The 119,391-nt window shown below is 40.6% G+C and overlaps 1 long non-coding RNA gene across 1 annotated transcript; it reads left to right on the top strand.

Moving 5' to 3' along the window:
* The first annotated feature begins 73,427 nt into the window (after positions 1-73,427).
* Positions 73,428-115,155, top strand: LOC135579904 (uncharacterized). Its single transcript, XR_010473826.1, has 3 exons — positions 73,428-73,567; positions 108,739-108,882; positions 115,018-115,155. It is a non-coding gene; the product is annotated as an uncharacterized LOC135579904 (long non-coding RNA).
* Positions 115,156-119,391: the final 4,236 nt, after the last annotated feature.

The following is a 119,391-nucleotide window of genomic DNA, read 5'->3' as shown; positions in this document are numbered from 1 at the left end:
AATAATTGTGTTCTGTCGAATTTCTAAGTGTTTATCCAGGTCAAGACTTCATATGCTCTTTACATCTATTCCTTTTCAGCAGAAAAGCTTTCCCAATGCTTTCAGTGGCATCACGATAACTTGTTTATAGAATTTCTATTTAAAATTCAGTTTACAGAGCTTGAAAAAAGAACTCTGTAGCAAAATTTTTTTCCTCCTCCATTAGAGCACCATTGTCTTCATAAGAAAGCTGCTCTTTATCTGCTTGGTGCTCTTCAGTATGAATAATCTCAAGGAAAGTTATGCTGAAGACTCCCCAGTTTGTGTTTCCCCTCCCTTGAGTGCCTGAGCTTTCCAAATGCGTAACTGGAACACGGACATCAACCCAAACTTTTTGCAAAAACCCATTGGCATTTCTGGTTATTTTCATGCCTGATGTTACAATACACCCTCTTTTAGGAAAAGCAGTGTTTAATTGACCAAACAAGAAAAACAAATACCTCCCCAAGGCAAAAAATTCCACAAACTGTTTGGATGTTTTCTATGAAGTTAACAAGTAGCTCTTGTCAGTATTTGGAAGTCTTAGACACTGTTTTTTGAATGGACTGAAGTATAAACAGCTTGAATTGAATTTTACAGTTTCAACATGCTTAAGGATATTCCAGGATAAAATATTACTTGTTTTATAACACTTCTCATAAATGAATGAATTTTTTAAGACAGATTTTATCATCAAATTAATACAAATCCTAAGTTATATCAGTACAGATAGAATAACAGAAACAAAGTATGGTTATCTTCTAAAAATACAGGGAAGAATGACAGAACATGCTCTTTAAGCCTTCTTTTTAATAAATTTACTTTAATGTGGCCATGCAATCAAACTACATGCGGAAACACTAAGTGCAGCTTTATGGACTTTTGGGGGCAGCTGCAGGGATATAATCCACAGGTGATTCAAATAGAGGAAAGGAAAAAGATTCAGGTTTTTAATACCAACATCATTCACCGACTTCATGCTGATGTAATGTAGGTGAACATAACACTATCAAGAGGAGGACTAATACTTGTTCTTCCTAACCAAAGGAAAAACATTAAACAAGAATGTTCACTGCTAGAAAATAGAGAAATTATAGAGAGATAGAGAGATAGAGCAATAGAGAGATAGATAGAAAGATCAATGAGAGATAGAGAGATAGATAGATAAGAGAAAAAAAACCTCTTCAACTTTCCATGGTTTTGGGATAGCAAAACCACTGACAAGCTGGAACTCAGATTCCAAAGCTGCTGAATTCTTGAGGATGTCTCAACACCATCCTTAGGATCAATGAATCAAAGACATACCACTGTCTCACAAGCAAGTTCCCTGTTTTTTTTTCCTTGCTGTTCTCCCTTAGGGGAAGCATTCCAGGAAGGATGTTGTTCTTTACGTAGAAACATGATACAGTGAGCCTGGAAGGGATACCTGACTGGAACAGGTATCATTTAACCAGGAGCTAATAATGTTTTTCCCATCATATTTGAGGTGACCTGTAAGTGCTCTGATGTCCATGATTAACTGAAAACTGAATGCTTAATACACCCAGTCAGAACTTGAGGCGTATATGTGTGATTTTAATTTGATCCAAACCAGAGAATATTGCTTCTAACTCAGGAGTTTACTGTGGAAATTCAGATCCTATTCAGACCATATTCGGAAAATAAATATGGACTAGCAATCAGTGCTCCCCAGTCTGCACAGTGCAAGGCAGAGTTAAACCTAATGACCTGGTTTATTTTCAGTCCTGATCTCTAGCATGTTTGAATTATTTCAGCTAATAAACGTAATATACATTTAAGGCCCAAGATTTTAAATTGCCAAATTCTACCAAGAAGTAGTCAGGGAATGAGGCTTAGTGACATACTTTTCCTTGATGCTTTGGACATCTGCAACACAGCCATCTGTGGTTAAAGTTTTCAATAGCAAGGTCACTGCTGTAACTCAGGTCTTTTGTGAGTAGCCTGAAGGTGACCACCTCCAGCACAACCAAAGATGAGCCTTTCAAACCTTCCCCAATGCCAACATGTCCTGTTTGCCTGAACTGTAAGCTGAGAAAAGAGCTTTACTTCTTGTTCTGTAGTTAGATATCTCCTAAGCCAGCTAAATCTTCATTTTGGAGAAGCATATTTCCTTAGGAGATGATCCGTTTAATCAACATTCCCTTAAATTGTCTGAGTTTAAACCTACAGACCTGAAAACTCTATTATCTTCCTTGACTGCACTGTGAACTTCTCAAATGCACTTGAGCAACTTATATTTCCCAATATTGCTCAGACAGAGAGCTAGAAAATTTATTGATATCATTGGGTTTTGGTTTGGAACAAAATAAAAATATGAGGTCAAGTTTTGCCCTCAACCTTATTCACATGCAATTGAGTCCATGCTTCCGTATGGATTTACCTTGGAGGAGCAAATGGTCTTGAGAAATCTGAAAAGAATTTGAAGGGTGAACGACTACTCACATTAAAAACAAGAAAATATTCCTGCATAACTCTTAAGCAGTGAACTCATAATAAATATGATGAATATAGAAAGAAAACAATCTTGAATAATTGCAGTTTACAATTATTGGTCACTAACTAGAAATAAGTCAAATTATCTAAACGCCATCTGGTTTTCCATGAAAGATCAGAATATTTGGAAAAAATATTTCCATTTAATTTGGACTAAGGCTAATGATAAGATTGCATTATTTACTACCCAATTATTTAAAAGTGAAAAATGTTTTCTAAGTATTCACAGAACCCCCAGAGTTTTCCAAATTTTAGTTCAAACAACTATGTATCAGAAAAATCAAAGCCAAAAGTGTTTTGTTCTAATTTTCCTGTTTTAAAAACATTATGCAATCCAAATAAAGAAACATAATCCTATGCAATCTGTATGACCAATTACATAACCTGATCTGGTACAGTTATGAAAACAAATGAAGAACAGAAAGCAAAACTTGATCGTTTGAAACAAATGTAATTATTATGGAATAATTAATCGTGATACCAACAATACCAATACCAAGAGACTCTATTGCTCTCTCTGTAATACATTGTAAATTCTAGGTTTTGACTAGTGATGGGTTTGTCCCACATAATTTGGAGTGTTCTGATAACGAGCATGTTTGGCTTCAGAGTTTTACGATTGGAAATCAAGAAACCTTTGCAAAATTCACAGCCTTATCCAAGCTTGAGTTGAGATCATATCTTCCAGAGGCTGTATGTGTTCAGACCTCCAGCTCAGGTTTTCAGCTGTGATCTGTATTCAATTAGAAAGAAGTGAAAAAATGTTCTGTAAACTAGCTGCATAAGACTCCCCAACACAGTTTGCAGGCTTTTAAGGCCAATCCATTTCAGTGATATAGCAAATATTTTCAAAAGCATTTTCAAAGAACAAGAAAGAAGAGAGTGTTGCTGTGTCATGGGCAGGATGTTGAACAAAGTTGCTTTAGTGGTGACAGTGATATACATCTCTCACCATATTTTTTTAGTAGTTATGCTTGAGTAGCAATAAAAATGAAGGATGGATGATTATTGATTACAGGATGAAGCCCAGACTGGTGTCTGAATGGTTAGTAATCTGAACTATGTAGACTGCTAGGTGCTCATTTGTGGTACACAGTACAAGCTACATGTTTAATGGAAGAAGTTATTATAAATAACAACTCTTCTGTGTTATCTCAGGATGAATAAACACAGCCACCACAGTAAACCAGTATTATATCCCAATTGAAAATGCTGCTGTGATTATGCCTAAGTGAATATTGTGAGTTACCTGAGGTATCTTTTAAAGAATTCTTAGTTCTGCATTTTCATGTTATTTGGCATTGACAATAAAATTCGACACAAAAAAAGTTACCATTCACTCTCATATCTTATTTGAATAGAAAATAAGTGTCATTGTATTTGTATTCCATTCTTTCAGAAATCCTCTCTGTATCTCTTTCCTTTGCATCAGGAAGATTTTGCTTTTGTCACCATCCCATTCAAAGATGCTCACTACACACTTTTGAGAAGTACCTTACTTAGTTTTGCTATATCATATACTACACAAATCGGTTCAAAGGCATTTCTTTTGTACTCAATTGAAATGCATATGTGTAATCAACAAAGGACTTCTTAGGCCTATGAGCAAATTCTGGTTGGGGCATCTCTACACTTCCGCAGTTCCACTAACACCACAAGAGATACAAGAAGGAAAAATAGATACTTTTCCAGGTATGTAGAAACATAACTGTGTCTCTTAAACAATATCAAATTCGTTTTACACTATTTAAGCTGTATATTGGTCAGAGTTTAGCCTACAGAAAATCATTATGAATTTAAGAAAAAAAGTCGTGATGTCATTTCTGCAACCTGAAATGTCTGGAAAAATCTCTCTTCATGTCTCCCTTTTTTACCTGAGCATTGTTTATACAGAGCAGTTTTCAAAGGCTCAACAAAGGATTTGTTTATTAATGATACAGAATTCTTAGATTTGTGGAGAAAGTTACAAGCATTTAGTTAACTACAGCATTATGAATAAGCACCCAGAAAATGAAAGTATGAGTGCGGTCTATATAATAGTGCTACCAGCTTAAGATTGAATATTTGTCCAAGGCATTTTACTTGCCAAGGGCCGAAATTGTGTCTGAAACCACATTTTAATCTCATCCAACAGCAACAGACAGATAAATAATTTGTCTCTAAGTCATATAAAGTGAAGCTAAACACCATAACTGGCTGCATATTCCTTCTCCTACTCATGCCTTAATTGTGTAATCAATAGTAAAATATTTAAATCAATAATTTTGAAGTTGTGACCTCAAAGCTGACACCAGCAGTTCTGCAGGCCATGCAGTGCCAGAGCTGCATTTTTGTAATAGCTGTGTCTTGCCTTGAGTGCATCAATCTTCAGATCAGCGCATCTAAATAGAAAATTCACAGGATTTTCCCATGAAATGATATCACTTTCCTACTTCTTCAGACTCAATCTGCCTTTCTCTCTTGACTTTAATTCCTATAAAGGGGGCAAACTTGCTCGAGGAAAAAAAATCCAAACCTCACAAAGGTATTTCAATCTAGAAATTGTTCAGACAGAGCAGGGCTTCCAGAGCTTTTCCAGCATAGCGCTCTTACCTTTCCCTATCCTAAATCTGTTCCCAAACACAAAACATTGAGGTGGTTTGTCAATAAACACTGTTGCGAGGGGGAGAAATAGAGTCTGTATAAGCTGAGATAGGTAAAGATGGGGTGAAGCAAAGTACCAAGAGGCCAGTCCTGCCTCAGCAGCATCACCCACCTGGCTGCAGACCCAGCCAGTGCTCTGCTGTCCATGCCAGGGGAGAGGCTGGAGCCCCGTGCAGCCTTCGCACCAGCCCTGATCTGAGAAAGCAGCTCTTTTTTTGAGTACGGCATGAGTCAGACTGCTGCTGAAGGAAGTAATTTTGTTTACAGCAATGGGAAGGGAATTGCTAGAGCAATTAAAATAATTTCTTGTTTCATAATACAAGCCATACCAAGAATGGCTGTTAGCTGCCTTTCAGTCTTAGGTACTTAAAAACAAAAAATCAATCAGAAAAAGTAGATTCTAATTTCACAGAAGATTGTTAGTAAAAAGCAATCTTTATTTAATACCCTCAAATCTCAGATGCTGCTGTGTCTGGCAGGCACCAAGTCGATGTTCTTGTTACTGAGGAGCAGTCCTGGAGGCAGTGAGTGGACCAGGATATCATGGAGGGTTTGCTGCTCTGTGGCCCTTACCTGGGGTTTTAGCAGTTGCTGAAGGCTGTGAAGCCTCTGGGTGTGCGTGTATACATGGAGGATAAGAGGAGAGATGAAATATGAACCTGCTACCCCCTTCCCTTAGCAAGGCCGGCTGGGTGCTCTCAGACATCTAGTGGGACACACAGAGACATGCTGCAGGTGCCCAGGGCTGGCCTGACTCCAGTAAGGTGCATCTATTTAATGCTTGTCCATGGGTTACACCAGTAAAATCAAGATTTGTACTAATGATCTCTCAGTTAAGGCCTGACTGGCCCAGGAAGGAGAGATTTGTTCTGCTTTGTTTCAGTTTTCTGAATTTTCTAACCCTATGTCTGCACAGCAGAGCCGAAATGCAAATATATTCTACCTGTTGCTAGTACCTGTCCAGCCCAGAAATAATACCTAGATACTGATAAGATCTATTGTAGCTAATATTTCTCAAGACCCCAAAGTATACAGGGAACTTTACAAGCAATTTGTCAGGAAGGAATAATAATCTCTCTCTTTCTCTCTCACACACACACCAATGTACAGGTGCACAGAGTAAATTTGAAGAGCCACACTAAATAATGTATGAGCTGTTCATGGACATCTTGCAGCAGGAAAAAGTTAAATCCACAGTGTTACATATTTCACTGTGGGTTGTTTATTCAGTCCTATTGTTTGCTAGCTGTTTAGAGAAGTAAAGTAATCTCTCCAAGGACCCTTTGATGCTTCTGGGGTTAAATAAGGAGAAATACAACACCCTTTGGGATCGAGTGGCATAGCATGAAGATACCTTCATCTTTGTAGATTACTAAACTGAACAGATATTCTTCACCTGCAATTTTGTGCAAACATACAAGTTGCTTTTATTGTGGTTGCTTTAAAGTAACAGATAACAGTTTATAGAATTGGTGATAAATAATGTTTGTCAGTTGCAGAGGATTGTGATGGATTCTCCATCACTGGAAACACTTAAATCACAATTGGATAATACTATTTTTTACAAAAGACTCATTGTAATTCAAACAAGAATCAGTACAAAGAAGTCTTGAGACCTGGGTTACCATAGGAAACCTAAACAGATGATCATGAAGGCCTTCTACTATGATTATTTGTATCAGTGAGGCTTCAGGGAACAAGACTGTAGTCACAATATGAGAAGAAAAAGTTGGCCTATGCCTAAAGGGTGTTTCACTGTAAAACTGAAATAAGGAACAAGAGAGGGATACAGGAAAACAAGGCAAACTGAACTATACAACACCACCAAGACATAATTCAGAATCTGTAAATACATTTAAGACACCATGTTCTCCTGAAGGCTCAGCAAGTTTCAAATATTCTGTGAACACAATATATCAATATCAACTTCCTAACATGTTCTTTTGGGAAAACAAAAACAACAATAAAAACAAACAAAAACCAAACACCCCCCATCCTCCTCCCCTCACCCCCAAACTATTAAATAGTAAATTTCCAACTAACATATACAGGAGGGTAAATGAAATAAATCCTATGGAGTATTTCCTTCTGTTTAGGCTGGCTTTACCAACCAAACATTTTAGATATCAGCAGAAGATAGAGAACTGCTGCTTTCTTTTGAGCCAGTAAAGTCCAGGACCAAAATTGCATTAGATCTAACAGTCTAGGTAGGGCCAGGTCTGGGCAACACTTGCAACAAGTATGCATGGCCTTCAGAATACACTGCACATAAATGTCAGTGCTGGCCTTCCACTGGCGAGAGCAGGGAGAGGCCCTACAGGATATAATACCAAAGACCTGCTGCTTTGGTCTTCTTAAGGAATCCATATCATTCTTGGTCTCTTTCCAAGAAGGCTTTAGCCATGTTGGAGAATTGCTAATGACTACCATATCTGCATTTTCCACACCCTGTCAGTTTAACTATAAAAAAGTCCCACAATGTTCCCATGAATCTGTAGAATAGTTTACACCTAACCTAAAGATGAAATTAAACTAGATGTTAGTTTATGTTGTCAGATGTAAATTATGTAGCAGGATTTCAATTTAACTACCAAAATATTAGATATAACTGAATTAAAAAAAAAAATCTTGAAATGAAATCTATCCTCCAGTATTATTTTTTATTTATAAATCATTACACAACTGTGGATCCCTGAAACTAGTTTTAATTCATAAATATTGCATAAGATATGTTTTAAATATTTTTCTAGAGTTGATCTGCATTTTAAAATGGAATATACCTCTATAATGCAGGCTTATTTATAATAAATATTTAAGCAGACAGATATCTTCAGGAATTAAATATCATTAATGGTAATGGACGCAACTTGTGAAATGCATTTGGAAATCTCTTTTCCATGTGTTCAAAACACCAGACTGAAGAAAGATGGTGATGTTACCCAGCCTAGAACATTGCAGCCTGAATTCCCAGCATTTTAGGAAGAAGGTTGCTAACATTATTGTCTTTAGCTATTTTTGGAGACCAGTGGGAGTGGTGTTGCACCTGTTACCCTGCAACTGAAGCAAATCCAGCAACGATGCAGTTTCCCCAGACCTAGCATGCATCTCCCCGCCTGCTAAAAGACAACTGGGGGTGTTTGTTGCTGCATCTCTGAGTCTGGTACGTGTATCTCTAACACACGTGAGCCTGGATTTCCTCAGCTCTGGGCGCAATCTGAAGTTTACCCATTTGACAGCGTGGATGTGTCTAGGGAGAAGTTAACTTGTTAAAAGACACATCCATAGCTTGTGTTCCAGGCTCGGAAAGCATTTGCAGATCGTTTTGTTCATCTCTTTATTTCCTGTTGCAGATCTAACTGTGTTTCTAAGTGCTGTTGGAACCTCATGCCCTTTTGTAGCTCTCAGAGTACAAATTCTCTTCATAATAAAAAAAGCAATTAAGAAATTGCAGGAGAAATACTCCATCATAGGAAATATAGCTCTACATATACGTTGCAGAAAAAGGGAACAGAAATCTGATCTTGACTGTGGTCACTTAAGTTAATAACACTATTTCCATACATAGAATTAATTACTTGCTTCATATAGTTGCTGGATTGGTGCCTACAATCAAAGGCAAGATTTAAATTGGAAGGAGTGGTGGGAAGAAAGAATAATAGGGAGAAAAAGAAACACTGTGTATTTCCTCAAACACTTTTTGCCTTCTTTTCTTCTTCCCTTTTTCTTTACTTCTGGATTCATGTTTTCCTCCCCATAGTCACCAATCTAATACACTATTTTAGTAACTCTCATCTTCAAAGTATGGAATTTTCTTTCTACTTATACCCACCAACTGCAACAAGAGGGGGAAAAAAGCATTTCTTTTGACTCAAAGGACAAAATTGCTGTGAAAAAATTACTGTGCAAAAGTGAAATCCTCTCACTGAACAAACCTGCAACTTTTTGCATGAAGGGACACTTTCTTTTTTATTTTTTTATTTTTTTTTTTTTCCAGAGCAGCATACTGCTTCTCTTAGAACTTGCAGGGAAGAGAGTGGATGGAGAAGTGAGCTCAGACCTCTGCTCCATTTTGTGACTCATTAACAGGGCCACTCAGCTGGCTTCATGGAGTGACGTTCACTGCCGACCCACTGAAGGGTATGGTTGGCACCACCATCACATGGGGTATCTGAGGGCGCAGCATGACCCAGAGAAGATGCTGGAGTGGGCACGTCTCCTGCTGGCAGGGGGTGATGAGGGACTCAGGGGAGGGGGGCACTGCACAACCTCAGAGTCACGTTGCATGACACAAGATGTCTTGATCTCACCAGGCATGTGATCCCTTTCCTCTGAGGGGAGAGGGAGGTAGGCCACAGACCTCAACACCAGTCTTCAAGCCCTGATCTGATTTAATCTGTGTTTACTGCTTGTGATGATGGACAGGACGCAAACATCACATCTTCCCTTGGAGACCATGATAAAACTGAGAGAGGTCTGGCAGTCAGTCACACTGCATTTTAACTGGTAAACTGAAGCTCTTTATATAGAAACGGTTAAAGCCATAAAGATGAAACTCCACAGTATTCTTTTCACAGTCACTTTTCAGAGGGAGCAACAATCTGAAGTTCAAGCTTTTTCTGAGGGAGCATTTTATGACTCCTAGACTTCAGTCTGTTTAGTTTATCCCCAGAAAGGTAAGAAGTGATCTGAATGTGGTCTGTAAATGCCTCTGATACCAGAGGGCTTTTTAAACTAATGGAAAGGGGCAAAGCAAGATCCAACATCTGGCAACTATGCTAACTACATTCAGGAGCAAAGGCATGCATTCCTAACAGTCAGGGTCTCCAACCAAATCACTTGCTCAAGGGTACGTTGGATTCCTTCTCAGGTAAAGGCTTGAAATGTATGTACTATGTACCCTACTAACAGTTAGAGGCTTAATGAAGAAACCAGTCAATAAAAATACATGGCCTTTGACAGGCAAGATGTTGAGAAATAGTCCTTTCTGGCATTAAAACTGTACACCTAATGTTCAATTCCAGTGGCTAAAAGGGAGGAGTATTTAATTTAGAAATTCTTCAATGAAGTATCTCTCTTTTACTCTCTTTCTCTCTCAAAACATGCCTGTTCACGAAGAAAGTTGATATGGGTACAGTGGTCGTACAAAGTTTTAATGTTCACTAGGTGCAAATTCCTATTCTTCTGTTCTCCAGAACTGTTAGGCTTTGAGGGTCTACACTTCTACCAGAATATTCAAGTCAGAGAAAACGAAACAAAACAAAACAACATAGGAAGACTAATTAGACAAGATTTGTGAAAACAAATGATGTTAGGTCAAAATAGCTCAGGTCAATAGCGAAGTGTTCACTTTACCTGCCTTCTCACAAGTAAATTCCCTGACTTTTCAGGTCATGTGCAAATACCTGTGGTCTGAACCTCAGAGTCTCATAAACAAGTTCTATACTTTGTGTGGAGACATCATTCCTGAGATATTTCAAACTTCTGGGACCACTCTGAAAAGTTCTGGAATCAAAACTGTTTTCATAGCCTGCCATTAGAAGAAATCACATTTTCTTAATGTCAGAGATGCAGTGCCAAATATTGCTTAATTTTTCTCCAAGTTGGTATGACACTTTCCACCTCCACAGCCCACAACACACTACCTTTTTCAATATTTTAGGTTCGTGTACTGGATTTTTTATACAATAGCCTCCTGTGATCTAGAAGAGTCCAACACTGTCTCACATATGAGCTATATGAGTGTTGAGGTAAACAGTTTATGTGAGAGTTAAAGATCTATAAATATATCTAGGTTGTATTATATAGATTACAGCAACCAACAGATAGTCTTACGTCATCATGACAGATAAATTCAGAAAGGAGATGAAACAAACTTTCAGTCAGGACAACAAGAGGCTCTGGTAAGTGTGACCAGAAATTATCTCACAGCACAGAGATCTGCAGGCTGACAACATGAAAAGTATGGCATGTAAACAAAATCTGCCTTGTCCTGCTCTTCTCCATCAGCCTTTTGCCATTTTAGGATTTGACCTCTTTGGGAATGGGTGAAAATTGCAGTGACATTTCTATGGACAGCAGGAGATTGGTTGAGTTCCTGCAGTCTGGTTGCATTACAGGCTGCAACCCTCCACATGGCGGGGAATTACACAGCAGCCATTTTCACTTTTGCAAGCTGCTCTTCCAGCAGATGTGCCTGGTGCTGGGGAGGACAGACATTCATATGCACAAAAAGACTTCCATTGGCTTTCTTCCAAAGAGCGCTCATGCAGCAAGCAGCCCATATACCTTGGTGTGATGTTTCAGCCAGCCCAAGCCCATAGTTTATTCCACTTTGGACAGCAAATTGTGAAAACCACAGTCAGCATTCCTAGCAGCAGCTCAGCACTGAGCCTCACGTTCACCGTCCAGCAAGAGGGAGTGCTAATTATTCATATGGAATAATAGCTTTCATATGAAGTAATACATTGACTCTCCTCCAAAATATAGCTTGGAATTTAAAAGATTATGAACAGTGCCAAGAAAACTACTTCAGGGCAAAACAACCCTGAATCTTCAAGTTTAGACAAGAGCCTTAGCATAAACAAACAAAACTGCGATATTGTTTTAAAATGGTCTTTGAAATTGTCAGTGGGAGATCCATTTTTTATTAAACCCTCCAAACAGAAGGGGAACTTTTACCCTCATACTGAAAAGTTAACTTCCAAATGTTACCCAGGGAGCATGTCAAAAACATGTTGTGATAGATACTTTCTGAATTTTCTGTGGAATTGCAATTCCAAGTTTGGCCAAGCATACCTGCTTCATCTGAGAAGAACACTCTGTTGCTATCAGGGATACCTGGTAAACTGAGTTGACCTTGAACTGATGACATTGTGCCATTTTCTTTAAATGCATGTTTCAAGTGACATTGTAACTCATTTCCTGTTCAGACCTTCCTGCGATCTTTCATTTTGCACTCATAAAGTTTTGAGAATAGTTTCAGAGATACTTGCATAATCACAATGATTTGCAATCACTACTTAGTTCCTTTGGAAAGACAAACTTGCCCGTGAGACTCCCGTGTCTCGCTGACTCAGACTGCCTCAACTAGGGACATCCACAAATAACAAGCAAGTGACACAAGGCTGCAGACTAGAAAATAGCACCTTGTCATCACAGGTTTCTCCAAGTTTGCCAACTTCCCCAGCTTCAGCTGGTGCTCTGATGAAGTTGCAGCAATTTGTAAGTTCTAAGATGCTGAACTTGACAATTATGATTCATATTTCAGATATGATATTTGATTGTTTCTAGGATAACGTGTGCTTTAACTATTTTACCTTGTCCTGATATTACTCAGACATTTCTCCAGCAGAAACAGTAACTTCAATAAGATTTTTTTAGCCTTATCTCTTACAAGAAGCAAAGACAATGTTCTCAAGGCTTACTGGTTTCAAGTTAAGAACAAGACATGCAAATCACAAACTAATTGTCTCAATCCTGCAAAGATTTATGTATTTCATTGTATGCATGGAGGCTGCTTCACACCAACAAGACTGCCCATGTGTCAAGCATGTGTGCATGATTTTGTAGGATAGAGAGGCACAAGCAATTTGATTTCCAAATATGTTCAATACATGTAACTCTCACTGACTCCAGCATCTCTGCCTCTCGATGTCTCTTGCCATCAGACCACTCATGTAGATGTCAATCTGAATATTTGAAAGTTTTAAGCCAAAAAGTTATGTTAATTTTAAGGTAAAGCTGGGATTTTGCCTGAAAGTTACAGCCCCAAAAAAGCTACACCGACCTGGAAAGGCAGAATTCTGCTCTGTGGAAGCAAACATGCCCCGTTGCTCTACTTCTTTTTGTTTAGTATAAATTAGAAATTAGTGATGGGCAATTATCTCCCACCTCATCATAATCTCTCACTTGAGAACTGCCTTCTGCTGCAAGTGAGCTCAGACTTCAGTTAAAAACAACTGTGTGCTGGCTTTTCCAAAGAAGAAAAGTAGGCATTCTTTAAATCATTCCCTTCGGTCAGATGTACTATATCATTGGAGAGGTAGTAGTTTAACACGAATAATTTATGGTTATACATCTACATTTACCACTGATGTGATGTAGTCAAAGAGAATTTCCTTGTCTCCCTTGATTAAAACCACTAGGAAAGGGAGTAGTTTCTACTTATACATAGCATGATTCACCTTGAATGTGAATATGATCTCATATCAGGGGGAGAGGGGGTTGTGCGTGTGTGTGCACACATGTGGGTATAAACTAAATAACCATTAGTACAAGGATGTTTTGATTCAGGCCCTCAGATGATAGAAAACTTGAGTACTTTATTGGGCACAGTGAAATTGGAGTCTTACAGAAAAGGTGTGGAGTTTCTCTGTTTCTAAAAAAAAAAAAAAAATAATAGTAATAACAATAATCGCCAGAGGTCCCTCTCAATGATGGGACAAAGCTTTCTAAAGAAGTAGTAGTTCACATACAGAAGCACACAGATCAGCTGGTGCCTGTTCCTATAAGGTGCCTTACCAGGAAAGAGAATAGACCAGATTCCAGCAGCAGGATACAGAATGTCAGAAGATGACCAAAACCCATCGGATTTCCCCGGCATTCAGAGCATGTGGTTAAGTCTAACGTCAGATACCACACCAGGATAAACATGTCACTATTGTAGCTCAGAAAAATGTAGAAGGAAAAAGAGGATGCTGCAATCTAATGGTTGGAGTGGAGCACTTCCACATTACATTATTCTTTTGAAAGAATACTAACAAGTGGTTTGGTTCACTGGTTTTTTTTTTAACCAGGAGTTAAAGAATCATGGAGAAGATTGTTCTGGGAGTTATTGAAAAACATCTGAATGACAACACAGTCATTGGTCCCAGTCAGCATGGGTTCACGAGGGGAAAGTCTTGCCTGACCAATTTAATTTTATTCTACGACAAGGTTACCCATCTAGTTAACCAAGGGAAGCCTCTCAATGTGATCTTTTTGGATTTCAGTAAAACCTTTGATACTGTCTCTCACAGTATCCTCCTGGACAAGATGTCCAGCACACAGCTGGATAAACACACAATGTTGTGTGTGAGCAGTTGGCTGACAGGCTGGGTTCAAAGGGTTCTAGTAAATGGGGTAATGTCAGGCTGGCAACTAGCGGGTTCCTCAGGGATCCATCTTAAGGCCAGTACTCTTTGATGTCTTCATAAATGATTCGTACACAGGACTTGAGGGAATGCTAAGTTTGCCGATGACACAAAATTGGGGGGAGCTCTTGACACTCTCAAGGGAAGAAAGGCCCTGGAGAGGGATCTGGACAAATCGGAGAACTATGCAGCTTGGAGAAGAGGAGGCTGAGGGGAGACCTCATGGCAGCTACAGCTTCCTCACAAGGGAAGGAGGAGAGGCAGGGGCTGAGCTCTTCTCCCTAGTAACCAGTGACAGAACCCAAGGAATGGCAGGAAGATGTGCCAGGGGAGGTTTAGGTTGGACATTAGGAAAAGGTTCTTCCCCCAGAGGGTGGTGGAGCACTGGAACAGGCTCCCCAGGGAGGTGTCACGGCCCCAAGCTTGGGAGTGTTCAAGAAGAGACTGGACAATGCCCTCAGACACATGGTGTGAACTGTGGGGTTGTCCTGTGCAGGGACAGGAGTTGGACTCGATGATCCTTGTGGGTCCCTTCCAACTCGGGACATTCTGTGATTCTAAGGGGAAAAAAATCTTTCTATCCATGCTTAATCAAAAAGCATGTAAGTAAAAACTTCTCATGTCAGGGAAACAGGACATGCATGTTGCATGTATGAAAGCACAAACTTGTCTAGCTTTCCTAGATGCTCTTTGGAGTGAATACCAGTTTATCAGTTTCATTGCATGTTTTAAAAAGTATCATGAAACAATCTTATATCATCTCAACTTATTTGTAAAGTAGCTTACAGGGAAGCCTTTTAGACTGAACATATCAATCCCGGATATCCATGTCCAAGATTCCTTTACCTCTCAATGACTGCAAGTATAATTTTTTGCTTTGTGGATTGCCAACTGTAAAGAAGTTTTCCACAACTATTCACATGTATAGGTCACTCTAGAGCATATATTAACTTACTTTACTTATTCACCTTTTCCTGAACCCTAGAAATACTTTCTGGACCATGAAGCACTCATAGACAAAGAGCTGAAAATTATGGCACTAGAAGAAAGAGTTGTAGCTTAGGAAATCTTTAATAAAAAAAGTGATAAAGTCAGAGAGATTTTTTTCAAGAATGAAAGTAGAGATTTTCCATATTCAACTTCTGTGGTTTAAGAAAATTGCCTTTATTATTATTATTTACTTTAGATTAGCACCGGCATTCCAACTGAGTTGGCAAAGTCAAAGAGATGATTAATTTTTTTTTCCATATTCAGTACAGGAATAAATACAAACACTGTTCTGACCATTTTGCCAGCTGACAACTGGAATTATGTCACCCTTATCCATTCTCACCACCAGACTTCAATTCATTAAGAAAATCCTCACTCAGGAGAACAACACAGATAAACAACACAAAGTAACTTTTCACAGTTCGGAAAAGAATCAGCAGTTCTGGACTCCTCACTTGGATTTGGAAGGCAGAAACTGATCACTTGTAGATAACTTTTGGCTTCTCGCAGTGATGGTGGAAACAGGAAGAGAAACAATATGTTCCATTTCAGCCCACTGGCCTTGCTTGGTAGAGACTCATCAAGAAAACATCTAAAATCTACAACTATGTATTTTTAAAGACTGACTGTCTCAACGTGGAGCATTTGAGATGGAACAGTCTGTAACAGATGGTTACTATTAGGCCAGTGCAAAAGTAATTGTGTTTTTTGCGATGTTGAAATTTGCCATTTGATAGTAGATACATTCTTAAATGTCACTATATTATATATAATTTTGATGTGCTTTTCTCACCTTATGTCTTTTTGCTAACAACTTATTACTTACTGTATATTTTATATTTATTTTAGACTACGGAAATGATGTTAGACAAAAAGCAAATTAGAGCAATTTTCTTATTTGGGCTCAAAACAGGTCATAAAGCAGTGGAGACAACTCACAACATCAGCAACACATTTGGCCCAGGAACTGCTAATGAACGTGCAGTGCAGCAATGGCTCGAGAAATTTCAAAAGGAAACAAGAGCCTTGAAAATGAGGGAGTGTAGTGGCTGTCCATCAGCAGTTGACAGCAGCCAATGGAGAACAATCATCGAAGCTAGTCCTCTTACAACTACACAAGAAGTTGCCGAAGAACTCAACACTGACCATTCTACAGTCATTTGGCATTTGAAACAAATTGGAAAGATAAAAAAGCTTGATAAGTGGGTGCCTCATACGCTGAACAAAAATTTTAAAAAATGTCATTTTGAAGTGTCATCTTATTCTACGCAACAAAGATGAACCATTTCTCAATTGCACTGTGACACGTGACAAAAAGTGCATTGTATATGACAACCAGCGATGACCAGCTCAGTGGCTGGACCAAGAAGAACCTCCAAAGCGCTTCCCAAAGCCAAACTTGCACCAAAAAAAGGTCACGGTCACTGTTTGCTGGTCTGCTGCTGGTCTGATCCACTACAGCTTTCTGAATCCTGGTACAACCGTTACATCTGAGAAGTCTGCTCAGCAAATCAATGAGATGCACTGGAAACTGCAACACCTGCAGCCGGCATCAGCCAATAGAGAGGGCCCGATTCTTCTCCATGCAAATGCCCAACCACACATTGCACAACTGATGCTTCAAAAGTGGAACAAATTGGGCTACAAAGTTTTGCCTCATGCACCATTTTTACCTGATCTCGTCAACAGACTACCACTTCTTCAAGCATCTCAACAACTTTTGGCAAGGAAAACACTTCCACAACCAGCAGAATGCAGAAAATGCTTTCCAAGAGTTCCTTGGAACCTGAAGCACGGATTTTTATGCTACAGGAATGAAAAAACTTTTTCATTGGCAAAAATGTTAATTGTAATGGTTCCTATTTTGACTAATAAAGATGTGTTTGAGCCTAGTTATAATGATTTAAAATTCATGGTATGAAACCATAATTACTTTTGCACCTAATATGTTGTATATACACTGTTAAAGAAACACTATGTTGTATTTTTCTCCTTCCTTCCTTCCTCCTTTCCTTCCTTCTTTCCTTCCTTCTTTCCTTCCTTCCTTCCTTCCTTCCTTCCTTCCTTCCTTCCTTCCTTCCTTCCTTCCATCCTTCCTTCCTTCCACTTGTTTGTTTGTTTGTTTGTTTGTTTGTTTGTTATGGTTGTTTTTGCAAGATCACAACCTGTGCCTGTGGAAAATGACCACAAGATCACCAGCAAATTATTAAGATCTTCTAAATGGAATATTCTGGGTAACCAATTCTTCCCTTTCCCCTCATCCTGAAGAATTTCTATACAAACAAAACTAGGAGGATATTCAGAACACTTTAATCAAAATTGTCTCCACATTTATTATTTTTCAAACTTTCCCAAAGACAGGCATTTTCAGAAGTTGCCTTTGAAACATAGTAGTGCTTTTAGACCAAACACGATTTTTAAAAAATGCTGGTTTGTAGGAAAGTTGGGAATTAAATTTTTTGAACTCTGAATTTTCAGTGGAATTGCAATTCCAAGTTTGGACAAGCATACCTGCTTCATCTGGGAATGATAGACTGATGCTATCAGGGAACCCTGGTAAACTGAATTGACTTTGAACTGATGACATAGTAATGAACGTTTTAAATTCCTGAGCCATCCAATTGCATATTAACAGCTCTTTAAACTTACTACATACACACTGATACTGATCTGCTTATTACTGCAGAAATTCTAAACATAAACATTATTATGGAATCTTGTTTTAGACACCAGGAATGGTGAGAGATTGAAACACTAGACAGCTTTTCTTTGTCTTGCATTCCACATATGAGATTGGAGTTAGACATAACAGCCCTATAACCTGCTCTGGGGGGACAATGAGCCCTTACAGAGCAAAATGACCAGCAGTTATTCAAACTGTACAGACTTAAAGGGTTTAGGAAAATGTAGCTGAGAAAGAAGGAGGGAGAAACATCACAGTTGATGAAAATAAAGTACAGAAAAGTGTAGTAAGGACACATGGGTGATTTTGTCAAGAAATGGTTTCTTTCTCTAGAAGGTTAATGAACAGGATAATGTTTTTATAATACATGTTGGCACTATCAGCCAGAAAAGGGTTGCCAAAATGGACAACCCCCTCACACTATGAGAAAGAAGACAAGCCCCTCTGACTATGAGCAATTTTGTACCATTAGGTGTTCCTATCAGGCTCTTTTTCCCGCTTTATCTGAAGGAAAAAAACAATTATGCTGTCTATGTGGAATACATGCCCACTTTCCCTGGTTTGTTTAGATCACTAGATGTGACTGCCTTCCCTCTTTCAGTTTTTGTTTCTGGACTGGTTGTGCTCTGCAGCCTGATTTCCACTTGAGTCCACTTAGGAATAGGATGCTGAAACATGATTGTTTCCACCATTGGAGGCTGCCAGTTTTTAATGCCACACACCGCCTTAATGAGCCTCACCCCAAGCGTGCGACTCAGCTGGCAGTGAATAACAGGAAGCATTTTAACACACATTTTCCCTTTGTGGGGTGAGAGAGGAAGCAGACGAGAGCCCTGGCTCAACAGTGACACAATTAAAATGGAAACAGAGAACTGCCTTGCCCTTGGTGTGGCGTGAGATCAAACCTGGATCGCCTCTGTAGGCTGCCTCACTGCTGAGACCCCCCCGGTTTGGATCGGGGAAACATCCGTGTTAAAACTCACATATAGATGATCTCCAGGGGCCTGAGCCAGCAAAGTCAAGGGGAAGTCTGTCTGCCAATTTCCGCAAAGTCTGGATCGAGCCCTGTCTCTTTCATTCTAATGAGCAAGTATCTCTCTAGCGAAGTGGATAGAAAAAATTGTCAGGTGAAGATTACTGCTGTATTCAGTGCTACGAGAGTCTTTAAATGCCTATAGCATTAAAAAAATAGTGGCATCTGTATTTACACTGAGCCACCTGTACCATTTCATTTACAAGTGCAGATATTCTGGACTTGAAAAAGCAAGATGTCTTTTAGTGGTAATTCCTGTAAGTGGGCCCATTTCAGCTGTTGGCAAACACAGGATTTAATTCTCCCAGCTGTCTAGGTACTTTCCAAGTCCTCTTAACAGTTGTGCCTGAAAGCCCCAATTGTTAATTAATCTTCATCATTCCCCTCTGGTGATAGGAAGTCAGAATAAGCTGTACCTAGTGATGATTTGGTACATAAAACTGAGTGCCTCCACAAGGAGAAAAGGGGCTGACTGTCTTCTTGACCAAATTAATCATTTGGGAAAATATCCAGGAAAATACTATTTAAGTGGACCACTGGACTCAAAAAGTTTCTTTCCAAGGCCATATTCCACTACAGACCAAAACAAAGAAGAAACATGTCCCACTAGGTTGCATATTGCTTTCTCTGACTGTCCTCATCTACACACAATCACATACAGCTGGTTGGAAAACCATACCCTTTTCTCCAAATAGGACCACTCAGCCATGTGTACATTCACAAAGGACTCTCCAGTACCGAGTACATGGATGAGAGAACAAACTCCCTCTGTGACCTACTCTATTATTTGTTCATAAAGTATCACCCTCCTCTATCACAGATATCACACCCTTTGGTCTGCTTGACTCTCTAAAGAAGGAAAAGTTGGTGCTCAGTGTCAGGAACTGCTGTGCACCAGGAATGGACGTGTTGTATATGACTGTTTCTGCCTGTGCTGGTTCCCACTCTCTGCTGCAGGCAGCACAAGAATGGCTATGTTTTCTTCTTAGCTTACCACAGGTTAACAATCTCCCCTCTGTAGCTACTAAGTGCCTAGATGGCTGTTGAAAATTTTTGGAAGTTAGATTTCCTTTTTCATTTGGGACATGTAGCAAACGCAGGGGGAAAAAACCAACAACAAAAAAACCCACACTTTTTTTCTTTGGTGCATAACATTGAAAGCAATTTGGAGGCTATGCAGTTGTAAGAACAAAGTATGATCCCATTCTACATCTTGGAATATATATTTTTTTTAATGCAAAGTGACCAAAGGTGCATGAGAGAGTATTTTAGCATGACAGAATTAATCTGTGTTTCATTATATCTGTCAGAACAGGATTCATGAGGACAAAACCAGTGCTGAGCAGGAGCATTCTCCTGAAACTGTAAAAATGACATTTCTGAAAGACAGCAAGGTGAAATTTTTATCATCTTCATTAAAAGCAAAATAATACAGTCTTTACCAGTGGCCGAACAAAATTTCCAAGCTAGTACTACAGGGATGTTTTAGAAAACAAAATGCAAACTGATATTGGTGTTAAGCATAGTCAGGATGTCATGTCTTTCAAACAAAGGGATACATTCTGTCATAACATCGTGGACAGAGACCATCTAAGGTACTGTCACTTCAACAGCCAATTATTCCCACTTAGTGAGCAGAAACTGTGTAATGAGGTATGATGATGGCATTTCCTGAGATGCGGAGGAAGAAGTATAAGAAAAAAAACCTAAAACCACTGGCAATGCTCATCAGCTTCTGCACATTTTTCAGATGAACTGCTAAATCTTACAAAAGGCTCTTCACCTCTCTCACCACAGTGGTCGGCCTTCACCTGCTCTACATGCAAGGACTGAACACTCATCAAGAACCGTTAGGTGCTTTCTCACCATAAATAAAAGAAGAAAACATTTTTACAGTAAAGACCTTTGTCATCTGTAAATTTCAAAGTAACTTACAAAGTCAATATCTCCACCTTATCAGTGGGAAAGCAGAAGACCGAAGATGAACTGATTGACCTTTGGTCATCTAACAGCAAAGTCTGAAGAGCCCTAATGTCCACCCTGCTAACAGAGGGCTTCATTCACAAACCCACATGCAGAAAGAGCATTTCAGGGGAAGAGTTCCAGCTCTGCTTTTCATATCATAACAACTATCTCCTTAAAAAGAGGAGCACTGAATTATATGAAATCAGACAGGTGGATGAATGGAGGAAAGATGACATTTGATCACCTTAAATGGAAAATACAAGCAATGTAGACAGTCTACTCAGGTCATTCACAGGTATGAGTCCATACAAGCCAGTTTTGCAAGAGTTTGTAGATCTTTTTTATTATTGTATTTCAGCTTAAAATCGTATTGGCTTCTTCCCACAGACTGAAAACCCCAGTTTACGTTCAGTGTAGGCCCTTTGAGGACTCCGAAAACACATGGAATTAAAAAAAAAAATAAGGCAGAAAAGAACTGGGAAGAGGAAGCAGAAGACAAAGTAAGAAAAGTGAATAAAGTAAAAGAAATTTGAGAGAAAGGAAATAGGAAAATGAAGAAGGTTGAGAACCACAAGAAGAAAAGTAGGAGGAGAGAGAGGAAAATTTGGTTTTAATTATGTTTATTGTACTTCTTCAAGCACAAAATTACAAAGTGAAAACAACATAAACAGCTCAGCTGTAGACATGCTAGGAAACAATCTATAAAGCAAGAAAACATTATACAGCAACTTGTAGTGACTTACTGCATTACGCCCTGTGTAATAATAGCCCAAAAGAAATTAATGAGTCCTTTTTCAATTAGTTTGGCAGATAACTGGAAAGACTTATTGGCTTCTTTGCTGTAGATTCTTTACCTAAACCACAGATAAAAGTCAACCAAGACCTTTAGAAGCTGGTTGTAAAAATAAAAAGTTAGATATGATCAGTGCAAGAGAGGCACCCCTGCCCCAGAGCAGGACCCACCATAGCAGGGAGGATATATTAATGTAGCAGGAGACAAACCCTGCTCAGAGAACTCACAGAAAACAGTGGAAAGAAGAAACAAGCTGTGCTGATAAATATAAGAAGAAAAGATTGTTAAAGTTCAAATCCAGAATCCCAACAAATTCACAAATCCACCTGTAACGCTGGCCCAGGTTTCGGCTACTCAGACAGTAGGCGGGACAAGCATAACAGGAATAGTAAAGTAATTTAGGTATGAAAAGCTTTAACACAGTAAAGTCATGCTGCCCAGAGGACTATATTCTCCTCCCTGCTGATTATGACCAACGAGGATCCAAATACCACAACCTTCCCAAGTCTTCCCATTTCCATTCCACATTTAGGGCTTCAACCCCATATTCCTAAAGCCATGCTCATTTTATTTTCTCTTTTGAAAGAAGGAAGCTTCAGAAAACCCTTTGACCTGAAGGGTCGAATGGAGAGTACCTCCTATCCACAGCAGATTTCTTTATTTCCTCCTAGAGTTTGGATGATGATCACAAAGATATTTTCTTTTCATTTCCTTATTACCTCTTTCTACCTTTGAATTTTCTAATTTAGGTATCTGTGATTCTTCATCAACTTCATCTCAGATCTCTAGCTGCTGATCTTCCCCGGTAGCTAACAATGCTGGGATCATTAACCAAACAACCAAGGAGAAAATCTAGATACATGTTAATAGGAGGATATTCTTTCTCCTTATAGCACTGACAACGTATGTTAAAGTTTCTTGTCAAAATGTCCTTGAAATCTGCTGAGTGTTATCCTTGCCAAATACGTTGTCACAAAACTTCTGCTTGTTTCTAACAAAAACCTCTGAACTAGTTGGTACAATTTCTGGCTTAAACAAACAAACAAACAAACAGCAAACTATCTAACTATCAATACCCAGCAACAGTGTGAGATTATAATGAAGCATCTACATTCCCAAAAGATTTATGTGTGTGTAGGTCTACGTGTGTGTGCCCGTGCCTGTGCCCTGCACAGCGTGACTTGGCACCTGAGCTCTGAGCAGCTGGCACACCTGCAGCATCAAGAGTGCAGTGCATGTCACAGGAGGAGTTTTACGAGTCATCGCACCGATGGTGATTAATTGGCACAGCATGCCAGCAAAGCTCGGATCAGCCCAGGACTGTATGGATTGATATACTGTGCATCTGTATACCCCAGCTGCCTCCAACACTCATTAAACACACCTGCCTGACTGACCGTTTGAACATGAGTGACCCATGCTACTTTCTGGAAGAGTCTGTCTTCTCTTTTGTCCTTAACTGGCTACAATAATACTGTATTTCTCTCATAAAACTGCCTATCAGAGCAAAAGGGTGTCCATGGAAACCTTTCTTACTTTACACAAGCTATGCAGTCTGTTGCTACACTTTCACATCAGATTTGTTACTGGTGCTTATTCACTTGGAATGAAACAGTAAACTTGTCTGGAGATGTCCTGAATTATTCATAGACAACATGTACAAAGATAAGTCAGGGCATGAGATGTACCTCGGTGTTGAAGCCAACGTGGTATGTAAGAGTGAATGATGCTTGCTTGGCTTTGTGGGAGAGCTGCGTCTCAGCCACTGTGAATGACTAGGAACTGGGTAGCGATCATTAAGACCTGCAAGCCAATTTGCCTTTGACGATGGAAGTCAGGGGAAGTTTTGACACAGCAGCTGTCTTTGCCTCACTTTGCGAACACAGCATTAAGGCCTGAAGTCACCTCCAGGTTTGTATTTAGACTTTCAAAGGAGCAGTTTTGTGGGCACATAGAGGCATGTATATCTGATAGTGCTTAGACAGCTAATTACTTCATTATCTCTGTCAAGGAAGTAGTTAGATGACTAAATATCATTGACTATGGCTATGGGGCTGGAGCCGGAAAACTATACATGGAAGTTGAATAAATCAGTCAATTCCAGATTTGTTATACAGCATCAGCTTAGAGCTCATTTTTCACACAGTGAAGGTATATTCACCGTACAAATACTTGTGCTTCACAAACAATATCTGCCTTCCTCTGAAGTCTGGTAACAAAAGAGCCAGAAGTTAGTAGTCGTAAACTATTAGTGAACCTGCTTTGAAAGCGATGGGTCCAGTCCTGGATGCACGTCACTCCAACATTTGCCATGTGACTTTGATTTCTAGTCTGAGTCTGCAGAATCAGAAATGGACTCATTTATAAAGCCATCACCTATTCAGGTAGTCATGCTTTTCTGAAAAACAATGTACGTCTATTACGCTCAGGAAGAAAAAAAAAGTGAATTTTCCCTTGGTGATCCCCATCTGGAAGTATGTGGATCATCCAGCCTTCACAAGCCTCTGAGAGCTCATCCATTGGTGTCTCATCAGCACTGCAATGACAAGCACTCCATATCTGAACAGTGGAAAGACATATTATTTCCATGGTAGCTAAAAATGGGAGATGAAGTGACTCCATACTGAAAACACTTCTGTAAGCATTGGATGAAATAGTCAGTTAAGCTCCTGTGTTCATCCTTGTCCAAAATGGGATTTTTTTTTGAAGTCACAAAACCTTTGAGAGAAGAGAAACTTGGTTCTGATGCAGCTATAGCCATTAGCAGACTTAGGGGAGCATCCTAATTTGAAGATGTTAGTCACAAAGGCAAGGTCTCACATGCTCTAGCACAATCTAATGGATTTAAAAATGAGACAGCTACCTTCCTAAACCACTGTTAGTTGACCAGTTGGACCACTGGGAAGAATTTTCTGTTTATAAATGATACGTTCCTATTTAAATTAACTCAAATGATGTCCCTCTGTGCTATCTTTATTTTAAAATCAGATTTATACTAGTTAGCAATTTTTCCCTGGAGCAGCTTACAGATCTATGCCATCACAGTTGGTGTCTGACTTTAAGCTGTCAGTAATGTAGTACTGCAAGATGTTTTTAACTTGAATTATATATATCTTAAATTTAAATTACTTTAGTATTTTGTATAAAGCTTTGCTTTAAAACACTTTTTCTCTTTCTGGAGATTGTGTACACGTGCACAGTTTGTTAGGAATCCAAGAATTTTATGATTCTAATACTCCTACGGACCATGACTAAATATTCAGCAATGCTTCAAATTAATTTAGTGCCCCACCCCAGCAGATCAGCTCTTCAAACAGCCTACATTCCTTCACCTGGGAGTGGAAGGAAATCATGAAAAAGAAGTAAATAAAGGAGTGAGATGGAAAGCATTTTTGCTGTGCTATTATCCTGATTCTAAACTTGCACTCCCTGGGAAAAAAAAAAAAAAAAAAAAAAAAAACACACACAAAAAAAAAAAAAAACCACAAGAAAGAAAAAGAGGGAAGAGCAATACTTGAAATGTCCCTTGGTCCTGCTAGGGAGAAATTGCTTACAGATCAGTACTACCATCCATACTCACCTTGCACAGTATCTTACTCTGTCAGGCCAGTGAATCCAGAGAGAGATCCCAATACCTTATGTTTTAAAAGCACAACAGATACAAATTAGATGCCTCTCACAACACCACTTCTACCAAACTCTCACTGTGGGCTTTAGCAGAGGCGAGGAAGTGTTTTCAGGGCATCTTCTCTCCCATTTTGCGGAAGAGCGGCATTCTCACTCAGCTGATTTTCCCCAGACTACTCCACAAAGTAGCACCAAGCTTGATTTCCTGGCTTCCAGTATAATTTTCACACATAACTTACCTATTTGGGGTGGAGGGTTGCGAGGGAGCATATTTGCACGCATATTTGCATTTGAGAGTACAATCATCCACCTGAACTGACCATTTCCTATTTACTAGGCAAATATCATGATAACACCCGACCTTCCTTCCAAGCTATCTAGAGGGAATAACTCAGAAATTTTGCAAGACTTTTACTTTCTTCCCACTGTAATGATTTCATTACCATAAACCAGCCTGCTAGAAGACAAAACAGTGAATTTTGCCTCATGCTGAACAAAGCTTTGGTGCAGGGTCCATATTTTGTCATTTAGCTCAAGATGAAACTAACATGTTTATCAGTCATACTTGGGAGCAGTAGTGTTCCTCAGCAAAGATTTTTGCCTTCTGAGGAGGCGGTCTCTGTTCCATAAAACCTCTGAATCACATTCTGCTTTTTAGATTTGGGTATGCAATGATGACACAGCAAGTTACACCCTCATAGTACAAAGGCGTAATATTTTTCTCGCAACAGTTCATAAGGCTGTGACCAGCTGCTACAATATGGTTAGCAACGGTGCATTTTCAAAGGGCTGCTGGTACAGCAGCTCCTCAAAGTCTCTAGTCCCCATTTTTTAGGCTTGAAAAGAATGGAGCATCTTGCATTAAAGCATTTCGCTCTGGATCCTGCAGTAGTGGGAGTTCCAGAAGAAAGTATGTTTTCTCAACTGTAAGCAGCTCATCTTATATCTCGTGTCTTGTTCCCATGATGAGACAACATCTTTGCTGACGCCTATGTACATATGTTGATGATATGGGGAGATAGTGCCACTCTTAAATTCTCTGCTCCTCCAAAAAAGAGACCAGTGCAAGTCGGGGAAACTCCATTCCATAGCATATGCTGCTACTTAGTTACTTTTGCTTGACATTGATGGATGCATTCAAGTATTTACAAGCTGCCTGATGAGATGACTCAGAGAAAGTTTGAAAGAAACAGCATGGCTGACACCCCTGCTTGAAGGGGGAGGAAGTGGGAGGGAAAGATTGCCTTGAGATCAGATTTTGTGGTTTTTTAAAATGCTGCTGCTTCACAAGCCCACTCTTTGTGCTGGAGTAATTATGTGGGTGTACTAGGAAAAAAAATCTAAGCAGCTTGAGAAAGGTCTGGCTGTGGGGAAACCCAAATTTAAAAAGCTTGAAGAAGTACAGCAGCTCAGTAGTCCTGGAGCAGGACGTGCAAGCCATCTTTGCAAGAACCTAGAGCAGTTACTGGGACAGTCCTGGGACAGTTTGGGATGTGGGTCAGTCATCCATGGGCAGCGAGATCACCTTTCCATCTTCCTGCCTGTACAACTTGTCCCTGATGGGGACATCCCTCATCTTGTAACATTGCACGAGAGGTAGATCCGTGTGCTTCTCTCATAACTTGAAGACTGCTTTAGTTGAAGGCTTCTGTGACCACATGGGGTTGTGAACAGCAGTAGAGACTGGTGGGTCAAAAATCCATCCAGACCTCTTTCCCCCTCCCCTGCAATGTGTGTGGCTGGGCCCCAGAGATGTGCCTTGGTACTTACTCACCAGCACCAAGCCCTCTCACCTGGAGGTAGGCTAGACCTGTGGCAAGGTATAGAGCAATTGGCCTGGAGATTGTGTCTGTCATCACTGACTTTTTAACGAGCAAAAAGCAGAAAGAAACGTGCATCTTGTTCCATGAATTACCATTTTTGAGCTGTCAGGCAGGAAAAACCTACATCAAGCCGAGAAGGCACTCCCATAAGCCATCGCATTTAACTCTTTCCCTCCATTTTCCTGACAGCTCGTGCAGGTCATTGAGCAACAGTGCAGAAAAAAGGGCCAGAGAAGCTGGTTTTGTCCACAGATCTGCATGGGAGTGATGCAGCTCCACCTGTCCTTATATGTCCTCCCTGCATTACAGCACAGGGAGGGGCGCTGCCCCTGGGGAGCCAAGGGAAGAGGGTGGTTAAAACTTGGATTTCATCTCCATCCCCAAGACAGCAATGCCCACACTGTAACCAGCATGGTAAGAAGAACAGGTGCCCCCAGTAAACACTTGGCACAGTTCCCCAACATGGAGGAAGAGGAGGAAAAAGACCATTTCAGCTAGAGAGTGTATGCCACCCCTTACTGAGTCCTAACAGGAATTTTGTAACATACCTTTGTACAACGAGAAACCAAGGATGTGAGCTTTTTCTTGTACACATTGCTGTTTCAATTAATGAGGTAAGCTCCCTTTGGAGTCCAGAAACAGTGTGGGAATATCTAGAGCATCCTCTGTCTGCAGCTCTCGCCAGTGTGCCCGGGCCAGCTCCACACCAGCTGTGGGGGCCTGGGTCGGGGTGCTGCTCTTGGAAGTTGGAGCTTGGCCTGGATTAACCAGCCCAAGACCTACACAAATGCTGTAGAAGAGGCATACCCTAACTTGCAAAAGGAATGTGATGTATAAGAATTATTCTCCACCCAAGGAAATATCACATGATACTATTTATATTGTTTTATATCCTTTTATATCCTCTAGGGAATTGAATACTTCTGGATGCTTCCTGTTCTTTAAAAAAAAAATTAAAGAGAGGAGAGGTTGAGGAGATTCAGGAACTACTGGAAAATCCTAAAATGGATGTCTTGTTCTGAAGAAATGAGAGTATTTATTTCTCTCAAAAGTTTTTTTGTAAAAAATCTCTAATTGTATTACAAGATATATTGTTTCCTTGGAATTTCATTTTTCTGTCAGACTTCACTGAAAGGAATATTTTTCTTGTCAAACCTTGTGTAACTACAAAAAAAAAAAGAAAAGGCACATTTTCCTGAAACACTCTGGTGCTGAAATTTCATTTGGAATGAAAGACATTATAGAAATGTAGGTGTATTGTTGTTGTTGAAAATAATTTTATGTAACAGAAAGTTGATGGACGTGTAGGTCTCTTTTGGATGTGAGATGCAGTTATTACTCATTTCCCAGTGCTCACAGAACAAGCTGCCCCTTCTAATGCCGATGGGAGAACTTCAGTGGACTGCAAAGGGAACTGTTTGGGCCACCAGTACCTCAACTTAATTCCTCCTTTCTTTTAGGAATACAAAAGAGCAACACTCTGACTGGCAGAGTGCAGTGAGGAAATTACCTTAATTGCTAAAGCAATAATGCTTAATACAAAGCATGACACATGAATAAAAACCAGGAGAAAGGAGCCTCTAGATGCAAAAAAAAAAAAAAAAAAGCTATATGAGGTTTTAAAATGTTCCCTTGTGTGTATATATGCAGTGTTTTGTACAGCAACCATAAAAATGACATGGTTGTTTTATACCTTTCAAGCACAAGCAACCTGTTTTGACTTTGTAGCACTTGGTGAGTCATTAGAGAAACTGATCTTACTAAAAGCTTTGCCATTTCTCTTGTTCTTACTGAGATCACTAAAAAAACGGGTTGGGTAAGATATGTGCTGCAAAAAAACAAAATAATATGCATATTCACTGCCTCTCAATCCCTGCCATCTGCCAGCCTGGGTAATGGGCTTGCTCTTTCATTGCCATCAGCAGGCTAGGTGCTGGCTCCAGAGTCACCCATCTGAGACGGAGCCCCACTGACACACCGTATGCTTTCTCTCTTGCCCCAAGTACATGGGGAGGGGAAAGAAGGGTCTTTTTGCTCATAAATAGACTTAGATACTGTGTGATCTCTTGTAGCCGGTGGCTGTGATGGCACCTGGCTGGGCACAGTCCACCTGGCCATCCACCAGGTCCCAGACACAGCACACCTGGGAATGCTACGCCTCTCAAGTGGAAGCCACAGATCCAGGCACTGAGCCTGTCACACGTCTCCTGGCCCAACCCCTGCCTGGGACTTGTTCATCCAGCCATTTTGCCCTGCAGAGCCCCAGCTCTCTGCTGTTCCCATCCTGTGTCCCCTCTCCAGCTTGTGTGGAGCTTTCCTTACAGCTGAGCTCTGCAGTGGGGACAGGATGAATTAGAACAAGAGGACAAAGAGATAAGCAAGACTTTGCCCAGAGTCTGTGATCACACCATTGCTCTCCTTAATAATCAACCACCAGAAGTGAAAGCACCTTACAGAGAGAAAAGCAACAACTAACCTATAAATAAAGCATTGCATTCCTTTTCAATGCAATCTTTTTTTCTTTTTTTTTTTTTTTCCTTAAGCAATCAATTAATGTTTCTGCAACAAAGAGGTTATCAACTTGTGAGTGGGAAAGGAGGCGTCTGACATGAGTGTGAGGGTGTTATGCTGCAGACGACATGCTGCAGAAAGAAGCACTCCTCACATTCACCTCCCCCACAAGATGTTGCACATTGGATCCAAAAAATGGGAGAGGTCCCTGCACTATGGGGTCATCTTATCTCTAAATCCAGACATCTGTGGATGCTATTTACTTATTTTTGAAGGCTGAATAAGCAGCTATGTGTGCAGAGAGGCAGCAGGGTATTCATTTGCTTTATTGTTCATACCTTCAATCTTACTCTGACTGGCTGTGTAGGCCATTTTGCTGCTGTGTACCAGTGGGCTCTTTCACAGTGCCTGAAAGCTCATCAATAAAAATAACTGCAACAAGAAAGGAACAGCTTTCCTATCATGCGGCACTTTCAAGTTATCTCTTGATAGCAAGCGGTCAGATGTCACCGCTATAAAACTGCAGTGTTCAGAGATAATGTATAACCTGAACAATAAATCCAGTATTGTATTCCTAGTCTTTCACATCAGATATGCAAGATCCAGTGTCACTGATTTTCCCTTCAGTTTAACCAGGGTTGGTCTGTCTGCTTAAGCTGAATGTTCTTCTGACTCCTACTCCTTTCTAAAACTAACCCACTTCATCTGCTGCCTGAATAAAAAGCTTCGCGTTAGTCACGACATCTTGATGTACTGTTTTATTCACAAGGTTTGACAGAAAAATACGTGTTATGAAACCAACTTTTAATGCTTGATGGAAATAGGTCCAAACCTGCCTGGGCAGCTGTCCTACTATGAAAATGAAGGCAGCATTAAGAGCCCAAGTGCATTTTACTCCCACTTGATGTGTTGCCAGGTTTGGATACCCACTGGTGAGACCAAAGACTATCATGGTAGGTGGACCAAAGGCCTGTCAAAGCCAGTATGTCACCTCTGACAACAGCCAATAGTAGGTGCCCTGAGGCAGAAGAGGACAAGTAAGCTCTGGTCACACAGTATATTCCCACCCTTGCTCAATCTGCTGCTTACAGAGTTCTCAAGCCAGACCTGCTCACAGTTTTAATAGCTCTGGAAGTGCTTTTCTTCTAGGATCTTGGTAATTTTATGAAGTAATTCAGACTTTCCAACCCATAGCATCCTAAGTAATGAGTTAAACACATCCAGTGGTCATACAATGTATAAAACACCTTCTTAATTTGCTTCAAAATTTCTGTCTGTTACCACTGGAACAAGTTGTCCAGAGAGGCTGTAGGATCTGCATCCTTGGAGGTATTCAAAACCAGGCAAGACAAAGCCCTGATCTAAGATGGCCGAGCTTAGAGAAAGGGTTGGACCAGATTACCTCCAGTAGTCCCTTTCAACCTAAATTGTTCTGCCTGTATAATTTCTCAGGGTGTCCACTACATTTTTTTAGCATGAAATAGTGAAACACTGCTTTCTTTTCACTTTCTGCTTATGCACTCACCACATCATTCATGACCCCATGAAGCACCGCACACCAACAGCCTCTCTTTGCCTTTCCCACGTCTCTCTTCTCCATACACAAAGGGGACTATGCTATTTATCTTCTCCCCATAGGGGAGGTTCTCTGTGCCTTTGGTCATCCTTGCTATCCTTCTCTGAATGTTTTTTAATTCTACTTGATCCCTTCTGAGACAGTGAGGAGAGACTAAAGCTCCTTGCAGTTTAAGAGGTAATCAAATCAGGCACTTTCTATTACAGGAAAGTGGTCTTTTCAGACTGTTAGCTAGACTTCTCCTAATAATCTCAGTTTGGTCGACTTTTTGAGAGCCATTGAGCCATAAGACAACATTTTCTCCATAATAACTCCTATTTCTCCTTCTTGAACTGGTTCTTGATTATAGTCCCGTCTTACACTATCCTCACTCTTCTCCTTTCCCCATGACTCCTCCTCACCCTTGCACTTCCCCATCATTTGGGGTAACATTAGTGTGTGTGGGTCCGTATGATAAACCAGACAGTCTCAGCAGCAGCTACCACCACACCAGAAAACTCCAGCTTGGAGGAGTAGGCTGTGGCTCCTTGGCAGCCTCAGTCAGAATGGCTGCTGGCTACCCCAGCTATACCTGCAGCCATGTCCTCTGGCACTCAGCCCTGCCCCTCTTCTGCAGCACCTCCAGGGCCCCTCTGATGGTGTCCTGCCATGCTTCAGAGCACACCGCAGCAGAAACTATTGCCCTCCACCCCGGCCCCCCCGCTTCAAAAAAGAAATAACAGGTAGCTTTCTTCCAGGTAAACACCTCAAAATGTCTCTGCTGAGGAGCAGAGAACATCCATGCCATCACAGAGGATGGAGTGGTACTGTGGGAGAGGGGCGGATGGTGGCACCCGCACTGCAGCAGATCCCTTACATCAGCCTGGGCTGCCGTGGGATTGCAGCTGTGTAGGCGCTTATCAGAGAGGAGCCCGTCAAAGCTCATAGCCTGAGGAAGGAAGTTGCTAATGAGCATCTTTCCTTCTTCCCTTTCTCACATGCAAAAGTACAATTCTTTTAATGGTATCTGATAATAACTATGATATGTCATGATTACACCACGTTTTTTCCCAGCAGATCCTTGTTGGCTTTACATTAAGCCTGTCCTCGCAAAGCTGTGTGAGGTATATCACACAGAGGGTTGTCTTACAGTTAAAGAAATTGAAATTTAGGGAACTAGAACTATGTGATTGAGTTCACAGTCCATTAGGAGCAGGCAAGAAACAAGACTTAAAGGTTTCAGTCTTCATTAACGTCTTTAAGTGCTAGGAAAACTCCTTGTACAGAAGGAAGAATTCTTCCATGTAATACTGCTGGGGGGAAGATTGATGAGAAGCCTGATACAGCTGTTGGCAGTAGCTACTTAACTCCTTTTTGTGCTTTTCAGGTACTTTATCAATACCTGAGATAGTATCTTGTAGTATCTTGTAGCCTTGTAGTATCTGGAGCAATTCTTCCAGTTTCTCTTCCCTAAGTAGGATGGCTCAAGTTAGACAACTCACACAGATCAGGAAAACAATTTTCTGGCTGGGATAGACTGCTCCCCTCTTTCACGTTTCTCTTCAGAAATCTGAAAAAGATAAGCCCTGCTCTTCTAATAGGTAAGGGGACATCCTCCTGCCAGCCAAGGGTCTCTGTTCTCCGGTTATGACTCCTGCTAACAGTCTTCATGGGCCTGGGTCAGGAAAGCATTTCAACATCTTTTTACATCTACTTCCATTCAGGAAAGCACCGCAGTCAGGAATATTTGTGCTCACTTGCAGACCCTCTGTACTGTCAATGAACCCTCGTGGAAAATGAGTATCATACCCACAAGACAATAAAAATAAAGTGGACTGCTCTGACAATAAAGCAGCATAAGTGTAACATAATTGGTGGGACTTTCATGTTTGTATAAGGTTTTAAATAGTCCATATTTTTATACCATGTGACTTTGAAAGTGATATTTGTTCATGTAATTAGAGACTGTACTGTCACAAGGGAGCCAAATTCAGATTCTGTTTGCAACCTGAACATTGTCGTTTCCTGGCAGCTGCTTAAAATATATTCTTAGTGTACTCTTTTATAGGCTTCTTTCCCCCTCTCCTCTTCAATATTCTAAGATATTTTAAAAGTAAAAAAAATATGCAGATGGTAAGAAAGAAAACTGTTCTCCTAACAACTATGGCAGTGCCAATCCTGTGTACCTCTAGACATCAACAGGGCAAAAGGTCTTTTTCTGTGCACTATGGAAGCTACAGCCACACCAAAGACAGCATCAGCAACAACTATTTCTAGCTTTGAAGAACATGATCATTACCTGAACTGCTATCAGGAACTTAGTAAAGTAAAGTCATAGAAAAGTACAAGGTTCACCTAAATCCCAACCCAGAGCATGACTATCCCCTGGAGTATGTTGTCTCTGATGGAGTTTTCTGTCACCAGATGACAACCTATCACCCTGTTAAAGAACCCCACTCCATTCCAGTGAAAGAAAGCAGAATTAGACGGAGGCTGTTCTAATTCCTTTTTTTTGTTGTTGTTTTTCTGCTCTATAGTTGACTTACTGTAAACCGCAGCCTACTTTTGCACCAAACGTCATGAAAAAAGACTCAGCTCAGGCCCACTAGAGGCCCTGGGGCCTCTAATGGACACCCAAAGCAGGGGCCAACCACATTGCAGTACTTCTTTCTCCATGTACTTAGCATGGAGGACATGACAATGGCTCCCACTGCTCCTCCAAAGTAACCAGAAAGAGAAAAACTGGATTTCAGTTTCATTTTGGTTTCAGACTGCCTTGCACATGACCACATATTGTACTTTCCATAAGAAAAAGCAAGAGCTTTCCATAGGCCGCCTCAGGAAGGCCTTGTCCTGAAATCATGGCAGAGAAGAGAACTGTACAAATCATTTTTCTGTTAACGAAAACAAGACGTGCAGAGCAACATACTTGGCTCCAGAAGCCAAAGATAAAGCAGGATGCGGGAATTGCCTCCTACCCTGACCACGAACTCAGAACCACATCCTCTCTCTCAGGAATGACCCACTGTTTTTTTTCCTCCGTTGCCTACTACAGACCACGAGAATGGTGGGCATCCCACTCCAGTCTGAAAGGGATTATTTACCCTGTTATGAATACCATGGCTCGGCAAAGCGGGATTTTTCAGCAGCCCACAACTAGTCAAAATGCAGTCTCTGTAACAGGAGTGCACAGATGCACTCCTGCTCTGCAAGGGCTCCCTTCCCATCCTGCAGCAGTTTTCTGTTTCCAATAGTTCAACAATGTGCTCTTCAAAACAAAGAAACACAAGTGCAACCACTTTTCTGCCCCTCTTGTTTTAAGCTAGACAATGGTCTTTTCATATCCCCCAGATTAAAATATGATGAGATGGCTTTGCTTAAACCTGTACACTAATATACATATTTTCATGCTGAGACAATGTTTAATGAGCTCAGTCCTGCCTAACTGAACAATTTCTATCCCATAGGCACTTCTTAGGTAGGTTCACAGTGATTAAAACCCAAACTTGAAAATAATTACCTGGATACCCTTCATTATTGTGCTAGCATCCCTAGTAAATAGGAAATCATGGTTGGAGTTATAATAATGTTACATGTGTTGATTCCCGTCTCCCTGTATCAGTAATGCCACTAAAGCCCAGAACATGTCTATCCTTAGGGGAGCAACCAGTGAGCATTCAGTGTCACTGACATTCAGTTAGCAGTTCCTGTGCAAGCTCCAGAGGAGCTCAGTTTCTTCAATGGATATTATTCCCCCTAAAACAGAACAAAACTCCATGAAGAGCAAGCCTTTTTACAGCTGTGATGGATTCACATTCTCATATATTCTAACAAAAGGATGAAACCCAGAACAGTCAGAATTGACAGTATAAATTAATCCCTCCTAACATTTATCTTCCAGTTTAATCTCAAATGGCACTAACCTATATTTGTTTAAAAACAATCAACTGGTCTCTATTCCAATAGTGGGTTTGTATGCTCTAGAATCAACTTTTCCTATTTGTACTCTCTTCCATCCATTCACAAGTTTAATCACTTTATTTAAAAATGTGCAAGAACTATAAATATCAGAAAAAGCAAACCTTTCAGCCATGAGGCTGAGTGGAGACTTGCATATCAGTAAACACATTTCCTGAGTAATAGCACACTACGCAGTTTGTAAAATGCTATTACGCAGTAGCAACTCTTATCAGTAAATGTATTTACACTGATTCCTTGTAGCAATAGATCAAAGAACTTATTTTACTGACCTATATCTGTACTTAATTGTACATCAGTTTTTTACATAAATAAGCAAATTGTCTTCCTTTTTTCTGAATAATTTCCTACTAATGGACAGCAGTTTTCCTGACATAGATGCTTTGCAAAGATTAATTTTTGAAGACTAAAACTGGTGTCTGAGCTTAATGAAACTCACCATTGGAAAACTGCAGACATCGTAAACATTGGCTCTCTGTGGAGGAAAATAAGAACAGTACATACAATGAGACCACCATCCCAAGAAGAGACTAGCAGGTGGCCAAATCTCAGAAATAGCTAGATTTTTTTTCTCTTATTTGTTTTCTCCTTCGTCTCTAGAACTGCCTAGAAAAGTGTAAGTAATATCCATCCAGCAGAGAAAGACTGAGGAGCATGGAAGACCCCCAAATCCTGCCTCTCACTCCTTTAGTTGTGAGGAACACAAAGGGTTTCTCTACTTCCCAGTCATCCAACAAGACTGTCATTGGAGTAGGACTTCCAGTACAGCTGAGCAGCCAATGGCCACTCCCTTATGGGGGATCTAAACATTTTGTTTCCATTCTGCTTTAAAAAATCCCCACAAACAGTGTAAGAGCTCCTCTCATAGGGTAGGTACATCACCTCTGGACTGCTACCTTCCATGCAGTCCTACTCTTTTAAGGGTCCTGAATCATTTGGCTGCTTCAGCACAGTCAGGAATACCTGCAAGCGCATTCACAGCAATTAGCAACATGCTCCAGACAGCATCAGCTGTGGTTTTCTGTAATTATTTGTGCCAATTGCAGCTGGGCTGAGAAGAAAAGCCACAGGGATGAAGCTTTATTGAAGACTGAGTGAGAAGGTCTAAGTCCATAGAGCACCCCAAGAAACTGGTCCTTCTTACCTTCTATTCTCTAGAGGTGCTACAAGAATTTCTACATAATAATTTTTGTTACAAAATGATGACTTGTTAAAACCAAAGGTTCTTATGGAAATGTAGCTGTTAAAGTGAAACTTTCAGTAAAAAGAACAGCTTCTGTTGCTCCAGGAGCTGACATATCTACTCTTGTCAGAGTTAGACTAGAAATTTCAGTTCCAGGACCAGGTGTGCTCCTGACCAGCACTGTTTATTGGGAAGAAGGCATCTTTTCCAAGCATGCCCACTGGCATAGTTTCTACTCTTTATAGATAAAAAATATTTGGAGTAGGAGCATGCATCTCAGTCTTCCTCAACCCAGAGGAGTGCTCAAATCCGCACCCTCACAGGCAACATTTTTAGAGAAGCACAAGCAACCTATAGGGCCAGAGATCTTTAGGGAGACCCATCAGACAGCAGCTGATGGCCTGGTGTGGGGACAATCCCTCCTGGTACACGAGAAACCCAGCTCAAGCAAAAGAAGGGTTTAAACCCATTTCCCCCAGTGTGAAGCACAAGCATCAGGCTACCACCTAGTCCAGAACAAACCTGTTTTTTTCCCTATCTGGAGAATAATTCTAGAGGTCTGCTCCATCCCAGAGCAGCATGGGAACATTTCCCGCCCAGCTCAGTTGTCCAAATTTGTTCTTGAAAAGGCAGAACCATTACACTAAGGTTTCCTTTGACAAATTTATAAGCAGGGTGGCAAAATGATAAATCCTGGATTATATCAACAATTACTGCCCTTCCAGCTAACAAAAAAAAACAGGACTTTTTTTGCATTAATTAATCTTTCAAGCAAGGAGTTTTCTATTATATGTCTGGCACGGGCTTCATTTAGGTAGAAAAATAAGTCATCTAACTTGTTTAACTTAATAATGTTAGAGGAATATAATCAATGCAAGTTCAAATTGTGAAGGAATTTTGTGGATTTGAGATAGTTTTACATGCCAGCAAAACCAAAATGTCATCTGCAAGCTTCACAAAAGTCTAAACTCAACTATCTCTAGTCTGTGGTTATCATGGGAAAAACATGATACATTTATTAGTTGAACTGCATGTGAAGGTTGATCTGTGTCAGCAGACAGTGCCCTATGTGGAGAGCTTTCCTGTCATTTCTTACATAGGTGCTCTGAAGTCCCAAGCTGTGCGGAAAAGTGTCATGCGTATCCCATTAATTCTAAGAGGAGACATGTTGCTGCACTTTTTTTCGAAAATTTCCATCATAACTTACATTTTCTAAGCATTTTGCTTTTTCAATGAGTGATGACACAAAAGTAGAGTAAAAACTGATGGTGGTTGATATCTGAGCTTGCAGAATGCTTGAAGAAGTTATTTTTCTTGAAAGAAGGAAAGAAGCAGCCAGTCAACAAAGGCAAGCATGGTTTGGAGTGCTGAGGAATAGTTTATAGCTGTATCTACCTATCTCAAGTAAAGATTCCTTTTAGTGTTGTTCTGGGAGCAAAGCTGGCTTGAGAGGCTCGTTTGTTGACTGCTTGTATACCCTAACTTGGGATATTTGGGTGTTTGCTTTACGGACCCAGAAACATACACCTTGGAGGGACTTAAACAATTTCATAGTTCAAGGTTCTGCAATCACACAGGAGAAGTATTCAAGAACAGAGAACAAATGACAACAAATGCTTGGCACTCATCACTTCCCTTGCAGGTGCCTCCTGAAAGAGAAGCCGCATCACCTCGAGGGCCACAACAGCTCTTATTCCAGGGGGACACGGTGAACAGCAGTTACGAAGGAAATAAAAACTCTTAGACTAAATTTCCCTGAGAATAAGGATGGGCGTGTGAGCTGGAAAATAAGGGCCAGTAGTTTTAAGTAAGTGGAACACAATTAAAATATTTTAGACACTGTTTAAAAACACTTACCAAATTGTTTTCATTTAAAAACAGAGAGACTGCCACTGTACCTCGTTACCTTCTACAGGCCAAGTGGTCTGGACACGCTCCCTTCATGCAACGTCTCACAATAGTCTTTACTATTATTACTATTAACTTCAGTAAAAGCTTTTTTTCACGGAAAAAAAAAAAAAACTGGCTACCAGAACATTTAAAAAAGTATTAGTTACTACTGTTGACAAAAAAGGAGTGATGTTTAAAATGAACTGTTAATCCATATGTGCTAAACTGTGCTTTCAAATGTGTTAATCTGAGTTAACTAAAGCATTTTGAAATGACCACCATTTATTTTCTCAGTCCACATATGTCCTATGGGACTTAATGAAAAAGAAAGGAGGAAGCCCAAGATATTGAAAAAAATCCAACATATGCTGATGTATATAGTGGTCCCAAGGTTATATATTACTGGTTATATATGGCTGTAGTTTCCTTTTACTTACGGATTGTGGGAAAGGAAAGGGTCTGTGATGTGCTGTGTAATTTAATGTCAGGTGAACTGTAGCCTATTTTTGAGACCAGAACTTAGCAGTTGTAATGACCAGGTTGTTCATTTAACATGTACTGGCTTACTAAGTAAAGTAAATTAAAGACTGAGGTGGCAACAACGATAAGCAGTAAATTTGTTTGTTCAGCAGGGAGCTGAAACTTGTCGGCTCATGCTTTGATCAAGTTAAATTGAGAGGTTTCAAAGTACACACAGGAAATGCTCCAACAGATAAACTTTGTCCCTGGAGGTTTGTCTGAGCCACTTTTCAGCCTTCTGCATTCTGTTATCTGTTTGACAATTCTGTAACTTTAGACTCGGAGAATCCATAGAGAAAAGTGACAGTGATAAAGGTCAAGAGTTGAATTCTAGTGTGATGGACAACGTAGTCTTGGTCTTAAAAGATAGGCTATTGGGCAGTTGTTAGTCTTTCCTTTCCTTTCCTTTCCTTTCCTTTCCTTTCCTTTCCTTTCCTTTCCTTTCCTTTCCTTTCCTTTCCTTTCCTTTCCTTTCCTTTCCTTTCCTTTCCTTTCCTTTCCTTTCCTTTCCTTTCCTTTCCTTTCCTTTCCTTTCCTTTCCTTTCCTTTCCTTTCCTTTCCTTTCCTTTCCTCTTTTCTTTCTTTCTTAAAAAAAATAAAAATAAAAAAAAAGGAAAAGGAAAAGGAAAATAAATGGAAAATTAGTGGGTTTAAAAAAACAGTTGCTTTAAATGCAGTTAAGGTGGTAATCATTACTGCAAAGCAATATCTCCACGTGCTGTGGAGATCAGTACTATGAAGCCTGGCTCCTGAAAGACCTAAGCCTCAAACTCGATTGACTTCAGATCAAAGAATGAACAAGCTTTCCCTGAAATGCTCCCTATGGACAGGCATTTATAAATAAACTCTTTCATACAAGTGGGTTCTTGGCTGGCTGAAATGGTGCCTGTTGGCACTGCAGCCTACCCCTCTTTGAGAGCACTACCTGGCAGGTTATCTTCATAAAGCTTGTGGGAACTTGTTTTTCTTTGAGAGATCAGTTGGTTGAAATTTGTCAATAGGTTCAAAAGATTTTGGGGGTGTGGAAGTGACGAAGATAAAAGCGTACGCAGCAGGATTGCATAAGCCTTATTTCTGCAGGAATCAGGATGAAATGTTGCAGCAATATAAAAATAAGTAACTAAGCAGGAATAAATCCTACAAAATACCAGGAGCTAGCCAAAACTCAGTTTCTGCTGTGGGCAAAAAGAAAGGGCAGAGCTGTAATTTTCCTTAGTGCTTAGGCATTTTAGCCAGTGATATCTACTTCTTGAGAAGTGAGGACATTTCATGCATAAAATAATTTCTTTTCTCTCTGAAATAAGGAACATAGTATCTTCTTATCCTATGAGAGAATAATCTCCAGAAATTGGCAGAGGAAATAGTATTTTTCTTTTGCTAATCACTCATTTAATTCATGGCAACCATACAGATATGTTCATGGAACTCAATTCTACAAATGCTGACTTTTGTCCATCACATGCAATGTTTAAAGCTCACAAGTTATTTTACTATTAGAGATATCAATGCAAACTCAACTACTCAACTACATAGATCAGAGAGGTAACTACTTCTGCATCATGCGGCAGTCTCCATGGCCGTAATACTTCAGAGTGTCCCAGACTGACTCTAAAGAGAGCTCACTGGCAAAATCACACTCTAGTTACTAAATCTGAATTAACTACCAACATAATTAGTACGCAGTGCCTCATATGTAATTCAGAAGCTACCGTCTACTAAATCCCTTGCAAAATACATTGCTGTGGTGGGGTTTTAATATATTTGAAAAAGATCTAGCTTATTTTAAAATAATCTGATATTCTAAGAATAGTAAATGCAAGAATTTTTGCAGTATTGAAGAATATAATGATTTCTTATTTTATTGATGACTTGTGGCACCATAGAAACAGATAATTATTTTCTCATAGATACAGGACTAGCTAAAAAATCCTGCTGCTTGGCGGAGCACAACCCCTAACCCAGAGAAGTGACCTATTGACTGAAAATCAACAGTGAATCTAACTGGTCTGTTAGCCCAGTTAATTTCTCAATATACTTCCCTTTTGCAGGAGTTTAATGTTAGAAACTTCAAGCATAATCCCAGAACCTCACAATCTGCCTCTCTCCATTTTCAGTTTGGCTTTGATTTTAAACAGTATTGTCTTCCTACGTATATTGTATTCTTTAAATCCTGTCACATGTAAGCTACTTCCCTTTAAAGAAGAATACATGTACAAACAAGAAATTTTTGTTTTCTCTGACAACTTGGGACAGTGACCATGACTGTTGCTGATTACTGTGCACAGGACAGTATGCCGCGGTAGATACAGTATGCGTTTGTCACTGAACAACTAGGTTAAAATTCAAATGGTTGCTGCACGGTTTTTCTCTTATTTAGTGTCTTTATTCACACTCTTATCTCTATTCTGTCTTTTGGACAATCCCTTTGTGCTTACAGTTTTCCTGACCCCTTCATTATCCTCCATTAACTTCTTGTTAAAGACTTTCCTGCTGTGAAACCTAGAAACTTTCTTCCTTCCCCCAGTGAGTTCTTAACTTAGAAAGAACAGTTATAGCAATAATTCAATTGGGGGAAGAAAAAATAACATAGCTGCTTAGCCATGCTATTCAGCAGTACTTATTTTTTCCCAGCCTTCTTACTTAAATTTTTCACTTTTTTTTTTTTTTTTTTTAGGAATGGAAGCTGTGTGGAGCAAAAAATTTGTTCTCATCTCTTTTGAAAACGTGTGACACTAGTTATTCATGCAAAAGTAGTTCTAAATTTAAATGAAGTGAACCGTAACCTGAAATAACTTTTATTTAGAGCTACAAATCACTCCAGACAGTTCATAGCAGTTTTGACTGTAAGTTCACAAACTTAGCTTCTTTCTTGAGATACAGATCAAAAATACTCCCAAAATAAACTTTCCTACAGTATTTCTGTCAAAACCATAATATAAGCAAGACAAGGAAAATCTTCGAAGTCCCTTGCACCAAGGCAAGGGGTCAAAGCGCTTGCACAAATTGGTAAAGAAGGCATGTTTTATCAGTGACGTGGCAAATACGGAGGTTTGATTTCTGTTTGTCGGACAAGGTTCTCTCATCGGTGGAGAGCCCACCAGGCATGGAAAGAAAGCGATCTTTGTCTGAGCAGCAGCACATGATGAGCATCCCTGTGACCAGCCGACTGACGCAGCCCAGGCTGCCGTTACCCAGGCTCTCCTGGCTCTTGCTGCGCTCTGCTCCTGTGAGCTGGAGCCTGCTCAGCTCTTCACCAACCCCACCCTCCCCCCAAAAAACAAAACCCAAACCCAACCCATGACAGCAGCCTCTGAAAGAGGCGGCTGTGTTCAGGGTCAAAATAAATAAATAAAGAATAAACTACAGCCCCCTGGGCAGTACTTAGCCAGGCTGTTCCCAGAAGAAGCCAGTTTCTAGATTGTATCAGGTATCTTTCAGAGCTGAAGGGCTCTTTAAGGAAGCAATTTTTTTTATCAGGCATTTCAATGTGAAAGTTAAAAATAAATGAAATGAATCAAAGCCTTTTGGCTGCTCCTGTTTCAGATGATGCTTCTTCTAGCAAAACACAAGCTCAAAATGGTGCCTGAGAGCTCTTCACAAGAGAAAATGGGCTTCTACACACAAGATTTTACAAACGCAGACTTCCTTTTGACTTTGAGTAATGTTTTGCTTCTGAATGTTTATATTTCCCAGCTATTATTAGCGAATATATGAAATAGCTCTCCTGTGCAGTAGGAAGCAACCTAATAGGCCTGAGCTCCTTGAGGCCATTGGGGGAGAGTTTACAAATGCTTGTAGAGCATGTGCAAGAGTGACCCAGGAGGATGGTACCACTCAGGGGAGTCCTCTGCCAGAGCTGGGGACAGCACTGCATCTGGATGGGGACAACCAACCCGAGCAAAAGGGGCACCTCAACTTCCAGATGGATATAGGTACCCAAACATGTGGTCTCAGGTGCAGTCTTGTTAGGTCTGAGGGAAAATCTATAGGCAAAAGAAAGTAAGCTGGACTGACCTGGATTTTGCAGGGGTGGTCTTGACCTAATTAGGTACAAAAGGAAGTGGATGAATGGAGAAATAAATAAGATGTCGAAATAACAAAAAGTGGGGGGAAGAAAATAATCTCCTTTGGGTTAAAATTGCATCATATTATGGTTTTTATCTGGGGAAAGAGGTACAGAACATATTGGCTGGGGACAAAATAACATTGGAGGAGACTGAAGGGATGGAAGATGACTTTCCAGGAGGGAGAGAAGTGCCAGCAGGCAGGGAACAGAGTTAAAAGAATTCAACACCAACACAGTCTCCCCAGAGAAATTCAATTCAGCTTTTGCAGGGAATGGAAGTTTAGCTCTCTCTCCAAGGCAGAAGCTAAAAGAAGGGCTGTAGAGCTGCATTGCTCTGTTAGGTAGAAAGCCAGCAGAAAATTCTGCTGCATGGATGAACATCCCAGACACAATGGGACAACAGGGTGAACACTACATTTATAATTGGTCCAAACAGAAGCAAATAATTATGTGAAGGAAGCAAATGACAGTGTAGTGTTTTGAAAGTCCTCTCATACTAGCTATTTTCCTGTGTTTTTACAAGAATGCCGTGGCACAAATGCCATTAATAATGCCATCAGAGATCATGTAAGGATTAATTTAGTACTGTCGTCAGGCATTCCATAGGAAGCCAGAACATGATTTTGATGGTATAATGGGCAAGAAGATTTACATACAGGATATTCTAATATGAAGAGAAACAGAAGAAGAGTACACACAAGGGCTGCTGTCCTACTGGTCAAGGCAAGGGTATGAAGTTCATCATTCCACAAAATCTCTCTCGTTGCCCAAAATTTTAGTCTGAGAGTACTCGAGTGCAGTCTGTGAGCAAACTGTGCAGGGATAGCCAGTCCATCAAGGATGCAGCTCTTAACAGTCTGCCTGAGAAACAGAAGTAGTTGACAAACAGTAGCAGAAACAGAGCAGCTACTTGAAGATCTGGAGTGATGACAACATGAATAAAATTAATTTGTCCACAGAAATCCCCCAAAGATTGATCCTGAACTCTCACAATTTTACAGCTCAAGTTAGGAGATAGCATTGGTCTACACCATGCACACTAAAAAAAACTGGGAAAGAGCATGGTCAGTGAGAAGTGGGGGCATTGCGCCTACTCTATAGGTGGCCTGTATGCAAGTTGTTGCCATTGCCAAAATGGCCCCAGCAAACAATTTTGCTCATAAGTTGTATTCTCCTATAGCTACAATATAGGAACCAGAAACAAATTTAGGAAAAGCCTGTTCATTTTCTTTAAAGCACAGAGTTCCCAAATGCACAACTTTGAAACCATCTCAAAATCACAGAATCACAGAATCACAGAATCGACTGTGTTGGAAAAGACCTCAGAGATCATCGAGTCCAACCCTTGGTCCAACTCTAGTCCGTTTACTAGATCAGGGCACTAAGTGCCATGTCCAATCTCAGTTTAAAAACCTCCAGGGACGGCGAGTCCACTACCTCCCTGGGCAGGCCATTCCAATGCCTGATCACTCTCTCTGTAAAGAATTTCTTTCTAATATCCAGCCTAAATTTCCCCTGGCAGAGTTTAAGCCCATGCCCCCTTGTTCTGTTGCTAACTGCCTGGGAGAAGAGACCAATCCCCACCTGGCTATAACTTCCCTTCAGGTAGTTATAGAGAGTGATGAGGTCACCTCTAAGCCTCCTCTTCTCCAGACTAAACAACCCCAGCTCCCTCAGCCTCTCCCCATAGGTCTTTTGTTCAAGTCCCTTCACCAGTCGTGTTGCTCTATATAATAAGAGATAAAATACCTGCCCAGATATGACTTCTCTGGAGGCAAAGGGACTGCAGGCACTGTTCCTCTTTTACACATGAATGGACCTGGATCTGCACCACCATGCTGTTGGGATATGCAGGAAGCCTTTAAGCAAACTACACTTGGGAAACTGCTTTGTCAAAAGGAAAACAAACTTTGCAACCCAAACTATATACATATCAATTTTAAAAGGGGGAAAAAAAAGAACGTTGTTCAGCCTGAGAATGAAACATGGACAACATTTATCACAGAGCCAGCTGAGGACAAGAACACGTACAAAGTCTTCCAGGCTCCTAGTACAAAGGCTGCAATGGCATGGTCCTCGCACTGCTACCCTGGTAAGAGAGAGCAATCAGTACTAGGCAGAGCTGTGTTCGAAGACATGGGATGGTGATTAGGGGCAAAATTGGTTAAATAGCAGTTACAATGGTTAAGGATTGAAAAACCAATAAGGTCCAGAGGTGTTTTAGAGCAGGCTTGCGTGAAGATTAGCACTGAAGGTGCTCCTAAGGTTCGCAGCAGATACTAAAATGCTGATGAAGGTGAGTGAGAGAGACCATGGGAAATTCTCTAGGCCTCCAACTCTCTTATCCTCACACCCAAGCAAGACAGAAGTCTTCCTTACTTATGCTGAATCAGGGATTCACTCACATAATTTTGTATTTAGTATTATCACCAGTGGCAGCTCCCTGTCCTGGACTGCAAACCTCTTGGAAATGGCTTGTTCATGAACTCTTGGCCTCAATTCCCTGAGACAGCCTCACTGCTGCTAACCTCATAGCTATACACAGCAAATCCATTTCTGCCAGATGCAGTCTGTCTGCCAGAGCAGGGCAGATCGCCGCAGCTCAGCATGCACGATGTCAAGTGGTTCGTAGTGCAGTACGAGACTTGATAGGTAACGTCTGTGCCGTTGTCTCTGAATGCAGCACATGAGTGAAACAGTGCTGGCACAACATAGCAACACTGTACATGGAGATAAAAGCAGATCGGCCTGCACTTCCCATGTGGGGGTCATGGAATTAACCCAGAGAAGAGGACACTTCACCACCACTCTGGCCAGGAAGACTTATGGCGGGCAGGGATCCTAGGAGAAGACAGTTGAGCCTGGCAAGGGAACACACCAGAACCAATGCCAAAGAGGCTCTAGGTTACCATCAACACCCTCCAGAGACTGAATGTCCTACAAACACTTTTCATTTCTCTTCAGAATTATGCCTTGGGTTCATGCTTGTGGCCAGAGGGGGAAGGCAGACCATGCTCGTCAGAAAGTGGGGTTGGGCTGGGCTTCTCCTCACACAGTGCTCAAACTCATCAGGCACAGAGTGACAGACAACTGGCTCCTCACCAGGACACCCTGCTTGACCATCCTCTAGTGGCCACGACCTCCTCCTGCTTCATCAACACCTGCTTAGCTCCTCAACCACAGGACTCAGCCAGGCAGTACCCAGGGCATGGCGTCAACCCATCTTCTCCTCCGATCAGTCCCCAGCTGTGGGGTGTTCCTCCATGTCCCTCCAAACTCCTGAAGCTGCCTAGCAGACATGGAAAGCAGTATGGGGCTCACTAGCCCCAGGCTTCCTGGCCCTTCAAGAGGGAGGCGGCAGGCCCTCTTACACCATCCTTCAATAATTTACTAGACAGGCACTAACAGCTTCCCCCTCTGTTGCAACAAGCAAGTGAAAAACAGTACAGCAGAAGCATCCATCTCTGACATTCCTGTAGGTTTTCTGTAATGGATCACTTTTGATTAATTAGAGAAACAAGTTTGGAGCAGCCTGCAGGACACTTGGTGTGTGCTTGTGTCGCAAACTGAAACAGGAAACCAAATCTTTCTCTATAAAACATGAACATAAAAACTTTACAGTTATTGTTTCCACTTTCACCAGGGTACTCTTTTCCCAACTATCCATGTAGAAAAGAAAAAAATCTAAAACATTTTTGTTATCATGCTAGACATAAAAATACCAAAACAATATTTTTGGTTCACCTTACCCTCTCTGACCTGTAAGCACAGAGCCATTGCTGGACAAAATGTAACACAAACACACAGCATGCAATTTCTCCTGGAGGTTTACTGCCTGGAGTTTCATCAGTTAAAAAATTGAGCCGGGAACTGCCTTCCTACAGTTTATTACCATTTTGACCCTTGAAGACTGCTTGTAAGCACAGATTATCTTTGAAAAGTCCCACAATGCTGAATGTAGTACCAATCTCAGCCTGCACATGCTCCTGTGAACAGCAGTGCACACACTGAAGAAAACTTCTTCAGCTGCTCACTCAGAGACTTTATGTTAATTTTATTATATGTTACCCAAACCACAAAAAAAAACCCACAAAAAAACTGTTAAAGACAGCAACTTTCTCCAATTTTTTTCCTCAGGAATTAGTCTAAGGCCTTGCACACTTTCCCACGCTGGCAGATTGCAGGTTATAAATATGTGGGAGTAATGCAGTTTCGATCAGTCAGGTAGGCTGGGTTTCTGTTAGCTGGCTGCATACCTTTGAGCCCTATCAGCACACAGTGATCAGTGGAATTCCTGGCATTTTTGTCATAGCATCAGAGGCAGTACTTTACAGAGTAAATACCAATGACCTGCTGTTCTGTCAGGGCTCTGTACTTACCTTTTATTTTCAAGTCAAAGGTTAGGCCTATTTATGTAAATCCTCAGCCATGGGCCAAGTAATCTGACCTCCTGGTTTTCATTCTCCTAATTGTTTCAGGTATTTTTCTTGAAAAGTTTGGTCAGTTAAAGCTAGGGATACGTTTTAAGGCGCCTTTGAAGGGCTCTAGGGGCTTTCATAGCCCACCCAGTTTGCAAAGTGGAAACATCAGTGACCTGATGCCCTAGGCGCTTATTTAAAATTCATTACCAGGAAATAAGGTTTTGATATATAGCCCCTTCATTCTAAAGAATATCTTAGGAAACACATGCATGCCAGGTTTTACTTTGGATTATGTGATCTCTGAAGCCATGTAGAGAGGCAATAATCAATTATACTCCTGTTTGCCCTTCATTTCTAATAAGAACGTTATTCAGCTATAGATAGTTTTCGCTTTCCACATGCTGACCAATGTTTGCAATTCCTTTGTTACTTCGCAATTTGCTGTGTCATTTTATTCATAAAAGGGTGCCCAAAGCTGTATAGCATGAAAAAGAAACTTACAGGTTTTCAACTCTTTTCTGTGATATTCAGCACTGGTTATATTCTAAGATTAAAAAGCAAGGTGGATAACTTCTGAATAAGAGAGAAATACAGACAGTTTACTCATACATAAAGGAGTACAGCTACTCTAGAGTTTGTCCTATGACCCATGGGCATAGAAGCTACATATTTCCTATATGACCAAGAACAGTCCTATATAACTTCATTGTTGGAGTTATTCTCTCCCTTTTTCAGGTACATTAGAATTTGAAACCCTTATCAGATCATTACTTCTACTTCTGACCATGGATAATCCACACAAAATGCACGCTATCACATTTCAGCATTTATTTCTGCCCTATTCTTGCTCCCATTAAATATCACTTTAAGATATGCACTGAAAAAGGATAATTTATGTAAGAAGAATATGTTCTTTACATGGTGCTGGTATCAGAGTTCATGCTGCCATCTGAAAGCAGCAGCTCTCAACTGGAATTTGGTTTCTGCATTTTAGGCCTGTGGGGACTGAACACACAATCAGAGAGCTGAAGTTTCAACTTCTGGGGCATTCATTATATGGATAATTCTCCAGGTGTATTTCTTTTAATTATTGGAATAGTCATTTATCTGCTTCTGGTAAAAAACGATTGCAAGAAACCAGGTTAAGTGAAAAGCACCATTTAAATTCTTCACTGCTATGTGCTATTGCCTTGAATTACAATGTTAATTTTTTCAGCCCTCAGGTAACTACAGCCTCATTCTGAGGAAAAAAAAAAAATCCTGCATCCCATACCAGGCAACAAAGGAACACTGAAAAAACATTAAGGAAGGAGGGTCATGTCCCCCCATCTGAAAACGTTAGTAGCTACAATATGTAGGCTGGGGATAGATTTAACATAAATTGCTAAGGCAAACAGATGAGAATTGGAAGTTTAAAATAATGACAATGGCCAGCAAGTGGAAATAGAAGTCAAACTGTCAGGAAAGGTGAAATTACAGGCAGGCTCTCAGGCCTCCACAAAATGTGGAACCCACATTTTGGAGAGAAATTGTTCCTTGGGACTTCTCCCCACCTTCCATGATTTCACAGTTCACTTGACATACTTAGCTACAATTGCTCAATATCTCTGCAGCAACTAGAATTATTACTTACATGCCAAATTCTAACAATATTTTAACTTTCTTTGAACTGAAGGAGTCAGCATCATTGGCAAGGCAAGCTCCCAGGGGCCACTGTTTGAGACCATACTCTGAAGCACTGGTTCTTACTAGTAATCCCAAAGTGTGCATTTTTATTGACACTTCTGGAACCCCTAAAGCAGAAGACAGGACCAAATCATTACTACACTGAACTCTATTGCTTCCTTCACATAGCCATCTTCCTAACATAAAATGGAAAGACTGTATAGCCTACTTAGGCCCAGAGGATGAGTGATGTTATTAAGATTTATCATGCCTTATCGTAATCCATGCCTTTGTCAACCTTGCCTACACCAACACTGAATGTGTAGCACACATTAAGCTACAAAAGAGTTGAGGGGAGGGCACAGAAGAAAGACCATGGGGTTGGGGATAGTGAGACCTTCTCTCCTCAGGACCAGGCAGTGTATCATGAAGCCAAGACATTGACTCCAGCACATTTGTCTTCCCAAGATATGCACAAAATAAGTTAGCACCACCCCAGCTGCACTGCAGGCTGTCTTTGTATTAATACGTCTTTGTATGCCTTCATCGCCTTCAGGTTAACCTGAGTAGGAGCCACTGAGGTGACGGGATTTAAGCCTTCCAAACTGGGACCCACAGCATTTCACAAACCCAGGTGGACACATTATGCTGCTGAGTGCAAAGTCCAGTCTTTCTGAGCACAGTCTGACTGTGAAGGAGGAAGCCAGTCCAGCAGTATGCAGATGCACTACAAAATAGTCTCAGTTAAAGAGTCCATACTCAGATAAACTTGGATTATAAAATACATAAGGGAACTGGAGGTCTATAAACAGATGCAGTGGAGCAGGAGGAAAGGCAAACTCCTGTAGGTTGGAGGTTCCCCAAGAGCTCAACTGATCCAAGTGCTGCCATTTTTTTCTCATTACAGTCACAAACTCCAGCTAGCACTTGCATGCCAGTACCAGGCCTTGTTATGACCCTGCTTTGAGCTGGTTCAGGGATTTGAACCAGGTAAAAAGAAACTTTGCAGGAAAAAGCAGTAGTCTCCAATCAGTTTTCTTCCCTGAACTGGTTCGTGACAAGATCAGACAAATATCAGTGCTGGCAAGGAGAGAGGGAGCAAGGTGCAGGAATAAACTGTGATAGCTTCAACTTAGACCTAAATCACTTTGGACATACACCCCTAGACAAAGGGCTAAGCCAGTCTGTGTAACATCACCTGCATGAAATAATTCCCCAAGCTACTGCTCGTGTTGCTATTTACACAGCAAGCCCCTGCTTCAGAAGAGTGCATGAGGATAATTCTTTCTGAGGCAACCAACACTTTTCTTCCATGTGAAAAATAAAGCATCTTATTCCACACACCTCTCAAACACAACCACCAGCTAAGCCTACAACCTGCTTGACCCTTAATTTTTCTGCTGGGTCCCTAACCAGATATAAGAGCTGAACTCTGAGGGCTGTTCAGCAGGGCTTGAACAGCTGATGAGGTCTCTGCCAACTTTCAAAGGCTCATTGAAAGACAAAAAGAGCATTCCTGTTCAGCTCAGTTGGCCTAGCTAAAGCACAGTATTCCCAACTGAGTCCATCAGGTTTTGACTCAGAGCTATTGTTCTTAAGCACATGGTAGGCACAACTCTTACTTGCTTCTTTATTTGTTGTTTTGTTTTGTTCTAAAGCATTGCCTCCCATTTTTCTGCCAGCAGAAAAATGTTTCATGGGATTTTGTTTTTTAAACACACGGCTCATGGAACCAACCATTCTTCTACAGATATTTCCACATTCCTCCATAGACATCCCTTTTCTCTCTAGAGACAATGAGATCTTATACCACATATGATTAGAAGATATATGATCCTTGACAGCATCTTGGTCTTACTCCAGAAAAGCAAACTGTTTTATTTAATGTCCATGTAATCCTATCTGGAAGACATAGATAGAAAAATAAGCCGTTTTCCATTTTTATTTACCAGTAAAAAGTTTTTCTTGTACTTACCTCGAATGTCCACCTCCATACTATATGTTAACTTAAGATTTCCTGCTTACTGTTTTGTGAGGCTTCTGATTTTTTTGTACACAAAGCTAGTCATGTACATGGTACACCCACAAGCTTACCCATTGACTTGGTTATCTTGTTTAAAACACTGCTATGATCCTCAGTGGTTTATTTGGTACGTACTAGTGCAACAGCACCAGGTTTGTCTCCTTAGTTGAGTACACAGAGAATATATCCCGTGTGCAACTGCAGCCATAACATTTTGTACGCTTCCTGAACACAGTCCAGATCACACAGCTACAGATTATAGACTTCGGATCCCCATTTGTGCAGCCGTAAGAGTGCTGCCTCAAAGCCGTGGTCACTGGGCACCGATGAACTTGCAGGCCTCATGCGCCAGCATAACCTCTGGTTGTGTGCTGCCTATGGGACGGAGAACTCCCCAATGCACCTTGTGGGCCTGGTCACACAGCCATCCCGGCCAGTGTACTTGCTGCATCTCAGCTCCTTCCCTGCCCATGTGCACCAGAGTTTCCTTCTCAAGGAAAGCAGGGCACACACTGCCGTGGTGCAAACCAGCATGTCCACACCAGCAGACGTGTGGCCAGAAGCCATGGCTGTGGGGTGCTCTGCAATGTATCCTGCAGTGTACAAACAGTCCTTTTGTTTGGGATAAAAATCTTCCCTCAGAGAAGGTGCGAGGACAGTACAAGTAGAAATACCTGTGCAAGCTTGCATAGCTGCCTTAATCTTGTGACACAGCCTCTCTTAATTCTTGATCCTCCTTACACCCACATGCTTTTCCTCTACTTCACTCTCTGCCAGTGGTCTGAACAACCAATCTGGCTTTAACCAGAAGTTCATGCATGGGGGAAACTGAAGGGTTTCCTGGCTAGGGTGTGAAATGAGGCTTCATTCTCAGGGGAGATATTTAGGTCGCAGCCAGTGATGGAGATGACCTACTTCAGTATCCCTAGGAATTACTGTTAGTCTCAATTTTTTCCTCAAGAGCCAGGCGCGGGGTGATATATTACCGTAATATTGCAACTGTTCCAGTAAAACCTGCCAGCCCTGACTGGTCTTGACAAACCCTCCTAATACCCCTGAAACTGTTCACCCCTTCTGGCTGGGCTGCTGGCATGGGAATAGACACAGCATCTGAGCAAGCTGCACTGGGCCATCCTTGCCCTTTGGTATATGCACACGCTCAGCCTGTTACAGAAGGTAGCTTCAGCATATGCAACGCAATTGTGTCAATATCATGACACAGTGGATTTCTCGCCAACATAATTTCATCAAATCCAGAAAAATGTCCTACTTCCTACAGCAGTGAGTTGACTCCTTTCCTCCCCAGATACAGCATTAACCTTCTCCACTCCAGCAACCTACTCACTAAATTGCTGATAGCTACTACTTAAAAAGGTTTTTAACTGTCTGTGAGACTGGACTGAGTTAAATGATGAGCATCACTGCTATAAACTTGAATTTTAATTTGGATTTCTGAAGTAGGCAATCACAGTTTATATACATATGTATATACACACACATCTTTACTTACATGTTTTTGTATATTACACAGAGCATGGGCCTCCTGTGTGTGGGTATGGAGAGAATGACACAGCCTGTGAATTCAAAATTCAGATGCCAAATGGAAGCTGAAGAGTTTTAATCTCTTGGAAATGCTTCTTCCACAAACTAGGAAGAAGTCAATTTTTCAGGGTTCTCCCAAAGAGGACAGACTGCCTAAGGGAGATTTCTTCCACTCTGGCCTTTGTTGACAAGATCACAGCACTGGACTGTGTCAGCTGAGATGTCATAGTTGAAAGTAGCTATAGTTTTGAAGCTCAGAGCCAGAGGTAACCAGACTTTGAAAAGAGGAGCTAGTGTCAACTCTCAGTGGATGACTCAGGACACTTCAGTTTTCTCCTGAAGAGCTTTTAGTTTAATCTGTTCATGTTTTCACACCCCAAAATGAAGCAGATTCAGAAGTTGAAGTCTGATCTGAATGGCAGCAAAAAATAATTGAAATGCAACTTGACTGAACCCTAGAGGCTCAATATATGGAAGGTATCTTCTTCGGTAGCAACTGAAAATATCAAGTTTATGTTAGAGAAAAGATACAGTCCTTGTTCTTTGAAGACAATTTCAGAAAAAAAATTTCACATAAGAAATAAATGAGAAATTTTGTGGAAAGAAAAGAAACTGCAATTTGCTAGGACCTGGCAGAATTGACTGCAGCACTACACAGACATATTTAATCCTATTTATAAAGAGACAAAACATCCCTCCAAAAAGTCTTCCTCCATTCATTTCTACACAACCATGTCTTATGGCTCCTTTCTAAGGACAGAGCTTCATCTCCCTAAAATGTCATTCTGCCTCCTCACAAGTGAAGTTCTTCCCTATTTGCTTCCTCCTTAAACAAATAAACAAACAAATCAAAAGAAGATACTTTCTCTACATTTGTTTTCTATATGGCTATGAATTAATTGATTAAAACTGATAGGCCAGAGGCAGATTGGTTTTCTAAGATCTTATCATTCAAACCTTAGTTTATACAAAATGAGCAAGAGAAGTCAACTATGTATCAGTCATCACATTTTCAGGGGGGAGGGAGAAATTGAGATGGCTTTCTAAAACACGGTTTTGATTCATCTCAGAGGCAAATTAGTTTTCTTTCACTCTAGAAAAGCAGGGTGTAGAACCATTCCATCACTGGTCTCTTTCTAAAAGGATTTCAACAAGAGGTATGAACTGTGCCTTCATTTTCAATCTATAGAAGAGCTACAGAAGTGTTTCTTTAAAGGAAAGAGGCGTTAAGAAATGTTATTGAAATGTGGGAAAATAAATAACTTTTTTCCCTCATGATCAGTGTCACTAAAGGCAAGGATACCGTCACAAGCATAAATCTGAGGCAGAGCTGAAACTCCCCCTGTTGGCATCTGGTAGGCGAGCAAGGGCGATACCTGAAAGCCATCTTTCCTGTCTTCACAATTATTTTGCGATTTATTTCAAATGAACAAATACCAGTCTTTCGTTATTTGCTCCTTAATGCCAGCCAAAGAAGGGAGAGAAAGTAGCGAGATCCTCTAAAATCAGTGCCACTGCTTACTACTGCACCTTGTGCTTGTCAAGCTATGAGATCTGAAAGTGGAATGTACCCGCATAACAGTGCAGGCTGGTGAGAAGCCACAAAGTAAGAATGAAAATTAACCACAGGGTGCACTTCAGTGAAAAATAAATCATTAAAGGAAAACGAGACTCAAGCCATCCTGAGAGTTTGGGGAGGAGGGAGCAGTGCCTGCTCAGTAGAGATGACAGGCATCAGGCAATGCTTTTGCTAACAGTCTGTGAATTTATCCTTGGGTTCACAAGGCAGTGATGGCACTATTAGTCAGGTCATCCATCATCAAAAAAAGACCATAAATTAAAAAATTGTTCTATGGACCTGGGCTGTATCCAATGGCCGGGGGGGGGGGGGGGCGCGGTTGGGAAAGGAGAGAAGAATTACTGGTGTTAGTCTGCCTGTGGGGAGAAAATTACTCTGAAGACATTGAATCCACCTAATAAGCCCACTCACTTTTTGTCAGGAAAGCTACATATCCTGGAGGGATTCTTCAGGAGCTGAGTTTCAGTCATTCTGCCAACTGCATTTGCTGTCATTTGGAGCAAATTCCTACAGCCCTTTCTTTCTTTCTTTTCCCCTCCTGTCAGAATTAGCTTTACAGACCATCTTTATACACAAGGATTAGGGTTAGCACAGGCAGTACTGTTTTCCTGCAGACTGAACATATGCTGTGGGTCTTCTTGTTCCTTCCTTCTATCTAATGGTTCTTCTAACTCCTGAAATTCAGAGGAATGCATCTGAGAATGCCAAAGACAAGAACTAACAAGACTGTTAGCACTGCAGTGCCAATACAACTGTGAGAAAACAAATCAGCATCTATTCTACCATGTGGACCCCTAACACCTACATCTGCTAACATGCTGAGTGTAGAAACATTTACTTTTGACATTGATGTCAAAACCATGCAGATATTGTTTGATAGTCAAGTGTTTCTAGCATTGTTTGTCATACAAACATGTAGGTAAATTGCTGTCCCAAACATGTTGTGAAAATTACTTTATAAAAGTCTTCTTCATATACAATAACATCACCATGACATGGTTGAGTGAGGAATTTATGCATCTGTGGAAAGATATGGACAGCACAGCCTGGTGATGTATGAGATCTGAGAGGAGACATCCCACCCTTCTCTCATTAAAAGCAAGAGATATGCAGGATTGCCTTAAACCATGTCTAGTTTAACCTTACCAAGGGAGGGAACATTTTTCAGTTAGGGTCAAACTCTGCACCTTATCGTGTACTGAACATGTCCCTTCCTCCACAGTAGTCCTACTGACCCAAGTGAACACCTGTGAGGTGTGAAGTGCTGTGACTACAGGTGGCAGAATCTCATTCTGCTGGACTGACCTTGCATTTCTACAGCTCCTGCTGTAGCTGCGCTACACTAGCAGGAGGTCTGCTCTGATCTTTCTCTTATTGTGAAATCATTATCCCAGGAAAAGCTAGCTAGTCATTAAATATTAAATGAAATTAAACTCAGTACGTGCAGTTGTTCTGACAGTTCATTTTACTCACAGCAGAATTTTGTTCCTACTTTTCAGCTAAAAATGAGAAGAGACTACAAAAGTGTTTTAGCACTACACTAAGAAGCAAATATCTTTTCTGTCTGATCACTGAGAAAAGGAAGAGTCAATCACAGTTACACTACCCCACGATGTACCACATAATGAGCAGGAGGCCAAGTTCAAGCATCTTTTATACTGCCATGGCACCCACCAGCACAGAGTTTCTCACCTCAGTGCAACGCCCCTTCGGCCTCCCCTCTTGTCAGTTCATGTCTGTGAAACAAGAGGAGCACACACACGCTACAGACACCTGACAGAGCCCTAAGGAGCTCACTCATCGCTCCTCTGCTATGGCATTTCTGAACTGGAGTAAACCCCATATGGACCTTGCCCATGATGGAAGTCATGTCTAAAATAATCATTTTGTGATAAGCCATTCAGGAGGGTGCTTGGAGGTCCTACTAAGCCCCTGGAAAGTACAAGGGTGACAAAGGCACTGTAAAAAAGTGAGCGGATTGCATCAGGCAACTAGCATAGGAAGTAAGACCACCTGTAGGTGCCTGGGGCAGGAGGTCCCTGCAGAGCAGCCGCTGGCAGCTGGATGTCCTAAGTGGGACATTCATCTTGAGTGTCCTGCTGGGGACCACCACACACATACACACTACACAACACGTATAGAAGCATTTGTTAGCCACCTACTTTCAATGTGGAGGCATTAGCAGTGTTTGACGCAAGATGCTGATATGCTAGAATGCCATCTGCAGCACTGTGCCTTCCCAATGCCACACAGAAGGTCTACCAAGAAAAGCAAGACTGGACAATGCTTACAGCAGTTCTTGTGTCTACATGGAGGCTGCTGATCGAGAGTTTCCTTCCTGGGTGTCAGCTGCAGCTCAGCAGGGTAGCCCAGCACTGATCCAAATGTGAGGTGCTCACACAGCCCCTGACTCTGCTTCCCTGCTGTCCCTGGTGACAGCAGCAGCTTCAGCAGCTTTGTGGTGGTCATGAAGCTCTGCTCTGAGCAACAGCACTTCATCCCAGGATAGGAATAGCCACAAGAATTTTGAATCTGGTTTCACATCCATTCATGAACTGCACACAATGAGCAAATTTCCTTTGAGTATCACTGATATCCCTACAGAGTAGTCCTAAGGCTACCATGGGCCTGGCTTTAAGACCACCCACTCTCATTTCTCAAATGTGTTTACAACCAAATGCCTAGTTTTACTTTAGAATAGCTTCAGATGTTAATGCATTCATCTTCATTCTTGTAGAACAACCTGTAGTTTCATAGGTTTTATTCTTTTCTGAACATGCTATCTGCAAATGGATTAACTTTACTTTCAGCCTCAAGTGCTTCTGTGGAAGCATTTCAAAGTGAAGGAACTTTGGAAAAATAATTTTCTGGAGTGCTTCAAGAAAACTGAAAATCACATCAAGTGAATTATTGCAATGTATTAAACAACTTAAATGCTTCAGGCTGGAATTTTTCATGATTCTTCTAACTGTTCAGAGAGAGAAATATATAACATAATACACCTTAGTGCTTTCACTAGTTCTTTAGTCTCAAATCAAATGCTCTAAATTATTACAGTGCTATGTTTTATTCATAAAAGGTGAAATTCATTCATTCTGCATAAATCCTGACTCATCAATCAGGGCAACAAGTAGGAAATGTAGGGAAGATAAACTGCACTGTTCAAAATAAGCAGACTAGCAGAGTGATTCAGAGTGCTTAAAATTAGCCTCCTGTTCTGAATCATCCTCTAGAGAAGACTCTCTATAAAGTACAAGTGGAGCTTAGGAGTCAAGCCTCTTTTGGCTGAAGTAAGACACCGTGAATTAGACCTTTCACTCAGACCACCAGTTGCCCTGCAGATCTGTAACATTCTGCTTGTGGATCATCATCTAGCCACACAGTTTCACCATGGGGTTAAGGGAAAAAAAGGGCTTCTTGCCAGTCATCCACATCTAGAGTGAATTCTCATTTTTCTGAATGTTGCAGTCTTCCTTGAGAAATGTAGAACACAATCAGCAGGAGGAAAAGAAAATAAAAGAAAAAAAGAAAGAGGAGAAAAGAGGGAGGAGAAGAAGGGAAGGGGAAGGGGAAGGGGAAGGGGAAGGGGAAGGGGAAGGGGAAGGGGAAGGGGAAGGGGAAGGGGAAGGGGAGAAAAGGGAAAGGAAAGGAAAGGAAAGGAAAGGAAAGGAAAGGAAAGGAAAGGAAAGGAAAGGAAAGGAAAGGAAAGGAAAGGAAAGGAAAGGAAAGGAAAGGAAAGGAAAGGAAAAAGAGAGAAGAGCTGAATAAAAAATAAAAATATCAGTGCCAAAGGACACTGGTCTTTGTTGTCTGTGGCTGCATGATATACAAGATCTTTACTTCGTTCTTACTGCAATAAGTGATGAAGGAAAACCTGCCTGCAAATATTTATTCATATTTAAAATACCTTATTTTGACCACATTTACAGTCAGTATGTATCCACTTCATTTGATCATTCAAGTACTCACATGCTACTGAGCTGTGTATTTAATGGTAAAATTCAAAATTTGCCCTGCTCAGTGTGCTACAGAAGCCATTCAATCAGAGAATAGAAATGATTTGACCACAAATTTGCAACTGTAAATATTTATATCTAAGCATTTGTAAATGATGCACAGTACAAGAATAATTGCCAAATCAATTCAAAAGGCAAAACTGAATAAATTAATGGCTATGAATTATTCATGAATTTTACCTTCTCATATAGCAAGTTCATTATTTCCTTGTGTAATCAGGAAGCAGCTAATATGTCTGAGTGCATTTAAAACATCGATTAGTCTTCTGGATAGACTATTCAGAGCATTTAATCAACAGAAGACTTCAATAAATATTTAACTTGCATTTGGGGAAAATATAAGAAATCCCAGTCTAAGGGGTAATTCATGTTTGTTCCAGAGTATAAGGAAAAAGTCTTTGCAATTTCTCAAAAATATCAAGAGGATTTTCCATAGCTATTGAGCTCAGACAAGTGTAACAATAAAGTGCTCAAGAATTAATTGTTCAGGAATCTTGCAGACTGGAAGGACTGAATTCCAGCAGAGAGATTTGGTTGATCTTGGGAAGACAAATCCAAAAGACAGACCCTAAGAATATTCCAACCAGCTACACTCCATGGAGATGCCACCATTTTCTCCAAAGGTCAGAGAAATCTCACATTTCTCTTGTAAGGAAGAAAAGCCACAAGACACCCTTCTTGTATCTTGTGAATCCCTGGGAACAAGGCAGGAAATGACAGTGGCTCCTGGAAGGTTTGCTGTTCCATTGCAAGATGGGGCTCAAGGGCAGATCAGGGACATCAGCCTCAGCTGCTCCGCTTGGTTCACTTACCACCACAGCTGGGCATGGGTCTCATCCCATAGCCCCTCAACTAGCATGGCCTTGCTGAAAGTCACATACCACAGCCCAGGTGTGATATCTGTGCTGGAACTGCCCATGAACCCAACACATCTCAAGAGCTTCCCACCCTGTCTTTGATTTTCCCTGGGCACTGTGCATTAAATTCTGTTTCTGACTTCAGGCAAGGGTTTAGAACAGAAGTGCTGTAGGTCTATGTAATTTGTGCACTACTTGTAGGAAAAAACAAGTTCAATAGTCTCTCTGGGAGACATCTTCCTGGTTAGTAAGGTAAAAATACCAGAAACAAGATTTGGACTGATGGGAGTTTGTCAGCTAAGTCAGCCAGAAATGCTTTTAAAGCTTTGCAGAGGATGAAGCTGTGGATAATGATTTTATACTAGATTGTTTTGTCCCAATTATTTCCACTTGTTTTCTCATGTGTTGTTTAGCTGTGTATGTGTTTTTATGAGACAGAGAAGGGGAAAAAAAAATAAAACATTGCCAGACACATTTAGCTACAGCAGCAGAGAAGGTCCAGTCTTAGATCTTATCTTTGGAGGGAGACACCATTCTATAGTTAACCCATGCAGCAACTTCAGAAAGCAGATTGTTGATGACAAATTCTGGTTTCTGAGACCAGAAAATCCAATTCCACTCTTGCATTGTACAGGCTGCTCCACTGAAATCCACCTTCAATTTCCTTTTGCTGTAAACCAGGCTGCTACTGTCCTGTCCTTTCTCCAACAGTTGTGGACAAACACTGATTAACATCTCCTTTATAAAAAGGTCTTCATATTTTAAAATTTGTCCTGCTCCCCCTCTGTTTTTTCTTCTGTAGACTGAACAACTTTAGTTCCTTCAGCCTTCTTCACAGGTCATGTTAGCTAAACTTGACAACAGTGTTCTTGTTCTCCTCTCCACTTTTATTGCTTAAACTACTATAGCTCCAGCTAGTTATACAGCACCATCACTAGCAGCAATTCAGGCAAATGATATGCCATCACATCTTGAATGTGGCATAGCTGCCAAGCCACCTATGCATTCATAACTGTCATGGGGTTCATTGCTTTTGGTAGATTGTGGTGTAAATGTGGAATGGCTTAAACTGAGCTTTGAGAAACTAAAATGAAAATATAAACTATTGGCAAATTTGCACAATACACAGTAAAGAAGCTTTTTTTAAGTGTGTACCAGCTAAAAAGCTATGTACAAAGGAAAGCCCTAGGAAACTAAGGAGGATATCTGTAATTGTTTGTGCTTTAAGAAAAAAGAGTCTATATGCAAGACTGCCCTTACCTGGTACACACTGCAGTTGATAAAGCCAAGAATTCAGATATATTCAACATATAAATCATGTGCTCATCATCAATTTATGTCTGTCAAGTCACTTGGATAGATGCGGCCACAAAAAATTACCTTGGCCTGAGTGGGTTACCTTGGCCTCCTCCATAGACCCCAAGAGTCTAGGAAGACTCCCTGGGATGTCCTCTGCAGCACCGTGTCTGTCTTCACTGAAGAATTCACTCTTACAGAGCAAGTTCAAGGAGACAAGAAACTCCACACTACACTTGGGCTTTGTGAGCTGTTACATTGGGCCTGTATCAACTAATTCAAAACAAATTTGGAGATGTCTTTAAGCTGACTGTAATAAGACAACCTAACTAGTTGAATGCTTCGTTTTACGGAGAGCTAGCTATGATGAATGAGTTAGCTTTGTAAAATTAAATGGAACAGGTATGCAAAGAATAAGTGGCCATTGGACCTAAATGAGGCATTTATTGTAGAATTACTGCTAAAGGACTTCTAAGGCTACCGAATCATTTAACACTCAACTTGAGCCTGAGGTGACATTTTCTTTTTTTTGCAATACCATGTTGCTAACTAGTACATGCTGTTGTTCCACTCACATCCCTTAATCTTCCTCTGCCATACTGCTTCTTAGCAGACACGACCCACCTGGCATTTGTACTCCCCTTCCTAAATGTCACAGTTGGTATAGCGAACACCCTTCTGTTTATTCACCTATTCATCTCTCTGTCTGACCAAGTTCATCTTGAAGTCTGCTCACATCCTCCAGAAGATCTTGCAACACAACCAACTGAAGTGTCAAATTTTAAAAGCATCTCTTCCTTCAGTCAAATTGTTTGTAAAAAAGAGAGCTATTTTTGCATCTTATTGTACATCAGAAGTAGTATAAGATATAGCAGATGCCTACTAGCTTGATAGCACTTCTTTGAGAATAATTTCTAGCCATTTGTGAAATGGGCTGACAGAGATTATTGTTTGGTATTCCTGTGAGCAAACTTGGTCATATGGAGGGCAGACCAGTTGTATTTCTGATAGACTGGAGACCACTCAGGGCAGGAATTTAAGGAATCTCCTAACTGAACTTGATTTGTGAACGTGTTTTAGTTTGCAAATCCCTAGTTTAAAAAATGGACCACATTCTGCCATCACTGACTGAAGGAAGAGCTCACTCATGGTAAATATGAGGAACGGCCAGAGCTGAATGTTACTACATGTTCACTTGAAGAGTAAACAGAAAACATTCAGCTGTGTACTTGAAACCTTAAAATCCCCACGCATTCACAGAAAGAAGGCTCCAGATAAACTGCAAGTCACTGTTGATTTATATTAACGACAAACCATGCTTGTAGCATCAGTGCAGGCCCTTCTCTGGGCTCTACTGGTCAAGAACCATTTTATCCAGGTGTCCTCATCATGGGAATAATCACAGCACAGGTTCTTCCCTCCTCATCTTCAGTCTACACAGACGAGAGAGAGGTGAGAGCTCCAGATAAGCGTTTGAAAAGCACAAATGTTTGTTACAGCTTTTTTAAGCTTTGCTTTTGTTCAAGGGCACAGTACATCAAATCTCTGGAGCACTTCCTCATTTTGTTCAGGCTGTGCTTTGGAATACAGGGTTTCTGGAAACCTGCAGTTCCTGATGAATACCAGGAAGATTTTCTAGTTTCCTATAGGATGTATATTAATTTGATTCAGTCCAAGCTTTGGGAAAAGTTTCTAGACAATGAAGGAAGAGCAGTAGCTGTCACACACAGATTTTCGCACTAGCATGTCCAAAACTCTGGGCTCACACAGGCTCTGGCTTGTCCCATTGGGATAGTGCTTCATGTACACCCTTGCATGGTGTGACCAAAGTTTCATCACTCCACAGCTGTCAAAATTGACAATATTTCTCACTTGCTTTCCATGTTATTGTTTCTTCACACCCTGATGTACCTCCTGCACTACCATCACCTTTCTTCTTCCCTTCTTTCCTCTGCAACGTGGGGATCTCCACCTGTATAATTTGCTTCCTCCCTACAGTCCAATCTTTTTGCTTTATGTTTGTTTTTTTTCCCGGATTTTCCAGGATGCACACAGGCAGAAAAGACAGAATGATAACCAAGCCCTGAATACCTTATGAGGAGCAAATTACTGCAAGAGACTTATCTATCAAAGCAAGTGTTCCTCTGATATATCACCCTACCCCCTCATTCCTATTGCTCACTCCTACTACTACAACTATACCAAGCCAGCAATCTCTACAAAGAAAGAGCTTGACCTTCACATTTCCCAACAAAGCATGCAGCAAGCTTTGGTGCAGTATCACCAGATCTTACTAAAATAGTATTTCCTATCCCTACAGACACAACACGAGAACACAAACCACAATGAATAGGTTTGCTGCCATAGATTGTTACCTAATAAGGGGTGCATGCACACTGGAGACTGAGCCAAAGCTGAGACTGTTTGTCTAACTATTAATATTTGAATTACTGAAAAGCAGTTTCAAAATCACTAAAATCACAACACTGACTTGAAAAGGAATGAGAACAAGAGTCTTACTATCACCATGGATACAACTGATGTGGACTCAGAATTTAAGCAAAAAAAAAAAAAAAAGGGAACTTCATATTTATACTGTTGGACAGACTAGCTCATTTAATATTACTAATATTTAGAATATGTCCTACTTATAACAAAAGTTGTAACCAAAATTCAAGGCAAATCTTGCTCTTGTTTTTGTTGGAATACAAGAAGTATGAAAGTATTTATCATTAGTTATTTCATTTTTATGTGTGTGTACTGCCTGTGACATCAACACAATGCAACACAAAAGTGAATTAAGCTGATATTGATGTTCCAAATTCAAGATAACCATCTGATCTGTTAAATATTTTTAGAATAACTATTACTTTCCTGTATTCCTATCGGGCCCAAATTTCTACCAAATCACCCCTATAATGTAACAAAACCATTGTTCATTGGGTTCATTTTGACCCAGTTTATAAAAATATTCAGACACTTTACTCCCAGAGATTTCTATGAGCTTTCAGTATCTGAACATGTTTAATAACGTGGACACTCTAGTTCAGTTTGCCATCGGTCATGGATCAAAAACTGCTCATGGATCAAAAACACTGGAATGTCAAGGGGCATTTGGTCTTATTCCAGCCTCATCACTCCTCATATCTTTATTTATAATTTTTCCTTCACTGATGCCTTCAGAGCCTTGAAGAAAATCTCAGCTGCAAATCTGATGCAGCCTCAGACACATAGTACTAATTGCAGAGAGCAGACATAGCTGAAGGGAGGGCAGGAATTATTTTCTGTGGTGGCTTCATGTAAGCTTTCTTGAAAATAGCCTAAAAAACCCATCTGGGTCAGACTGAACCACATACGCAACCAGCCCAGCATCCTGGCCTGGACAGTGACCACATGCCTAGAGAAATTTATAAGAACGAGGTAAAGATATGGTGCTACTTCAACATACTCATCCAGCTTCCAGCAATTTCTTGAACTAAAAGCATACTTTGCTTATAGTCCTTGACAAGATCTTCTTTTGTGATGCCTCTAAGTGCTTTCTGAGCACCAAACTAACATTGTAGTCTCTGACGGGGAGAGTCATACTTCATCATGATGTGGAATCCAACTCTTTACAAAAAGAAGGGGCTTAAATGATCCTTCTATTTCACCTAGTTGATGGTCTTCTCCCCTCCAGCATTGGTTTTCATAACCAGATGTAAAGAGAAACATGTAGTAATAATACATCACAAACATACATACTTCATAGAATCATGGAATGGTATAGGTTGCAAGGGACTTGTAAACATGAGCTAGTCCAACCTCCTTTCTATCCTTTTTCAGGTGCCTGAAAGGTTAAGAAAGCAGCATGACCTGTGGAAACATTTTAGTATCTCAAAACTTCAAGTCTTTTGAAATGGAGGATGAGTAATTAAAATGCAGAGATTGGAAAAGAAAAAACATCTGAGTGTGCATAGTAGCAGCCCTGGAAGCAGCTGCTGCAGATCAGGAGAGGGAGGCCGGGAAATGGCAATGGGCACTGAGCCATAACAGTCCCCTCAGAGGTGGGCAAGAGAGGGCCATGCTGGGCTCTCCGTTTGGTGTCCAGCACCAACTTGACTCACACACATCGGCTGTGTTTTGTAGGGAAAGCTTGATGAGGAAATGAGAAAAGAAGGAAATTTTCTAAAATCTTCTGCATCAATTTTCCATGAAATAAGAAAGCAAGAAATGTGCACTTGCTGAGTGTCTGATTTATTAAATCCAGGCCTGATGGTACAGTTTTTTGCAACTTTTTTCTAGCTTAATTTTACACTAAAATAAATTATGACATTTCCTAAAAGGTTTCACAAATGCTTCTAGTGCACTAGGAAGTGACCGGTTCTCTTTATCCTGACACACAGAAATCTCGGGTCCTCATTAATCTTTCTAGCAGTTGCGATCTCCTGTAGTTCTGCCGAAGAGACTTTGCTTGGTTGGGAGATTCCGGTTTCCTGTTACTTCACAGCCCTACAGGGAAATAACTTGTGGCTTTGAAGAAAAAGAAAGGAAGCAAAAATGGCAAGGGAACAACAGAAGCATCTCTATTATTTTCCTACACTGGGTTATCTCTAGATTGCTCTGCAATTGCCTCATATTTAAAGAAACCTAAGGGGAAATCAAGCAGTTCACGCAGTCCAAAATGCTGTGTTAGATTATATCTGAATCAGACTGTATTTAAAGCCCATTATAGCTAGAATACAATCAGACACATGCACAGGCATCCATATCATTTTTGCAACAGCACAGCTTCTTCGCTGCTCCGCATGACGGGGATCACGAGCTCATGAACACGTTCAGAGCAGGAGGACAGCAAGATGACCTCACTACTGTGCCACAGAGCTCCAGACGTGGCCAGCTAGCCTCACCACGAGGCAGATCTGCACAGAGGATAACCCTGAGCTGCCCCTTTCCCCTCCCAGGCCCATCCCCATGCTCCCCATCTCAGCACTTCAGGAGGTTGTGAGAAGAGGTCAGGCCCATCAAGTCCTCCAGTTCAGTCTATGAACTGCACATAAAACAGATAGATGCTGTCTTTTTACCTACTCCTTGTATCCTCAGTCCTCTTACCTCTTCCTGAGGGTGTGCCTTTGACCACCTACCGAGATTCCCCCTTTTCAGCTACTGAGGGGTCTCAGCTCATCTTCAAGGCCTCTCTCATCCTCCCAGGGACACTATACTATCAGCCTGCCACAGGTCCTATTTCTGAGTCCCACGAAGCATAAACATGCCCAGGACCTTGGGTAGAGGTGGCCTCATCGTGCCACTACCAATCCACTTGCTCTCCATTCACCCCACAGCAGCTTGTAGTCACTTGGCTTCTTCCCTTCAGCATCCAAAGCCCAGCAGGTGAATCAACTGGGGCTAAACAAGCGCTCAAGTAGCCTTATTTTGGTACCTTCAGAATCCAGTTTGGGAATTATTTGTGGAAAGGGATTGCTCGCAACTAACATATGAACAGTGTCTGTACTATATGTTGTTTTACAAGCCAGCTACTGGCTGTAAACAGTTGTATGAAGTGAGGGAGGTGACAGAGGAAGGGCCTTGAACCTTGTCCTTCTTGTCTGAGCTACACATCTAGAAAATTAGCCAGAGCATGTAACATACCTTCAAACTGAACACAAAAGTGTTTTATGTAGTAACTTGCTGTGGAAAGTAAATAGACAAAATACATTAAAGCACCATAAGCAATCTTACTATTAATGTGATTTTTCATATTTTTTCAGACATTGATCAAATATTTATAAAAAGTATTCCAGTGATCCAAAAAGAAAAAAAATCCAAAATACAAGTGCACATGCTGTTTCTAAAAACTGCTTTGCCACTTACTTGCAGCCTTTTGAAAACAGTGTGCATGGAGGATGCTCATGGGTACCCAGCAAGGACTTGCACATTGCTCTGTAGCTGTTATCCAAGGTGGGCTGCTGGGACATACCACAGCCAAGAAAGGAGCAGGCAGACAAATCACAACAGAATCCAGCCCAAACATTTTAAACTTTATCATTTATGGCGGTAATTCATTCTTCTTGTCTTGTTTCACTATTCTAATGTTTTATGGCAGGACTTTGTCATGTATTACAGATAACTTTTTACCGTCCACAGCCAAAGGTAGCAATGGATAAACATTTGATTTCTTCTCTAGCCAATGGGCGGCTGCTGCCTAGAAAGTGATAAATGAAATTATAAAGCTGTAATCAAAGTCTTATTGTGTATTATGAAAATAGTCATATATCAAAGCTAGGTTCTGAGGTTTCCAATTTGAGTGATTTACATGATTTTATATCTTTCTTGATCATAAAAGGAGCCTCAAAAGCCTAAATCTTACCAAGCTGTTCACTTTCTTGACATCCTACTGCATTATGTGATTTTTGTATAAATAAAACCACAAAATCTTGGTAAAAGAATTACACAGAATGTGAAGCTGAGTTCAAGAAACGATGAGAAATGAGAATATTTTTCGAAAGGGAATTCTTGAGGGTTTTTTAACTGTACACATCCATGTAAAACTGAAGTTTTTCTGTTACCATTTGAATGGCATTTAAAATATATTTAACAACAACAACAAAAAGTAAGCAACCAAACACCTTGTCCTTTGTGTATACTTTTAATGAAAGCAGTATCCTGTCCTCGTCGTTTTAATATGTTTGGTTTGAAATATGGAAATCATTCCTGCCAAGGGACACAACTGAAAATGAACTGTTTAAGCTCAAATGTTTTCTAAGTGTGCCAAGAACAGACCATAAAGTGGGGGGGGGGGGGAAATGAACTAAATACTTTTCTTGTCTCCTAAAACTAAACTAACGAGCAAAAGCCTTTAAAGAACACCATTCAGAAACACTGGTATCAAAGGAAGACACTGCTGATAATCCCGGATTCTTTTGCAATGATTTATTCCATATTTTATTGCACAATATATAAAAAGAATTGCAGCAATTAAAGTCCTTACATTACTACAAGAGATTAAAAGATTTTCTTATCAAACAACTCAGAATTGTGATGATTCACACCTTCATTATTTTTTGAAACACTCCAGCTTCCTCCACCAACACAGCAAAGGTTTTGCATGACTAGATCCCTTAAACTAAACAGTGCTCATGTCATTTTCCCACGGTGCTCATACAAGCTAGGGGTGAAAGAGTAACCCTTTCAAGACAGTTAAACAGCCATCATTATTTTAAAATAAATGAAGAGGAGCCCGGTTATTTATGACTACGTGCTCATGTTTTATGCATGCCTTACCTTGGAGACATTTGATAGCCCCCTAGAACACTTTGTTAGCTGCAGTCTTCAATAATCATTTGGTAAGAAGGTCACAGCGGCCTATTCGCACTCAAAAGGTGGAGATTTGAAGACACAGTATAATAACAGAACAAACAGAAAGACACTGTAAAATTATTTTCACTGACAGGGTTTCCATGCAAGCATAAAACCTGGGTCAGGGAGAGTCACTTCAGTTAAAAGTACATGCCAGTACTTCTCACTGCCAGGTTAAATTAAGGATACGCCCAGCCTTGCTGTGCAGGGTGGAAAAATAGAGTGAGAATGAGCCACTCACAAGGAATTCTTTAAAATCAGCAAAGAGAAGCCATCATACTTACACAGTTTTTCTGGGTGCTCCAACCAAACACTAGTACAGATCAGACTGCCCTTATGTTCAGGTCTGCAAAAAAGATAGAAACTGAGACCCAGGTAAAGGTAAGCACCTGAAACTCAGTGAGGAGGTCCAGGGAAGACTTTACTGGTTTACATACACTTTCCTGGTGTATAAGAGATCTGAGGGGTTGTGCTTAAGAACCAGCTGTCCACGAATGTCTCATTCTTCAAACTTGCTCCACAGCATCCTCATATGAAATTACATTTTGGTTCTGTAACTGGTAGGCATCTTCTCCACAGATATGCCTTTTATCAGGAAAGTCAGTGCTTCCTCGGTAAAACTGGGGCAGGATACCCATTCAGGCTTGTAAAGGATGATGAGGTGCTATGTTACAAGTCCTGGCTTAGGGACTGGATGTTTTAGCCCCACATTTCCCCCATTATTAACTTCAAATTATGCCCCCCAGAAAGTCAAGGGAGAAGCACCTCTTCACTTTTGTAGTATCTTCCTTTAAGAAATACTGAGAAGAAATTGATTTAGATACTGCGAGTCACACAGGAGATGCCAAGTCTGACGGACAGACTCATGGATGGCATGCTTTCTTCTGCATATAGTCTTGAGCCAGGAAAAACGAAAACTCTTCCTATCCCCTACAACACACACACACACGCTTCATTCAGGAGGGTGCAGTTCTGTTTTGAACACAAAGTGTACTTACTACACACAAACTGGTGACTGCTGATACTTGCTCTGCTGTAACCTCATTGAGTTGTGTGGCTGACGGAGGCTTGGAGTGTTTTCTCCCAGGGATGTCATAATGCAAAGCAAAAATCACATCTCTGCATCACCTATCCTGAGGGGCCCTAAAAGGGCCCTTCAGTGACTTCCCAATCTCCATCTAAAGGTGGTTTTTTTTTAACTGAGAGTTTCATGGGTGAAATATTTAATAGAATGTGAGCCCCATAGCTCATTTAGTTTTGTATGCATATTGTGCTTGAATCTCTCACTCACATGACATCATTAAGGTATTTTTTAGAAATAAAACATGAATAGGGGAATCTTTTTGGGGGGTTTGTTTTTTGTTTTTTTTTTTTTTTTAAAGCTTGGCGATTAGCTGGAGATTAGAATTCAATTGAACAGTTTAGTTAAATATGGGTTTGTGTATGTTGATACGGCTACCCATTGTCACAGCAGTTATGAGGTGTTTGGCAGTTTCCCAGCTTTCCTCTCCAGTGGAGTTTTGTGGCAATGCAAAAAAACAGTGTCCCACCTTTCAGTGAAACAAATTATTTCTCTGAAAATATTGCCAGTTTTAAGAGAGAGAGATGTGCATTCAACTATTTTATTGTTGTTGTTCTAAAGCTTTACATTTTTTTGACAGAAATGTCTGGTGTTAGTTGATTATTTATAAATAGTTGCACTTTATTCCCCCTTCAGGCTAGCTCTGAGGAAACAATATTAGAAGAAGAAATAACTAGGGAAGGCAACAGTCAGCTGCTTTCTCTGAAGAATACTGGGCAGATGACAAACCTGCTACAAAATTTGGCACACTATTTATGGGCAGGAGATTTTCAGGGAGAAATGACACTTTAGAGATTATGTGAAACTTGTATGATAGTTTCTCCTATTAAAACTGAAATACCAGAATGATAGACAGACAAAAATGAACCAACTTCTGTGCTCTCTCATCACAATGGTAACTCATATATTTCTCAGTGTGAGATATCTCTTTCTGGGCAGTAGCAACATTAATAAATGGTACTCTGAATGAGAGAGATTTTTGAAACAATCTATTCTGGGTTAGCCTATCATTACCAATAAAATAACTGTGATTTGCACAAAATGTGTAATTTGAGAGCTTTTTACCACTGGTATAACTCTTTCGCTCTTTTAACTCTCAAAAATACATAAAAATGCTCTCAGAAATATTCCCAGCAGCCTTTCTGGACCTGAGCTGCATCCTGGTTACTAATAAAAAGTCATTCTCAGCTGTGCTGTTGCCAGTGTACGGTGAACACATTAGCACATTAAGCCTTGATTACATGGCAAAGACAGAGGGTCAAACAAACTCTAACATCTCCTGCTGCATTAGGAAACTCCATAGTTATAAGTTCTGAAGCATGACAGTAGCAGTGCCATTTGCTAAATACAAAAAACAGAGGCAAAGGACCCCAAACCAATTGCCTATGTCACCCATGGAGCAAGCAGTGCATGGTGCAAAAGGGCACTACGGTGCAAGCATGGTGAACGTTGCAGCACCCACCTAAGGAGACCGTGCACACCAAGGGATGGCACCAGGGCATTTCTTCATGTCCTTCATGACCTTCCTATCCACAGCTCCACTTTGTCCCTGGAAGCCTGACCTTGCACTCGTGGAACCAGGAGCAAAGACACCTTGATTTCAATAATCCCAGACCAAATTCTAAAGCTATGTGATGTGAACTCGTGCACCTACAGAGCTCTGCAGCACGGTGAAGCCATGTTTCCCAAAGATATGGATCACACGCTGGTGTAGTGTTACAAAGGCTGTACCAAGAGATCCTTTCTGCCAACATGTGAGCAATGGCAAGGAAGCTCGGCAATGCAGGATCAGCTCTGTGTCCTGCCAGAAACCTGACTTCACACACTTGTCTCCTCTATGACCTGACTAACCTAGCAAGTGACAGCCTCGTTATAAATATCCAAGAATCATGAGGTTGTCACTTTCCCATTGTCACAGCCAATTAACTTCTAGGAATAACTATGGGAACTATTTTATTTCGCTATCCCAAACATGGGCCTGGAGTGAATGTGTGTATCTGCCCTGCCTGAATTGGCTGAGAAAAAACACTGCTCTGCTAAACACCAAGGCAGATCACTGCCTGTGGTTATGTACCATGTGTTCAAGGCTCTGTAATTGCTTAGAAGCAGCACCAAGATTTACACCATCATTTTCAGTCCCTTGCACATGGTGGCACTTGTGAACAGAGAAGAGGTAAAAGATCTCCTTTGTGTAAAACACTGTAAAAGTACATGCATAACTCAAAAACGCCATGTATGTCAACAGCCTAGAGAAATCTAGGCATAATCCCATAATAAGGAACAGCTAAATTGCCTTCTCTTTAGTTAATGGCACAAAGGGAAATTTATTTCATTTAATAAACTGCTCTTAATGATTTCTGTTTGCTTTCTAAACCTCAAAGTAATCATGTGCTGCAAGTGCAAAATGCTGGTGAAGGGGTTTCTCTCCCAAACCTAAATGACAAAACAATCTCCCCAGTTTTCCAGTTTGAGGGTAGCTTTTCCTCAGCAGCCTTTGGCACCGACATGAGAGCCCCCTGCCAGCTCCTGGTCAAAGAGAGGAACCTTGACTTACAGAGTGGAGGGCTGCCAAGAACATGAAACCAACACCTATATCTTGGGGACAACAGAAAGCTGTAAAGTGGCTGTTTATAGAGTAGCAATTGTTCTATAATAATTGTCCACTATACCTGCATCCTGTTCCTGTTCCCAGAGTTTACAATGGATCAATGTACCCAAAGTGTTCATACCCAGATCAACATAGTTTAAAGACCCATTCTTCCCCTCAGTTGGACTGCCTAAGCCCAAAGACAGCAGCCCTGTAAAGAATTCGTTCTCCCCTCGAAGAAGGATTACAAAAAAGCAAGGATCTCTTGCTTGTTCTGCCTGTGTGCAAGCACTGGAGCACAGAAAGGATGGCCCAGGTACAAATGTCAGGAGGCAGGCCATGGTATTCGTGATTTCCATTTTGCAGTAGCTTTTGGAGCTACACAGTGACTTTCCAGACAGCTTTCCAGGAACTGCCAGCTGAAATGCCGATGCAGAGAAGCCACACTTTGCATAGGGACATATGTGTGCTCACATACATAAAGCCTCTGAACTCACTGCGGGAAAGGGTTTTTTCCAAACAGCAGGACAAGTAATGTGTGGAAATTACCCTACTTCAAAATCCTCATGAAGATCAGCCCCTTCTGTTTTACCAGGGTAGCAAGGTGATCCCACCCACAGCTGGGACAAATGCTATTGCTTTCACTTCACTTCACTATCTGGTGGCAAAAACTATTTTAAATTCATAGACAGAAAAAAATGACAGAGCTGAGAGGCTGAAGTTAGAGTGAGCCAAGAGTAGGAAGTGCTGCACATTGTATCCTAGGAACAGCTTTCTGTTCCTCAGCCCTTTTTAGTTTTTCATTGTAGAAAGAAGGTTGGAAGAACTGGTGCAGATAAAGCAGGTATCAGCCTAATTTTTGTCAAGCAGTCGTTAATCCTTGAAATTTCTGTCTCTTTCTATCTCTCTTTTCTATCTCTTTTCATTAAAATTCAATAGTGGAGACATGCCCTGAACCATTCAAACACAACTGAGTTTGTGCTTCAGGAATGTATCTATGTATACAAGGTGGGGAAAAACAATAGCTGGATGGAAGGAGCTGCCTGAGACATTCCCTCACCTACAGCCATGAAAAATAAGGCCACTCAAAAGATGAACTTATAACATGTGCTTTTTATCTGTAGTTTACACCGCGAAAATATGTATAGGAAAGACTGAACACATTGTGATCTCAGGAAACTTATCTTTACCCAGATGAGGATGAGTTTGGTTCTCTCCAAAGAAGAAACTTGATTTGTTTCCTAATTATGAAAGAAAATCTAGTCATGTTTTTAATGGTACTATGAGAAAGAGTACTTTGCCTTGGAGAGTTAAACAAAGTTGTGTGAGAACACAGTAGATTAAAAAATAGTCTTGGAATGAACCATATGCAGATGCTAGTTCAGACGTAGACATGTCTGGAAAAAATATCCAGCCCCTCCTTATAAGTCTGCTACCTTCCAAAACATATATCAAGCTTAAAATGGAGCAAAAGCTCCACATCCTTGATGAAATCTAAAATGACAAGGAATTCACCTGTTTTCAGATGTCTCCCTCTTTCAAAACTGACTCAAGATTGCTTTGGTGGGAGGAGCTGGCATACTTTGTAAGTTTGTATCATGTCCAATGGGGAAATAGAGATTAAAAATGGATCATTATTTTGGGGTTTATCTTTATCCAAGGCTGAACTTTGAAACAGAAATTCCAGTATGTATGAGGGAAAGGGAATCTAATTGGGGAAAGGCAGAAAAATGTAGCTTGCAAATTCAGAATTATTCCATCAAAGATAACAAGATTGTCTTTTTCATAGCAGGAATTAGAAGTGACAGATGGTTGTGTTGCTGAACCAAAAGAGTAGAAGTCCTGAGATTCAATCTGTATTTCTGGCTCTGAAACAGATTTCCTGTACAAGATAGGGCTAAAATCCCAACATTTCAGTAATGGTCAGCCTTTGCAGACTTAATTCGAAACTCCTAAATCCTGATTTGTAGAAAAGCAGGCTGGGGCCCCTCATTTACTTTCAGTGGGAGGGACAAATGTAAAGCCACTCTGAAAAGACAGCTTCTTTCTCCCACATTGGGTGACAAAAGCTGAAAATTTAAATATTTAAAAGTGGTGCCGAATCTTGAAAGCTCTGACCAGCAGTCTTCTGTCTGTGAAACAGAGACATTCTTCCATTTATCTCCTTCCAGTATTCCTGTAAGTCCAGAGGACAACAGGACCTCAGGCAAGAGAAACAGAGGTAACACCAATAACAGTACCTACAGGTAAGGTACCTTTTACATTTTCCATTACATAAGCCTGCCTTCAATTAAATCTCACCAACTTCATTCACATGAACTGAAATTGCCTATTATGGTGCTGAATTGCATTAAGCTGAATTTGAATTTTATTTCTGTACGCGGATATATTTTTAGTCAGCTTATACACTTCGCTCATTTCTGAAAATGGTAAATCCATTTCAACTTTTCCCCAACATTAACATTAAAATAAATACTGCCATAAAACTAAACCTCTTCATTAACTCTGTGCTTTTGAAGAGAAATTAAAAGTTCAGCAAAGATGTGGGTGAAACCAGTGCTGGTATTTACAACCCCCACAAAAATCTACTCAGGTTCTTCTGTACAAGGCTCCAAGATCCCAAAATACTCATACATACACACACTTACAGCTAATGGGGCTGAGCAGGACTTCCCTGTTCATGACATCTTCCAACAAGCTGAGGATGCTGCAGCACCAGGCAGAGGAGCTGAGGCCAATAATGCCTCCCAATGCACTCTGGCCACCCCCATCCTGGTGCTTCAGCAATGTGGAGGAGAAGAAGTGCAGCTGCCGTGGAGAAGGAGTTGTGAAGAAGCTTAGTGACAAGGTGGGAGCAAGAGGCCAAGGTGGAGCAGCCCAAACTGCAGAACAGAGATCTTGAGACACTGATGAGGACTAAAGGGCTACAGGGAAAGCAGCAACTGGCATAAGAAGAGGTGCAAAATGGATCAGCTGAGGAAAGATGGGACTAGGAAGAAAGCAAAAAGCTAGACTGAAACACAGTATTTCTTCATCATCATCGTCAGTCTGTAGAGCACAACAGAAAGACACAGGCTTTTCCATCAAGTTCTCCAATAACCTCATGGTTGACCAGTCTGTTACCCTCATCGGTAAAGATCTCTGCTTTACATCTCAATTTTAATCCTGTTAATGGAACATGCAGGAGTAGATTTAGTCCAGATGATGGATTTGGTTTTATCATTTTTGCTACATTTTAAAAGTGAGCATCTTTTAGAAAAAGATATGGTCATGAAATCAAGTGCTATAAGAATTTAGTCTACACTAGGATTAAAGATCCTTGTGCAGATTTAATTTCACATCCTCAAACTTGCATATTTTGACACTGTCTTCATACTTTATGTATCTGACAGTTACATGATCTCACACTATCATTTAAATTGACTGAAAATATATTTTTTCAAGTTCATATGGTTTTTTTCTGCTTTTTCTAGTGCAAAGAATTTGCACAAAATCTGTCGTACAACATTCTGAGGATGTATTTGGTGAAAATGAGCTTTTGCTGCTGGATCCCTTCTGTGCCACCTTCAAAAAAATTCCATGCACCTTTGTATTTTTCCTGAATTCCAAAGCAAAAGTAAAAACCTAGAATAAAATCCCCTTTTTTTTCTTTTTGCAGATATACAAAAATGACTTTTTTTTTTTCCTATCAGTGCAATTATTTTGAAACAATGCTCTTTCTATGACTAATCAAAAATTACAAGATAAATAAATGCAAAATAAAAGTACAACCTCCTATTATTTTATACTTTGTTAGCTTGTGAAAGAGAGAAGATAAGTATTTGCTGCCCTCAAGTGGTGTCTTATTTTCTTCTTTCTACAGGCAATCACAATGGTGCTTCATCCTTTTTATAGCTTAAGTTCGGGGTTTTTTGCAAGGAAGTTGAAAGCTTGGAAGAAACAGAATTCAGCTTTCATTCAGAAAACATAAGATTTTAAATATATATATTTCTCCTTAAATATTGAAAGCATGTTTGATAAGTCTGATTTTGGATATGCTTCACCTCTGCTCGGTTACATTGTAGAAAAGAAGGATGCTGGCACACACAACTACACAAAATATGGGCTCTAAAACACCCTGAATATTGCCGATTAATCTTTTGTGGCTTTGAGTTTTGAGCTATGCAAAACAAACCAAGAAAAATGGTCTGAGACAAATGTTCTTGCTTAAAAAGACCATTTATAAATTTTAATCGGGAAAATTTGAGTTTGCCATATCTTTACAGCAGATCATGTTGAATTACTGTTAATGGGCTGAAAACACCAGGGAAAGTGTCACTCCTATCACACTTCAAAGGTGAGGTATAACTGATTTAGGGGCTAATCCAGTTGCAGCTCTAAGACAGCTCGATCAGATTCCAACTCAGCTGAAATGAGCAATAAGAATTGCATTTTCAGACTGCATTACATGAGAAAATATACTCTTTACAAATACACTCCAAACAGAACCCTTCTGTAGCAACCCAAATGCCTCATTGCACTCTTCACCTGCTTCTCCAAACCATCACCAATTCCCATTGCCTGAAGAGCAATGAAGAGCTCCCTGTATTGCAGCTTCTTTTATTCTGCATCTGGGAGCATCAAGAAACTGCAGAGCTACCCTATTGCATCAGACTACTAATGTGTGTCATCGGACCCTTCAAGGCCACGAGTGCCAGATCCCATGGTGGTATGTCATACAGATACAAAATAAACAGATGGCGCCTCGAGGATAATATGCAGTCTTAGATACAAGAAGATGCAATAATCAGACAAAAAGAAAATTGAGGAACAGGAGGAGGACAAAATAAGTGAGGAGAGCAAGTTCTGCACAGTTCCCTATGTCTTTATGCAATAAAAAACATCTGCATATTAACATGAAATAACAGCTCTGGATGCATTTATGTTTTCCTCCCTCTCCAATTTTATCCTAATGTCCCTATCCCTCTCTGACATATGTTGCAACCCTATTGTGAAACCAGTCATTTTCTGAAATGTCTGAAAATAGCAGGTGGGCATGACATGAAATGACTAAACACCCATCATTTGGGACTGACTCCAAAGGAGATGGAAATTTCACATTTAAAAAATTAAAGAGAATTTTTAAAGGTAAAAGGAAAAAGGACAGTAAACAATGCAGTCTTTTCTATATTCTTCTAAGATCATACATACCCTGAAGTAGGATAACTGCATCCTTCTGGAACCTTGCCTGGATAAGCCCTTGCTCCTGCCTCCCGTTGCTGTTGGGAGCCTGGCCGGTGCCAAGGCACTGCCAAGGAGGTGTCTCTGCTGCTCTGGAGAACCAGCACGATATGCAGGGTCTGACATAACCAGCATAATGTTTCATTACTGTGAAAACCGTGCTGCTGGTGCTGCAAGCTGAGAAACTCAGCCTCGGCTGCCCTCTCACCTGACTTACCCCCTCAAAGCCCAGACTTAACCCTGACGTTTGGCTTCTCTGCTTTTTATAGAGCTGCCTTTCCTTTCTGTTTGTGAAACCACACCATCTTCTGTATTTATTTTTGAAGCCATGCAAGAATACATCTGGTCACACAACACGCTTGTCTTCACAGTTGGCAAAATCAGAGTTTGCAGCAATGCTTTGGGTTTTTTCGATAATGTTAGCGACTGCCTCTCTTATATTTCTTCAGGCTGCTACAGCTCCACTTCAGAAAACCCTCAGGTGAGCATTCCCACTCCCTGTGTGTGTGAGCTCAGGGAGTAATGGTAACACACTCATCTCTGTAGACGCCTTTTTCAGCTAAGGGCCACTGAGAACACAAGGCAAACCAGTTTCTGGGCCATTTCCCATAGAAGATTTCCTTTGATTCCGATCAGCTCTATCTCACCACATAGTCTGCCTACGTCATCCAAGGGCAGGGCATTAGCAGGGTTTTAAGAGCTCTTACAAAGGGGTAATAATGAAGACTAGTGTTCAATCTATGCCAAGCAGAAAAGCTAGAGAGTTCCCCCATCTTCCTGCACCCTGCCCAGATCTGGCAGCACTAGCAGAGGAGGCATATCAGAGCTCAGACCAGCCACCTTGGGGACTTCTCAGCAGAGTGAATCATCAGAGCATGTTCAGGGCAGACATCTGGACCATTTTCCTCAGAGCTGACCACACTGGGCATCTGTGATGCAGCAGTCTTGTAGGGCCTCCACCTGTCACCACTTGTTGACAGAAATGAGCTTTCTTCATCATGCTCAACAAGCACAGGCAGATGATCAGACAGAAGTGGATATGATAAAGGAGCACAATAACTAAAAATACATTTGAAGTTCCCAGATGCAAAAGCAACAAAGCAGAGTCCATCTCAGGTCTCAGACAGCCTTAAAAACAAAGAAACAAACAATCACAGCAGAGAACTTCCTTTGTGACATTTACATCTGCTCAGTGAAGAAGTTGCTAGGAGTATCATTTCCTAAAGACTCCATTTGTCTGAGTAGCAGTGTAGCACAACATGGTTGCAACAGGAAAGCCTGTCATTTCATGCACTGTAAAATCCTTGGGGCATTTCATGAAACAATCAAGTAGAAGAATCAAAGATTTTAATGGAATGCATATAATTCCAGTCATTTCTGAAAACATCCAAACATTTATTCTAAATAAAATATAAATATCTAGTGAGACTGACAGTCTGTCTTTTAACTCCAATATGTTATGTTCCTATGACAGATTTTAAGATTATATAACTTGCCATGTAACATAGTCTTTATCTTCCTCACACCATACCTGGTTTTCAATAGTAGCAGATGTCATGCAAATATCAAAAGATATGCATGAGGAAAAGAACCCAACCTAAAATGTCATCAGCAGAAAGATCAACATAGTTAAGTCTCCTGAGTTGGAAAAAAGGCAATCTATGTCCAGAGATGCTTTCTCGCAAGGAAACCCTCAGGATTTCCAATGTGTAAGGACAGTGCTCATGGAGATATCTGTATCACCCTACCCTCTATCTAACCCTAAAAAAATCTTCATTCAAAGAGAGGAGTAACCACAAAGAGGGTTTTTGTGTTGTTTTCTTTTTAGTTACTTGACCAGTAAGCAAAATATAGCACGTCCAATTGTAGACAAAGAAGGGCACAGTTAGGCATTTCCTATTAGTTCTATTATCAATGTTAAGCACCTGTCAGTCCTGGACAAGAAACTGAACATAGGGAAATCATGATCCTCTACCAAGGAACCTTTTTAGCCCTAAATCTATCAGTTCCTAGTTCAGGCATTGGCAATGCTGTTACCCTGGAAATCTTCACTCTGTAGTGAGCATTGCAGGGTGTTCTCTGCTTTGTATTCCTGCTCTTGTTTTTACCATCAACCCCACCATGAGTTCACTCTTGTGTAGTTTCAGCCCTGCTTCTGCTTTAGAGGAAGGAGCTCCAGAAAACAGTAGGTAAGGACCCCACTCATCAAGACCTTTTAATTTTTCCTGCTATATTGTAAAACTGTAAAACCCAAGAGGGAAAAGTTTAATGGAAGAGGCCAAGAAACCAATGTGTGTGTGCGCTCAAATGGAGAGCTAGTAGTACATGCAGCACCTCTAAATAACTTCTCTGGCAAGGAGTGAATGTAGTTTCAGAAACTATGGTTCTTTTATTATTCTCTAACAAATATATGAGAAACACAGTGCCAATGGTCAGCCAAGCAGAAAACACACCAAGACAGAATTTGTGATTGAACAAGCAAACAAAGCAGCACTTACATTTCTGAGTCTACAAATCTGCACAAGCACTGAAGCAAGAGTAACGACAATGAAGCCCATAAACAAACCAATGGATGGGGAGCAGGGCAAAGAAAAGAAAGGTGGAGCTTTTGCTATAGTGTTGGGAAGAAAGGACGTAAAAGGCACATGCCCTTGCCAGGAGCTAACACAAAGCCAACTGTGAACTGCCATGGCTTCTCTGACAGAATGGGTCTGGAAAGAGGCCTTGAACTAGAAGATAAGCAGCAAAATATGTGTTGCATACCCATGTTATTGACCCAAGAACTCACACACCAACACATAACTTGGAGATGTTAAAGGTTCCTTTATTAAGGAAAGTCATATTTGTAGCTCACTTATTCCAGCCAACAGGAGAAGTTCTGATTTGCAGGCAGCTGAGGATCCAACCCAAGGGAAAGGCACACAGACAGCAAGAGGAGCTGAACTGTTGCAGGAAAAAACAAATGGTACACACAGACACTTGCACAGAACAAGGCAAAGGACCAGTGTTTGTCTGAGAATGGACGTGTCACAGTCCAGAGAACTATCTACACAAAGTGATGCAAAAAGCAAGGTTAATAATGCCCTGCTTATGAGCAACAGTGGGAAGGAGCCTCATTACCTCCTTTGGTCAGAAGAGGCAGGGGCAAGTGTAAAGCCATGGGAGAGTCATCCTGAACCAAATATAACTTATTGGAAGGCTTTCTTAACTCAGCACTCCTGGGCTGTGGCCCCTTCTTTGAGGCGGCTGGGGCAACCCTAGCCCTGAGACTGCAAGACCAGAATTTTGTCCCTCAGAGACAGCAGTCCGAGGTGTAAGCAATGGCCAGGATCCAGCAACAGCCAAGCCCCAGACACAAGCAGCTCTCTACAGCAAAGGAGTCCCAGTCCAGGACACTGCACAAAAATGAGAAACTTGCGTCCAGCTATCAAATCAGCAAGTACGTGATGACCAGGGAAAAGCACTTCAGCTGCTCTGAGTTCGAAGTAAGATGCATTCAACAACATGAGCACCCACAGAATGCGTGTCCCTGAACAAAATGGCAGTCAGGTCCCCCACCAGAAAGAAGAGGACAGGCAATCAAAAAGCTTCATGCTGGACAGTACAGGAAAATTTAAAAGCCCATAACCAGAGCAGAGTGAATGTCCTTGTTCCCCAAGTCAGCTGTGTGCCCAAATACCAGGCAAACAGTGGCAAAGAGAAGCCCAGAGCACTGCAGAAAGCAGAAAGGTGATTTGAGGTGTACACTTCTACTTTATTCCTTGTCTTCATTTAAATATTTCATCTTACTGTTTAATAGTTTAATTAGGGAAAACAACAGGCTTTCTGGATAAGACACTGAATGAGGAGTACGGTTCAGATTCTTTTCTCTTGTCTTGAAGCATGACTTTGACAAACACTTTTCTTCTCTATCCTACTATTCCACCTAAATTTGGATATTCTTTCATACTTAGGTAAGAGAAATTTCCAGTCAAGCTTTCCCTTACTGTGAGGTTTTACAGTGCCTAGCACAATGGGGCTTTGACCCTAACTTAGACCTCTGCTACTATATTCAAAAATGGTCACTGACATGTTTTGCATTCCTGAATGCATCCACTACTACAGATGGAGCCTTATAATAATGGAGAAAAAGTAGATCATTTTAGTGGAGAAAGATTACTTGTAAAACAGACAGAAACGGTCAGCTGATGTGGCAGAACACCACAATACAAGGTCTATCATGATTTATCTCATTAAAATGGTTATTATAGATTTAGGAAAGAAACTAGAACCAGATGCCTTATTCTGCTTCAACCACTGTGAGGCTAATGAGCCCAGACAACGCAAAACATGTTTGATTAAGGGTTAGTTTGCTATCAGTACACAATTGTTTCCAGAATTTTTAACTTGCTCATGGCAATAATACAAGCTGTGTTGTGGATGGCACATGAAGATTTTCACCTACATGAAGCAATCCCCAAATTCTGTTTTGAATGCAGAATGAAAACTGTTGAGTTTAGCTGGTAAAGGCTGACTTGTAAGAAGGATGAGGAAAGCCACATGTCTGCTGGGCCAAGGGAACCTCTGGAGATGCCAGGAAACCCTTTTTGGACTCCATACAAAGCCAGCAGTGTATGGAGCGAGGTGGCTGACAGCACGTGTCTGTCACACAGTGCAGGAGTGTGCAGAGGGTCTCAGCCTGGCAGCCTGTGCACAGTGTGTGAGACAGGCACCAGCACGTCCATCTCACCAGAGCACTGGCCTAGGCCTCATTGGCCCTGCTGAGAGTCCTGGGGCAGTGCCAGGCTGATACTACATCCAGGGTGCAACTGCCTGGCTGTGCTGCACAACTGGCTGCATGGTGTAGGGACACATATTCAGTCCCTGAACTAGCACCACTGCCTTGAGCTTTGCCAGTGGTTGCTGTTGTTTCAGGCTGTGGTGGCTTTTCATGGCTTTCTGCATGAATGGGACCCCCAAGTGCCTTTTGAAACAGGGACCTAATCACTACGAAGCAAATTGCTTTTAAAATCTTAGTTTACATGTTCGAATCTTGGCCCAAATCTTAATATATATTTCTGACAGTGCTAATTATTATTTTTTCACATAATTGTAGGAGAGAGGGTGCCAAGTATGAAAGACAAAGGAACGCAGCCAGGCTGAAGGCAGGGGGATCTGCACATTCCACCAGAAGGCAGTTTGGGTGGTACTTCGTCTACAGCTCCAGTCACTTGCATCACTGGAGACCTCCTACATAAAGGTGTACAGTAACACCTCAAAATACCACCATGGGAGACAGGATGATGGGTGAGGAAACAAATATGCAAAAAAAAAAAAAAAAGTAACTGGAAATCAGATGAAAAAGCAGTATAAAAACACAGTATGTCTGTGGTCTCCACTGTTTCTATTCCTCTTACCTACCAGTGACACTAGGTAAACTGATTTACAGTTGAATCTGTTCATTATTAAAGAAAATTGACCAAATGCCTGGTCTGCAAGAGAGTTGCTGTCTCTATAAATTAGGCCACTGTAAGGTGTCTCACTTTTTCCCCACTTTGGAGTTTATTTGACTGTGATAAATGGCTATTTTGTGCAAGGCAACAAATGGTCTATTCTTTCATGCCTTGCCAAGATCACAGGGTAGGTAAAGGAAGAGGGACAGGCAATTGGGATTATGGACGGCAGCATGTCAGCGAGATCCTTTGATATGGTAGAAAGGGTATTTCCAGCTATGGCCCAGTAACCAGAAATAAAAAGGTGATTGCGGATACAATTTCAAATCACTATTGCATTGATTAAAAAAAAAAATCAACCACGCAAAACTCAAGAGACCTTGAGGTCTGCCAAGGATTGATTCACTGTGTGGCTACAACCAGGTTCCTTCCCTTCCAGGTGCTTCTGTTTGCTTTGTCTTACCCATCTCATTCTTTGGGGCAGGGAATGTTTCCTTGTCTGTGTTTTCAGAGAAACTAGAGCAAGGGCACTCCACCCTTGAGTGATATCACTGATACTTTAACAATGGCGTTGGAAGATTCGTTCAGAGCAGATGGCCTCAAAGTCTTGGACTTCTAATATGGAAGGAAGTGAAATGCTTATTCTGGTTAAGAGCACTTTGACTAAATGCAGAACTCTGAATCTACAGGTAGCTCAACAGAAGCAATTTAACCACTGGTAGACTCTCAGGTGAGAAATGCAAGATGATTCCATAAAGCAGTTACAGCATTTCCTTCCACACAAAGCAGCCAGTCTGCTGTCTACAGTGATCCCGCACTGGTCTGCACAAAGCACAGCTGACCTACAGATGCTGCAGAGGCTGGGGGAAAAGAAAGGAGGAAAGAGGCACTGAAGCAGTTGCATGGAAGAAAAGCTAAAGCACAAAACCAGAAACTAAAATTTCAAGCAAGAAATTAAAAAATAATAACAATAATATTAAAAAAAAAAAAGACACCAAAAAGCCCCACACATTAATACAGGAAAACTATGGGAAATGTCACATTCAAATGGACCTGTCAGAAGGTAAACAAAGAAAGTTCTTTTTTCCTATTAAGCCAAAGTATAGTAACTACATTGAAGTAGATACCTAAATAATAATTCAATGCATCCTACATTTAGTTATTTTGTGCAGTTGCCAAGCCCATCTGTTTTATCAGCAATGGAAAAGTGGTGAGATTTGCAACACTTTCTGGTTATGAGTAAAACATATTCTGGTTGACCAATGACCACATATGAATAAAGGCAAAAAAAAAAAAAAAAAAGAGAGAGATTACAGAGCAATTTTTTATTCAGAATTAGCTTTCCCAATCTAGATTTATGTCCCTATTTTCTCTAATGTCCTTGTACAGATCTCACTAGTTGCTCACCCTTAATCCCAACGCAAATTCTGTATCCATTTTGCTTAATTCCTTCACAAGTTTATTCATTTCAATGTTATTTTTTCACTTCTGATACTTTGTAAAATGATCTTCATTCTTTCAAGTTATCTGAATTGTACCATTTATTCTGCTGACCTTTACAAAACTAAGAGGAACCTTCATTTTTACAAGTATCCAATTAATGTTCAAGATATCTGTACCACAGTTCCTATAGCCACGTAAACATGGCTGAGAAGATTAAATGGTCTAGTTAATTTGCTGATTCCAATGGAATCATTCAGATCTACTTAAGGTATCCACATTTAAACCACATGATTCATACAGTGACAGTGAAAAACAGAGGAATTCCTAATTATTGGCTAAGTGCTACAAAGTGTTAGTGGTAGTGTAAAAAGACTACAGATGGTTTCTAAAGGAATTTTAGCTTGTCAGGTCAGTCTTTTTGTATGTTAAAGCATTGAAACAAACCACAGCCAATAACTATGTTTTATTAACTACTTCTAGCTTTCAAACGCTGTAGGTTTTATTAATATTTCTCAGTACCCTTCCTTGCCCCGCAGATCCAGACCTACTAGGTTGGATACTTTTGTCAGAACAGGAATGTACTTTTAGCTGCAGTTTTGAAATAGCCACTAGACCCTTTCATTCGTTTTGTTTGCTTTATTCTGAGCTCCTTTCCTGTTTCTTCAGTGGTTTTGAAACGACCAGTTTTCTTGCAAGTGGGTACATAAGTCCCTACCACATCTAATCAGATCACACCTGGATACAGACAAGTTGTTTCTATACATGTGTATGGAGATTTGCAACACCTCTGAGAACATAAAATACTTTCCAATTTCTACAGCACTTCTCACAGGTATTGAAATAAGAACACACTTTACTGCAGTATTCAAAGTGATTAACAGAGATTTTACTTCATCCTCTCGTGAACTGATAACGAGTAATTACAGCTAACTGCCCTTTTTTGATATCACACCAATTGGTCTCTGGAGAATCAGATAACCCTTCAGAGAACTATTTTTCTTTCCTGGAATGCTTTGAGCAAAGCTTCTAGGAGAAAGAGAGAGACTGTAGTCATAGGTGACTCGATATCAATCAATTCTTACATCCGTATCTTAAGCAGGCAAACAACCTAGCTGGAAATTTGGCTGAAGTGGCTCATAAAAGCCATGTAAATAATTAAACAGAAATCTCTGGACCCAGTGCAAAGGGATGTAGCCAAAGCTGTGTGGCGTGCATTGTACAGAGTGTCAGAGCAGATGCTCTAATTGTTTAGATGTTCATGAGAAGATGGTGTTTATGTCCTCACGGTGTTTTGAAGACAGTAACCAAGTTTCTTGCCCTGACCCTAGTCAGCTTCCACACAGAGGTGGCATATTTATAGGCTGGTGTTGTGCTCAAGCTAATAGTAATAGGCCCAGGGAGTTAGCAGCAGTCAAATACTCAGGCAGCCCTACATCCGTGAAATCAAACCTATGGGCAGAAAAATCTCACTAATGTGAAATCCCGCAAGAAGGAATATGAAGATGTCTGGGGTAAGACAGCTGTCACAATATTTACTTCACATATGAAAGAAAAAACTTTTTTGACATTTTAAAATCATTAGAGTTTAATTTGATAATAATAATTTATAATAAATGTGCTGGTAGAAGTTTGAGAACAGGATATTCACAGAGAGAATCAGGTTACATCCAACATTAACATTTCAATAGAAATAAAATGTTACTTAATAAATCTGAAGTAAACCAAGTTAATTTACCACTGAAGCCACATACAGTGAATTTCAGCAGAAAACAAATTCATAACTTCTTGGGGGAAAAAAAAAAAAGCTTTAAATGGATATGTAAAGAGAACTCCAATTTCTCTAGCACAGCCAGTTCTGGTTTAGTTTGTGCTAAACACAGATGTATATTTACAAAATAATACCACTGGTGAATACAGATACATTAAAAAGAAGGGTGGGAGGCAAGTCTTTGAAATAAAGTACTCCGACTGAAATTGCTTTTGGCAGGAAATATGCAGGAAACTTAAAGTATAGTATATACCACACAAGTAGCATTTAATAAATTCCTTAAGTCTGGTATGCAGGTTCCAGTTAGTTCAGAACATCAGCTGAGACAGACTCGGTTTGCTTCCTCCCACTTAGCCCTGATGAAAAAACATCAAGATAAACCATTTCCCTGGAGGAAAATTGTCATATTTGGCATATCTCTACAAAGACTGATTACTCTCTATTGGAAGAGAGTGTTACCGCAGAATCAACCTCTTATATTTGGACTCATCAGAAAAGCACACAGAAATCATAATAAGCGCAAGTAAAATTACCGAACTGGAGGAGCTTCTCATATACGGGCTTGATATGCATGAGACTTGAAAGTTTCAGGTTTTATACTCTAAAATATCTTCTCTGCCAGGAAATACGAGGGTCTGCAAACATTAGTGCTTCTGAACACTTATCTGTTATATGCATTCTAAAATCCATTACAGAGAAATAAAGACAAAAGGAAGTATTAGTTCCAAGCAAGCAGCAAGTATCTGTCATTTATTTATCACTTTAACTTGTGTTTGTGGAAACATCCTCTGGGACACACCAAACTCTTCCCTCCTTCACCTGCTTTTCTACTCTTTGGAAAAAACTTCCACTTTCTTTTGCCATTGTCAATATTATTCCCAAGTACCTGCAAGATCAAATGGTCTTATGTCCCTTGTGTTCTGGTTTTGCTAAAAAACAAGTTTCTCTTTCAGTGAATTTTGCCTGTCAGCTAAAGCCTTCATATTAACTGCATTTTCCTGGAGAACCAGACACAAGTTTTGGTAAACCTAGCAATGGAATGCAAACTTATTGATAAGCACGGATGGACATCTCGCGAGAGGGGCGACGAGAAACAAGTGAGCAAGAAACTGACCAACTGTGTATAACATCCCATTCACGTGAATACTTCATATAAAAGTGGGAGATCACGAGGATCTCGGGTGCTTTTCCCTTTTCCCTTCTGCTTATGGCTGACATTAGGAGAGGACCTTGCTAGTCGTCCCTGCAAACTGAGGCCTAGTGAGAGTCTGAATCCAGCTCCGATTGGCTGCAGAGTCTAATCCAGGACTTCGGGTGCCGGCTCTGCAGTTGCTGAGACTTTCAAGATTGGTTTTGTATATTTTGTATTATTTTCTCTATTCTTATTAGTAGCATTAGTAAAACATCTTTAATTTTTTTCCAACTCTCTTCACTCTGTGCTTCTTTTCCTTCCAATCGCCTCTCCTTAGTGAAAAGGGGGGAGAGGGAGGGAGAAGTGTGGGGGGGAGAGGGGGTTAACAATACATCTGCCAGGGTTTTATTGTCACCCCGCAATCTTAACCCTCTACACCTTGGTACATATTTTCTTCTTCTCTCCCACCCTGAATAAACAAATCCTTTGTTTGGTCTATAATATGCCTTTTGGCTGAAGTTCTTACTTCAAATCTACATTTTAAGCACAGACACATTTTGTCTATGCTTCACATGTTAAAACCTTTCACTTAACAAGGAGCTAAGAACAGGAGAGACGAAAGAATAAAAGACGGTTTGTTCCACTTTGGAAATCCATCAGACTCTGTTGTGAGAGGGTCTCCTGCCTCAGATATTTACCAGTTCCAGATGTTTCCATGAGAGGGTTAATCCCTGCTCCACCCTGAACTTAATTGTTCTATAGCATCCTACAGGATATGAGGAGGAGAAAAAGAGAACATTTTCCTCTTGACCCTTAGCTGCAAAACGATTTGTATCCTGAATTTTAGAACAGACAGCTTGTGCAATGCTACCACAGTGTAAACACACGAGCTATTCTCTGCCTTCAGACTGTCTCATTTTGTTAAAGACATCAAAGTGGTTTTATTCAATGATATAACAACAGTGAGTTCCTAAAGTGCTCGCTTGTGTTGGTTTCTCTCCTAAATTTTCTTGCATATCAACATGCATTTGGGAGGTTTTTAAACTTCAGACGTCTGCAATTTACTTTATAAAACAGTAAGAGCACAGTGAGACAAACAAAGTGGTATATGAAGAACAAGAACCCAACTGGTAGAGCTAGCTGGCAATGCACAATGAGTTTTTTCAGCAGGTAGACTCTAGAAATCTTACTTCATTATTTCAAGAACGTGCTGTGAGCTTATTGAATGTAGCATACATCTGGAGCCAGAATACACATCAGGGATAACTTAATTAGCTATGCTGTTTAAAGACACAGCTCAGTTCAATAGAATCTTATTAAAAAAAACCCTAATGGTGAAATTTAAAACACCAAGGGAAAGTAGTAGTGTGCTTTGGTGCCAGTATTTTTTCTTGTAACATAAAAAAGCATCATATGTCATGATGTTATGGAAGTGTTTAGGGCCAGATAATGAACTAAGATACTTGAGCTAGCTTCAGTATTTTTTAAAACCTAAAATTGTTCCTCTACCTGCAATCTGTAAAACCTCCCAGCTACATAAATAGTTTTCTGCGTTTCTTCAGCTTACAGCTAACTCGTATCTCTTTGCACAAGGAACCACACAACCTGCTGCGATCACCCGAGCTTCAGAGGAATTCCTCTGCTCCCACAAATTGAAGCTGACCATTTGCAAAACATGTTGCAAAATCATCCAAATTTTGAGGACCAAAACTTGAGGTTGTCACACACAATATGGATGTAAGAGCAGACTGTAATTTCCTCAGTACAGACTTTTAAAATTAACCTACTTTCTACTTCACAAACAAATAACCTGTAAGAAGCACATGTTAGGTTACAGAACATGGCTGGTTTTACTGAATAGATCCTTCTGGGAAAGCAGTTGCCCCAGCAAGCCACTTTTCAGATAGTTTCAATTTTCTCTTTCTCCCTCATCTGGCCTCCATTATTTCTAGGAATTTGTTTAAATGAATGTTGATCAGTAAGAGCTATTTACCCTAATTTCTCATTAATTAAGTGCAGAAGTATAATCACAAACACTAAGGCACAGTGTACTTGATTTATTTCATGTTCTCTTCAAACGAAGGCCAGCAGAAATAAAGAAATCAACAGGCAGGATTGAAAAGTAATTAATGATTTTGGGTTCTCAAAGGGAAAAAGTTTAAAGAAGTCTGTTGTCATCCTCTTTATCCATAAATCAAGTTATTAGAAAATTCACCCAATTAGAAACAAGCATCCAGGTGGAAACCCTCCTCTCTTGTAGATTTATAAGCAAATACACACCGTTGAATTTAAATCTCTTTACCTTGCACCAATACAAATGGCTATTAAAAACAATTATATAATTCATTAATGTAACAGTTCACCATTAATAGCATTTTTAGTCTCACATTTGGAAGTATGAGAGTAGCAAATTATCATTCTGTTGCCAGCAAAGCACTGGAAGGTTCTTCAGAAGCAGTGTGAAGTATGAAACTTCGCCCAAGAAGTGCTTTTTTTCACCACACATTCCTGCACTAGTCAGTACTACAGAAGAGATAAATGTATAAGATACAGAGTTGCTATATTGATTAACTACAAGCGATCAGGTTGCAACTTCCTCAGCATGTCACCATTCTGCAACTGGATACTGGGGTCCTGGTTCTATCTTGCTGGTCAGGAGAAGGTAAAATGCAATTAAAATCAGAGAAATTGCTTCAGCATAAAACAAACAGGAGAAGAGCATCCCTCCCTTGGCACTTACAACTGCCTCCCCAGGTTTGGTGTTGCAGAGCAGCTTTCCATAGACCGGAGCTTGGACTGCAAAGCACAACAGTTTGGAGGGAAATGAGGGCTATTTTTATTTGCTATTATATTAACTTTGGAGCCTTTATGCTTCATAATTTCAAGAAAAACTGTTTATCTTTCACTGGTATAAATGCAAGCTAAAATACACAATCATACGACAACAAGACAAACATCATATATATAACGTGAAGTCACAAGAGCTGTCAACACTGTGCTATATTTCTATGGAATTAAAAAGGTCTTTTACAGAGACATCTTACCTTTTCATTACCACAAGTCTTTTCCTTTTCTTCTATACATAGTAACATGCATCATTTATTTACCCATGTCTATACATCCTAGCCTTTATTTAACCTCCCTGTTTGCCCCCATAAATAAGGGCTTAATTCAAAGAAGTACAGCCTTTTTGGTCTCCTTTTCCTGTTCAAGAGCTCATTGTAACACCTTCTTAATGACAGCAAATAAGTTCCAAAATACCTTTTAACCTTATCCTTCATCAGAAATTAAACATCCCATACACACACTCATATGTGTATGTCAGCTCATGGCCTGGATGGGTGTACTCTTTGATGGATAAAGAATTGTCTGGATGGCCAGGCCCACAGAGTTGTGATGAATGAAGTCAAATGCTTCATTCAAAGTTGGTGGATGGTCTCGAGTGGTGTTCCCCAGGGCTCAGTATTGGGGCCAGTTCTGTTTAATCTCTTTATCAATGATGTGGATGAGAGGATTGAGTGTACCCTTAGTAGGTTTGCAGATGACACCTAACTGGGTAGGAGAGTTGATCTGCTAGAGGGTAGGAAGGCCATACAGAGGGATCTGGACCAGCTGAATCGTTGAGCTGAGGCCAATTGTATGAGGTTCAACAAGGCCAAGTGCTGGGTCCTACAATTGGGTCACAACAACCCCAGGCAGCGCTACAGGCTTAGGGAAGAGTGGCTGGAAAGCTGCCTGATGGAAAAGGACCCGTGGACATTGGTTGACAGGCGGCTGAATATGAGCCAGCTGTGTGCCCACATAGACAAAAAGGCCAACAGCATCCTGGCTTGTATCAGCAATAGTGTGGCCAGCAGGACTAGAGAAATGATTGTGTCACTGTACTCGGCACTGGTGAGGCCTCACATTGAACATTATGTTCAATTTTGGGCACCTCATCATAAGAAGGACATTGAGGTGCTGGAGAGAGTGCACAGGGTACAACAAGGCTGGTGAAGGGCCTGGAGCACAAGTCTGATGAGGAGCAGCTGAGGAAACTGGGGCTGCTCAGCCTGGAGAAAAGGAGGCTGAGGGGAAACCTTAGTGTTGTCTACAACTACATGAAAGGAGGTTGTAGCATGGAGGGTGTTGGTTTCTTCTCCCAGGTAGCAAGTGATAGGACAAGAGGAAATGGCCTCAAGTTGTGCCAGGGGAGGTTTAGATTGGATATTAGGAAAAAATTCTTCATGGGAAGTGTTATCAAGCATGGGAACAGGCTGCCCAGGGAAGTGGTGGAGTCACCATCCCTGGAGATGTTTAATAGATGTGTAGATGAGGCTCTTAAGGATATGGTTTAGTGCTAGAGTTAGGTTAGGTTAGGTTAGGTTAGGTTAGGTTAGGTTAGGTTAGGTTAGGTTATGGTTGGAATCCGTGATCGTGAGGGTCTCTCCCAACCAAAATGATTCTATGATTCTATGTTTATTTTTTCTTCATGCAAGGTAAAACCATTGCACCTGTGACCTACCAAACAAGTACAATTCCTTGGTTTAGGAAGAAAAAAATATAAGGCTGCATTGTGTTTGGCAGGGTGGCAAGGCAACGTGATTCTCACCAGTTCTAATATTTCAGTCCTAAAACCACTCTCACGGTTCCTTTTTGTAAGTTTTTCAGCATTTTATCATCAGCTGGTGACTAAAGATGGAAATCACTTACTCACTTGCATACTCATATTCATCTACATTTTCTCCCTGGGGCAGTACCATCTTTGTAGGGAGTCCAGTAGAAGTTTCATTTGAAGACCCCCTACATTAGTGTTTAAAGAGAGTTTCATTTTCATTATCTAATATAAATCACAACTCTATTCCCTAAACTACTCAGATTTCTGGATTATATTCCAAAGGACATAACCAGTAGCAATAATAATTTGCAGCAAGCTGGAAGAGATTTGAGTAATTTCAAACAAACACATGCTCTAGCAAAAAAAACCAAGCTATAACTGTATTTTTAGTTATTCATAGTAGGGAGCAGTTCCTCAATTGCATAATTCCCCAGGGTTAGAAGACCTGTTCCAGAATGAGCCATGGATTGCTCTGCAGTCCTTAAAGGAGGTAGCAGGTGGGGAATGATGTAGGAACAATGATTATTAAGGCTTAAATAAAAAGATGTGGTGAGATGATTTACAAAAATCACTTTGGATCATCTGGATATGTAGGCATCCTTAATGATATTCCACCCAATTAAAATGGCCCTTGCCCTTATACATTTACCTATAGATTAGCCATTGCCATTAGCTTCATTTTGTACCACTGCAAAAGGCCCAGCACTAATATCTACCAAAATGCATTGCTCTGGAGCCATCCTCTACATTAAATTAAGCATGGGCTTCTTGGTAAAAGAGAGGTATGTGGGAGTAGCAGCAACACACTGTGAAAAATACTGGTATTATTATAAAAAGTAGTATTACAGAGGGTAACACCTATGCAGTATGCAACAGGATGCTCCTTATACAAACAAAATAATCCAAGATCATTAGTTAATACTTACTTTCCTGCTTTCAGAATTGTATTAATTTAAATAAATTAGTTGATATTGTTTTTTAAATTTGAACTAGCTAAAACTCACCTGCCCATATCTCTGAATTCACAAGGATCATTAAAAGCCATTAGCTATATTGTAGATTTTTACAGATGTTGTATCTAGTTTGGAGCTCCACTTCTACTTTTGCTTGATTTGACATACTACTCCTCCAGCATTCCCTGCTTTCTAAATTGATTAAATCACCGTGACTGACGGAAAAGGGTTTGGGACAGCAACACAGACATTAGTTAGACTGAATAAAATTCACCAAAGGAACATTTTGTGACACACCAAATACTTCCAACCCTGAACACACACTAAATCATTATGTCAGTTAAATTTTTTTAAGTTGTGTTTCTCAAAATTACACCTAAAATAGCTGCAGTTCCAGTTGAACAGACAAAGTTGGGTCTCTTAAAAAGCCATTACAGGAATGATAACAAGTGCAAGAAAAATACATTGCTTAGCAAAGCAAGAAATCTCCTCAAACTTGCACAAATTACTGCATAGGAGCACCTGAAGGGCAGATTGTGAGGAAGGACAGCACCTCAAAGTCAGAATTTGTAGTATTCATTTACCATATATAATTCACTAACAGCTGAACTGCAGAAGTCAGGCTGTCACGACACTGTTACAGGGGTTTCAAAAGCCACTCTTCCGCAGCCAGAAATTGCCATGCTTCTGGGGAGAGGCAGCATTTGATTGCACAATGGTTCCTACTTTGCTATTACGGAAATAAATTTGGTTGTCTCAATCTACTGAAGATCAGGACTGCACCCACATTGCAACCAGCACATCTCTGTAGAGCTGGCAGTGGCTGTTTCACAGTCTCTTCAGCCAGGAATACAAATGTTAATCCAATTTTAAAATAATTTTTGTTAGCATTTACATAAATTGCATGAGATAAAAGGAAAACCATCTGAGATTCTGTGTAACTCCACTCTTTCCCCAGGAGCACACAAGCAGCAACCTGCCTTCCACTGTGCCAGGTTGACTAATGATATTTTAAATGGCATTTCTCTCCCTGTTGTTCTAACCTGCATATGAATTTAACAGCACACTTACAGCTACTGCTACTTTAGCTTTGTGTTGAGCTTAACCCACAGGATATTTGTTTTGTGGTTTATTTTCTAGTCAGCCTCATACCCCAGATCAGGAAGCAGTTTGTTGAAAGAAAAGAAGCCACAAACAGCAGGTGCTGCCAGAGACCAGGTATATATGAGAAACCTCTGTGTCTGGGGAGGGTGTACCTGGAGGAAATCTCCCAGAGGAGAAGACTTGAGCAGGACTGGACACAATGTCCCAGAATACTAATGAAGACACAGTCTGAAGGAACAAGTTTCCAACAAAAACACAGAAATACAGAACTGTCAGGGGCCCCGGGGTCATGTAGTCAAACTCATCTGCAGTAATAGGCACCACAGAACAATGTGTCTTTGAGGCCCCAGATTGTCTGCTGGCCATGCCACTACCTAGGGGACACATCCACAGGACATCTAATGTCCCCTCCCTCCATCGAGGAAGGATCCCACAGGCTCAGACCACATCTGGCAGTTGTTTGCCAAACCTTCTTTTAAGACTTCTGTGAAGGCGATGCCACAGCAGGAGAAGCTGAGAGGGACCTAAATTAGTTGGGATAGTGGTGTTTCCATGCAAGCAACTTCTCTCTTAAGCCAGTAGGACTTTGACATGGGTGTCATAGTGGCAAATCCACAACAACAAATTCTGGGCCCCAAACCTGGACAACAGCATGAGCTCAGTTTTCAGAAGGCACATTGAGAGATAACTCCAGAGATGTTGAGTTCTCCTTTATTTTCCAGCCAGATGAGAACTTTCTTACTAGTGCCCAGAGACTTCAGAACTCAATTCCTATTTTCCAACAGGAAACTAAAGTCTTCTGTGGCTTTCCTTCAAAATCTGATCTGAAGTTTCTCAAAAGTTAGCATTTATATAATGGGAAAGTCCATATTTTTCAAAGTAGTTTTATTCTAAAAGGGAAGGGAAAACAAAATTTCCAAATTTTCCCATGGAATTACAACTCTGAACTTTGTTTCTGTAAGAGAGAATAGCTAAGAATTTTCAAGCATTGTTTAAACATTCTCTATCACTTAATTTATCTGTCACAGTTACAAAGTACTGATCCAGGCAAGATCCTGGGGCATGAAATAGGCCCCATTCTCATCTCCCTTCTGGGTATTTTACAAAGGCAGAGCCTACGCAAAGGAAGGCTTTAGCTGAAATGTAAAATCACACAGATTCCAGGTCTAGACCAAAACAGGATTTCTCTGCTGCCTCACGAAAGGTCAAAAATGATTCTTCACAAGATGGTTCCTCAAGCTGGAAAATCAGATTTCTTTTTTTTTTAATTTTTTTCCACAACAGCAGTATTAATATGAAGGGGAAAGCCCATCTTCCCTTGCAGATCCAGATAAGAAGAGAAAGGCTATTCTAAGGCAAGTCACCTCTAAGCACTGGGCAGTAGAGGATGGGCCAGTCAGATGAAAAGGGCTCATGTGCCCAGGTAAACTGGGAAAATGCATCAGCAGCCATCCTAGTATGTGTCAGGAGCAATGCCTTGCACTCCTGGGCATGGAGTCAGGACTTCCACAAGCACAGGGTGCAGCTGGACACATGGCTCCACACAACAGAGGGGCTGCACTGCCATTAACCACTGATATGAAACTAAACCACCACCCTGACTGAACAGCAGGCTCAAGCCTGAAGTGAGAAAACACTCACTCCCATCATGTACACTCATTTGTGACTTTTCCTCCTAACGTGAGCTCATCTAAAAGGAAGAAACTTCAAATCCTAGTTGTCTGCATCTAGAGAGAAAAAGGAGGTAGCAAAGAAAAGAAAGCAGGTATGTCAGAATACGTCAGAGAAAACTCTTCTACTTTCATAAAAACTCCTTCATAAATTTCTTGAAAGAACCTTTTGTTAGCTAACTGAGGGGTTTCCTACCTCTTTTAACTGTGTTCTCGTGTTTGTTTCTTGTGCTTTGGACTGTACAAAATTAAATCCTACTTCTTCAGACAGTAAGAATTAACACACACTGTAAACTGAGTCATGAGGTAGGTATTTGTTCACTCTTGTTATCTTGATATCCTCCCTCCCTCTTCCCATTCTCCAGGTTTATGAGGGAGGCCACTATGTGGCAGCCCAAGACCAAAAACATATGGATGACAGGGTCAGCAGTATCCCTGGGTAAATCTATCACAATAATAAATACATAGGGAGCAAATATTCAACTTCTTTTGCTGTGATCACAGATGCCAGCAGTGAGAGAGACATGATTAGTTGCATTGCTACTGTAGAACACTCCATACAGGTGCAGTCAACTGCTGTGGTAAAGATCTTACCTCAGCCACCTTTCCAGGGAAATAATTTGCAGAATAATAGATCTGACACAACTGCTTTTGGAAGGTCAACTTAAAATTACCTTTCTCGGTATCATTTCTTTCTTTTAATGTGATATTTTCATATTGTGCATTCCTCATAATTCAGTATATGATTTTTCTGTTAGAAACGTGAATAATATACTGAATTTTATATAGTCATAAATAGCTTTTAGTACCTTCCACTAGTCCCTATGACACTGCAGCTGATATGATGGTAACTTTAAAAAATAAACAAGTCCAGAAAAAACAAAAACTACCATTGTGAAGGAAGGTCATGCAGGGAAAACACCAGAGTCAGGCAGAATATTAGCATTATAGTTAAATTAAAAGACCCAAAAATGTACCTGTGTATTCTCATTTCTGAAGTGTGAATGATGATATTCCTTCAGCAAATTCTAGAAGAAGCATCGAGAGAGCTCCAAATTTGGGTTCTCTGCATCATACCTCCCTCTATATCCTGTACAAACAAGCAAGTCTACAAAAACAGGTTTGTTTTTGTTTCTCATTGCAAATATGCCCTGATGTGACTTTAGCCTCTTTAGCTGTGATCTCATGTTACCTAGCAAGCTGAGCAGATCTACATGTCTGGTCACTATTTTGGTGGAGACAGCCAAGGAAAACAGCGGCTCAAACCACAGCTGTGTAGTTGATTCAGTCAATGGCACTCTTTCTTCTGACTCAGCACTGAGTCACTGGTGGGGCTCAGCACTTTGGGGCATGGTATTTCTAGAGGAGTTGTGTTTCCGCTAAAATAAAAACTAAGATCTAGTTGAGGGCTAAACACAGTTCTTGCCAGCCAGGACAATGAGCACAACAGCTTTCCACATGTAAAAATTCAGAAAGCCAAAGAGTATGATTCTATGATTCTATGATTTTATTTCCTGCTTGACACAGAAATGAGATTATTTCATCCAATTCTGAAAAATAAAACCTTTACATCAAGCAGCAGCATTGGTCTGTCTTCCCAGGAGATCAGTCTCCTCACTACATCTGCACACTGAGAATTAGTCCTCCCACCCACATTTGCCTTACCAAGTAGGGCCATATAGAGGCCAAATACTCCATTGTAACTCTCTGCAAAATGGAGCTGGAATCACTGGGTGTATGGCCCCAACGGGGGGCATTGGGTTGCAGAGGAAGGCACCACCATGTAAGTCCAGTTTTCCTCTAGAAGAGGCTACAGCCACAGCAATGAGAAATAATCTGGTATGAAGATGACAGTAGGAAATGCTGCAGAGTCTCCACAGCTCTCTCAACGGTTAAACATTTTCCTGCCTTACCACACATTTTCATTCTTACAGAGAGTTTCCCGACAAAGCAACAGGGTGAAAGGGTCTCCATCTACAAAACCCTGCAAGAGTTCACCTCTGTTTAACAGCATGTGTGAAAAACACATTTTGTTGTTGGAGTTAGATTCCTAAACACTGAACAGTCCTACCAGACCCACAGGCCTTTGTCCATTATATTACTACATTCCAGGATGCCACAGGAGAAATTGCTTCAGCTGTTTTTTGATGCCTGGTGCAAGACATTCAATTTCTCCCCTGATTTTACCTGAAGCCTCCCATATACTGTCCTCTGGAACATCCAGTGGAAGACCTGGAGGGGCCAGCCATGAGCCACACTACCCCACTCAGCCCCAGACCTTCGTTCTTTTCACCACTTCTCTGTCCCTCCTGCGATGGGGACCAGTTCATCACCAGAACATGCTGGCCATCCTGGTACTATAGCAGCTTGTCCATTGAGCCTCTGAAACATCGTCAGGTCTCTGGGTGGTCCCCCAAAAAGCATATCCCACAGACTGCCAAAAGGGCTGTCAGTGCTCAGGACTCTGTGATCTGGTACCAACAACCAACTCTTAAATCCAGAGCAGACACCCAGTTCCCCAAGTCTTTCAGGCTACAGGTGCCATGATATCAAGCATACAATCAGAAGGTTGTTTTAAAATAATGAATTCCACAGGGAAATGCACAGGACTTACAGCTATCACATTAACTTGTTGAAACAATGAAAAGATGAAGAGGGTACAGATGTCCTCACCATAGATGGCTTCTGCTTCTGCTTTGTCTGATGGCCTGTTTCCACACAGCCTTCCCTGGCAAGGGCGGGAAGTAACCTGATGGTTGGCTCATTCCAGTGCTAGCTTTAGGTTGACAAATAAACATGTAGAAGTCTTTAAGGAGACATCTAGGTCATCGATAGGCCCCGTTTGAGAGGTTTAGTGTGACTGCCTAACTGCATGCTAGATAGTCATGTATGCTTACATATAGTTACAAAGTACATTTAGCTTTCTCACCAATGCAACTAGGATTGACTGGAAGCACACTCATCTCCAATTTTAACTCAGTAAAACGTTTTTCCATAGGAAAATACTAATTTCTGAAAATTATGCATGTGTTTTCTGCAGGAACAGATTGATTGAATCGAATAATCTAAGAGTGACCAGAAACACTTCATAGAGAAACCTGCCTGGTTTCCTGCTAGCTTGTTGGCCTCCCTGGAAGCCTCCCTGGTTAGCAGCATGTCTGGACTTGTGGGCTCCCTGCTGTGATCATCATGGGGAGCCCTGTCCTTTCCTATTTGAAATAATGAAATAAAATCTTTGTTCTGTTAATTAAATGAAATTTCATATTCCTGCTCTGTGGGAAGTGAAAGATATTCAATTTCAATACAGAAAGAAAGTGAGAGTGGCCATAACCTCGGCCGTTTCTCCCTCTACTGGAATGTGAGGTTCTGATGAGCCCTTCTTACACACCAGTGCTTACTTCATTGCCCACTTCTGGCTGGGTAAGGAGAAGTGGTGGAAATCCAAACCTGATGAATTAACATTTGCAAAAAGTTAAAGGAACCAACTGTTATAAGTTTAACAACAAACAGGAGCCTAGGTTCCCAGGAGACATCTGCATCGAGAGCAGCTGCCAAAAAACTTGATTGCATGTGGAAATGGTTAGGAAAGCAAAACAAAACAAAAAATACAACTTCTGCACGTGAACTCAAACTTCTCACCCAGGCCTTGGGAAAAACAAAACAAGACAAAAACGCATCAAGTAGTAAAAAGAACAACTTCAGTTTTATGCTGCACTTTCCATCTGTGAAGCCTAGAAAGTTTAATAAAGGAGGTGCCCTTCTTCCAATACAGAAGCACACACACACACAAACATTTAAGGAAGACTAGCAGGACAGTGACAGGTATATAATCCAGGTTTCCTAGCCACAGCCCAGCACCCAGCATTCAATAGTTTATCAAGGTGAGTTTTAGGTACAGATTCTCAGGACATAAACATTTTGCTCTTCTTTGTAGTCGGTCGCTGCTTGTGACCCCAGCACTGTTCTGCTCACACTGCCAACAGCAGAAGAGCCACTGAAGCTAGCAGGATTCACACAAATACAGCAAGTTTGGACAGCTGGGCTAACATGATCACTGTCTTCCTCCTAAAAGTCAGTTAGATAAACTCTTCCACTTTAGAAACATCTTGCATAGCTGATATCTTCATCTCTCTGGGTGGAAGATGCAATCAAGACACATACTTTTGGTCTTTTATTAGCCTGTGCTCCAACCATGGATTTCCAACATGGGGAAACAGCAGTGGTTCGAACTGCTAAAAACCCAGCACATTCCTTTGATTTCCTGTCTTTTCCACTAGAGGAACAAGTTTTCATGTGCCCTCAGTAACTGGTTCAGGATATGACATCTGTCTAGACTGCATACACATACACTGTTATACACAGAGCGTTTTGCCTTTGCCTGCCCCAGAGCATGGTCAAAGCCCAGAGACCTCTGTCCTGAATCCTAAGGGAGCATTTTAGCTGCAAGCACTGCAACATCTAGGACAGCATGAGATAATGTTTTGGCCATGCGATAGTAGTAATTTACACCACAAGAGTATGATTCTTTTGTGGCTAGTGTTAACATTTCAGATTAAGGCTGTAAAGTGTGTTGAGAGAAATGAACTAGACATCTGGTCATACTGTTGGAATTTATGTGGGAAGCAAGAGGAGCATCTGCAAACCACTGAAAAACAAGTTTTAAGAACAGAGAACGGGAAAATAACATAGTTTAGCAAGCATGGATGGCAGGTAAGAGGAGGTTGCTCCTCCTGCTATATTTTCCAGCATACTGCCTACACCACTGCTAAGCAATGTAAATGCGAGGAGCATTTCCATGTGAAAAGATACAGAGGAATTAATCAAACCACTTGTGCAGCATGATTAGATTTTTGTATGGCAAGAAACAGACCGCCAAAACAGATGAAAACTGTTCTTAAAGACCAAAGCTCTGCCTTGACATAGCCTTGCTACAAACCTGACGTGTACACTGCTCCCTGTAACAAAAGCATTAGGGTAGGCATTGAAGGAAAGCTTGGTATCAAAGATAAATAAATTCATTTCTATCCTAATTTTTTTTTCTGCATTAAGAGTCATCACTTCTGGTTTTGTTGCTGGCAGTTCCTCAGTGCAATAGCTGGGAAACCTGTGGGAAGAGAATCCATGTTTTCTTGGTTCCAAGCCAACATGTGAGCCACCAGATCACAGAGCCTTTCTTCACAGGAGGGTCAGTTACAGGCACAAGAGAAATGTCCCATATGAAAATGACAACAGAGAAGAAAGACAACAGTTATGAATTTTATTGTCAGAATTTTGTTGTTCAATTGTTGGTAACAAGGAGATTTCTGAGGGCAGGGAGATGTACTGGATTACAGTGACAGCATTACTTTTTTTTTTTAATTCTCAGCATTTTTAAAAGCTCACAGTTCACACTGCTCACAAAAGTGACAGCTCCAGCAGCAGAAACATCTTTCAAACCTAGGCATTTATTACAGACATTATATATTGCTTCAAAAGAAAAACTTCTTCCACTAGAGAACATGATACCAATTCTAAATTTGTAGCTACCTCTTAAAGGGAAGGAAAGATTTCCCCACGGTCCTAAAAACATCTTACTTTTTAAATTGGTAGTTGTACACATATCTGAGGCAGAGCAAATTAACCTCATCATTAAGAACTGTGCTTTGAATGATGCATTATTTTCATCTGCAAGGAAACATCTTCCACCTTCGGGAATCAGAGATCTGAATTCTTCCTTTTGAAATTAAGAGTCGACATAGACACCTTTCTCACAAAATGGACTTGCAGCTTAGATGGGCAATACAAATAATTCTCAGACAGAGAAAGGAACTGAACCTAAAATTTCGAGCACCTACCAGAGTGCTTTGAGTATTGAGCAATCAACTAGAGCAGAAGCAGCTGGTAGCCATGAACTCACAATGCCAGGTCAAACTAAGCACCAAAACCAAAACCAAACAAATTAAAAAAAAACCCACACACACAAAACAAACCAAAAAAAATGAAAAACAAAACCAAAAAAAAAGGTAGGTTGTGAAACAAATTGTTTTGCAATTTCCACTGAAATTCTAGTTTCCTCAATGCAAAAAGTGAGTGCTTGAAAAATAACATAAGAATCCTTTGAACCTTCATACTTTGTGGGAGTTCCTGAGTTAGGAGCAGCTGAGTTGTGCAGATTTAAAATTTTGGGCTTTGACTGCATGAAATGCAGTTAAATACTTCTCGTTGCTGCTATTATAGTGAGTATATTCCACCAGTTAAGGTAACAAACTTTAAAATGTAGGCAGTATGGGAATTCAAGTGAACTTGTGTGTTTCTGTGGGATGGAATAGCCTCATGACATTGAAGGTGAAAACTGTTAATGACTAGAAGTCCAACATCTGTTACACCACCTTTGTGGACTTTCATGTGGACCCATACTTCCATATGAAACGCTGGAAGGAAGCATGGTCTCATAAGGCGTACTCAGGCTTATGGGACACCCTGATCACCTCTGCCTGGCATGATGCCCAGCCTCCAATTTCACCTGTCAAATGAAGCAGGGATGCACAGTACTTAGTAAAACACCAACCTGACACCATCACAGAATCTAGTACTCTTCCTGCTTTTAGACTACATCATTATTTAATATTTTAGGGAGATAATATTTTTTAAAATAATATTGATTTCTGTTTTACACTTTTTCTTTTAACAGTAGAAAGCTTAGCAAACAAGACTACTGCTGAGGCTTATTTTGCTTTACCACCACTTGGGAACTTCTGCTTTATGAATAAGACAGATATTTGTTAATAAAAAAAATGAACCATTTTGAATTTCATCAGTGTACACTGTGATAACAATAGTCAAAAACACCAACAAGCAGAAACAGAAGAACTTTCTCACCCTGAAAAATTTATTTCAGATTTGAAACAGTTTTTTTCCAAGATTTTTACTTGCTTCCAAAAACCTCAACCTTAGTAAGAAAAGGTGACAGAACCTACAACATAGCTCTGAAATGTCAAGTATAAGCACAACAGTTAAAAGATGCAAGTAATTTCACTTGAAGTTTTTCTGGATACACATACTAACGTATAAAGGAAACATTGCAAACCCATTGCCCTCATTAGAAAGGACTCTGCCTCGCATCCCTTCATATTTTAGGAACAGAAATTGTTGAAACTTGCACAGTCTGACGCCCTAATGAGGCTTAAGGTCATTCTTCCATCTGAGGTGGCTGTATGGATGAGGCTGTGTAGATACCTACAGTGAAAGGATGTGAAATACATAACCACGCTTCTAAGCACGGGTCTGGTTGGAGGCAGAGGCTTTCAGAAGCTCTGATGGTACTTTCAGTGTTGGCAGAAAGGAGAAAATGCAGAACTAAAGGTGGAAGAGAAATGCACGGAAAGGAAGGCAGGGAGAGAAACACACAGGACAGTGAAAGTGCTGAGTCAAAGGAGCTCTGGGGACAATGAAGAAAGCATTACGTCACCTACAGAGAGACAGGAAGAAGGGCTCCTTTTTCTGAACCTGTGGGAGTGAATGCCTCTTCACAGCTACCATGCAGCCTGAAGGCTTCACCCTATGTTATTAGTAAAGGAAAATGAATTTATAGTTTCACAGATCTGTTGTTTGAAAACCTTTCACAGCTTTTAAACAATTAGAGTTGGAAAAACTGACACAGTCCAACTGAATCAGTGCAGCCACACCAGTGCCGGACAGTTGTACAAATGCGCCTACCTCCCTCAAGTAAGAAGAAACCACACAAACGTAACTCAGGTGGTTAAAAAGATAAGAATAACATACCCCTAATTAGTAAAAAAATTTGCAAAGGCCAAGCCCCAGGAGACAGTTTCAGAAATAAAGTTAACTGGAATTTGCAGGGATATATTTTATCTTGAGTGTATACTCATTAAATGAATGCTGTGGGTGTGTTTATCTGACTCAGTACAGACCGTTACATTTATGCTGTCATCCATGAACTACTTTATGATGCACTGAGAGAAACAAACACCTCTAGGGTACGACTTCTCCTAAGGTAGAGAACTAAAGCACATCAGATAAATCATACCCTAAAGTGCCTGTTCCTCTCCACTGACTGTAACTGGAGCCCAGGGAGATGTGCTCAGATAAAGATGGTTCCCACCCTAGCTAAAGGCTCTAAGAGACCACAACAAACCAACTGTTGCTTTAAAATGGAAATGTCACACTTTAAGGCAGGAGCTACACCAATAATCAACTGAGGTAGAGTTACCAAACTAATACATTCACAGCTTCTTCTGCTCCACAAGTAATCCCAAAGGCTTTTGACCAGACTGCCTGTGTGGCAATGGGTTGGATGACTCCTGGTTGATACACCACATCCTGTCTGTGGTCAGGAAGATACCTGAAGACTTCCAAGTCCCTTGAGGACAAATTACTCAGAGAAAATTCTTGAAGAGTTTTGTTGTTATCATTATTAAAGTATAAGTGCCTTAAAAAAGCATGACCAGGAAGGGTGTATTCAGGGAGTTACCATCTGTCAGATGTATGTAGTTAAGAAAAACCTCTTGAATCCAGCCCAAAGACCCACTGGCTGAAATAGGCTTGACACTCAGATCTAACCAGTGAAACAAATGCCCCAATCTCTCCATCCTCTGATGCCTGGGTGCCAGATGTGTCAGCATCTAGTCAGCAGCAGAGAGGCCACAAAGTACTTCCTCACTGTTACAAACAAAACCCAGTCCTGGCATGTGTCAGCTAATAAATGTGCCTTTCACTCCTTAATGTTGAGGTTCCCAAAACAGCCCAAGCAGCAGGAAAGGAGGATTAGTGTCTTTCCAGAAAGGACACAGCAGTGAGTCACAATCTCAGCACTGCTGTGAGTCACTTTGACAGTGCTGCTGACTAGCTTGGCTACGAACATAAAATGACAAAACATTCCCTTTTCATTAGAGATCATGGGCAAATCCCCAAATCCAGATTAGAGGATGTCTGTGGTCCAAATCTACATCCAGATAGGAACCTTCCCTCTGCTTCTGCTTGTTTTCGTGATGACAGGAAGTAGAGAGGAGCTGGAAGCCAAGACAACTGGACCACTGTTACCTTTGCAGCTCTGCCCCATCACCCACTGGAGTCAACGAGCTACACCAAAGTCTTGGCTTTTCACTTACTTCAGTACATGCTGCTTCCCAGGATACAGCCTGTGGTTTACAAAGAGCCTGCTTGAGTCAGTATCATGCTGTGAAATCTGTGGTCTGCATTTTCATCAAGCAAAAGTTGTCCCTCTACATGGCACAGGCCCTGTGTGCAGTTAAGCGTAGAAGGAGAGAGATGAAATTTGCACCACTGGCACCTGCCTAGGCAGTTAGGGTGCCTAATTCCACTAGGCCTGCTGTTGATACCCTCCACAGCCATCAACCCTAGCACAAGAGCTTCTGCTCTGCCCTCCTGAGAAGAGCACGTGTGTTTACTGGAATGAGACTTGCTTTCTCTTGCTGCCTCTGTTCTCTTAACATAAGCTTCAGCAAAGCCCTTGGCAGTCTTCCCTGCACAGAGAAGAATACGGTATCTGGGGTGGGACAACATCCCCCAGGCACAGGGGTCACAGGGAGTGAGGCAGGAGATTTTCCTTGCCTTCCACCAGGCAGCAAAAGTCATCCTCATTGTGACAAATCTCTAATATTTCTTTGCCTAATCTGGGTCAAAATATTATGCCTGGGTTGGAGTCACTGTCATTCCAGATCTACAGGTTGTATGTAAACAGGTGACTTCCCTGGTCAGAAGTTGCAGGTACACTGGACAGCCTTCAGTCTTCATGTAGCAATGTCACATAACTTAAGCCCTGAGCTTACTTGCTAAATTGATCCCAGAAAAAGCTGATCCTAAAGACCTTCGCTACTGGTCAACTAGTCCATCATCCCCAGCTGTTTCTCTCACTTGTGTCAGAGAGAATAATAGAATCATTTCAGTTGGAAGAGACCCTCAGGATCATTGAGTCCAACCATAACCTAACCTAACTCTGGCACTAAACCACTTCCCTGGGCAGCCTGTTCCAATGCCTGACAACCCTTTCTGTGAAGATTTTTTTCCTAATATCCAATCTAAAACTCACCTGGCGCAACTTGAGGCCATTTTTGAAGTGAAGCAAGGTAGATAAACTTGGAGGTTTCCCATCCCTGCTGCAATGGTGAAATGTGAAATGAGTCCTGTAGGCAAATCTAAACACTTGCAACCCTGGCATTTCTGAGAGGCTTTTGTGTATAGATAAAGTAGCAGCTCACAGCATAAAGAAACCAAGGCAGTTCAAGGCGTTACATAATTCAGTAGAACACCTGCCATTTAGGCAGAGACCAGAAAGCATTCCATTATACAAAATCCTCAAATCACAAGCAGTAGCTCACACTTTCAGAGTATAACTGAGCACGGAACTCACTAGTAAGAGACTTACCTGAATGCATTATCCAGTTACTTCAGGACGTCTACAATTAGAGAATCTGTTCATTGTGTCTCGAAGTCAAATTATTTTGAAAAAGGAAGGAAAAGCTTGCATGCAAGAAAAAAACATATATCTAGAAAATAAAGGCTTGAATTCAGATTGTGCATGAGTTGCATTTTCCAGCTGTTGCTGTCAGTATTTTGCTGCCAGAAAACCGTAATTCTTTGACTCCACTTCTGATTTTTTTTTAATAGAGTTTATGGAAAAGACAAAGAAAAGAGCTGTTAAAACCTTTTCTTTTCTGCTTAATTTTCAGCAAGGTACATAATAGTTCAGAAAAAATGGTATCCAAGCAACAGGTTTGAAAGGGGCAAAGTATTAAAAGATTGCTCAGTCAATTATCTTAGCTTGAACATGCTGTTAACTGGCATAATTGCCTCTGATGCAAAACACATTTTCCTTCTTATAAATAATCCGACTATATCCAAAAGCTGTGTTACTAATGAAGAATACCATCTCTTGGACTATTCTTCTGACATCCAGTATGCACTCACTTTTTCTTCTCTAGCCAGGGTATCATATCTCAGAGTTACTAAAACTTGTCACCTTGAAACAATATTTTATTTTGGTTTTCAGTTAACTATAGCCAGCAAAGTGATATCTCTTCTGCATTCATAACATACTTAATGTCAGATCTATCTGTCTAAAAGGACTAAAAATATTTTTCTTCTGTTTTATTTCCTTAGCTCCATTGTTACTCCATTTATTGCCGCCTTGCCTTAAACTGTAACACTGATGTAACTGAAAGATCATGAGTGGGATTCTATGTAGGCATTATTAAAGAAATAATGAGTAACATAACACCATACTACGGAATCTTTCTGATCAGAGGAATATATATTAACCATGACCTAAGTCTTCCCCTGTGATTGCTGAGTCAAGGTTAGGGTGATGATTCATAATCCAGAAAGAATACAGCTCAACTTTCAGAGTTTCCGTGGCTGGCAGATAGTAAAAAGAAATCTTTCTATTCCTGCAATGAATATATTTGATGGAAAGACAGCAAATGGATGATCTTAGAACACTGTATCTGTAAAACTGGGCAACAGTCCTGGAAAGATTCATATTTAAAAAGCACAATGCTGTTCACACGTGTAAAATTGTGTGTGTGCATATGTACTTGGAGCATTAGGCTTTGGTTCAAAAACCAGAACTGTACTTCATGACATGATGATGCCCCTTCAAACCCACCATAGATGAGGCTGTTTCCCATATGGAATTAAAAATGGAAAGACTTCAACCAGAGAAAGATATCTGGCAACAAGAGAACATCAGTAAGGAGACACAGTGATCGGCTTCCTCTCCCTAGTCTGAGCTACTCTGGCAGAACCTGAACTTTCACCTTGGCAAACCATCTATTTGGGCACAGTTTGTGAAAGCACAGAAATGAAGAAGGGGCATGTTGCATCTGCCTGGTTCCAGCAGAACTTTTCATCTCAAACCTTTCCCCATCTGCACTGCCCTGTGCCGGAGAGATCCCAGCTACAATGTGCTGATAAGGAAAGACTTCTCCATTGCCCCCAGCCTGCAGACAGGCCTGTGCAGCCCAAGGCCGGAGTGCACCACCGGGCCTTGACAACCCCTCCATCTCCAGTTGTCCACTTGGCATCAGGTTATCCAATACACATCCCTGGCAACTTCACCAATCCTTTGTGAAGGTGGCCATTGAAAAACTATCTTTTGTCTTAAACAGGAGACAGAATTGTTTGTCTGTCATGTCAATATCCTAAGTATAAGGAATGAACTACACTTGGAGGTGAACACAGAGAAATTAAATAACAGTGGGCCAGCTTCACAGCTACCTCTCACCCTGGTTTGGCTTCAAGGTGATTTTTGTTTTCCACTCCGCTAGTTCGAGTCAACTTAAGCCTTGGCATAATTCATGCCACTCCCAGTGCTGGGAATGAATTTGTGTGACAAACCTCTTCCAAAAGAAGAACAACCTTTCCAGAATATGTTCTTTAGTGTGGCGTAAAGGACTTCCTTCAGTCCTCCATTCTTTCTTTAAGAGGATCTTTCCAATAACACTCAAATCTGACACTTGATTTAAAGAAGAAAACACCTTAATATGTTCCCTAGCATAAAAACACTGTCTGTGACAGTTTTGATCATTATTATGTAAAGATGTTCTCAAAATGCACATTCACATAGGGAAGATTCAGCAAAGGTTGCCATCACCTTGACAATAAACAAACCTGTTCACACAAAGCAAATGTCTTTTCTGGCGGGAAAGGAATGTAAGGAAGAGTTGCATTACTTGTGTAATATATAATGAAACCAACATCGCAAGGCGTATCATTGCTCAAATACTCTTTATAAAAATACATTAATAAGAAGAAAGAAAACTGGTAATTGTCAGCACTTGGCAGAGATGAGACACAAAGTTCCAAACAAAGCTGGGGTCAGCAATGACTTTGCAGAAGGTGACTGCAAAATACAGATTACTAAAAGTGGCTTGGGAGACCTATTGTTTAGAATCCATGTAAATAAAGCAATACAGGAATGATAAACTGACTTTGCATATGATATCAGAAGTTGCAAGAACATGAAAGTGTATTTACCAGACAATGGGGTCCGTTTTACAGTTATCAGATAAGACACACTCTCAAGCCAGATCGTAAAATCCTTTATAGTAGTATGCTCATGTGCCTATGCTGCTTGAAGCATATGGAACTGTACATTCTGATGACATATCAGCACACAAAGAACAAGTCTCCATAAATATCTTGTGGGTACAATCCAGACATTCTTATTTTAAAAGTCAGTCTGAAAAATATTAATACAATCCTTTAGATTCTTCTGCACATTCAATGGTTGATACACTGCATCTTTTAAATATTGTTTTATCACCAAGCTGTGAATTGGTAATTGATTTCAGAAGCAATTTTTCCTGGTTGCTTAAAACATCATTTTAAATTAGAGCTCCTGCTTTGAGACTGTTACTTTACTGAACCTTAAATTTCATCATTTTTCATACAGTTTTGAAAGCAGATACAAAATAATAGGCAAAGTGGATGCCTCAGAACTAAACGTATATGAAGGACAAGACTAATAGCTCTATCCTAAGCCAATAACCAATAGTTGACAGGTGCTGTTTGAGCTTGCCACCCACACACACAAAATCTGACAGTGAACGGAGGCCAAGTAATGTACTTGTGTTTAACCTCAGGCCCTCTAAATTCACTGTTAGGATTGACATTTGAGAACAGATTTTCAAAAAAGACACTTATTCTGGTGCCTAAATTGGAGCTAACTTCTTTTGCAAAAACGCAGTGCAATAAAATATTCAAGAAACTCACTTGTACTTCGCTCAGCTGAAGTGGCACACCAAACTTTCCATACTAAGGGAAGAAGGTTATAGCAAAGTATTTAGTGTGCAACTGGGATGTAGATGATGGCAGTTCAATTCTCTTCTACATCTTAGATATCCTACATGATTGTGAACAAGCACCCCTATCCTTGAAACAGAGAGGTCCCATCCTTAAAATAATAAAACCACCTCACAACAATGCTGTAAATAAATATACCAAATCTAACATGCAGCTGTCAAAACTATGGCAAGTCAATAAATTATTTTATATAGATTCACAAGCTGACCTTTCATGGTCGCCGTCCCAACAGATGCTCTGATTCAGCCTACAAATTCCCTCTTCTTTCTTGTTTTAGATGCGTGCAGTTGATAAAGCATCTTGCTCTGCAGGCTTAGTGAAGTCTCTTAGGACAGCAGGACTGTGAGAACAGCTCAGTCCCACAGGATATCGCCGAAAGCCCAGACCAACCCAGCTCAAACCTCTCTACAGACATGCTGAGGTAAGTCCACTCTTGTGGCTTGGTGCAATACAATGCAGACAATGCAGTCACACAGTTGTGAGGCTGAGTGAAGGAGCACCATGGGAAATGGGACCCATCAGATTTAATAGCCCCATGTGGAGCAGTTTGGGCAGGGAGTCAGAGGAGTGGGCATGTCAGGGCATGGGGTTGTAGTGTATTGCTGGCTAGGAGACTCTGCTGGTTTGGACATCAATAACCAAAATTTTCTCCATCACCTACTTTGGTAAAGAATTCACATTTTGCTTACAGTAATGGTTATTTCTGAAACCTCTTTCTTTCCTAGCTCCGCATAAACCTACGCTCTAATTGTACTCCATTTCCTTAATGCAGTGTTAAGTCTTCAGGCACATTTAAAGGCTGAAAAGACATTAACTATATATATTTTAGGAGACATTTTGATGTCTTTGCATGTTCAATAGAGCTCAGACTTTTTTTTTTTTTTTTCTAGAAACAACTAAGTTATCAACAAGATTAAAATATCAGTATTAAATCCTTTAAAAGATTTAGCTAAGTGTGTGGATAAGAATAGGAAAGTTGTTCGGTTCTTTTGAGACAAAAGATGTTAAAAAAAAACTGTGCTCTGGTTTAAAAGCTAAAGTTAACATTTACTGAGAAAATATCACTGGACCTTCATAACCCATCTTCAGATCCAAGGCTAGAACCCACTAATAAACTAACAAAAGTATTCTTTGACACTCTCAAGACAGTTCAGACCCAAAAATATCTTCTAATATACATTTAAAATTTTCATCATTGTCACTGATTTCCCTCAAACATGGCAAATTCATTTATGTTTGAGAAAGAAATAAATCATATTTGAACAGGGAAGAGATGCAATAAAACATTACACAAAATCCACAGTTAACAACCTGACAAGTTCAACACAAAAACTGTTTGACACATTTTGTTCAGATTTGTCAAAGCACAGCCTCTTTAACTGCAGAGCCACAAAGCTATGGATGAGCTTACAAGAAAGTTAAGGGCCCGAGCCCACATCAGTCCCCATAATGCAAACATTCCTATTTCTTTCAATGGCTTGCACAATGTGAATAAGGGTTACCTTCACAAAACAGACTCAGTCAGGATTAATGGATCCTAAATGGAAGTTAAGCTAGAGAAATACTCTTACAGCTCCATAACACAGCCCAGATATAATGAATACCACCACATCTTTCCGCTCATCTGAAAAATGCAGAGGAAGACAAGATCTCCAACAGCAGCCTACAGGGTCCACAAATTACCAGAAGATGGTGCTATAAAGACAGGCATGTTTAAAATTAAAATCAGCTTTTATGAATCTAAATTTGACAAGCACCAACTAGAAAATATCTTCAGTAAAGATATCACAGTAATATAATAACATATTCCTTCAGAGAAGAATACAGCACAATAAAAGGGCAATTTCCTCCCTAACCCATCTGCTTTCAGGTGATACTGCTTTCACTATAATAATACTCTTTTGTTTCAAGACCACAAGTGTCAGTAATCACACAGTGATCTCCTCATTTCCCATCAATATGTCTTCAAGGCATCATTCCTTCTTGGTATTTCACAGATTTACCTTGAAGGCATGAACAGTTCAAGGCATTCATCTATGAAACAAAAGACATTCTCAGTGCTGTCAGAAATTGTGAAAAATCTGGACACAAAACTCCAGTGGCTCCTCTTTCCCTTTTGCTTAGCAGCAAAATAATAATTTCTTTCAACTTCTGTTGTCACAAACTTCTAGCACTTAAGCTTCAGAATCTACTATATAGGCTTTTACCTTCTACTCTTACCTTGCACAGCAGGAATAACTAACTTTTCACCATGCTGTTCTCCTGGAGCAGTAGGGCTGTTCCAGTAGCCTGAGGCCTTTGCTTTTTCTGTGTTTTTGTCTAAACAAAAGCTTTTCCCTGGTTTTCTGGCACCAGGAAGAGAGGAACCAGGGCCCAGCAAACATCTTCTGATCTACCACCTACCAGCCCTGGCTCCTAAAGGCCCCAAACAGGCAACAGGATCTGTCACCTCACTTGGTGCAGGGTAGGAATCCCCACCATGTGAGCTTCATCAGGAAGCATGACAGGGACATGCCAGGGCCAGCTGATGTGCTCTGGTCCGCCTGGGTAAGTCTTGCTTACTGACCCAATGCAGAGAAAAAAAAAATAGCTGAAATATAGATATTTGTTGTATGTTTCTATGTTTACTTATTTACATAAGTTAATTTCATAATGTGTTTGCTGAACCACGAATTGAATCTCCCTACAACATAAAATAAAGCATGAGCTTCTCTCTTTGGCTTAGGAGTCACGTCAGCTTTAATTAAAGTATTTAATCATTAAGTGCTTTTCTGAAGACTTAGAAGACCTGAGTTTCCTGGCTCAGCTCAGGTTTCTGGTCCATGATGAGATGTCCCAGCTGGCAGCAGAGAGATACATCAGCAGCAGAGGGGAAGGAAAGGCAGCACAGAGCCCCATTGACCAGAAATAGCACTGCTGGGCTGCAGCAACCAGGATAGGGCTGCTGTGAGGAAGAGGAGTGAAGAAGGTCTGCACTCTTGATACCTGAGGCGGAGACGGTGAGGGAATGTCTGAGAAGACAAATGGAGGAAGGGGAGAAGAATGGGAATAAAAGTGGGAATGCAGTATCCTGGATGAGTGCAATCTGGGAAAAACTGGAAACCTTTAACTCGTGATACCACAACAGCGACCCCAGTTAACACTCCTGGACATCAAAGACTTAATTAGAGTATGAGTTTGACACTCTTCTGTAGGTTTGAATAAGCTCAGACCACCCCGACCATGCACAGGAACAGGATTTCTGTCCAACCCAGTAGATTTCATCTGCAATAGATCTTTTAAAGTGACTCTGTGTATACATGTGAGGAAGTGGGCAACATCTTCCTCTCACTGATGGAAGAGCCCATCTTTTTCCTGTCCATTTTGAGACCAGTTTTCAGGACATACATTACAAAGCTATTGACCTGCATGAACGGATTTTCCCCTGTGTATTTTAATCAGTTACCAGCCAGTTATTTTGGATCAAAGTTTTTCTTTGGCAACTACTTTCACAATGCAAACATTCAAGACTAACTTCTTCTCTTACCCCAGCATTTAGCTCCAGACAGAGAAAAGGCTGGCAACAGCTGCAAAGCTTGTGCCGTTCAGTGGGGATACTTTGAGCATATGGCACACCTCGAATGGCAGCAGGACTGATGCCCTCTGGGCTCCAGATCCCAATAGCTCCATCACCTGCACCTCACACTGGGTTACAGAGCGGGAAAGAGGCCACAGCAGGTGGGTGGGATACACGTGGGGAGGATAGCAAGTGAAGTTGTAGCTGGATGGGTGAAGCAGCTGTGTAAATGAAAGATCTGCTTATTATGAACTAGAAAGCAAGCCCATTCAAGTTAGTGCGCAAATGCATTCTCCTGTTGCAATCAGACCTTCCAGTGGTGGTGCAAACATGCTCTTTCCATCATTCATTCAGTGGTGGGTCATGTGCTGCTGCACAATGCATTTAACTGGGGAAGGGATCACCACTTTCACTCGCAAAGACTTAAGGGAAGTTCAAATGTGGGCCTGAACTTTGCTGCTTACCCCTGACTTCATACCAGGTCAAATTAAAACAAAATCCCCAAATATTCATAGAATCATAGAATGCTAGGGATTGGAAGGAACCTCAAAAGATCATCCAGTCCAATCCCCCTGTCAGAGCAGGAACACCTAGATGAGGCTACATAGGAAGGCGTCCAGGCGGGTTTTGAATGTCTCCAGAGTAGGAGACTCCACAACCTCCCTGGACAGCCTGTTCCAGTGCTCTGTCACCCTCACTGGGAAGTTCCTTCTCAAGTTTAAGTGGAACCTCTTATGTTCAAGTTTAAACCCATTAGCTCTTGTCCTACAATTGTTTGTCACCAATCTATTTCAAGTCAGATTTTTTCTTCTTTTCATATAGGGACCATCTCTGGCTTTGACAGAGTTTACTAGCACTATTTCAGATTCCTCTGACAATTTAGTTCCTATTTCCATTAAATACTTGCAACTTTTCTGTTTATTGATTTATGATCGATACAAGAAGAGTACAGAACAACCACACACCTCACTCATTCCAGCAGAACAGACATTTACTTGCTATATCAATAGAACAATTCATTTGTTACTTTAACATTCACTAGGTCCTACAACCTCTTCTTCATCTTTAAACTTTCTCTGATTCCCTTCTTGATTTTAGTGGGAGCTTAAATCAATAAAGGACTGTGAGCAATAAGCCAGGTCTTTTTTCACAAAGATATTTTACTCTTGCCTGTAAAAGATCTCTACCTGTTTTAAAGTGGAAGGTCCAAAATTATAATGAAGTCATTTCCTTCTAGTGAATGACTAATTTCCCACCAATTTCAATAAGATTTGCATGCAAGCTGAATGTTGACCTTGCTAAATATCTTTGTCGATCACAAACCTTGTTTCTCTTACCTTGATAAAGAAGATACATGGTATATTATTTGACACTGTTCCTGGATTAATATCGTCTTCATTTCTACTGCAGTTAATTGTCTATATTTTTTTTCTGTTAGAAGAATGGCTAGATAAAATAGGTCATGCTGTAATGTTGTATATGTTAGATATCTTAACTGGAACTGATGCAATAAATTGACATTTACTTTCTGCCTCAGTTTCTTGGATGTGGGTGTTTGTTTGAATCATAGATCAGCATCAGGGTCTCAAAATGTACATTTTCACCTCATGAATAATCTTTAACCTCTTAATCTATACCAGGAAATTATTCTCCCGGTCCACTAGAACACTCTACCTTTAGGCTTATTTTATTTTCATTCCTCCACGACATCATTGCCAATGACTTCTACAACAGATCCTTCCAGCACAAAAACTAACACTTTTCTTAGAACACTCTACAGGATATGATGGGTTTAATTCCTCTTCTTACCACACCAAGAAGAAAATCCCCGAAGCGTGAGCAGCAGGCAGCGGATTTAGAAAGTTTGCTCATTAAACAAAAGGAGCATTTTGCAGCTGCAGAGCACATTTCAGCTAAGGGTCTCAAAACATGAAATAAGTTTCACAAGAGCCTTGCTGAGATAGGGTTATGTGAGGTTTATTTAATTAAAGTTTAAGTTGATAAATGAGAATAATGTTTGGGTTTTGGAGAAGAAATCATGACAGTGACAAACAACTAAATTTCTCATTCATTATGTCAATTTTGTGATGTTTCTGAAACAAAATTTTATAATAAGTTGTGCAGAGGGCCATGGATAAGCTTATTCAACCCACACAGTCTCAAAAAAACAGCAACCATATTATGTCAAACTGCAATTGGTTTCATACTGACTAGCAGTATCACAAATTTCTATCAAGGGACTGAGAAGCAGAACTCACTACCTGAGCAAAAGAGAGGAACTGTGTGGAAAAACAGTGACAGGATTGTTGATCCGACTTTATGTGATATTGCATGGGCAGATAACTTGCCATTCGGGCAAAAAATGTATGCCAAAAAATTCCTTAAACTAGAAAAACAGTTAATTAGTGCACTCAGTTCACAGATGTTTGTGCAGCCTTGATGATCGAAACTGCAACTGTCTGCTACCCTGAGTAAAAGACATCAAAATAAATCTTTGGCATTAAATCCTGACATGAATATGGACCTTCTAACAAGGCAAAAATTTACCATAAAATTAGCATGGGCATTTCTCAATAACTCAGCTAGCTTAAAGAAAACTATAGTTTTCCCCAGATCATCAACTATCTATCTCTTTTAGGGGCTAAAAAACCCTTTACACTTACTAATAAAAAATTAAGCAGTGTGTATATATCAGGCAACATACAAACTGCAATAGCTCTATTGCCATAGAATATTACCAGATGACTAATAAAACGCTTGTTGCTCTTAGTGTTTGTAAGCATGCAAATAGATAAAGAGACATTAGCTTATTTTTAAAAAATGTTTAGGCAGGTTTGAAAAGAGTTTTGACCATTTCATGTAGTGATAAAGTGTGTAATCTTCATGTGTATTTACACTACATGATATGCCCCCTTGCATACTCGCTATGCAAACCAGAAACATCTCCAAGGGGAAAAACTTACCTTGTAAACAACAAATCTATCTTCCCTCTCTTTCCAGCATCCCTGTTGGTACTATCTGGAGAAAACCCACGTCCACTACAAATGGATCTACAAATCCTCCTGGGAGCCCCCATTTTCCTTCCAGAACATTCTATGACATGGGGAGCCTGCACCTTTACGTCACCAGGCACTGTCCTAGTCTTGCAAACAGCATGGAGGAGCTGGAGGAGACAGAGCATTGTCCATCTGACTTGGGTTGGCAAAAGAAACTGGGGCTTTCCAAAGCCTTTTGGAAAGTGTGAAGTAGAAAGCCTTTGGGAGAGTGGCAATGGAAGGGAAGATCGGGTTCTAGTGCATGGTGCAGGTAGAGTGAGTCTGCCTGGGGTCCAACTTAGGGGCCCGAATAGTCCTGCGAGATTCATGTCACAATCTTTTAAAATGGAAGTGTAGGTCCAGTGAGCTGACACACAGACAGACTGACACTGTTAGGCTGAGGTTGCATGGTGGAGGAAATGACAAGCTTCCCATTTGCTCCGGAAAAAGGACCCATGACTCTCAGCAGACTGGGGTGAAAAACTGGAGTGATGAAAGACAGAAAGTGAAATGTTGTGGATTGGCCCACCCTGCAGGAGGCATACAGGGCTGTGTTAGTGTTGTTGAGTCAGCTGAGGGCTCCCACTAGCGTTATTCTTTATTTCAGTTTCATCACTTGAAAAAGGGAACTAAAAATAGGGTATTATTAAAAAGAAGAAAAAGTACAGTGAGAAAAAACTGCTGTCATAACAGTTCGGCTCACGATATTTTCACACTTGATTCATCAGTTTTAAACATGATTAATGCTGTCAGTTCCTCCAAGCTAATACGATCTGGAAATGTCTTGTTGAAAACAATCAGATGCCATTGTCACTGCCTAATGAAGAAACACAACACCTTGTGAAAAACTATAAGCAACATAGGTGTTAGCCAGCATCTTCAGACCAGGCACTCTGGAGAAGGAGGAAGATCAAGGTGATCTGTCACCACTGTCCCTGGCTCCTGTTAGGGGCATCTATGGGCATTCTCCGCCTCATCCTCAAAATGCGTGGTGGTGTGATATAGAGAGGATCTGAAGCTAAGGTGAAATTTGTCTGGCTAAAAACATTGAATGTGTGTGGGGTTTTTTTCAAATGAAAGATGTGAGCTGAAGATCCTGCTCTTAACAATTCATGTAAATTTCTATGTTGGATCAGGAAACAGCAGGTAACATTAGAAAATTAAAGTCTTGGGAGCAGTGCTAAAGGTGTTGCATCTAGAAGCAGATATTTAGACGACTGACTACTTAGGATGGTTTGTTGTAGACAGCTATTTGCACTGCTCAACAATAACAAGCATTTTTCACCAGACATTTTTATGTAACACTGAGCATTTCTAGAGCCTTTATAATGTTCCAGCAACGTCCACAGTTCTATAAATATATCTTCTAACACACTGAAGTACATCCCTGCCTTGGAATTGTATTTCTGGCAAACATGATGAGCATACATTAGTAAGAGCTACTAACTGGGGATCTATGAGCTTCTCAGGTTTTCATTCCACACCTACAAAGTATTGGTATCTAAATAGGAAGAAACCACAGGAAGAAACACATGAGACAAAAATCTTTTCATTTGGGGAGGGTATAGAGATAAGACACATTTTCATTGAAATCTACATCTAGTCTGGCAATTTCCAGGCTCACATCCTGCATTCTTATTAAATAGAGACTTTATATTTGTGCCCTGTGTATCATAAAGCGGCTGGCACAGCTTAGGAGAGCAACCAGACTGCTTGTTGCTATCACTCAGCAGACCACTGAGAAAATTGTAAAATACAAACTATTTCATGTTTTAAAAGCCTGGGGAAACAAACAAACAAACAAACAACCATGAGGTAACTCCACTAGAATAGACAAGAAGGACATTTCTGTCCCTTCATGTCTCTTGGCTGACCTAAGAAATGCACATCTCAGAATTTACACAAATCCAGATGAAGCACAAATATTTTGTATGTAAACATGCTGAAATGGCCTACCAAATAAATGGTCAATTTTCCTCTTTTTTTTATTAAACTTTTCATTCAGGTTTGTGCAAATACATATTTTTAAGAGCTTGGTATTTACCAAATATGTTTTACTACAAATCATCTATGGGACAGCAGTTTGGTAAGAACTAGGGAAGAAGCCATGACTTTAAAACCTCAGTTCTGTTTCTCAGTAAAAAACTGAATTATTCAAATAGAAGTGTTACGCCAATATTTATATCGTTGATACTGTACATGCTGTCTCATTCACTTTTCTATCAGGGCCACTAACGTTCAGTTAGGTATTAAAATAACAGAAATTATTTGAAGATGGTCAAAAGACAAGAAGAAAGAAGACTTCTGGGCCCCAGAAAATCCACCAGCTCTGCCTGGGATAACTTTTGGACATGCCAAAATCAGTGGCAAACCTTTGATTCCTCACTATTGGGGAGGCTGGTACTCCGTATTGTGCTGCTTCTCGGCAGGCAAACAGGAACACCCCAAGTTAAAAACCTTTACTCAGCTCAAACTGTTCTTCTACAGGAGGGAAGCTACATTCCAGGGAAAGGTTGTGGGCATGAACAAGGTGTTTTTTCTCAAAACATTTAGGCCTTAGCCCAATGCTGGTCTGAATCAGTTAGAGTTCTTTTTCATACTTTTCTGGAAGCTATCTTAGGAAATAAGACAAAACATGTAAACAGATTTGTGGACGTAAGTAGCATTGCTGCCATTAATGAAAGTACAAACTTCCTTGTGCTCCCAGGACTACCATACACAGAGTTCTGCATAAACAAATTGTATTTTATTTTTCAGTATTCCTTAACTTGTGTTCATTTAAAGATATGCACTTTATGAAAGGCAAGATATGTACCAACATCTTCAACAACAATGACAACAACAATGATTCTCTTGAGTTTGATTTTAAAAGGAATAAAAAATTCAGGTTAGCCATTCATGGAAGTGGACCTTTACAACAGTGAAACTCTGCTGTTTCATATTAACAGGTACTACTGCTTCAAGTCATTGGATACCCTTGACACTTCTGTGAAAGTTAAAGCTATGAGTAGCTGGCTGTGATGTTCCCTGCTTGAGCACCCACAGGTGACTAAAGAGAAATACGAAATAGCATGCACAGCTGAAGTGCTGCTGGGCTCAGGTGTCTGTATAAAAGCTCCATTGTCTTTTGATAGATTAGCTAAAATGGTTGATGGTTACTGCACCAGATCGATCTTATGCTGTCTTCCTTTGTCTGTATCTTTATAATAAGGTATGCCTTTGTTTTCAAAGCAGTTCTTGCATTTTTTCTTCTAAAAGGGGAATCAAGATCAATTAGCCTTGAACTTTCAACCACCTGTTTTGCAATCCTTTAAAAAGGTTTTTTCGAGTTAAAGAAGGAAAAGGGGTTTTTTTGTGACTCAGAATATAACTGCTGTATTAGGTGTACACAGGGCTTCTATTTAGAGCACCAGCACAATGAAGATTAATCCCAGAGATCATTTCAAAACATGAATTGTGGGGTTTGATGGTTAATATTTTTTTAACAGAAATAAAATCATTACTATAGCAGGTTTCATCCTACTGGAACAGGCTTGCTTTTCCTAACCATCTTGTCCTTCACAAGAACCTTAGTAGTACAAAGCCAAAGGTGTCCACAGCCAGCAGTTAAAAACCCGTTTCCAAGTGGAGCGAAGGGAGGAGGAAAAGCCTCTGTCTGCTCTTGCCCATTCGCCCTGTTCCCAGGAGGGGGAAGCCAAGCTCTGTCAGTTGCAGAATTGAGGCTGCACTGAATCAAAGTGTACTGTGGGTAGGATTCTTTTTCCTTAACGTCAATTATTCTTGTGCTTGCTCTCACGCACGAAGTTAAAATGCTCCTAGTGGCTTCTCCCAGGGACCCTCACTGTGGGCAAGCATCTTTCTAACCTTCCTGATAATGCTTTATTTTAGAGTCAGAGAGGATTTTTTTTTTCTAAGTGATTTTCCTCTTGAGCAATAGGAGGTGTTTAAATACATACATAGATGAGGTTCTTTGGGACACAGTTTAGTGCTAGTGTTAGATTAGTGGTTGGACTCAGTGATCTTGAGGGTCTCTTCCAACCAAAATGATTCTATGATTCTGTGATTCTATGATCAAGTCAACATGAACCACACTGTTCCTGGCTCTTCTCTCATCCACACGAAAGGGCTGCTCAGAGCTTTAATGAGGAGTCCCGAGCCCAGGTGTTAGTTTAAATCGACGTAACATGCAGTTTTTTCTGTTATGCATGTCCAACAACTGGTCTGGCATGGTCCTTCTCCATACTGAGGAGGATCAGGGTACCTTCAGATAAGGCCATTTCAACTGCTGAAAACAAGGATAACAACTCAGTTGCCTGAACACTCTCAGGCCATTGGAGAC

Source organism: Columba livia, chromosome 1 (assembly GCF_036013475.1).
Source record: "Columba livia isolate bColLiv1 breed racing homer chromosome 1, bColLiv1.pat.W.v2, whole genome shotgun sequence".
Taxonomy (NCBI): Eukaryota; Metazoa; Chordata; class Aves; order Columbiformes; family Columbidae; genus Columba; species Columba livia.
Note: the sequence above shows the minus strand (reverse complement) of the source record. Positions and strands in the feature narration are given on the sequence as shown.